The following is a 144,179-nucleotide window of genomic DNA, read 5'->3' on the forward strand; positions in this document are numbered from 1 at the left end:
GATGCCATCCAACCATTTCATCCTCTGTCGTCCCCTTGTCCTCCTGCCTTCAATCTTTCCCAGCATCAGGGTCTTTTCAAATGTTAGCTCTTCACATCAAATGGCCAAAGTATTGGAATTTCAGCTTCAACATCAGTCCTTCCAGTGAATATTCACGACTGATTTCCTTTAGGATGGACTGGTTGAATCTCCTTACACTACAAGGGACTCTCAAGAGTCTTCTCCAACACCACAGTTCAAAAGCACTGATTCTTCAGTGCTCAGCTTTCTCTATAGTCCAACTCTCATATCCATAGATGACTACTAGAGAAACCATAGCCTTGACTAGATGGACCTTTGTTAGCAATTTTGTTGTTAATTATTAGAGAAATGCAGATCAAAACTACAATGAGATATCACCTCACACCAGTCAAAATGGCTAGCTTCAAAATAATCTGCAAGAAAATAATGCTGAAGAAGGTGTGGAGAGAATGGAACACTCCTACACTGTTGGTGGAAATGAAAATTGGTCAAGCCACTATTGAGAACACTATGCAAGTTCTTTAAGAAACTAAATATAGAGCTACCATATGACCCTGAAATCACACTCTTGGCCATATATCCAGAGAAAAACAACATCCAAAATGACGCATACACCCCAATGTTCATTGAAGGGCAGTTTAAAATAGCCAAGAAATGGAAGCAACCTAAATGTCCATTGACAGAGAGATGAATAAAGAAGTTGTGGTGCATACATACAATGGAACTTTGTTCAGTTGCTCAGTCATGTCTGATTCTCTGAGATCCCAATGGGTGGCAGCATGCCAGGTTTCCCTGTCCTTACCATGTCCTGAAGCTTGTTCAAATTCATGTCATTGAGGTAGTGATGCCATCCAATCACTACATCTGCTTTCATCTCCTTTCTTCAAACTATCCCAACATCAGGGTCTTTTCTAATGAGTTGGCTCTTCACATGAGATGGCCAAAATATTGGAGCTTCAGCTTCATCATCAGTCCTTGCAATGAATATTCAGTGTTGATTTCCTTTAGGATAGACGGTTTGATCTTTTCGCAGTCCAAGAAACTCTCAGGAGTCTTCTCTGACATAACATTTCAAAAGCTTCAATTCTTTGGTGCTCAGTCTTTTAATGGTGCATCACATCCGTATGTGGACCAACGGAAAAACCATAGCTCTGACTATATGGAACTTTGTTGGCAAAGTAATGGCTCTGATTTTGAATATGCTGTCAAGGTTTGTCATAGCTTTTCTTCCAAGGAGCAAGTGTCTTTTAATTCCATATCTGCAGTCACCAGAAATGATTTTGGAGTCCCCCCAAAACAAAGTCTTTCACTGTTTCCATTGTTTCCCCATATATTTGCCATGAAATGATGGCAATGGATACTATGAACTGAGTCATTTGAATATTGACTTTTAACTCATCTATCTTCTCTTTCACCTTCATCAAGATGCTCTTTAGATTCTCTTTGTTATCTGCCATAACAGTGGTATCATATGCATATCTGAGGTTATTGATATTTCTCCCTGCAATCTTGATTCCAGCTTGTACTTCATTCAATCTGGCATTTCACGTACTCTGCATATAAGTTAAATTACCAGGGTGGCAATGTATAGCCTTGATGTATTCCTTTCCCAATTTGGAACCAGTTAGTTATTCCATATCTGGTTCTATATGTTGCTTCTTGATCTGCATATAGATTTCTCAGGAGGAAGGTAAGCTGGTCTGGTATTCCCATCTCTTGAAGAATTTTCTACTATTTTCTGTGATCCACACAGTCAAAAGTTTTAGCATAGTCAATGAAGTAGAAATAGATGTTTTTCTAGAATTCACTTGTTTTTCCTATAATCCAGCAGATATTGGCAATTTGATCTCTGGTTCCTCTGTCTTTTATAAATCCAGTTTAAACATCTGGAAATTCTTGGCTCATGTACTGATGAAGCCTGGCTTGGAGAATTCTGAGCATTGTTTTGCTAGCATGTGAAATGACTGCAATTGTGCAGTAGTTTGAATAGTTTTTGGTGCTGCATTTCTTTGCAACTGGAGTGAAAACTGATCTTTTCCAGTCCTGTGGCCCCTGCTGAGTCTTCCAAATTTGCTGGTATATTGACTGCAACACTTTCCCAGCATCATATTTTAGGATTTGAAACAGCTTATCTCGAATTCCATTACCCCCATACTTCCTAAGGCCCACTTGACTTCACACTCCAGCATATCTGGATCTAGGTGAGTGATCACACCATCGTGGCTTTCTGGATCATTAAGATCTTTTTTTGTAGAATTCTGTTGTGTATCCTTGCCACCTCCTCTTAAAATATCCTGCTTCTGTTAGGTCCATACCATTTCTGTCTTTTTTGTGTGTGTGTGTGCCCATCTTGCATGAAATATTCCCTTGGTGTCTCTAATTTTCTTGAAGAGATATCTAGTCTTTCCCATTCTATTGTTTTCCTCTATTTCTTTGGACTGATCACTTAGGAAGGCTTTCGTATTCTCCTTGCTATTTTTTGGAACTCTGCATTCAGATGGGTATATCTTTCATTGTCTCCTTTGCCTTTCACTTTTCTTTTGTCAGCTATTTGTAAGGCTTTCTCAGACAACCATTTTGCCTTTGCATTTTGTTCTCCTTGGGAGTGGATTTGACCACTGCCTCCTGTACAATTCTATTAGCATTTGTCCATAGTTCTTCAAGCACTGTCGTCAGATCTAATCCCTGGAATCTATTTGTCATTTCCACTGTATAACTGTAAAGGATTTGATTTAGATCATATCGGAATGGTTTAGCAGATTTCCATACTTTCTTCAATTTAATTCTGAATTTTGCAATAAGGACTTCATGATCAGAGTCACAGTCAGCTCCCAGTCTTGTTTTTGCTGACTGTATAGTGCTTCCCTATCTTCAGCTGCAAAAAATGTAATCAATCTGATTTCGATATTGACCATTTGATGATGTCCATGTGTAGAGTCATTTCTTGTGTTCCTGGTAGAAGGTGTTGAAAGGTTGTTGCTGAGCCATGAAAGATGCTGGGATTCTAGGCCTCTGGAGAAGAGAAATTCAATCTGTGGCCAGTGACGAGGCTTGACCACTCAGAGCTTTTGTGTGATAAGATTTTATTAAAGTATAAAAGAGATAGAAAAAACTTCTGACATAGACATCAGAAGAGGGAAAAAATAGTGCCCCCCACAGTTAGCTTTTAGAATTATGCTATATACCTATCAGCAAGCTGTTAATTAGAAAAATGAAATCAAAACTCAAAGTGACACCAGGCCCCTCATCCACAATATGCATTTTGAGATAACAGTAGCACAAGGTGAGTCATCCCAGGCCATAAAACGATTGACATGAATCTTGAAGAAAGACAGGTTTCCAAGTAAATATATAGTTTCCTTAACATAAATTAGGAGAACAATGTCTGAGTAAAACATATTGGTTTGTTGAATCCTTATCGGTTAAGACTCTGCAATTCGATTGCAGAGTGCATGGGTTCGATTTCTGCTCAGAGAACTAAGACTCTTTTATCACACGAGAAGACACAGCCAAAAATAAAAATAAAAACAAACAAGAAGAAGCAAAAAACACCAAAAACCAAACCACAAGAAAAAATATATATATATATATAAAGAAACGAATAAGTTTGATACTAAGGATTTCTGGGAGGCAGTTTTGGGGTGGAGGCTTTCACATACTCTTAAGTCACATTGTTCATGGATATTCTCTTACTAAGCAAAAGTCTGATTTCCATGGGTGTTTGCTAGGGTAGATCTTTTTACTTGAGATCTATTGATTCTTACTTATTTCTCAATATTGTATACTTATGTGCATAAAAATGTTTATTTTCTGGGACTTCACTGATGGTTCAATGGTTAAGAATCTACCTTCCAATGCAGAGAATGTAGGGTCAATCCCTGGTTTGGAAGCTAGGATTTCACATGCCGTGGGGGTGAACTAAGTCCAAGTGCCAGAACTACTCTGGAATCTATGTAAAACAGATAGTAAGATGCCCACATACCACAACTGTAAAGCCTGTGAGCCATAGTAAAGATCCTACATGAAAAAACTAAGACCTTAAGCAGTCAAATAGATAATTAAACACATTTTTAAAAACTTAAATTTGGAAAGGAGACATAGAGCTTCATTTTCATTAGATTAGTGAAACCAATGATTTGATATTATAAAGTCAATACTATTGTGTGTGTGCGTGTGTTAGTTGCTCAGTCGTGCCCAACTCTTTGCAACTCCATGGACTGTAGCCCATCATGCTCCTTTGTCCATGGGATTCTCCAGGCAAGAATACTGGGGTGGGTTGCCATTTCCTTCTCCAATACAATTGAAATCTATGAAAAGAGAAGAGAAGCATTTTTTTTTTTTTTTTGAGAAGCTGTTTATTGTGTTTTTCACAGAATGGCTCTTCAACAAAATAAATAGGCTCTGAAAAGTCTAAGAACGTAAAGTTGGACATCATAAAATATATGAAATCTAAACTTCGGTAAGAATGAATAGGCATTTAGCAGATTTCATATCTCTAACTATTAGTTTAATGAGTATTTAGGGGAAATTTTTAAAAAGTTGTTTATCATGTTATCTTTGCAAAGGAAAATGGCTCCTCAATGTCTCATCAGATATCCACTTGGTAAAATGCAAAATGTGTGAGTGAAAGTCACTCAACTGTGTCTGACGTTTTGTGATCCCATGGACTATACAGGCTATGGTATTCTCCAGGGCAGAATATTAAAGTGGGTAGCCTTTTCCTTCTCCAGGGGATCTTACCAACCCAGGGGTAAAATCCAGTTCTTCTGCCTTGCAGGTGAATTATTTACCAGCTGAGCCACAAGGGAAGCCCAAGAATACTGGAGTAGGTAGCCTATCCCTTCTCCAGTGGCTCTTTCCGATCCAGGAATCAGACCTGGGTCTCCTGCATTGCAGGTGGATTCTTTACCAACTAAGCTATCAGGGAAAATGCAAAATAAATGTTCACAAAACAGTCTTTCTAATTATTTTTTAAGTACTGGACAAAAGCTGAGCTGGCTCTCTCTTATTTGGTCCCGTCTCAATGTTATGTTAGAGGGTTTGAGAATTGGAGGGCTTTTATCAATTATGCAATAAGCAGCAGGTTTTCAATAAAGCACAAATTCCATATCTAAATATATACTAGCTTTTTAAAAAATATATAAATAAGTGTAATAGGTAAATCTTTGATCAATTCACTTCTGACACTGGTCCTGTGATTCTCAAGTCTAGAATCAAGGATAATATATCAGTTCTTAAAATAATTATGTATCTTTCCTTAAGTTTTATTATATATCTTTCCTCAGTATTCAAAATTCTCTCCACAATTTATAGTAATTAGATTAACCTATACGCATATACATTATTTTCACATGTGCTTAGTCACTCAGTTATGTCCAACTCTTTGTAACCCCATGCACTGTATGTAACCCACCAGGCTCCTCTGTCTATAGGGATTCTCCAGGCAAGAGTACTGGAGTGGGTTGCCATGTCCTCCTCCAGGGAATCTTCCCAACCCAGGGATGTAACCCAGGTTTCCCACATCACATTCTTTACCATCTGAGCCACCAGAGAAGCCTTCTCCCCGCCCCACATACTGGCACCTAGTAGATGAAAAGTTTAAATATTTTGACTGAAAATTATAACATTGACTCCATGGTTGTACTAGTTAGCACTCTGGAGTCAAGTGGAAACATGGATGATTATCAACATTGTTAAAGAGAAGGAGAGCTGGACAGTAATTAAAGCAGTAAAATAGATTATATGCAGGAACTAGTGTAATAGGAGAGAGAGAATTCCTCACAGTATTGGGCTCTGTTTCAAATATAGAAAGGACAATTAGGAATGTACAGTAAAGGAGCAAAGCCAGATGGAAAAACTGCTAAGAGGCTAGGGAGAATTCTGGTTAAACAAACTTAATAGCATTCTTGTTGAAGGCAGTCTAAGATAATTAGATATCGCCTGAAGGATGATGGTGGTGAATGATGAATTTGATCAGATATAAGGGTGGTCAGATAATAATTGTGGGGAATTCTCTCTAAACTGACTTTGCAAAATTTTTGCTAAACCTGGGCAATATCCAGAAAAACATGGAACCCTAAAAGTCAAGGCCTAGTTTAGAGGAGGGTTCAGAGGAGCCTGACTAAAAATTGGCCAAGGAAATCTTTGTTGGTATGATATCAAAATGAAGGAGAAGGTGAAGGCCATATTATACCATGGCGTAAAGACATGCTCATAAATGGAAAATAATTTAGTAAGTCTAATAAGACAGAGTAGCTCTTTGGACCATGGTATAAATTTGGGCTGAAAATGTATGATGTGCAATATGGAAGACTATATATGCTATTATATTGTGTTAACAAGTATATTTTATTGTAATAGTTGAGGACTTATGCACGATATTTTTCAAATGATAATTGTATCATTGTGGATGTTCTAATGCAAGGGCAAGAAAATAGCTACAAAGAAATCAGTTTTGAATATATTGTAAGAGATTTTCAAGACAAACATAAGATTCTGAACTAGAGTAATATGAGAAAGATTCTAGACATATTTGAATGATATTTTGAAGGTAAAACCAAAAATTTATGGGACTGGATGGAACATATGAAAGATAAAATGTCAAAAGATATTTTTAAGAGTTTAGCTTAAATACTTAACTCTAATGGATATTGAGACTGTCACATAGGTGCATATCTCTTTGCTTTCAGTGAGATGGAGTGGGTCTGTTCATTTTGTTTTAATTTTTCCTGAGTCTGAACTACCTTTCAGTGTAGTTTGATTGACTAAGTCAGTCATTCACTATGAGGCCAGGTCTTTGACTGTTGTGTTCTACTTGGAAGTAAACTGGCCAAAGGCTAAGTGTTAGAGGATAGTGCTATTTTAAAATTTATTAAAAACATTTTCCAAAGTCTCAACCTCCACTTAATAAAATTGTTTTCAGTTTGCTTATCTGAAATATTCTAATTCCTAAAGCTATCTATAAGGAATGTTGATTTGCATTTCAACAATTTCTCCTAAACTGTCAAATTAAGTAATACTTTCAGGAAAAAAAAAAAAAAGTAATACTTTTTTTTTCTTTTTTCTTTTTTCCTTTGTTAATGGAAAGAGAGGAGGTAAACACTATCAATGTGTGAACAGATTTTCCTTTACTGTGTTAGATTCTATTTCTTGGTGTTTTTCGATTCTATTTCTTTGCATTTTTCAGCTAATGCCTTTTACAGATTTGTTGAATCTGACTGAGCCTTCCAGCTCTGAACATTTTCTAAAGTATGTACACTGTTAAAATAACCCAGAGCCAGAATGTAAAATGGCAAAAACATGTTTTACACAGGAACCAGGGTTAAAGAGATCTCATTATAGAGCTGGGACTTAATTCTAAATAAAAGAAAAAGTGGGATTTTAGTGGAAGGGATGTTCAGTGGGAGGGAACATGGGTAAATCTATGGCTGATTCCTGTTAATGTTTGGTAGAAACCGATACAATACTGTAAAACAATTATCCTTCAGTTAAAAATAAAGAGACTTAAAAAAAGAAAAAGAAAAATGGAATTTTATAGGCATGAGAGGGGAAAATGGGAAGAAGCATTGGTGGATTAAAAAAAATGATTAAGAAGAGACATTAATGGTAGGAGAATTCTTGCTAAACAGATTTAAATGATTCTTACTGAAGACAGGTCACGGTGACAGATATGAAGGGTAGGAGAATTTCTCTACAATGATTTAGCAGGATTCTTGATATAACTGGGCAGTAAGCCTAGCAAGTACTGGGTCCAAGGCCAAGGCCTACCTGAAAAGAGGACTTAGAAAAGCATGACTACAGTTGAAAAAAAAAAAAAAAGAAAGAAAAACATGACTACAGTTGGTCAAAGACAGAGTCTTCATAGACACATGCAAACATAGACATGCACACAAAATAAAGGAAGAGAAAACATATTTTGTTCCAATTTTTCCCCAAGTGTTTTGCTTTGATTGGGAGACTTCATTGTCTGCTAATAAGGGAAATTTATATGAAGACAGAAACACTAGACATGTTTTAAAGTTATAGATTTGAAAATAATGTAGAAAATTCAAAGGAGCAACCAAGAAAAAAGAGTAATACAAATTAATAGGGTTTTAAATAATATGCGTTAGAGAAAGCATAAGTGATGAATAATTTTAGCTGTGAGAAATTGAGGATAAAAATTCATGTAATCATGTAATTTCATAACTAATAGAAACTTCAGAGATTATTTATTTTAAAGATGAGAAAGTCACAGAAATTATAAACGACCTTTAGTAAATGATTTTTCCTACCAATACCAAATGTTTAACCAGAGCAGGCCAAGAAGCATCTTTTAGCTTCTTTACATTCTTATTGTCAAGAGCCTCCTTATTTTCACTTCAATGCAATTTTTATCGAAATACACCTAAATTTGGGCAAATTTATTCCAGAGAAATGTACACAAGTATTTTTTCCATTTAGACTATAATTTGTGGCTCATGTTGTGTAATTAAATTAGCCACTTAGAAATAAGTTGCTTACTGCTGTTGTTGTCTAGTCACTAAGACATGTCTGATTTTTTGTGATCCCATGGAATACAGCACACCAGACTCATCTGTCCTCTACTCTCTCTCAGAGGTTGCTCGAATTCATGCCCATTGAGCCGGTGATGCTATCTAAAAATCTCATCCTCTGCCATTTTCTTCTTTTGCTTTAAATCTTTCCCAGCGTCAGGGTCTTTTCCAATGAGTTGGTTCTTCCCCTCAGGTGGCCAAATTATTGGAGCTTCAGCTTCAGCATCAGTCCTTCCAATGAATATTCAGGATTGATTTCCTTTAGGAGTTGACTGATTTGATATCCATGCAGTCCATGGAACTCTCAAGAGTCTTCTCTAACACCACAATTCAAAATAAATAAATAAATAATAAATAAATAATTTGGTGTTCAGCCTTCTTTAGCGTGCAACTATCACATCCATACATGACCACTGGAAAAACCATAGCTTTGACTATATGAACAGTTGTAGGCAAATTGATGTCTTTACTTTTTAATATGCTTCTTCCCAGATGGTGCAATGGTAAGCAATCTGCCTGCTAATGCAGGAGATGCAAGAGACACAGGTTTGATCCCTAGATAGGGAAAATCCTCTGGAGGAGGAAATGGCAACCTACTCCAGTATTCTTGCTTGGAAAGTCTAATAGACAGAGGAGTCTGGTGGGCTACAGTCTATGGGGTCACAAACATTTGCACATGACTGATCATGCATGCACTAGGTTTGTCATAACTTTCCTTCCAAGGAGCAAGTATCTTTTAATTTCATGACTGCAGTCACCATCTGCACTGATTTTGGAGCCCAGGAAAATAAAATCTGTCACTGCTTCCACATTTTCCCTTTCTATTTGCCATGAACTGATTGGACTGGATGCTATGATTTTAGTTCTTTTAGTGATGAATTTCTAACCAGCATTTTTGCTCTCCTCTTTTATCCTCATCAAGAGGCTCTTTAGTTCCTCTTCACTTTCTGCCATTAGAGAGATATCATTTGCATATCTGAAGTTGTTGATATTTCTTCTGGTAATCTTAATTTGAGCTTCTGATTCATCCAGCGCATCCTTTCTTTGCATAGAAGTTAAATAAGCAGAGCGATAACATACAGCCTTGTCATACTCCTTTCCCCATTTTGAACCTTTCCATTATTCCATATCCAGTTCTAACTGTGGTTTCTTGGCCCGCATACAAGTTTCTCAGGAGACTAGCACAGTGTTCAGGTACTCCCGTCTCTTTAAGAGTTTTCCACAGTTTGTTGTGAGTCACACAGCCAAACTTTAATTTAGTCTATGAAGCAGAAAGAGATTTTTTTTTTTTTTCTGGAATTCCCTTGCTTTCTGCATGGTCCAATGCATGTTGTTGTTTCGATCTCTGGTTCTTCTGCCTGTTCAAATTCCAGCTTGTACATCTGGAATTACTTGCTAGAACCTCTTAGAATAGTAAGAAGTTACATTGGTTAATAATTTATTTTGTAACTCACCAATATTATTGATACCTACGGGGAATGTGAAATATATTTTACTCTATACACAGTGCACACATACATATATGATATGTAGGCTACAAAAAGTTTCAAGAAACAATTGTCCTTACTTCTGGCCACACATTCTTGTATTATTCATTATATTATGTTTCTTTCTGATAAATAATGATGGAATATATTGACTTCAGGACCCACTAGTGGGTATCTACCTTTAAATGAAAAAATGTGTCCTGGAAAATATAATTGATACATTGCACATTTATTTGGTCATTTGCTTACTTCACAGTCTCTAAACTTTTTTATTGCAGAATTATTTTAAAATGTTATGGATGGTTTTGTAAAAGATGTCAGGTATATCAATTTGTTGTTATTTAGTCATTAAGTTGTGTCTGACTCATTTCCTGACTCTTTTCCAGGCTACCCCATGGACTATAGCCTGTCAGACTCTTCTGCCCATGAAATTTCCCAGGCAAAATTACTGGAATAAGTTGTCATTTCCTTCTACAGGGGATCTTCCTAACCCAGGGATTGAAACCACGTCTCCTGCACTGGCAGGAAGATTCTTTACCACAGTGCCACCAAGGAAGCCCAGCTATATCAATAGATATAGATGTAATTTTATTCACCATCTTCATCTTGAAGATGAGGAAATTAAGATGCAAAGTATCAAAATATTGCCAGAGCCAAACCTCTTGCCATGTGTAATTCTTCCCACCCAATTTTCTTTCTATCATAATATACTGCATGAAAATTTCACTTGAGAGCAAGTTTTCTTCCTCAATTAAATCAGAAAAGATGTCTCAAAAGCTGCTTTACTCAAAGAACCACTTCAAATGATCAGTTGAAAAATTCCAAGTAGATTCTGCCAGAGCATTCCCTGTCTAGAAACACATTGGCATTGAAATTACATGAATAATTATTTTTGGTAGAGGAAAACATGGCATTTGAATCCCTCATGTCTGTCTGCTTGCCTAGACTGTGAGCTCTTTTGATTATACCTCATCAGTTAACGTTCTACTCCCTCAGTCTAAATACCTCCTGTTCTTAGACTCATTAAGTAAGATCCTCTTACTTATTTTACTCATCATGCAATTTTAATTCAAAATCCTACTGTATATATAAGCTGTTATCCTACACATAATTCGCTTGTATACCTTCCTGCAAATACATCAGGATATTTGCTTAAATTAGTATGTAACTTAATAGTTTGCTAAAGTGAATAAAATGCACTCATTTAAAAATATTGAAAAACTCAACAAGATATATTTATTAATTGAAATGAATTAGCAGGCTTTAAATAAAGGCAGTTTGTATGTTGTTAAGCAGCGTTTCCTCAAAGAGCTGTTTTTGAAGAGAAAATAACACTTTGTAAACATATAAAACAGATTGGTACAACCTTTTCTTGGTCTTTTGTTGACAAATTAATTTTCTAAATATCTTGATTATGGAATTTTCTTCTTTTTAAATATTTATTTATTTGGTTGTGTCCAGTCTTAGCTGTGGCACGTGGGACCTCATGCAGGGTCAGTAGTTGTGGCACGGGAATTTAGTTGCTCCACATGTGGGATCTTAGTTCAGCAATGAGGGATCAAACCTCTATACCTTGCGTTACAAGGATTCTTAACCACTAGACCACCAGGGAAGTCCCTGTAATGTTGATAACTTTGCATGATCCCACTGTAAGTTACAGAGGGAAGAAATCTCTAGGCAAAAGTTCTAAATCCTTTATGTTGTTGGAAAATTCAACAATATATCATCTAGAAAATCATAAATTCATTATATTGTGTATTATTTTCATCATTTTTTAAGCTTAATAAGATCTGGCATTTCAAACACCTAACTTTACTGTCTAGCTTCTGGTGTCTAATGGCTTGAATAAGTCAATATGTGTGACTAAATTATAAATGGTTCCTTTAGGAGGAAGAAATGAGAATGTGATGATGACTCCATAAGGGACATCCATCATCTGAGGTTAAGCTAACTGGACATTCTGTACTAACAGGTGAAATATTACATTTTTCTGGTTATAAATGAAATAGATTTAGAGGAAAAAGTTTTAAAACACAGGGATTTAATACTTTCAATTCAATTTTTTTATCATTTAATTTCCTGACTTCTCCAATGGAAATATTGGTTAATGACTTTTCACTGGTATTCTACTAGAGGAGGGTGAAAGTCCCAAATAATTTCCTTTTCACCTACTCAAGTCACATAATTATAAGTCAGTCTGGCTCACTCAAGAGAAGTTCATATTAAGGTAAAAACTGTTAGGCAGTTAGTGTATGAACTCTGAAACTTTGGCCTGTTTCATAAACATCCCACTCCATTAATCTGAAACTATACCCTTTGTCCCAAACTCCTGGCTCTCAGAGGAATGCGCCCTTGGTCTGATAAATTATCAGCACTCAGATCCAGGAAAGCATAGTAATTAATTTGTGTTCCATATGCCTGTGGGAAAAACAACTTATGATCATTAATCTTTACTAGTCCATTATAAAATGGCTTGGATCATGAGAAAAGGTCCTGGTGGCGACTGTGAGTGAAGTTGCTCAGTCGTGTCCCACTCTTTGCAACCCCATGAACTGTATGTAGCCTACCAGGCTCCCCAATCCATGGGATTTTTCCAGGCAAGAGTACTGGAGCAGATTGCTATTTTCTTCTCCAGAGGATCTTCGCGACCCAGGGATTGAACCCAGGATCTCCCATATTGTAGGCAGATGCTTTACTGGCTGAGCCACCAGGTATGGTGACTGAATGCCTAAGAAAACTAAGAATCCCAGGAATAAAAGAAGCCATAAAGATGTCGTTAAACATTGCCTTCCTTTAAGCTGATTTGTTAGAAATGACATATGCTAAAAGTAAGAACCAGTGAAAAGTGTACAAATCAGTACTAGTAAGGATAAAAACTGCTGAACGTCCCACCTTTTGGGGCACTTCACCCATCTCAACACCTATGCTGAGAGCTTTGTATTTTCTCCCTCTCTCAAATAAATCCTGTTTGCTTGTGACCATGAGTGTCTGCATGTTTGCAAAGTTCGTTCTTTGGCTCTATGAGCAAGAATTCGGGTTCCCATTTCCATATCAGTGCATTTAGAAAATCACACTACTAGAGGAGAATACAGTTATCAACTCTATTTGTTTAGCAATTTATATAAGAAATAGGTATTTTTCAGTCCCTGTTCAAATTTACTTGTCCTCCTAATAATGGAAGGTTTGGAATAGTTCAAAATATTTAGAGAATTTGGTTTTATTTTCTCCCTTATATTCAGTTTGTAATTATTTTTCTTTCAAGTCTACAACAATTATGAAATTTCAGATTTCCTTTATCATTGATAAGTTTAGGGATATTATCTGCTACCAGTGCTCTTCCCAAAGAAGTAATTTTTCTCCTTATTAATTGGCAACTTTATCAAAGTCAGTAGCCAATGGGTCTATGGCAGGGAGAAGTCAATTTTGACTCCATGTTGGAAACTGTTTCTTTGATTTGCTTTTTGTTGCTTTTGTTATAATTATACTTAATAGCTTGCCTCAGAGGACCCTGCCTGACCATAAACTAAAGTGCCTGTGTTCAGCTCATATAGAGATAATCTGACCCTGCTCACCAGTGAATAGAAGAGATTAACACACCCCTTCCAAAGGCTGGACTTGCTTTGGAGATGTTTTGTAAGACTGAAGACCTTTTCACTTTACTTTCCCATTGCCTCTCCCTCTCTGTTCTGCCTTTTAACTTTAGTTCCTCATTGCTTCTTTCTCTCTGACTCTGCAAAAGAACCTGGCATCTAGACCCTGACATGATTAACTGAGATGCTAATCTGCCATCTTCTCAGTCAGCTGACTCCCTAAGTAAGGTACATTCCTTGTCTTAATGCCTCATCTTTGGATTTATTGGCCTATCATGTGGCAAGCAGAGTGCAATTGGACTCGGTAACAGGTTTTGTGTGCACAAATCCACAGAAGATACCTATGAAAAAGATATTGAGAGTATTGATTCTACTCTTCCATGTGAAAAGACCACTTACCCAATTTTTTTTAATAAATTAAATTTCCTATAAAGGTGTCTAATGTGGACTCTGATGCTGGGAAGGATTGGGGGCAGGAGGTGAAGGGGACAACAGAGGATGAGATGACTGGATGGCATCACCGACTTGATGGACGTGAGTCTGAGTGCACTCTGGGAGTTGGTGATGGACAGGGAGGCCTGGCATGCTGCAACTCATGGGGTCACAAAGAGCCGGACATGACTGAACGATTGAACTGAACTGAATGTGGATAAATTCATTTAAATTTAATTTTTAAAATAGAGCATCTCTAAGTATTAGACATTGTGTTAAGTACAGTTTGATTTTTTCATAGTAAAATAATTATGTAAATAATAAGTAACATTTTGACCAAAGGCCTACCTTTCAACACTTTATTGCCAAAATCATATGTATGGTATTTAAAAATAAGAATTAATAATTAGAGATAACCATTGTATACAATCCAATTGGCAAACACACACATGCGCACACACACATACACGCATCTAACAAAGCAAAATATCGCCAAATATTTAAGTGCTATTTACAAAACAATATTTTTGTCCTCTCCAAAAAAAAAAAAACCTTAAGATATCTGTTTAGACTTCGATGAATTTCAATTCAAGAAGAGGAATTAAGACAAATGCAAAAACATTTATATCTTTGAAGTCAATTATTATTATAAGAAGTAAAGTGTAAGGAATTTTGAGAGGCAATTAAATGAATCCCCCTTAAGCTGTATTCACTGTGATATAGGATCATATCTTCCTCTGTTTAAAATACCAAATATCCTACTGTTCATGGAATTCAAGATTCTCTAAGGAGATTTTTCAGAGAAGTCTGCATTTCTCAAACACTTTTGTGAAAATAACCTAAGATAATTTGTTACTGTGTCTTTTTAATTTCATTACACTTGGCTAAAATTTTAAATCTTATTGTATATAATTTTAATTTGATATTGAAACCACATAGAATCTTGTGGGGCTCTTGAGCCCAAAAGATTTTCTGTGCCCCAATCTCTTGTTTGTAGGGAATAAGCTTCATTCAGCATTTATGACCTCCTCTGAGTTCCAAAGGGTAAGTTCAAACAGTTACGAATCAGAGAAGAGATATAGAGACAAGGGAGGAGTGGTGAGAAACCATACTACAGGTTTAGACAGTGTCCTGGTTCCTTTTCAAAGGTCATACAGAACAATATCTTTGAGTTCTTCAGAACTAAGTGAGTGAGTGAAGTAAGTGAAGTCGCTCAGTCGTGTCCGACTCTTTGTGACCCCGTGGACCGTAGCCTACCACGCTCCTCCGTCCATGGGATTCTCCAGGCAAGAATACTGGGGTGGGTTGCCACTTCCTTCTCCAGGGGGTCTTCCCGACCCTGGGATCGAGCCCAGGTCTCCCACGTTGGAGGCAGATACTTTAACCTCTGAGCCACCAGGGAAGCCTTAAAAAAAACTCGCACCAAATGGAAGATGTTAAAAAAAACTCACACCAAATGGAAGATGTTAACCTAATGAAACAGTCTTTATTCCAGAGAGAAGGCCACACAGTTCACTGATCATAAGACACTCCTGACACCAGATGGACTCTATACTGAAGGAACGGAGACACTGTAGATACCCTGATACTGATCAGCAAGCCCTTCCCTTGACTGTAAGACTCCTCACAAATCATCCCAGGTTGTGACACACAGTTTTGAGGATATTAGCCTCTTGTGGACCCTTTCACTTAGCAGAGCTATTCTCTTCTACTTCACCCAAAACTATAGCTGAATCAAGACTTGATTCAGTACTTCTCACCAACAGAGAGGCTGAACTTTTGGTAAAATAACCAACAATATAAATATCCAGTTCTCATTCATAGACTATATTTAATTCAAATTATTGTTTATTAAAACCTTCATATTGTTGCCAGAATCTTGGCTCTTTGCACACCAATGCGAAACAGAAATACAGAGATAGAGTTATACAGGAGAAGGAAATAGTGGCTTTATTACTTTGCCAGGCAAAGGGGGAACACAGTAGGGAACAAAATTTATACTTATGAACAGAAGGCAGATGAAGGCAAACATGTGAGCATAGAAAACCAGGTCACTTCACTTGGCAAGTGAATACAGATAGAAACAAGATATAACCTCAAATAACTTGCTCTGAATAAGATTTGATACCAGATAGAAAATTCAAAACCCTGAAGGCTTTGTGTTCCTTTTTAAATTACAAAGTGGGGGGGGGGGGTCCTAAGATGGCAGAGGAATAGGATGGGGAGACCACCTTCTCCCCTACAAATTCATCAAAAGAACATTTGAACGCTGAGTAAATTCCACAAAACAACTTCTGAATGCTGGCAGAGGTCATCAGGCACCCAGAAAAGCAGCCCACTGTCTTCAAAAGGAGGTAGGAAAAAATATAAAAGATAAAAAGAGAGACAAAAGAGGTAGGGAGTCTTACAAAAGAGAGAAGTTTCCAAACACTAGGAAATACTATCACTGCAGAGTCTGTGTCTAGCTTTGGAATCACAGAGGGCAACATAACTGGGAGAAAAAATAAAAATAATTAAAACCCACAGATTACATGCCCAATGGTAACTCCCCCAGTGGAGAAGCAGCACAGATGCCTGCATCCGGCACTAGCAAGCGGGGGCTGGGCAGGAGGACGCGGGCTGCATTGCTTAGAGTAAGGACTGGGCCTGAATGCCCCGAGAGCAATCTGAGGGAACTATCTTGAGACAGCAAATCAGATTGTGGGATAGCTATCACAGGAAGAACGCTGACCTAAGACACTGACAGGCCTGCTCACAGAACAAAGGACTGAGCAGAGCTATCCGGCTGCAGACTGGCCCAACCCCGCCCCCCATGACAGGCAGGTAAAGGCAGCCAGAGCCAGAAGTGGGGCAATCAGGGCCCCAGAGAGGCATTATCTACCAAACTGCAAGCAAGCTTCGTTGCTAACCAAGACTTCTTAGAATTCTGGATGGTCAACATCTGCCTGAGTAGGTGAGCTGATTGTACACCCAGAAAACCGAGTGGGAAAGACAAGGGAGATGATAAGTCGCTGCAACCACACTCAACACCTCATCACCTGAGTTGCTCAGACCTGGGAAGGGCACAAAACGCAGGCCCAACCGAGTCTGTGCCTCTGAGGACTAACCAAGTACTTGAACCTGAGCGGCTTAGACCTGGGAATTGCATACAAACCAGGGCCAGCCTCAGACAGTTTCTGGCAGAGCAACCTAGAGCCTAAGCAGTGTAGACAGGGAAAGCACACACGTTGTGACCGGAGACAAACCCAGTGTGGCCGAGACACTGCAAGCACATTCCATTGTTATTTGTTTTCAGCGTCCCTCCCTCCCCACAGGGCGACTGAACAAGTGAGCCTAAAAAAGTGTCCACCACCACCCCCTTGTGTTCGGGTGGAAATTAGACAGTGAAGAGACCAGCAAACAGAAGTTAAACCAGAGGGGACCTCTTTGGAAGTGACAGGAGCAATAGATTAAAACCCTGTAGTTAGTACCGACTACATTGGAAGGGGCCTATAGATCTTGAGAAATATAAGCTGGATCAAGGAACTATCCAAAAATAAACTAACCCCACACTGCCCACAACAACACCAGAGAAAGTCCTAGATACATTTTTGCTGTTTTTACTATCATTCTTTAATTTAATTTTTTTTCCATTTTTAAGTCCTCTATTACTTCTTTAATTTTCATTTTTATAACGTACTATTACTTTGCAAAAAAAAAGAAAAAGAAAGATAGAGACCCCCTATTTTTAAAAACAAACTTCATATAGATATATATATATAATAATAATAATTTTGTGACTTTTTTCTTTAATATTGTATTTTTGAAAATCCAACCTCTGATCTAGATTTTTAATCTTTGCTTTTTGGTATTTGTTATCAATGTTGTACCTTTAAGAACCCAATCTTCAGTGCCCATTTTCACTTGGGAGTGAGATTACTGGCTTCTCTCCCCCTTTGGACTCTCCTTTTTCTCCACCAGGCCACCTCTATCTCTTCCCTCCGCTTTCTGTTCTCTACCCAACTCTGTGGATCTCTTTCTGTGTTCTGGATGATGGAGAACACTTAGGAAACTGATTACTAGCTGGATCTGTCTCTCTCCTTTTGATTCCCCCATTTATCCTCCTGGCCACCTCAGTCTCCTTCCTCCCTCTTCTATTCTCTGTATAACTCCGTTAACATCTCTTAGCGGTCCAGACTGTGGAGGGCACATAAGGAAGTGATTACTGGTTAGCTTGCTCTCTCCTCTTTTAATTCCCCCTCTTCTCACCCTGGTTACCTTTATCTCCCTCCTCCCTCTTCTTTTCTCCATGTAACTCTGTGAACTTCTCTGAGTGTCCCTCACTATGGAAAAACTTTTCATGTTTAACCTAGATGTTTTATCAATGTTGCTATATAGATGGAGAAGTCTTGAGGCTACTGTAAAAATAAGACTGAAAACCAGAAGCAGAGGCTTAAGTCCAAATCCTGAGAACACCAGAGAACTCCTGACTCTAGGGAACATTAATTGGCAGGAGCTCATCCAATGCTTCCATACCTACACTGAAACCATGCACCACCCAAGGGCCAACAAGTTACGGAGCAAGACATACCATGCAAATTCTCCAATAACACAGCCCTTAGCTTCAATACACAGGCTGCCCAAAGTCACTCCAAACCCATTGACATCTCATAACTCATTACCGGACACTTCATTTTACTCCAGAGAAAAGAAATCGAGCCCCACCCACCAGAACACTAACACAAGTTTCCCTAATCAGGAACCTTGACAAGCTACCCATACAACCCCACCAACAGTAAGGAAACTCCACAATCAAGAGAACTCCACAAACTGCCAGAATACAAAAAGGCCATCCCAAACACATCAATATAAACAAGATGAAGAGACAGAGGAATACCCAGCAGGTAAAGGAACAGGATAAATGTCCACCAAACCAAACCAAACCAAAGAGGAAGAGATAGGGAATCTACCTGATAAAGAATTCTGAATAATGATAGTGAAAATGATCCAAAACCTTGAAAACAAAATGGAGTCACAGATAAATAGCCTGGAAAGAAGGATTGAGAAGATGCAAGAAAGGTTTAACAAGGACCTAGAAGAAATTAAAAAAAAAAAGTCAATATATAATGAATAATGCAATAAATGATATCAAAAACACTCTGGAGGGAACAAAGAGTAGAATAATGGAGGGAGAAGATCAGGTTAGTGAGGTAGAAGATGGAATGGTAGAAATAAATGAAGCAGAGAGGAAAAAAGAAAAATGAATTAGAAGAAATGAGGATAATCTCAGAGACCTCTGGGACAATGTTAAACGCCCCAACATTCGAATCATAGGAGTCCCAGAAGAAGTAGACAAATAGAAAGAACATGGGAAAATACTTGAGGAGATAATAGTTGAAAACTTCCCTAAAATGGGAAAGGAAATAATCACCTAAGTCCAAGGAATCAAGAGTCCCAAACAGGATAAACCCAAGGCAAAACACACCAAGACACATATTAATCAAATTAACAAAGATCAAACTCAAAGAACAAATATTAAATGCAGCAAGGTATAAACAACAAATAACACACAAGAGGATTCCCATAAGAACAAGAGCTGATCTTTCAATAGAAACTCTTCAGGCCAGGAGAGATTGGCAGGACATACTTAAAGTGCTGAAAGAAAATTACCTACAGCCCAGATTACTGTACCCAGCAAGGATCTCATTCAAATATGAAGGAGAAATCAAAAGCTTGTCTGCTTTCAGTTCAGTTCAGTCGCTCAGTCGTTTCTGACTGTGGCCCCATGAATCACAGCACGCCAGGCCTCCCTGTCCATCAGCAACTCCCGGAGTTCACTCAGACTCACATCCATCAAGTCAATGATGCCATCCAGCAATCTCATCCTCTGTCGTCCCCTTCTCCTCCTGTCCCCAATCCCTCCCAGCGTCAGAGTCTTTTCCAATGAGTCAACTGTTGTCCAATGAGCCAACTCCTCTTTGGCATGAGGTGGCCAAAGTACTGGAGTTTCAGCTTTAGCATCATTCCTTCCAAATAAATCCCAGGGTTGATCTCCTTCAGAATGGACTGGTTGGATCTCCATGCAGCCCAAGGGATTCTCAAGAGTCGTCTCCAACACCACAGTTCGAAAGCATCAATACTTCGGTGCTCAGCCTTCTTCACAGACCAACTCTCACATCCATACATGACCACTGTAAAAACCGTAGCCTTGACTAGATGGACCTTTGCTGGCAAAGTAATGTCTCTGCTTTTGAATATGCTATCTAGGTTGGTCATAACTTTTCTTCCAAGGAGTAAGCATCTTTTAATTTCATGGCTGCAGTTACCATCTGCAGTGATTTTGGAGCCCCCCAAAATAAAGTCTGACACTGTTTCCACAGTATCTGCATTTCCTATGAAGTGATGGGACCTGATGCCATGATCTTCGTTTTCTGAATGTTGAGCTTGAAGCCAATTTTTTCACTCTCCTCTTTCACTTTCACCAAGATGCTTTTTAGTTACTCTTCACTTTCTGCCATTAGGATGGTGTCATCTGCATATCTGAGGTTATTGATATTTCTCCCAGCAATCTTGATTCCAGCTTGTGCTTCCTCCAGCCCAGCGTTTCTCATAATGTACTCTGCATATAAGTTAAATAAGCAGGGTGACAATATTCAGCCTTGACGTACTCCTTTTCCTAATTGGAACCAGTCTGTTGTTCCATGTCCAGTTTTAACTGTTGCTTCCTGACTTGCATATAGGTATCTCAAGAGGCAGGTCAGGTGGTCTGGCATTCCCATCTTTCAGAATTTTCCACAGTTTCTTGTGATCCACACAGTCAAAGGCTTTGGCATAGTCCATAAAGCAGAAATAGATGTTTTTCTGGAACTCTCTTGTTTTTTTGATGATCCAGTGGATGTTGGCAATTTAGTCTCTGGTTCCTCTGCCTTTTCTAAAACTAGCTTGAACATCTGAAAGTTCACGGTTCACGTATTGCTGAAGCCTGGCTTGGAGAATTTTGAGCATTACTTTACTAGCATGTGAGATGAGTGCAATTGTGCGGCAGTTTGAACAGTCTTTGGCATTGCCTTTTTTGGAATTGGAATGAAAACTGACCTTTTCCAGTCCTGTGGCCACTGCTGAGTTTTCCAAATTTGCTTTACACACAAGCAAAATCTGAGAAAATTCAGCACCATCAAGCCAGCTCTCCAACAAATGCTAAAGGATCTTCTCTAGACAGGAAACACAAAAAGGGTGTATAAACTCAAACCCCAAACAATAAAGTAAATAGCAACAGGATCATATTTATCAGTATTACCTTAAATGTAAATGATTTGAATGCCCCAACCAAAAAGACAAAGACTGGCTGAATGGATACAAAAACAAGACCCCTATATATTTTGTCTACAAGAAACCCACCTCAAAACAAGGGACACATACAGACTGAAAGTGAAGGGCTAGAAAAAGATATTCCATGCAAATAGAGACCAAAAGAAAGCAGGAGTAGCAATACTCATATCAGATAAAATAGATTAAAAAAAAAAGACTGTGAAAAGAGAAAAAGAAGTACACTACATAATGATCAAAGGGTCAATCCAAGAAGAAGATATAACAATTATAAATATGTATGCAACCAACATAAGAGCACCACAATATGTAAGACAAATGCTAACAAGTATGAAAGGGGAAATTAATAATAACACAATGATAGTGAGAGACGTTAATACCACACTCACATCTATGAATAGGTCAACTAGCAGAAAGTTAACAAGGAAACTCAAACTTTAAATGACACAATAGACCAGTTAGACCTAATTGATATCTATAGGACATTTCACCCCAAAACAATGAATTTCACCTTTTTCTCAAGTGCACACGGAACCTTATCCAGGATAGATCACATCATGAGCCATAAATGAGGCTTGGTAAATTCAAAAAATTGAAATCATTCCAAGCATTTTTTCTGACCACAATGAAGTAAAATTATATCTCAATTACAGGAGAAAAACTATTAAAAATTCCAACATATGGAGGCTGAACAACACGCTGCTGAATAACCACTAAATCACAGAAGAAATAAAAAAGAAATCAAAATATGCATAGAAATGAATGAAAATGAAAACACAACAACCCAAAACCTGTGGAACATTGTAAAAGCAATGGTAAGGGGAAGGTTCATAGCAATACAAGCATACCTCAAGAAACAAGAAAAAAGACAAATAAATAACCTAACTCTCCACTAGCAACTGGAAAAGGAAGACATGAAGAACTCCAGGGTTAGTAGAAAGAAAGAAATCTTAAAAATTAGGGCAGAAATAAATGCAAAAGAAACAAAAGAGACCATAGCAAAAATCAACAAAGCCAAAAGCTGGTTCTTTGAAAGGATAAATAAAATTGATAAACCATTAGCCAGACTCATCAAGAAACAAAGGGAGAAAAATCAAATCAATAAAATTAGAAATGAAAATGGAGCGATCACAACAGACAACACAGAAATACAAAGGATCATAAGAGACTACTTTCAGCAATTATATGCCAATAAAATGGACAACTTGGAAGAAATGGACCAATTCTTAGAAAAGTACAACTTTCCAAAACTGAACCAGGAACACATAGAAAAACTCAACAGATGCATCACAAGCATGTAAATTGAAACTGTAATCAGCAATCTTCCAGCAACAAAAGCCCAGTACCAGATGGCTTCACAGCTGAATTCTACCAAAAATTTCGAGAAGAGCTAACACCTATCCTACTCAAACTCTTCCAGAAAATTGCAGAGGAAGGGAAACTTCCAAACTCATTCCATGAGGCCACCATCAACCTAATACCAAAACCTGACAAAGATGCCACAAAAAAAGAAAACTACATGCCAATATCACTGATGAACATAGATGCAAAAATCCTTAACAAAATTCTAGCAATCAGAATCCAATAACACATTAGAAAGATCATACATCATGACCAAGTGGGCTTTATCCCAGGGATGCAAGGATTGTTCAGTATCCACGAAACAATCAATGTAATACACTGCATTAACAAATTGAAAAATAAAAACCATATGATTATCTCAATGGATCCAGAGAAAGACTTTGACAAAATTTAACATCCATTTATGATAATAACTCTCCAGAAAACAGGAATAGAAGGAACATACCTCAACATAATAAAAGCTATATATGATAAATGCACAGCAAACATTATCCTCAATGGTGAAAAATTGAAAGCATTTTCCCTAAAGTCAGGAACAAGACAAGGGTGCCCACTCTCACCACTACTATTCAACATAGTTTTGGAAGTTTTGGCCACAGCAATCAGAGCAGAAAAAGAAATAAAAGGAATCCAAATTGGAAAAGAAGAAGTAAAACTCTCACTGTTTGCAGATGACATGATTCTCTACATAGAAGACCTTAAAGACTCCACCACAAAATTACTAGAGCTAATCAATGAATATAGTAAAGTTGCAGAATATAAAATCAACACATAGAAATCCCTTGCATTCCTATACACTAATAATGAGAAAATAGAGAAATTAAGGAAACAATTCCATTCACCATTGCAACAAAAAGAATAAAATACTTAGAAAAAAATATATATATGTAGAAACAAAAGACATATATATAGAAAACTGTAAAACACTGGTGAAAGAAATCAAAGAGGACACTAATAGATGGAGAAATATACCGTATTCAAGGATCAGAGAATCAATATAGTGAAAATGAATATATTACCCAAAGCAATCTACAGATTCAATGCAATCCCTATCAAGCTACCAACGGTATTTTTCACAGAGCTAGAACTAATAATTTCACAATTTATATGGAAATACAAAAAACCTCGAATAGTCAAAACAACCTTGAGAAAGAAGAATGGAACTGGAGGAATCAACCTGCCTGACTTCAGGCTCTACTACAAAGCCACAGTCATCAAGACAGTATGGTACTGGCACAAAGACAGAAATATAGATCAATGGAACAAAATAGAAAGCCCAGAGATAAACCCACGCACCTATGGACACCTTATCTTTGACAAAGGAGGCAAGAATATACAATGGAGAAAAGACAATCTCTTTAACAAGTGGTGCTGGGAAAACTGGTCAACTACTTATAAAAGAATGAAACTAGAATACTTTCTAACATCATACACAAAAATAAACTCAAAATGGATTAAAGATTTAAACGTAAGACCAGAAACTATAAAACTCCTAGAGGAGAACATAGGCAAAACACTCTCAGACATACATCACAGCAGGATCCTCTATAACCCACCTCCCAGAATATTGGAAATAAAAGCAAAAATTAACAAATGGGACCGAATTAAAATTAAAAGCTTCTGCACAACAAAGGAAACTATAAGAAAGGTGAAAAGATAGCCTTTAGAATTGGAGAAAATAATAGCAAATGAAGCAACTGACAAAGAATTAATCTCAAAAATTTACAAGCAACCCCTGCAGCTCAATTCCAGAAAAATAAATGACCCAATCAAAAAATGGGCCAAAGAAGTAAGTAGACATTTCTCCAAAGAAGACATACAGATGGCTAACAAACACATGAAAAGATGCTCAACAGCACTCATTATCAGATAAATGCAAATCAAAACCACAATGAGGTACCATTTCACACCAGTCAGAATGGCTGCGATCCAAAAGTCTACAAGCAATAAATTCTGGAGAGAGTGTGAGAAAAGGGAACCCTCTTACACTGTTGGTGGGAATGCAGTCTAGTAAAACCACTAAGGAGAACTGTGTGGAGATTCCTTAAAAAACTGGAAATAGAACTGCCTTATGACCCAGCAATCTCACTGCTGTGCATACACTCTGAAGAAACCAGAATTGAAAGAGACACATGTACCCCAATGTTCATCGCAGCACTGTATAATAGCCAGGACATGGAAGCAACCTAGATGTCCATCAGCAGATGAATCGATAAGAAAGCTGTGGTACATATACACAGTGGAGTATTACTCAGCCATTAAAAAGAAAACATTTGAATCAGTTCTAATGAGGTGGATGAAACTGGAGCCTATTATACAGAGTGAAGTAAGCCAGAAAGAAAAACACCAATACAGTATAGTAACGTATATATATGGAATTTAGAAAGATGGTAATGATAACCCTGTATGCGAGACAGCAAAAGAGACACAATTGTATAGAACAGTCTTTTGGACTCTGTGGGAGAGGGCGAAGGTGGGATGATTTGGGAGAATGGCAATGAAACATGTATAATATCATATGTGAAACGAATCACCAGTCCAGGTTCGATGCATGATACAGGATGCTCGGGGCTGGTGCACTGGGATGACCCAGAGGGATGGTATTAGGAGGGAGGCAGGAGTGGGGTTCAGGATGGGGAACACTTGTACATCTGTGGCAGATTCATGTTGATGTATGGCAAAACCAATACAATATTGTAAAGTAATTAACCTCCAATTAAAAGAAATAAATTTATATTAAAAAATTACAAAGTGAGACAGGAAGAGGACAGGGCTACACTTCATCATCTTTTTCTCTTACAACATCTTTCGGTGCTCAAAGTGAGGCCTCAAAGGGCATGGATAATCTTGATCCATCTTTTGCGCTATGGCTCTGGTGGGTGAGATGCCGCAAGACCTATGAAGAAAGACCTATGTAAAAGAATGACATAGCAGAGCAAACTTGATTTCCAAGTATACAAGAAGTATAAAAGAAGCTTCATTATTACACTCATGGTTATACATTGGCAGGCTAAACTACACACCCACAGGCTCCATGACAGTTTCAAGGAGCCATAAAAGCCAAAATGTGGGCAGTGGCTCAATTCCTGGAAATCAGTACTCCTTCCCCAAAATATTAGAATAATACTCCCACTCAGTCATCTAGGAAACGACCCAGCCAATAAAAACTAATCACCCCGTATTTCAGGATCTCTCACCTAGTGATATGGCCTATACTCTCTGTATTACCTGAATAAATCTTCCTTCAATTTACTGTAGTTCACTCTTGATTTCTTTCCTGAAAGCAGCTAAGAACTCACACTTGGCAGCCTGTCCCAGGGTCTTGCCTGGAGCATGGGACAAGACTATCCTCTCACACTTCATCATCTTCTTCTCTTACTACATTCTCTCGTGCTCAAAGTGAGGCCTCAAAGGGCATGCATCATCTTGATCCATCTTTTGCACTATGGCTCTAATGGCTGAGACTCCTCCAGACCTATGTAGATATATGTGGTTCATTGAAAAAACTGTTAATCACTCACTCATGTCCAAGTCTTCACAACACCATGGGCTGTAGCCTGCCAGGCTCCTCTTTCAGTGGAATTCTCCAGGAAAGAATAATGGAGGGGGTTGCCATTCCCCTCTCCAGGGGATCTTCCCAACCTAGGGATCAACCTGGGTCTCCTGCACTGCAGGCAGATTCATTACCATCTGAGCCACTAGAAGTACCTTAGGTGGTGGTGCACCAGGGCCCGGGAGAAAGGAGCAGTGACCCCACAAGAGACGGAACCAACTTGCCTGTGAATGTTCAGGGGTCACCAGCAGAGGCATTCATGGACAGTTGCTGTGGGGCTAGGGGCACTGAATACAACAGCCCTGGGAGCTGCAGCATGTTGGCATAAGTCCTTTCAAAGGAGGTCACCTTTACCACCATTACCCCTACCATAGTTTGTCCTAAGGACAAATAACAGGAAGGGAACATAGCCCCAACAGGAAATTGGATTAAAAATTTGCTAAGCATTGCCCCATCCATCAGAGGAAGACACAGATTCCCCCACAGCCAGTCCCTACCATCATGAAGATTCACAAGCCTCTGATCCTTATTCATCAGAAGGCAGAAAGAATGAAAACCACAATCACAGAAAACTAAACAAACTAATCACATGGAATACAGCCTTGTCTAACTCAGTGAAACTATGAGCCATGCTGTGTAGATCCACCCAAGACGGGTGGGTAATGGAAGATACTTCTGACAAAATGTCATCCACTGGACAAGGTGATGGACATAAATGGACAAATTTAATTCAGATGATCCTTATATCTACTACTTGGGGGCAAGTATCCCATAGAAGAAATGGAATATCCCTCATAGTCAACTAAAGAGTCTAAAATGAAGTACTTTAGGTGCAATCTCAAAAAAGACAAAAGGATCTCTGTACATTTCCAAGCAAACCATTCAATATCACAGTAATCCAAGTCTCTACCCCAATCAATAATGTCAAAGAAGCTGAAGCTGAACGTATCTATGATGACCTACAAAACCTTCTAACACAAAAAGAAGGTTGTTCTTTTTATCAGAGAGTCTTCCCTGATGGCTCAGATGGTAAAGCATCTTCCTGCAATGTGGGAGACCCAGGTTAGATTTCCTGGAGAAGAAAATGGCAACCGACTCCAGTACTCTTGCCTGTAAAATCCCATAGACAGAGGAGCCCAGTAGGTTACAGTCCGTGGGGTCACAAAGAATCGGACATGACTGAACGACTTCACATGGTTTCATCGTAGAGGACTGGAACGCAAAAGTAGGAAGTCAACAGATACCTGGAATAACAGGCAAGTTTGGCCCTGGAGTACAAAATGAAGTATGGCAAAGGCTAATAGAGTTTCCAAGAGAATGCACTGGTCATAGCAAATATCCTCTTCCAACAACACAATAGACAACTCTACATATGAATATCAGGAGATCATCAATACTTAAACCAGACTGATTATATTCAATGCAGCTGAAGATGGAGAAGGTATATAAAGCCAGCAAAAACAAGACCAGGAGCTGACTGTGGCTCAGATCATGAACACTTTATTGGCAAAATCATATTTAACTGGAAGAAAGTAGGGAAAACCACTAGCACACTTGGGAATGACCTAAATCATATCACTTATGATTATACAGTTCAATTCAGTTTCTGAGTCGTGTCTGCCTCTTTGCAACCCCATGGACTGAAGCACACCAGGCTTCCCTGTCCATCACCACCTCCCAGATATTACTCAAATTCATGTCCGTTGAGTTGGTGATGCAATCCAACCATCTCATCCTCTGTCATTCCCTTATGCTCCTGCCTTCATTCTTTCCCATAATCAGGGTCTTTTCAAATGAGTCAGTTCTTTGCATCAGGTGGCCAAAGTATTGGAGTTTCAGCTTCAACATCAGTCCTTCCAATGAACACCCAGGACTGATCTCCTTTAGGATGGACTAGCTGGATCTCCTTGCAGTCCAAGGGACTCTCAAGAGTCTTCTCCAACACCACAATTCAAAAGTATCAATTCTTTAGTACTCAGCTTTCTTTATAGTCCAACTCTCACATCCATGCATGACTACTAGAAAAAGCCATAGCTTTGATGAGATGGATCTTTGTTGGCAAAGTAATGTCTTTGCTTTTTAATATACTGTCTAGGTTAGTCATAACTTTTCTTCAAAAGAGTAATCATCTTTTAATTTCGTGGCTGCAGTCATCATCTGCAGTGATCTTTGGAGCCCAGAACAATAAACTCTGTCACTGTTTCCGTTGCTTCCCCATCAATTTGCCATGAACTGCTGGGGCCTGATGCCATGATCTTAGTTTTCTGAATACTGAATTTTAAGTCAACTGTTCCACTCTCCTCTTTCACTTTCACTTTAGTTCTTCTTCGCTTTCTGCCATAACTGTGTATCATCTGCATATCTGAGGTTATTGATATTTTTCCTGACAATCTTGATTCCAGCTTGTGCTTCATCTAGTCTATTTCTCATGATGTACTCTGCATATAAGTTAAATAAACTGGGTGACAATATACAGCCTTGATGTTCTCCTTTCACAACCAGTCTGTTGTTCCATGTCTAGTTCTAACTGTTGCTTCTTGACCTGCATACAGATTTCTCAGGAGGCAGGTCAGGTGTTCTGGTATTCCCATATCTTTAAGAATTTTCCACAGTTTGTTGTCCACGTAGTCAAATGCTTTGGAATAGTAAATAAAGCAGAAATAGATGTTTTTCTGAAACTCTCTGGCTTTTTCAATGACCCAGTGAATGCCAGCAATTTGATGTCTGATTCCTCTGTCTTTTCTAAATCCAGTTTGAACATCTGGAATCTCACAGTTCACATACAACAATGCTCACATAATTTTGAGCATTACTTTGCTAGCATGTGAGATAAGTGCAACTGTGCGATAGTTTGAACATTATTTGACATTGCCTTTTTTTGGGTTGGATTGAAAACTGATCTTTTCCAGTCCCATGGCCATTGCTTAGTTTTCCAAATTTGTTTTCATATTGAGTGCAGCACTTTCATAGCATCATCTTTTAGGATTTGAAATAGCTTAGCTAGAATTCCATCACCTCTACTAGCTTTGTTCATAGTGATGCTTCCTAAGGCCCACTTGACTTGCATTCCAGGATGTCTGGCTCTAGGAGAGTGATCACACCATCATGGTTATCTGGGTCATGAAGATCTTTTTTGTGTAGTTCTTCAGTGTATTTTTGCCACCTCTTCTTAATATGTTCTCCTTCTATTAGGCCCATACTATTTCTGTCCTTTATTGTGCCCATTTTTGCATGAGATGTTCCCTTGATATCTCTAATTTTCTTGAAGAGATCTCTAGTTCTTCTCATTCTGTTGTTTTCCTCTAGTTCTTTGCATTGATCACTAAGGAAGGCTTTCTTATCTCTCCTTGCTATCCTTTGGAACTCTGCATTCAAATGGCTGTATCTTTTCTTTATTTCTTTGCTTTTTCCTTCTCTTCTTTTCTCAGCTATTTGTAAGCCTTCCTCAGGCAAACATTTTGCCTTTTTGTGTTTCTTTTTCTTGGGGATGATCTTGATCACTGCTTCCTGTACAGTGTCACGAACCTCAATCCATAGTTCTTCAGGCACTCTATCAGTTCTAATCCCTTGAATCTATTTGTTACTTCCACTGTATAATCATAAGGAATTTGATTTAGGTCATACCTTAATGGTTTAGTTGTTTTCCTTACTTTCTTCAATTTAAGTCTGAATTTGACAATAAGGAGTTCATGATCTAAGCCACAGTCAGCTCCCAGTACTATTTATGTTGACTCTATAGAGCTTCTCCATCTTAGACTGCAAAGAATATAATCAATCTGATTTCTGTACTGACCATCTGGTGATGCCCACGTGTAGAGTCATCTCTTGTGTTGTTGGAAGAGGATGTTTGCTATGACCATTGCGTTCTTTTGGCAAAACTCTATTAGCTTTTGCCCTGCTTCATTCTGTATTCCAAGGCCAAATTTGCCTGTTACTCTAGATATTTTTTGACTTTCTACTTTTTGCATTCCAGTCCCCTATAAAGAAGAGGACATCTTTTTGGAGTGCTAGTTCTAGAAGGTCATGTAGGTCTTCATAGAACTGTTCAACATCATTACTGGTTGGGGCATAGACTTGGATTACTGTGATATTGAATGGTTTGCCCTGGAAACGAACAGAGATCATTCTGTCGTTTTTGAGATAGTATCAAAATACTGCATTTAACACTCTTCTGTTGACTGTGATTATACAGTGGAAGTGACAAATAGATTCAACATAGTATACCTCATAGAGTGCCTGAAGAACTATGGATGGAGGTTCATAGCATTGTACAGGACATGGTGATCAAATCCATCCACAAGAAAAATAAATACAGAAAAGTAGAAAGGATGTCTGATGAGGGATTATAAATAGTGTAGAAAAGAAGAGAAGTCAAAGGAAAAGGAGAAGAGGAAAGATATATCCATCTGAATGCAGAGTTCCAAAGAATAGCAAGGAGACATAAGAAAGAGTTTTTCAGTGATCAATGCAAAGAAATAGAGGAAAACAATAGAATAGGAAAGATTAGAGATCTCCTCAAAAAAACTGGATTTACCAAGTTAATCTTTCATGCATAGATCGGCAAAATTAAGGATAGAAACAGTATGGTTTTAACAGAAAAATAAGATATTAAGAAGACGGGGAAAGAATATACAGAAAAACTTACATAAAAGGATTTGAAATAGCTCAACTGGAATTTCATCACCTCCACTAGCTTTGCTTGTAGTGATGCTGCCTAAGGCCCACTTGACTTCACCTTCCAAGCTGTCTGTCTCTAGGTAAGCGATTACCCCATCATGGTTATCTGGGGCATTAAGATCTTTTTTGTATGCCAGCAAATCTGGAAAACTCAGCAGTGGCCACAGGACTGGAAAACATAAATTTTTATTCTAATCCCCGAAAAAAGGGAGTTCAAAAAATTGTTTAAACTACCGCATAATTGTATTTATTTCACACACTAGCAAAGTAATGCTCAAAATTCTCCAGGTGTTGCTTGAACAGTACATGAACCGAGAACTTCCAGATGTTCAAGCTGGATTTAGAAAAGGCAGAGGAATCAGAGGCCAAATTGCCAACATCCTTTGGATCATTGAAAAAGCAAGAGATTTCCAGAAAAACATCTGCTTCTGCTTCATTGACTACACCAAAGCCCTTGATTGTGTGGATTCATGATAAACTCAGGAAAATTCTTAAGAAGATGGGAATACCAGACCTCCTTATCTGTCTCCTGAGAAATCTGTATGCAGGTGAAGAAGCAACAATTATAACTGGACACGGAAGAACATTTTGGTTCCAAATTGGGAAAGGAGTATGTCAAGGCTGTATATTTTCACCCTCCTTATTTAACATATATGCAGACTACATCATGCAAAATGCCAGGCTGGATGAAACCCAAGCTTGAATCAAGATTTCCAGAAAAATACCAATAACTTCAAATATGCAGACTACACCATCCTTATGGCAGAAAGCTAAGAGGAACTAAAGAGTGTCTTAATGAAAGTGAAAGAGGAAAGTGGAAAAACTGGCTTAAAACTCAGCATTCAAAAAGCTAAGACCATGGCATCTGGTCCCATCACTTCATGGGATGTAGATAAGCAAATAATGGAAACAGTGACAGACTGTATTTTCTTGGGCTCCAAATCACTTCAGATTGTGACTATAGCCATGAAATTATGACACTTGCTCCTTGGAGGAAAAGCTATGACCACCTTAGACAGCATATTAGAAGCAGAGACATTACTCTGCTGACAGGTCCATCTAGTCAAAGCTTTTGAGTGCAAAATAAATGATGCTTTTGAACTATGGTGTTGGAGAAGACTCTTGAGAGTCCCTTGGACTGCAAGAAAATCAAACTAGTCAATGCTAAAGGAAATCAGTCCTGAATATTCATTGAAAGGACTGATGCAGAAGATGAAGATCCAATACTTTAACCACCTGATGGAAAGAAGTGACTCACTGGAAAAGATCCTGAAGCTGGGAAATATTGCATGCAAGAGGAGAAGGGGACACCAGAGGATGAGATGGTTGTATGGCATCACCGGCTAGATAGGCATGAGTTTGAGCAAGCTCCTAGTGTTGGTGATGGACAGGGAAGCCTGGCATGCTTCAGTCCAGGGGGTTGCAAAAAGTCACAGATGACTGAGAGACTGAACTGAAGTGAATTTGAACAGCCCTTGCAAGATCTGATAGAGACCAATTGTCTGGCTATGAAGAAGACCCTTGAAGCCAAGGATTTTCTGCTGTGTATCTTTCTCATTCTCCTATTTCTTGGTCTCTTTGGACTCAAGAAGATACACCAAGACAACCTCTAAACATCCAAATTAAGCCCTTGAGGCAAGTAATTGCCAATTTGATCAGGTGAGTTTCCCCTCTGTGGCTCCTTCCTTGAGCCCAATTCCCCCTACTTACTTGTTCTTAATCCTTGTCTGGTTTTGGGGTGTGGGGACTGTTTTATGGGCCCACATTGGGGGGTTTTGAATCCTTTTCTAGATTTTCAGCCTGGCCCTGTCTGAGTGCACTTGGGACTTACGATCTCTTGTATCCTTCAATGGATATTGTGGATGAACATTTCCTTCAAGAGAGACAGTCCTTTCCAACCTCAGGAATTGTCAGAGCTGTGAACCATCCTAATCCCACTCAGTCATCCTCTGTATTTTAACCCCCTTGTCAACTGTGAAACAGCCAGGAGTCACGCTTTCCGTTAAGAGTCACATCTTGTGAGGATCCTAGACACTCCTGAGTGGAATTTGTGAGCAAGTACTTCCCTTACAGGGGTGGCCAGTGAACTTGATCACACTCTGAATGGAGGTAGTGTTTAAGCACTCTTCTCAGTGGACTTATAAATCTCTGGTCCAGGAATTGTTATGATTGTATATCTCTCTTTCTGTCCTGAATTTCTCTTATATACTCCTTCTCTCCTAAGGTCTTGGACAATATATTGACCCTTGAGTCTCTATCTCAGCTTTGCCAGCAGGATGGATATTGCCTCTTTTACTTCTGCAGAGAGGTGGTTGTGGTGGTTTAGTCACTAAGTCGTGCCCAACTCTTGTGACCCCATGGACTGTAACCCATCAAGCTCTTCTGTCCATGGGATTTCTGAGGCAAGAAAAGGGGAGTGAGTTGCCATTGCCTTCTCCAGGGAAATAGCCCTCCTCAATATCACAAGGGCCATATCCTGAGGGGAGATTTTAGCTTATATTGCTATTACTGCCTTTTGGATTTATTTGTTTCTCTTTTGTTTCAGTGATAAAGCTATTCCACTTAGTTTGCTCATGGCATATGTTCTTCCCCACCCTCTCTGAAGAATTTAGGCCCTAGGATTCTGGTTATTATCATTATTATTATTATTATTCTCCAATTGGCTCTTTTTCCTTCCCTTGACTAACCCGCGGAGCCTCCTCAGGCTCACTGGCCAGGCAGATTTTGGGTGCTCATTGTTGACAGTGAGAAATACCAAGACAAATAACTAACATTTGGCCAGGATCCATCAGACCCCTTAGTATCCATCAGATCCATTAGTATGTTAAGACATAATAATTAAACAAATGGAGGTAACTACAATCATCATGAAGGACTCCACACTAGGATGCATATAAACTAATTGGGGAAATTTTAGACCCAATGGTTTAAGGAAAAAAAGGAAATTAATTTTCTTTTCCAATTCTGCATGGCCCCAATACAGTTTGCCAGGTGGCACTAGTGGTTAAGAACTTATTGCCAATGAAAGAGATGTGGGTTTAATCCTCTGGAGGAGGGCATGGAAACCCACTCCAATATTCTTGCCTGGAGAATCCCATTGACACATGATCCTGGCGGGCTACCATCCATGGATCATATAGAGTCAGACACAACTGAAGTGACAGCACATACATATGCATGTCCCCAAAACAAACTAGGGGACCAAGAGATCTGGCCAGAAAATGGGTCTTGAATTACAATACCATCTTGCAGCTGGGCTTATTTTGTAAAAGGAAAGGTAAATGAGGGGAAGTCCTATACATCTGAATGTTCATACCTCTATTCCAAAATCCAGGTCTAAAGAACTTCTGATGGGAGCACCTGACTCTCATCTTTTTAAGTGCCTTCATCCCTCACAGGAGCCTGATGATTTTGATGATTCCCTCATGAGCCCATCTTCCTGAGGTCCACAACTGGGAATTCCTACCTCTCCCAATTCTGAGCAGGGAGGGGCAGATTTCTGGATCATTTCCCCTTGATGCCCCATCTGGGCAGATAGAGAATTCAGACCTCCATAAATCAACTCATGAACTTAGCCCATTGATTATTAACAATAGAGATAGGATTGAAGAGGCAAAAATAATTCAGAGATAATAGCAAAAGCACAGTTACTAGTGGCATCCCTAACCTCTGTACCACCTCAGGTTTACCTCCCCTTGTGAAGACCCATGGTGAGGACAGGATCCAGGAAGCCTAAATCAGAGTCACTGTGTTGCCAAGAAATAACCTATTTTAAGTGTGGCCAAGAGGGCCTCTGGAAAGATGAATGGTCCTTGTATGGAAAAATTCCACGGGACCTGTCAATACACAAACAAGAGGGTCACTGGAAATGGGACTGCTCCCAGTTTTAAAGTTGATTCAGAGCTCCCAAACCAATGATGGCTAAGAGGACTGGAGACTGACAGGGCCTGGGACCCTTCCTGGCTTCTAAAGGACATCTAGTCATTTTTCTTAAGGAGCCACTGGTAATTTTCATGTGTCAAGGAAAGGTATTTTCTTATTATATATGTGGACCGCCTAGTCTGTGGTGACTGATTTTCCTGGACCCTGGACCCTTGTCCTCCTCATCTTGCATAATAACAGGGAACGATAGAAAGCCCCAAACCAAAATACCCACCCCTCTCCTCAATAGCTTGCTAGGAAATGTTTATCTTTACACATCAGTTTCTGTTCATGCTAGAGTGCTACTTTCTCTTGTTGGGAGGGAAGGGAGTTGCTTACTAAATTCCAGACAATAGTGCATGCTAGAGACCCTCATGGAAAAGATACTCCCCAAGAAAAATAATTGCTCTTGGCTGGAAGAGTCTACCTCAGTTCCAGGCAAGAGGAGGTCTCCAGTCCACCCCATTGGTGTTTCTAAACCATGGACTGTTAAACTGGTTCACAATGCTAGAACTAAAGCTTTCTTTCTTCTGTTCAAATACAAATGCTCAGGAGAGAGGTAAAGTCTAGAGTCATTAGGAGTCCTCTATACACTAGCATGGGCTTCCCTGGTGGCTCAGACAGTAATGAATCTGCCTGCAATGCAGGAGACCCAGGTTCAATCCCTGGGTTGGGAAGATCTCCTGGAGAATGGAATGGCTACCCATCCCAGGATTCTTGCCTGGAGAATTCCACACAGAGGATTCTGGTGGGCTACAGTCACACAGAGTCAGACATGACTGAGTGACTAACTTTCACTTTTTCACTTTCACATGCATTAGCATAGATTCAGATATTCAATTATTTTAGTGAAAAAATCATGAAGCAAAGGTCTACAGAGTAGCTATGAAGAGATAATATGAGATATGGAGAAGGGAGGGCATTACTAGCAGATATAATCAGCACTATAGTATAATTCCTGAAGAAAGGCAAAGATTTATAAACTGAAATTGAAGAATTAATTATTTAGCAACTCTGGAATGCCAAATATGGTAGAATAGAAAGGAAATTCATAAAAAGTCAAATCAGAAATCAAACTCTGCTTTAATGCTGTCATCAGATTTTCTTTTCTGACTCATGCCATATCACCCTTTTGTTTTCTGTGCTTCAGACACAGCAGTTTTCCTTCAATATGACTGAAAAGGCTTCTATTTGACTTTCAAATTTTGCCAATTTGCTATTGTCTTGCTTGGAGAAAGCAATGGCAACCCACTCCAGTACTCTTGCCTGGAAAATCCCATGGGCGGAGGAGCCTGGTAGGCTGCAGTCCATGGGGTTGTGAAGAGTCGAACACAACTGAGTGACTTCACTTTCATGCATTGGAGAAGGAAATGGCCACCCACTCCAGCGTTCTTGCCTGGAAAATCCCAGAGATAGGGAAGCCTGGTGGGCTGCCGTCTATGGGATCGCAGAGTCGGACAAGACTGAAGCCACTTAGCAGCAGCAGCAGCAGCAGCACTGTCTTAAATATCTCCCTTCCAGTTTTCACAGTTCCCTTTCATCCATTAAATCTCAATTTGCTTGCACATCACCTTCTCAGGGAGGTCTTCTTTTACCACATTCTGTAAATTAACTGCCCAAAACATAAATGCAAACGCAAGCATGCATAGCATACAGATAAATTGTCAACATCAATGTATGGCTTGTTCTCTAATAATGTTTATCAAATTCAACCTTGAAAATTGTGTTATTTTTTGTCTGATGCTGAAGCTGAAGCTCCAATACTTTGGCTGCCTGATGCGAACAACTGACTTTTTGCAAGGACCCTGCAGAAGAAGAGAGGGTGACAGAGGATGAGATGGTTGGATGACATTAACAGTTCAATGGACATGAACTTGGGCAATCTGTGGGAGATGTTAAGGGACAGGGAAATCTAGCATGCTGCAGTCCATAAGGTTGCAAAGTGTAGGACATGACTTGGCAACTGAACAACAGTATTTTTAATCTATATCCCCATGTAGGAGAAAAACTTAAGATTCCTTAGACCTCTCTTGTTTGAGGTAATAAGCTAAGCACTCACCCATTAAGTCCAAAACTTTGTTCTGAAGCTGCTTGGGGACAGCTGAGCAACCATGGTGACTGGTCTAGCTTTAATGTATTACCATGTATCTCAAATGCGCTTTGAATGATGCCTGGCAAGCTCATTTAAGACAGAGATTACTCACTCACTCCTCTAAAACCAGCAACTTCTACTATCTTCATGGTCTCCCTAGTTACCTTTTTTTTGCTACGTTACTTACAAAAACTGAAAGTGAAAGTCTCTCAGTCATGTCCAACTCTTTGTGACTCCATGAACTATACAGTCCATGAAATTCTCCAGACCAGACTACTATAGTGGGTAGCCTTTCCCTTCTTCAGGGGATCTTCCCAACCCAAGTATCAAACACAGATCTCCTTCATTACAAGAGGATTCTTTACCAGCTGAGCCACAAGGGAAGCCTAAGAATACTGGAGTAGGAAGTCTATCCCTTCTCCAGGAGATCTTCCCAACCTAGGAATCAAACCGGGATCTCCTGCATTGCAGGCAGATTCTGAGCTATGAAAGCTGATATTAAATTTCCAAAGACTTCCGCTCAGAAGATACTTCCAAAGCTACCTACCATTCTGCACCCATACTAACTTTATTACTTTTATGAACTTTCTGTGCTTCTATATAAAACCAGCACTGTACTTTTTGTTCAGTAGAAAGAAAGTAATGTATATGTAATGTAGATTACATCTACATATCTTGCTTAAGGATCTAGCACAAACATATTTTCTCTTTTACAGAGAATTTCCTATTATAAAAGCATGCAGTTATTTCTTGCATAATAAAATAAAGTATTATTATTGCATAAATAAATATAAAAAAAATCATTTTTGATTCTACTTCCTCCACCAGTTCCTGCACTATTTTCTCACTGTCTTTGCTGTTCAGTTCAGTTCAGTTCAGTCGCTCAGTCGTGTCCGACTCTTTGAGACCCCGTGAATCGCAGCATATCAGGCCTCCCTGTCCATCACCATCTCCCGGAGTTCATTCAGACCCACGTCCATCGAGTCGGTGATGCCATCCAGCCATCTCATCCTCGGTCATCCCCTTCTCCTCCTGCCCACAATCCCTCCCAACATCAGAGTCTTTTCCAATGAGTCAACTCTTTGCATGAGGTGACCAAAGTACTGGAGCTTCAGCTTTAGCATCATTCCTCCAAAGGAATCCCAGGGTTAATCTCCTCCTTCAGAATGGGCTGATTGGATCTCCTTGCAGTCCAAGGGACCCTCAAGAGTCTTCTCCAACACCACAGTTCGAAAGCATCAATTCTTCGGTGCTCAGCCTTCTTCACAGTCCAACTCTCACTCCATACATGATCACAGGAAAAACTATAGCCTTGACTAGATGGACCTTAGTCGGCAAAGTAATGTCTCTGCTTTTGAATGTACTATCTAGGTTGGTCATAACTTTTCTTCCAAGGAGTGAGCGTCTTTTAATTTCATGGTTGTAGTCACCATTTGCAGTGATTTTGGAGCCCCCAAAAATGAATGTTGTTTGTGCCACTACTTCTGCTTCCCTCTTTGCTACTTTCTTCAATATACTCTAATCTGGTTTTCAACCATCACTCCATTGAAATTGCTTTTGTCAATTTTAATTGTATCCATTTTATCTACTAGCAGTATTTGGTATGTCTACTACTCTCAAATTTTCACTTGGCACTCGGGATGTTATACTCTTTGTTTATCTCTAATCTCTATAACAATTTCTCTGACTCCTGGCCTGGCTCTTCCTCTTCTCCTGTATATCTAAGTGCCACTAAGACTCAGTACTTAGTCTTCTTATTGTCTCTGTCCAAATTTCCTGCTTTAGTACTTTCCTTCAGAGTCCTGGCCTTCAGTGTCATTTATATGTTACTGCTCTAAATTTATATGATAACGCCTTCATCTCAAACTTCTTTCTTGAATTCCAGACTTGTATATTTAACTTTCTACTCAACTTTTCCATTTGAATATATATTAGATATTCTAAATTACCCTGCCCGAATTGATGTCTGACACTTTCAACAATTTTTTTTTTTTTCCCCTTCTACAGACTTTCTCAATTCTATGGCAATCCCCCTTTTCAGGTACTCATGCCGAAAATTTTGAATCTCCTCTTAAGACAACCTGTGCTTCAGGAAATCCTGTTGGCTTTACTCATTAAGTATATCCAAAAGTCTGCTGATTTCTCACTGCTTTTAATATAACCATTTTATATTAGCCACCAGAATCACCAAGCTAGATTACTACTTTGGTTTCCAAGAGGTATCCCTGATTCCACTCTTACTCTACTTTCCAGTCTATCTTCAGCACAGCAGACAGAGTGATCTTTCTAAAAATAGTCTAGATTATGTCACTCTGTTCAAAACCCTCCAGTAACTTCGTATTTTACTCAAAGTAAAAGCTAATATATTGGCGCAGGCCTATAATTGACTTAAGAATAACACTTCTTGCCCTTCTGACTTCATTTCTTTCCATTCCTTACCATTCTCCCTGATTCTTCTAATTTCAACCCTACAGAGCTCCTTGCTGTTTCTGGAGCAAATCCATGTTGGCCTGTTTGTATTTTATTTGCCCTTTTTTGAAACACTCTCCTCCTGGATACTGAGAAAGTTAAACTCATTACCTTCTTCAAGGCTTTCCTTTGGATTCAGATGCCTCTTCTCAATCAGGCTTATTGTGAGCACAAAAACAAATCCTGATTATATTCACTCTCTTCTATTTTTCTCATAGCATATATTATGTTCTTATTTATTATACAGTTACATCCATCTCCCTTTGATAGAACATAGACAGTGCTTTGGTCACTGAAGTCTCCCAAGAAACTGCTGCTGCTGCTGCTAAGTTGCTTCAGTCATGTCCGACTCTGTGCGACCCCATAGATGGCAGCCCACCAGGCTTCCCTGTCCCTGGGATTCTCCAGGCAAGAATACTGGAGTGGGTTGCCATTTCCTCCTCCAATGCATGAAAGTGAAAGGTGAAAATGAAGTCACTCAGTTGTGTCCGACTGGTAGCGACCCCATGGACTGCAGCCGACCAGGATCCTCCATCCATGGAATTTTCCAAATAAGAGTATTGGAATGGGGTGCCATTGCCTTCTCCTAAGAAACTGTATTATGCCTAATCCATAAAAGATTATTAATATTTGGATAAGTGAATATTTGGAAAGTACTTACTGGCCATTGAAATGAATGAATTAGCATAAATTGCTAACATTTTCTCATCTATAAAAATGAGGTGTTGACATTATTTCTTATAATTGTTCTGTGAGCTAATGGCTCACACTGCTCATGACAAAATGAATACTATTATTTCATTAGTAGAAGTAAGTTGAACTGAAAGATAAAAATAATAACAAAGATAGCTCTTAAGAAAAGACTACATAGATTTTGTGCTCTCTTTTTGAAGGCATAGGAAATCCATCCAGAGAGAATGGCAAAATCATCAGAATGACAGTTTATTAGCTTATAATGATGTTACTATTTCTGTAACTGGAAATATTCAAATCACCTATGGCTATGATAATTTTTTTTTCTTGTAACTAAACTGTTTAATTATAAATCCCTCATTCTATTTACCGTGTGAAGTCTTTATCAAAAAAACTGGATATGAACAGCATATCATCTTCATAATGACTGTTTTACTTTTGGGGCATTGAATCAGTCCAAGGGAGTTAATAGAAATGAAAACTTAATGATATCAAGCTAAGGATATGGGGCATATCTATCAGGACTGCACTGGTCTTGCACAAAATTCTACAATACCTTATTTTTAGCTCCAAAATAGATTATGAATTAGATCATTCCTGGAAATCATTGAAATAAATTTGCTGTTTTCTTAACATTCATGACAAACCAACTTCCTCTTGAGTGAGACATTCATTGTTGATATATGCTAACATAATCTATTTTGTTGAGTTCTGTGGGTCCGGGGTAACTGACTTTTTTCAAGTTGCCTTGACTACCAATTATCTGGCTTATGTCCATTCATTCTTTAATAATTAGCTTCCAATTAAAATAAATAAATTTATATTTCTTTAAAAAATGAAAAACAAAGGTAAAAAAAATCACTAAATCTGAGCTGGATACTCTTGTGTTTCTGTTTTCTTAAAGTTTTCACTTTACATTTGAGTATAATCAATTAACAATATTGTGATAGTTTTGGATGGACAACAAAGGGACTCAACCATGCATATACATGCATACATTCTCCCCTAAACTCCCTTTCCATCCAAGCTGCCACAATATATAAGAAGTCAGAGTGAAAGGAGACAGTGGTCTGAACAGAAATGTTACATTGAAAACTTTTATAGAACTATTTGACCTTGAACTCATTTTGTTAGAGAATGTTCGGTCAACTTAAAAACAGTCACAGCCTAAAAACCGAGAGTTATGTTTTATTTGGTAAGAATTTTTAGGAGTTAAGGTCAGAGATAGCATCTCAAGTAACCCTCAAATAATTGTTCTGAGAAGTGGGGAAAAGGAGTCAGGTTATATAGAAGGTTCAGGTAGTTTGAATATCAACAGATTATTATTAATTAAAGAAAACTAGATATCTCATGTTCAGGAATTTAGCTCTTTTCTATCTATGGGAAGATGCAAGATTTTGGGCTTACTGAAATGATTCCTTTCATATGCATCTCAGCTAACTGGAGCCAGTATCCTGATTTGATTTTTTCACATCCTTAGTTCCTTGCTCACCACAGGGAGCAGTGGCAGCCTGATAGGTGCAAGATCACTAGTATTGTTTATTATGAGAATACTCCAAGCTCAACAATTCACTTTTGGAGGGCCAGAATCACTGATGGCTGTGATATCCTTGTTTATTGATATGGCAGGAGATACTCTATTTCTTAGTCCCTTCCAATTATAAGAAATTTGACCAATATTTGGAAGACATTTCATAACCAATTTTTGTCACACAGAGCTTGGAGGTTCCTCCCAGATAAGGAAAATTTTCATTGATATGTCACTCCAGGTGTTAGTTTCTGGATTAGGACCATTGATTGATGATAAAAGATTCCATGGATTGTCCGTCTTCTAACTTACTAGGGATCAATAGATATATCTCATATTGTTTTTCCCCATACCTAGAATCAAACTATTGCAATTATTGATGGCATACAGAACTACATTTTTGATCAATTGCTTCAAGTCGCCTAGCCACCATTACATTTTTTGGTGGCCTGATTACACACTGTAAGAGAGAACAATTTTAAAAAAAATAGATATAATAATGTAGTAGCCCACAGGACTGGCAAAGGTCAGTTTTCATTCCAATCCCAGGAAAGGAAATGCAAAAGAATGCTCAAACTACCGCACAATTGCACTCATCTCACATGCTAGTAAAGTAATGCTCAAAATTCTCCAAGCCAGGCTTCAGCAATACATGAACTGTGAACGTCCAGATGTTCAAGCTGGTTGAGGAAAGGCAGAGGAACCAGAGATCAAATTGCCAACATCAGCTGGATCATCAAAAATGCAAGAGAGTTCCAGAAAAACATCTATTTCTGCTTTATTGACTATGCCAAAGCCTTTGACTGTGAGGATCACAATAAACTGTAGAAAATTCTGAAAGAGATGGGCATAGCAGACCACTTGACCTTCCTCTTGAGAAACCTATATGCAGGTCAGGAAGCAACAATTAGAACTGGACATGGAACAACAGACTGGGTCCAAATAGGAAAAGGAGTACATCAAAGCTGTATATTGTCACCCTGGTAATTTAACTTATATCCAGAGTACATCATGAGAAACGCTGGGCTGGAAGAAGCACAAGCTGAAATCAAGATTGCCAGGAGAAATATCAATAACCTCAGATATGCAGATGATACCATCCTTATGACAGAAAGTGAAGAGGAACTAAAAAGCATCTTGATGAAAGTGAAAAAGGAGAGTGAAAAAGTTGGCTTAAAGCTCAACATTCAGAAAACGAAGATCATGGCATCTGGTCCCATCGCTTCATGGGAAATAGATGGGAAAACTCTGGAAACAGTGTCAGACTTTACTTTTTTGGGCTCCAAAAACACTGCAGATGGTGACTGCAGCCATCAAATTAAAAGACGCTTACTCCTTGGAAGAAAAGCTATGACCAACCTAGATAGCATATTCAAAAGCAAAGACATTGCCGACTAAGGTCCATCTAGTCAAGGCTATGGTTTTTCCAGTGGTCATGTATGGATGTGAGAGTTGGGCTGTGAAGAAGGCTGAGTGCTGAAGAATTGATGCTTTTGAACTGTGGTGTTGGAGAAGACTCTTGAGAGTCCCTTGGACTGCAAGGAGATCCAACCAGTCCATTCTGAAGGAGATCAGCCCTGGGATTTCTTGGGAAGGAATGAGGATAAAGCTGAAACTCCACTACTTTGGCCACCTCATGCAAAGAGTTGACTCATTGGAAAAGACTCTGATGCTGGAAGGGATTGGGGGCAGGAGGAGAAGGGGACAACCGAGGATGAGATGGCTGGATGGCATCACTGACTCGATGGACATGAGTCTGAGAGAACTCCGGGAGTTGGTGATGGACAGGGAGGCCTGGCATGCTCTGATTAATGGTGTCGCAAAGAGTCAGACACTACTGAGCAACTGAACTGAACTGAACATTGAGGAAATCATAGTATAGCAGAGAGACAAGGGCATCAGGTAGGATGAGATGGAGAGAAAGTGATGAATGTTTCTTTGCTTGTAAACACATTATTAAACTGTGGTAAGCCATAGCATAAGAGAAAACGGTTTAGGGGAAAACAGATTGAAATGAGTATATTTTTCAAAGTCAAGGTTATAAATCATATTTTTCAGTTCATTCAGTCCTGTGTAATTGATTCCTGTTGATTCACATGAAATAATCAGGCTTTCCGTTAGAGTTTGTCATTTGTTACCCAGTTTCAGTGGTATTACTTAAAGTCTATCAAGAACACATTTGTTTAAAAGTTATTTTTATTGGTCTTCTTGAAAATCTTCATTTTGTAAAAGCAGGATAAAATTATGATACTCTAAAAAGGACAAAATTCAAAATAGCATGGCTGAAGATTTGAGTACAATGCAATTAGGAAGAAACATGGATAATTCTGCAACATATTATATTTTAGGATAATCACTAAAATTATAACTGATAATATTATATCAGGACATATCGGATATTAGGGATCCAATATTAAATTTGAATATCTATATCAATGACGTTTATCCATACATTACAACCTAAACTTACCTTCAGTCATTTGACAGTGTTTTTGAATTAAAAATATAAAAGAAACTTTGTTTAACATTCCTGTCTGAGATGTCTCAGAGATGTTTCTTTGAAGAATCTCTGAATCAGCTGGAGACTAAAAGAGCTTTAATTACATTTTGATATTTGGGAAATTTATTAGAAATATCAAAAAGGTTTTAAAACACAGCAGGATCATAGGTCACTAAAATAATATTTATTCATTTAACCAAAGTCAAAAAACAATGAAAAGAAAACAAATGTAGATCACTTAAGAAGAAGGAAATGGCAATCCACTCCAGTACGATTGCCTGGAGAATCCCACGGATAGAGGAGCCTGGTTGGCTACAGTCTATGAGATCGCAAAGAGTCGGTCACGACTGAGCACCTTCAGGACATGACTAAGGGCACAGAAACTCATGAAATTTGTTATCAAAAAGAAACACTTCTAACAGAAAGAGAAATTAAATTTTAGTCTTGCATTAGCTTATTTAGCAAATTCCATTTGTTTAACTTAAGTATAAATTTAGTTAATCCTGTCTGTGTATTAATATAAAACTTTTTCCTCATGTTTCCTTTCCACAATCTCTCATCACTTTCTGTATCCAGCCTTTCTCTCATTTTCTATCCAAATAAAACCAAAGAGTTCTTTTTTTTTCTTTTTCATAAATGAAATGTAATCCTATTTCTCATAACTTCTTTACTGAAAACACACATTCTATTTTTTACTGTATCCTAAAATGTTAATGGATTATTCTTAATAGCTTTAACTACATGCTTAAATTAGCATCCTCAATTCTTAAAACCTTAATTTTTCTGCAAAGCTATGAGGTAAGCGGTTGTGCACTCTCTTTCATACTAGAATTCTATAGACTGATATGCATAAACACCAGCAATAATTACTAAAAACACTTGTATTTTCATAGGGGACATTTCAGGGTGACACCAAATGTGTTCATTAATAGTCTTAACTATCTTTAATTTCTCATTTTAGTAACTGATATCACTATCTTTTTAGGTATTTAATAAACTTTCATCATTTAAGTTAACACATATAACTTAAAGTTATCAAATATCTGGAAAGATAGTTTTAAGTAGACATTTCTAAAATATAATTATTTTAAAGAGTTTGTCCCAAAGTTCTTGTTTCATTTACATTCACTTAAAAGTTTCATCATATCAAGTTATTTTTCTTGAAACAGATCTAGTGAGGTCTTACTTATTAAACCCATGTACAACAAAGTATTATACTTGATATTTGCTTACTCTTGTTGATATGTCTATATTAACTAGATGAACAAACTCAAGCTTTAATACCATATCTCAACTTAATAATTAATATTCCCCAGGTCATATGAACCTGAAAGTCATTTTGTCCAGTTTCTTTAAATGTAGTACTTTCTGTTAAAATTAGAATTCTTCATAAATTTAATTTTGATAGTACTTTTTAAGGTGTGGATCACAACAAACTGTGGAAAATTCTTAAAGAGATGGGAATACAAGACCACTTTGTGTGCCTCTTGAGAAATCTGTATGCAGATTAAGAAGCAAAACTTAGAATTGGACATGGAACAACAGACTGGATCCAAATTAGGAAACGAGTATGTCAAGGATGTATATTGTCACCCTGTTTATTTAACTTATATGGAGAGTGTATCACACAGAATATTAGCCTGGATGAAGCACAAGCTGGAATCGAGATTACTAGGAGAAATATCAATAACCTCAGGTATGCAGATTACACCATCTTTATGGCAGGAACAAGAAGAATTAAAGAGCCTCTTGATGAAAGTGAAAGAGAGTGAAAAGCTGGTTTAAAACTCAACATTCAAATAACTAAAGTCATGGCATCTGGTCCCATCATTTCATGTCAAATAGAAGGGGAAAAATTGAAAACCATAAGAGATTTTATTTTGTTGGTTTCCAAAAATCACTGAGGATAGTGACTGCAGTCATGAAATTAAAAGATATTTGCTCCTTGGAAGAAAAGCTATGACAAACCTAGACAGCAGATTAAAAAGCAAAGACATACTTTGCTAACAAAATTCCATCTAGTCAAAGCTATGATTTTTCTAGTAGTCAGGTATGAATGTGAGAGTTGGACCATAAAGGCGGCAGAGTACTGAACTGTGGTTTTGGAGAAGACTATTGATTGTCCCTTTGACAGCAAGGAGATCAAACCAGTCAATCCTAAAGGAAATCAATCCTGAATATTCATTGGAGGGGCTGATGATGAAACTGAAGCTCCAAAACTTTGGCCACCTGATACAAAGAAGTGACTTGGAAAAGACCCTGATGCTGGGAAATATTGCAGGCAGGAGGAGAAAGGGATGACAGAGGATGAGATGGTAGGATGGCATCACCAACTCAATGGACATGAGTTTGAGCAAGCTCCAGGAGATGGTGAAGGACAGGGAAGCCTGGCGTGCTGCAGTCCATGGGGTCACAAGAGTTGGACACGACTGAGCAACTGAACGACAGAAACTTGTTAGAACTAGGGATATCTCATGTGTACAATGTGTACACAGACATAAACAGGAAAATTAGAGATCTCATGGCTTTACTAAAAGCTTTGTTATGAATCAGGTATTGCAATGTAAACTTACTAGTTTACCAACAGAGTACATTAAGATTGTTTGACAGAATGTGGTCCACTGGAGAAGGGAATGGCAAACCACTTCAGTATTCTTGCCTTGAGAACCCCATGAACAGTATGAAAGGCAAAACGATAGGATACCAAAAGAGGAACTCCCCAGGTCATTAGGTGCCCAATATGCTACTGGAGATCAGTGGAGAAATAACTTTAGAAAGAATGAAGGGATGAAGCCAAAGCAAAAACAATACCCAGTTGTGCATGTGACTGGTGATAGAAGCAAGGTCTGATGCTGTAAAGAGCAATATTGCATAAGAACCTGGAATGTCAGGTCCATGAATCAAGGCAAATTGGAAGTGGTTAAACAAGAGATGGCAAGGGTGAACGTCGACATTCTAGGAATCAGTGAACTAAAATGGACTGGAATGGGTGAATTTAACTCAGATGACCATTATACCTATTACTGAAGGCAGGAATCCCTCAGAAGAAATGGAGTAGCCATCATGGTCAACAAAAGAGTCCGAAATGCAGTACTTGGATGCAATCTCAAAAACGACAGAAGATCTCTGTTCGTCTCCAAGGCAAACCATTCAATATCACAGTTATCCAAGTCTATGCCCCAACCAGTAACGCTGAAGAAACTGAAGTTGAACGGTTATATGAAGACCTTCAAGACCTTTTAGAACTAACACCCAAAAAAAGATGTCCTTTTTGTTATAGGGGACTGGAATGCTAAAGTAGGAAATCAAGAAACACCTGGAGTAACAGGCAAATTTGGCCTTGGAATGCAGAATGAAGCAGGGCAAAGACTAATAGAGTTTTGCCAAGAAAATGCACTGGTCATAGCAAACACCCTCTTCCAACAACACAAGAGAAGACTCTACAAATGGACATCACCAGATGATCAACACCAAAATCAGATTGATTATATTCCCTGCAGCCAAAGATGGAGAAGCTCTATACAGTCAACAAAAACAAGACCAGGAACTGACTGTGGCTCAGATCATGAACTCTTTATTACCAAATTCAGACTCAAATTGAAGAAAGTAGGGAAAACCAATAGGCCATTCCCACATGACATAAATCAAATCCCTTATGATTATACAGTGGAAGTGAGAAATAGATTTAAGGGTATAGATCTGATAGATAGAGTGCCTGATGAACTATGGAATGAGGTTCGTGACACTGTACAGGAGACAGGGATCAAGACCATCCCCATAGAAAAGAAATGCAAAAAAGCAAAATGGCTGTCTTGGGGAGGCCTTACGAATAGCTGTGAAAAGAAGAAAGGCAAAAAGCAAAGGAGAAAAGGAAAGATATAAGCATCTGAATGCAGAGTTCCAAAGAATAGCAAGAAGAGATAAGAAAGCTTTCTTCAGAAATAGAGGAAAATGACAGAATGGGAAAGACTAGAGATCTCTTCAAGAAAATTAGAGATAGCAAGGGAATATTTCATGCAAAGATGGGCTCGATAAAGGACAGAAATGGTCTGGACCTAAAGAAGTGAAAGATATTAAGAAGAGGTGGTAAGAATACACAGAAGAACTGTACAAAAAAGATCTTCACGACCCAGATAATCATGATGATATGATCACTATCTAGAGCCAGGCATCTTGGAATGTGAAGTCAAGTGGGGCTTAGACAGCAACACTACAAACAAAGCTAGTGGAGGTGATGGAATTCCAGTTGAGCTGTTTCAAATCCTGAAAGATAATGCTGTGAAAGTGATGCACTCAAAATGCCAGCAAATTTGGAAAACTCAGCAGTGGCCACAGGACTGGAAAAGGTCAGTTTTCAGTCCAATTCCAAAGAAAGGCAATGCCAAAGAATGCTCAAACTACTGGACAATTGGACTCATCTCACATGCTAGTAAAGTAATGCTCAAAATTCTCCAAGCCAGGCTTCAGTAATATGTGAACTGTGAACTTCCTGATGTTCAAGCTGGTTTTAGAAAAGGCAGAGGAACCAGAGATCAAATTGTCAACATCCACTGGATCATGGAAAAAGCAAGAGAGTTCCAGAAAAAAACATCTATTTCTGCTTTATTGACTATGCCAAAGGCTTTGACTGTTTGGATCACAATAAACTGTGGAAAATTCTGAATGAGAAGGGACTACCAGACCACCTAGCCTGCTTCTTAAGAAATCTCTATGCAAGCAACAGTTAGAACTGGACATGGAACAACAGACTGTTTCCAAATAGGACAAGGAGTACGTCAAGGCTGTATATTGTCACCCTGCTAATTTAACTTATATGCAGAGTATATAATGAGAAACGCTGGATTGGAAGAAACACAAGCTGGAATCAAGATTGCTGGGAGAAATATCAGTAACTTCAGATATGTAGATGACACCACCCTTATGGCAGAAAGTGGAGAGGAGCTAAAAAACTTCTTGATGAAAGTGAAAGAGGAGAGTGAAAAACTTGGCTTAAAGCTCAACATTCAGAGAACAAAGATCATGGCATCCGGTCCCATCACTTCATGGGAAATAGATGAGGAAACAGTGGAAACAGTGTCAGAGGTTTTTTTGGGGGGGCTCCAAAATCACTGCAGATAGTGATTGCAGCCAAGAAATTAAAAGACGCTTACTCCTTTGAAGAAAAGTTATGACCAACCTAGATAGTGTATTCAAAAGCAGAGACATTACTTTGCCGACTAAGGTCCGTCTAGTCAAGGCTATGGTTTTTCCTGTGGTCATGTATGGATGTGAGAGTTGGACTCTGAAGAAGGCTGAGCAGTGACGAATTGATGCTTTTGAACTGTGGTGTTGGAGAAGACTCTTGAGAGTCCCTTGGACTGCAAGGAGATCCAACCAGTCCATTCTGAAGGAGATCACCCCTGGGATTTCTTTGGAAGGAATGATGCTAAAGCTGAAACTCCAGTACTTTGGCCACCTCATGCAAAGAGTTGACTCATTTTAAAAGACTCTGATGCAGGGAGGGATGGGGGCAGGAGAAGGGGACAACCGAGGATGAGATGGCTGGATGGCATCACGGATGAATGGACGTGAGTCTGAGTGAACTACGAGAGATGGTGATGGACAGGGAGGCCTGGCATGCTGCAATTCATGGAGTCACAAAGAGTTGGACATGACTGAGTGAGTCAACTGAACTGAACTGAACTGATCAGAAGACTAAGACTTGCTATTTGTAATTTGGCTGAAGGAACATTCCCTTTGAATGCTCCTTTGCAAATGCAAATTCCAATTTGAATTTTAAACCTGTCACTTTTTTTCCCATCGGTTTCAGATTTTGCCTGCCCAAGCTAATTTAGGTTATTGTGGCCTGGCTTTGCATTTCTGCTTTTTAGACATTTTCAAGAAAATGACAGTTGCTTTTAGTCTCCCAAAAAACATTTCTGTCACCTAAAGGTATTAACACCAGTGACAAGTTTCTATCTAAACTGATAGTTATTTTATGAGTTTTATGTTCTAGAGCTTAACCTATCATATTTTCAAAGGTTTATATAAGACTTTCAGCAAAGACCTTTCTAAGTTTACCAGTTTTATATACTTTCATCTCAATGTTGTCAACTTCTAAACTTTAAATTTAGTTTTAAGTAGGATCCAATCAATAATCTTTGATATTAGAGGAATAATTATAGAAATTTTCTTCTTTTTGTTCCCTGTCCATTTTATCTATTTATATATATACATATATATATAAAATGCTCCTGGATCCTCAGAGTGGGATTGAGCTGAGGAGGTCAGGCCCTTTGACCTACTTTGTCCCAAATAATTGCTGGTCAGAAATTTCACTATAAATTTTCCTAGTCCCTTAAATATATATATTTTTAAACGTGGATAAGTAAAACAGACTGGCACAGCTTTTAAAGTTGGGCACTACTAGGGGGTCCCTTTTGGACCATTTAGATAGTATAGTAATATCAAAAGTTGTTTCAATCACATAAATTTCCATTTTATTTATCCCATTTTAGATAACTATTCAAAGAGTTCTTTATACATTTGAAATAACTTTCTTAAAAAAATCTGTCTTGTTGGAAATTATAATCAAGCTTCCCTTACAAGTTTTTCCTGTTGAGATTATAATTATTTTAATGCTTTTATTAGTGTTAGTTAAATCCATTGATGGGTGGAAGTGAAGTTCCACTGAAGCTCCAAGTGAAGCTTCCCAAACCAGTTTGCTTGTTTGTTTGTTTGTTTGTTTTTACTTATTTTAAATAATCTACAGAAGTCCTAAGGCTAATTATCAGATATTTTTCTCCTCTTTGACTTTGATTTTGTTTTATAAGCACTGAAAAAACAGCTGTTTATGAGAATTTAGAGGGGGCTCTAAATTCACCAATTTGTTACTTTCCCCAATTTTAAAAGGATCCATCATTTGGCCTCCAATAAAATATAACTTAATAGATTCAAACCATTAAGACCCAGAAGACCTCCCCATAAGAGTGTGGGAAAGGGTGTAACCTAAATTTGGAGAGGTTGTTCTCAAGGTCAAATTTTTAAAATGCAAACAATCAAAACACGCAAACACAGAATAAGTTAGGAAGATCAGGTAGAACATTTACAACTTAAAGACACAGAAAAATATGTAATGAAAGAGACCCCTCAATATCCAGGGTGAGATTTTTTCCAACTTCTGATTGAGTAAACACTTGCAAGTTTAGCATGTACATTTACCCAGCTGGGATACTGGCAATCTGGCATTACTTTTTCTTTTCTTTTGAAATGTTTATTTCCCATTTAAGTCAATTTGTCAAGAAGAAATTGCTAATGATGATCATGTGTTGGGCCAATGTGTGTTGCTTCAGACTTAACTTCTTGGTTTGTCCCAGAGTTGTTTCAGTTCCATTTTATGTGTCCTGGGTCTCCCAGTGGAGTATAAGATTTCCACAGGTGCTCAGATTGTAGAATGGTCAATTCTTATATGTGTTCCCAATTGAACAGTTTGTTTTTTACATGAGTGAGTTTCCCTACAGGGACAAGTTGTGCAGTGTGAGGTCTTAACTCTACCACTCCTACAAGTTTCTCAGTCACCTGAGAAAGTCATTGCTTGGCAGGAAGAGAAAATTCCTTCTTTGGAGCTCAAAAGCTCTCATAAGATTTTGGTTTTATTACAATAAACTTTATTAAGGTAGCAAATTCAAGGAAAAATGGCAGGCCAGCCTTCCCCTAACAACTCACTCCCTCCTTACCCAATATTTAACTGAGCAATGTCTTTCTAGTCTCTAAACTGAGGCTAACCACTTAGTATCCAAACTGAGTCTTCCCAGTGCCTTAACACTGAGCATATCCTGACCATTGTTTAACATGAACAACACAGGTACCTCTTCTTGAAACCAAGCTTTGAGGATAACCTTTCCCCCTACCAAATAAAACTCAGAATCATCAGCCAATATGGGAAATCCAAAACCAGGAGACTCATTCAAATCCATCTGGATGCCACGAGTAGGTGGATGGGCACAAGGGGCCTCTGCTGGTACTAAGGCTCTGGCTCTGGATCCTCAGAGAGTTCAGATGGAAGAGAGAAATCTGCTCTGGGTCCATTCCTGGTGGTCACCAAAACTGTTGATTTAAAAATATAGTCACAGGCTAAAAAATGAGAGCTGTTTTATTTGATGGGAATTTTTAGGACTTCAAGCCCAGAAGACAGCATCTCAAGTAACCCTGAGAGAAGTGTTCCTAGGAGGCTGGAAAAGGAGCCAGGTTGTACAGAAGTTTCTGACAAGGGACAAATGGGCTGAACATCAAAGTGAAGTCTCTCAGTCTTGTCCAACTCTCTGCGATCCCATGGGCTGTAGCCTGCCAGGCTCTTCTATCCATGGGATTTTCCAGGCAAAAATACTGGGGTGGGTTGCATTTCCTTCTCCAGGGGATCTTCCTGACCTAGGGTTCTAACCTGGGTCTCCTGCATTTCAGGCAGATTCTTTGCTATCTAAGCTACCAGGGAATCCCATGAACATCAAAAGATTATTGTTAATTAAGGAAAACCAGATATCTCAAGTTAAGGAATTTAGCTCTTTTCTATGCAGGGTAAGATGAAAGATTTTGGGCTTACTGAAATCGTTTCCTTTGTTGCAGGAAGGAGAGGCCCCTTCCAGGGTCCAAGAGTGTGCTCTTTTCAAACACTCAGAAATGAATTTTCTGAGGACATATACGTGTTGACAAAGCAAGAGGCTTTATTGGAAAGGGGTGCCTGCGTGGAGAGCAATAGGGCAAGGGAACCCAGGAGAGCTTCTTTGCCACGCAGCTCACCATCTTAAGTTTCATGGTGATAGGGTTAGTTTGCAGGTTGTCTTTGGTCAATCATTCTGACTCAGAGCCCTTCCTGGTAGCACACGATTGCATAGCCAAGATGGATGCCAGTGAGAAGGATTCTGGCAGACAGTTGGGCACATGGTGTCTCCTTTTGACTTTTCCCAAACTCTTCCAGTTAGTGGTGGCTTGTTAGTTCCATGTTCCTTAATAGAACCTCCTGCCATAAAAAAAGCTTATGCAAGTGGTTGCTATGGTGCCTGGCCAGGGTGAGTGTTTTTAGTCAATATGCTTCCATTAACACTTACATATGAATCTCAACTATCTGGAAGCCAGCATCCTGTGACGTGATTTTTCACATCCTTATCTTCTCTCTCACTGTAGGGAGTGGTGGCAGCCCAATAACTGTTGGATCAAAGATATTGTTTTTCCTGGGAAACTTCTGGGCTCAGAATCACATTTGGAGGGTCAGAATTGCTGTGGCTGTGACATCTTTGTTTATTGATATGGCAGGAAATACTCCATTTCTTACTTCCTATAAAACCTTCAAGAGATTAAAATAAAAGAAGAAAGTTTACATTTGCATCAGTATAGTAGCACAGCAGTTCTGGTATTTACTATTGTTTTAGTCTTGCATTGTGTGTTTACGTATGAGGTTGCAAAGAGAATTGTCTTCCTATAATCATCCAACTTAATAATATTATTGATCCATTGTAAGTAACATGAACTTCATATAACCAAATGCCAGTCTTTTTCTGCCTCATAGGTGGAACTCTAATAGCTCTGACTTTAAATACCGTATGATTCCCAGCTGTGTGACCAAGAGGAGGTGCTTACATTCCCACATCTGATTTATTAAACTTAATTTCTTCTCCTGAAAATTTGAAATAATTTTTGTTCCTACCATATAAAGCTTCCATAAATGTTAGTTGAGATAACAGATATGAAGTGTTTAGCATAGAACCTAGCATACTGTAAACATCCCTGAAATCTAAGTACTGTTAGTATTTGAATAAATAGATCTTAGTACTAAGTATTACTGTTGGAAGAGGTCATCAAGATGACTGCTGGTTGGCCATGAGCTGGGCGAGGGCAATTAGAGGTTCCAAGATTAGAGAAACACATATAATTTTTCACTACTCTACTGTCTTTGGGGCAAATAGAAAAGAAAAGGTAGGAGAGCAGAATAATAAACTGAAGACATTAATATGTCATTTGAAAAGCTGGGAGGACATGAACTGTTGAAGATTAAGGTTCAAGTCTTGGTGACAAGTCCTGATGGATACACTGAGAGGTGGGATCAGTGGAAATGAGGAGAGATAAGGGGAGAAGACTATGGTAATTGATCATGAAACAGACAGAGTACCTTATTTCATTTCACACTTAATACAAAAGCAAATTTTAAGTAGTAATCAACCTGGTCATTGAATAATACCCTAAACTGCCGACTTGGAAACAAACCAACAAACAAACAAAACCCTAAACCTTTAAATCTTTCTCTATTCCTTCAAGATGTGAATCTTATATCTTTGAAATATAAACACCTCTGAGGTTTGAAGAAAAAAAGAGGTGGCTAAAGATTTTCTTTCTTTCTTTTTTTTTTTTTTTTACAGACTGCTACAAGACACCCAGGACACATACTGGGGCTTGTGCTTTGTGTCAGCCTCACCCCACTCCTAAACACATCACAGCCAGCCAAACTGGGACCCATCCCCGCCTACCAGGGCACTGGAAACCACTCCATGGAGCAGTTCCTAAAGCCAACTGGGGTAGGGACCAGCCTAACCTACAAACTCACTCAAAGTAGTTAGTCTGCCACAAGGGCTCATGCAGCCTACAAACGAAATATCCCTCGAATGAATGGATAGGAAGGCCTCTTCTTTAAGAAGTGGAAGACACAATTAACCTACATAATATATAGAAACAAGCACAGGGAATTAGGTAAAATGAGGAGATAGAGGAATGTGTTCCAAAGGAGGGAACAACACAAAACCCCAGAAAAAGAAATAAATGAAATGGAGATAAGCAGTCTATTTGACAAAGAGTTCACAATAATGATTATAAAGGTAATCAACACATTCAGGAGAAAAAAATGATAAAAACAGTGACATTTTCAACAGAGAGTTAGAAACTAGAAAGAAGATCCAAATAGAGCTGAAGATCAGCACCACAAAAATTAAAAGTACGCTAGGAGAGATCAAAAGTAGATAATACAAAATAGATGAATCGGTCAGCAATCTGAAAAATAAAATAGTGGAAATTACCAAAGTTGAACAACAACAACAACAGCAAAAGCAAAATATATGTTTAAATGGTGATGATTTCAAAAGGCTGTGGGACATCAACATCATTAATATTCACATTATAGAGTTTTCAGAAGAAGAAGTGAGAGACAAAGGGGCAGAGAACTTATCTGAGGAAGAAATAGCTGAAAACTTCTCTCACTTGGAAAAGGAAACAAATGTTTAGGTCCAGAAAGCAAAGAGTCTCAAACAGGATGAGACCAAAGGGGGCCAGGCCAAAACACATTCTACTTAAAAGGGCAACAAAATAAAATAAAAGCAAAAAGATGAAAGGATCTTAAAAACAGCAAGAGAAAAGCATATAATTATATCCAAGGAAGTCCATAAAGCAATTAACTTATTGTTATACAGAGATTTCTCAGGACAGAAAGGAGTGGTGTGTTATATCAAAGTGATAGGGAAAAAGATCTGCAACCAAGAATACTTTGCCTGGCATGGTTATCATTTATAGTTGAAAGAGATAAAGAATTTAACACACAAGCAAAGAGTTGAACACCATGAAATCGGCTTTACAAGAAATGTTAAAAGGAGGAAAAGAAGGTCACACTTGAAACATAAAAGTTACAACAGAAAGAAAAAAAAATCTTATTAGTAAAAGCAAACATACAGTAAAGCAATTATAAAGCCAGGAAGAAGGTTAAAGGGCAGAACTAGTAGAATAATCTACATACAATACATAGTTAAGTGATGAACGAAGCAAATATATATATATTATGATATCAAGAGATTAAATGGGGAAAAGTGTGTAAAATGTAAGGTTGTTTGAATACCTTTAAGCTTTAGAGATCATCAATATAAACTCCAGTACTTTGGCCACCTCATGCGAAGAGTTGACTCATTAGAAAAGACTCTGATGCTGGGAGGGATTGGGGGCAGGATGAGAAGGGGAAGAAAGAGGATGAGATGGCTGGATGGCATCACTGACTCAATGGACGTGAATCTGAGTGAACACCAGGTGTTGGTGATGGGCAGGGAGGCCTGGCGTGCTGCGATTCATGGGGTCGCAAAGAGTTGGACACGACTGAGCAACTGAATTGAACAGAACTGATACACACATAAGAGACAGGAAACCAAGCATTAAAATATAGTCATCAAATCAAAAGGGAAGAGAAGAAAAGTATAAAAATCAACTACAAAGCAGTACAAAAATAATGAACCAAATTACAATAAGTCCATTCATTTTATTAATTAATTTAAATGTAAATGCTCTGATCAAAAGACATAGAGTGGCTGGATGGATGTAAAAACAATAGACTACAAGAGACTCACTTCCAAGCTAAAGACAAAAAGACTGAAAGTCAAGGGGTGAAGAAACATATCCCATGCAAATATAATTCAAAAGAAAGCTGTGGTAGCAAAATTAATATCAGACAAAATAAACTTTAAAACAAAGACTGTGACAAGAGACAAGAATATCATACAAAAGGATCTAACAGTTGTAAATATAATGCAACCAACATAAGATAACCTAAATACATAAAACAAATAGTAACAAACACAAAGAGGAAATTGATAATAACAAAATAGTAGGAGGAAATTTAAAACTCACTTACATCAATGGAACACCATTCACCCAGATAACCAATAAGGAGTACTAATATTAAGTGACAAGTTAGGATGGAAATAACAGATATATGCAGGATATTTCACTCAAAAAACCAGCAGAATATGCATTCTTTTTACATGCACATGAAAATAGATCACATGACAGGCACAAAACAAGTCTAAGTTTAGTAAGATTAAAATCACATCAGGTGACATTTCTGACAATGATATGAGACTAGAAATCAACTTTAAGAAAAAAAAAATTGCAAAATCACAAACATACAGGGGCTAATCAACATTCTAACAAACTATGGCTCAGTGAGGAAATCAAAGAAGAAATTTAAAAATACCTGCAGACAAATGAAAATGAACACACTGATCCAAATTTTGTGGATCATAACAAAAGCACTTCTAAGAGAGACATTTAAAGTTATATAGGACTACTTTGGGAAACAAGAACAATCTCAGATAAACATCTAACAACACCAAAATGAACTGCTGCTGCTGCTGCTAAGTCACTTCAGTTGTGTCTGACTCTGTGACCCCATAGATGGCAGCCTACCAGGCTCCCCCGTCCATGGGATTCTCCAGGCAAGAACACTGGAGTGGGTTGCCATCTCCTTCTGCAATGCATGAAAGTGAAAAGTGAAAGTGAAGGCGTTCAGTCATGTCCGACTCATCGATCCCATGGACTGCAGCCTACCAGGCTCCTCCGCCCATGGGATTTTCCAGGCAAGAGTACTGGAGTGGGTTGCCATTGCCTTCTCTGCCAAAATGAACTAGAAAATGAAAAATAAATACAACCCAAAGTTAATGGAAGAAAAGAAATCATAAAAATCAGGCTAGAAATAAGTGAAATAGAAACTTAAAAACAGTAAATTGCTCAGTGAAAATAAAAACTGTCCCTTAAAAAAAGATAAAATTGATAATTTTTTGTAAGATTCATCAAGAACAAAAGAGAGCTGGCCAAAAAATAAAATAAAATCAGAAATGAAAGATTGAAAGTTATAATTAACATCACAGGAAAGCAAATGTGAGATCACTATGAGCAATTATATATCAATAACATGGACAGCCTAAAAGAAATGGAGAAATTCACAGGAATGTACAATATCCAAAGACTGGATTAAGAATAGAAAATATGGGAAAACCAATTATTAGTAATGACTGCTGCTGCTGCTGCTGCTAAGTTGCTTCAGTCTGACTCTGTGTGACCCCATAGACGGCAGCGCACCAGGCTCCCCCATCCCAGAGATTTTCCAGGCAAGAACGCTGGAGTGGGTTGTCATTTCCTTCTCCAATGCATGAAAGTGAAAAGTAAAAGTGAAGTCGCTCAGACGTGTCCAACCCTCAGTGACCCCACGGACTGCAGCCTACCAGGCTCCTCTGGCCATGGGATTTTCCAGGCAAGAGTACTGGAGTGGGTTGTCATTGCCTTCTCCACAGTAATAACTAGGATCTGTAATAAAACAATAATAGCAACAATAAAAATCTCACAACAAATGAATCTAGGAAAGGACAGTTTCACAGATGAACTCTAAAAAACATTAACAGAATTTATATCTAGTCTTCTCAACCATCCCAAAAATCAGAGTAAGTAGCACTGTGGAACTCATTCTAAAGGCCAACATCGGCTCCAGTTTCATCCATCTCATCAGAACTGATTCAAATGAATTCTTTTCTACAGCTGAGTAATACTCCATTGTGTATATAAACCACAGCTTTCTGGAGCCGATTATACAGAGTGAAGTAAGCCAGAAAGAAAAACAGCAATACAGTATACTAACACATATATATGGAATTTAGGAAGATGGCAATGACGACCCTGTATGCAAGACAGGGAAAGAGACACAGATGTGTATAACGGACCTTTGGACTCAGAGGGAGAGGGAGAGGGTGGGATGATTTGGGAGAATGACATTCTAACATGTATACTATCATGTAAGAATTGAATCGCCAGTCTATGTCTGACGCAGGATGCAGCATGCTTGGGGCTGGTGCATGGGGATGACCCAGAGAGATGTTATGGGGAGGGAGGTGGGAGGGGGGTTCATGTTTGGGAACGCATGTAAGAATTAAAGATATTAAAATTTAAAAAATAAAAAACTAAAAAAAAAAAAGGCCAACATCATTCTCATACAAAAAGCCAATATCACACACAAACACACACACACACACACACACACACACACACACACATGCACGCACATATCAATATCCATGATGAATATAAATTCATAAATCCTCAACAAGGTATTAGCAGATGAAATTTAATAATACCTGAAAGGAGTGTATACCATGATCAAGCAGGATTCACTCCAAGGATGCAAGGATAGTTCAATATCTGAAAATAAATCAATGTGGCACACCACTCAAAAAGTGACAAATAAAAACCATATAATCATCTCAATGGATGCAGCAAAACTCTTGACAAAGCCCAACATCCATTTACTATGAAAACTGTCAACAATGTGTGTACAGAGAAAACATGCCTCAACATGATAAAGTCTGTGAATATAGATCATTGTTAACATTATACAGGTGAAAACTTGAAAGTTTTCCATTAAGGTGAAGAACAAGATCAGGATGTTCACTCTTGCTCTTTTTTCAACATGATATTGGTAGCCTTAGTCACAGAAATTAAACAAGAAAAAGAAAGAAAGAAAAGTAATATAATTTGGAAAGGATTTAGTAAATGGCATGCTTCTATATATAGAAAATCCTAAAGACACCACCAAAAACCCTGTTAGACCTGAAAAATGATTTCAGACACATTGTTTGATACAAAATTAATTGTATTTCTCTGTAAACTAGTGACAAATTATCAGAAAGAGAATTTTAAAAAGCAATTCACTTTACAATTGCATCAAAAATAATAAAATACTTAAAAATAAATTTAACCAAGATTTACTGCACTCAGAAAGCTAAAGATGTTGATAAAAGAAATTGAAGGTGACAATGGAAATATATACAATATTTATAGTGGAAAAATTATATATTTAAAATGACCATACTGGCACAAACAGTAAATCTACAGATTTGACACAATTCCTATTAAAACAACAAAGGCACTTTTCCACATAACTGAAACCAATAACACTACAGTTTGCATGGGAATACAACAGACCCTGGAGAACCAAAACAATCTTGAAAAAGAAGAAAAAAATCTGAATATATCATGTACCCTGGATTCAAATTATATTACAAAACTAGTCATCAATCATAGAACAGAGTAGAAAACCTAGAAATAAACTCACTTTTTTGATTGTTTGCTTGTTTGTTTTTGATGATGGCAGGTCTTAGTTGTAGCACACAGGAACTTTGATCTTCATTGCAGCATGGAGTATCTTTACTTGTGACATGTAGGATCTTTAAGCTATGGCATGTAGGATGTAGTTTCCAGACGAGGGATCAAACTCAGACTCCACGCATTGCTAGTGCAGAGACTTAGCCACTGGTCCACCAGGGAAGCCACAATGAACTCACTCTTATATAAACAATTAAGCTATTGTGAGGGAGTCAAGAATATACAATGAGGTTTAAGGTAGCCTCTTTTGATAAATGATGTTGGAAAAACTGGAAAGCTACATGCTAAAGAATCAAAGTGACTACTTCTCACACTATACAAAAGTAAATTTACAATATATTAAAGAATTAAATTCAAAACCTGAACTACAAAATTCCCAGAAAAAAACACAGGCAATATGCATTTTAACATCACCTTAGCAGTATTTGTTTGAATCTGTCTCCTCAGGCCAGGGAAGCAAAGGCACAAATAAACAACCTGCCAACATCAAACTGAAAAGTTTTTCTAGATCAAAGGGAAAAAAAAAAAAAAAAAGAAAAAAACTACCAGTGAAATAAAAAGGCAGCCATCAAAGTGGGAGAAGATATTTGAAAATGATAAATCCAATATGGGATTTAAATCCAAAATATACAAAATAATTATACAATTAAGCATCAAAACATAACCAGGTTAAAAAAATGAGCAGAAGACCTGAATAGATATTTTTCCCAAAGTCATTCTGAATGGACAACATACATGAAAGATGCTCATCATCCCTAATTATCAGGTGAAGACAAATCAAAACCTCAATTAGATACCACATCAATTCTGTCAGTATGACTATCAACAGAAAGACAACAAATAACAAGTGTCAATGAAGATATGGGAAAGAGGAAAGCATTGTGCACTGTTAGTAGAGACAGAAATTGATGTAGCCACTGTGAAAAAATATTATGCAGTTTCCCTTCAAAAATTAAAAATAGGGCTGCCATATGGTCTAGAAATTTATTTCTGGGGATTTATCTGAAGACAATGACAATACTAATTTGAAAAGACATACACATTCTGATATTTGTTTTCACATTATTTACAATAGCCAAGATATAGAATAAACCTAACTTATATGCAGAGTACATCATGAGAAACACTGGGCTGGAAGAAACACAAGCTGGAATCAAGATTGCCAGGAGAAATATCAGTAACCTCAGATATGCAGATGACACCACCGTTATGGCAGAAAATGAAGAGGAAAACTAAAAAGCCTCTTGATGAGAGTGAAAGAGGAGAGTGAAAAAGTGGGCTTAAAGCTCAACATTCAGAAAACAAATATCATGGCATCTGGTCTCATCACTCATGGGAAATCAGTTCAGTTCAGTTCAGTTCAGTCTCTCAGTCATGTCTGACTCTTTGCGATCCCATGAATCGCAGCATACCAGGCCTCCCTGTCCATCACCAACTTCTGAAGTTCACTCAGACTCATGTCCGTTGAATCAGTGATGCCATCCAGCCATCTCATCCCCTGTCGTCCCCTTCCTCTCCTGCCCCCAATCCCTCCCAGCATCAAAGCCTTTTCCAATGTGTCAACTCTTCGCTTGAGGTGTCCAAAGTACTGGAGTTTCAGCTTTAGCATCATTCCTTCCAAAGAAATCCCAGGGCTGACCTCCTTCAGAATGGACTGGTTGGATCTCCTTGCCATCCAAGGCACTCTCAAGAGTCTTCTCCAATGCCACAGTTCAAAAGCATCAGTTTTTCAGTACTCCGCCTTCTTCACAGTCGAACTCTCACATCCACACATGACCACAGGAAAAACCATAGCCTTGACTAGACGGACCTTAGTCAGCAAAGTAATGTCTCTGCTTTTGAATATGCTATCTAGGTTGGTCATAACTTTTCTTCCAAGAAGTAAGCGTTTTTTAATTTCATGGCTGCAGTCACCATCTGCAGTGATTTTGGAGCCCCAAAAAATAAAGTCTGACACTGTTTCCGCTGTTTCCCCATCTGTTTCCCATGAAGTGATGGGACCGGATGCCATGATCTTCCTTCTCTGAATGTTGAGCTTTAAGCCAAGTTTTTCGCTCTCCTCTTTTACTTTCATCAAGAGGGTTTTTAGCTCCTTTTCACTTTCTGCCATAAGGGTTGTGTCATCTGCATATCTGAGGTGATTGATATTTATCCTGGCAATCTTGATTCCAGCTTGTGTTTCTTCCAGTCCAGCGTTTCTCATGATGTACTCTGCATATAAGTTAAATAAGCAGGGTGACAATATACAGCCTTGACATACTCCTTTTCCTATTTGGAATCAGTCTGTTGTTCCATGTCCAGTTCTAACTGTTGCTTCCTGACCTGCATACAGATTTCTCAAGAGGTAGGTCAGGGGATCTGGTATTCCCATCTCTTTCAGAATTTTCCACAGTTTATTGTGATCCACACAGTCAAAGGCTTTGGCATAGTCAATAAAGCAGAAATAGATGTTTTTCATAGATGGGGAAACAGTGGAAACAGTGTCAGACTTTATTTTGGGGGGCTCCAAAATCACTGCAGATGGTGATTGCAGCCATGAAATTAAAAGACACTTACTCGGAAGAAAAGTTATGACCAACTTAGATAGCATATTCAAAAGCAGAGACATTACTTTGCCAACAAAGGTCCATCTAGTCAAGGCTATGGTTTTTCCTGTGGTCATGTATGGATGTGAGAGTTGGACTGTGAAGAAGGCTAAGCACTGTAGAATTGATGCTTTTGAACTGTGATGTTGGAGAAGACTCTTGAAAGTCCCTTGGACTGCAAGGAGATCCAACCAGTCCTTTCTGAAGGAGGTCAGCCCTGGGATTTCTTTAGAAGGAATGATGCTAAAGCTGGAACTCCAGTACTTTGGCCACCTCGTCTGAAGAGTTGACTGATTGGAAAAGACTTTGATGCTGGGAGGGATTGGGGGCAGGAGGAGAAGGGGACAACAGAGGATGAGATGGCTGTATGGCATCACGGACTCGGTGGACGTGGGTCTGAGTGAACTTCAGGAGTTGGTGATGGACAGGGAGGCCTGGTATGCTTCAATTCATGGGGTCACGAAGAGTCGGACACGACTGAGCGACTGAACTGGACTGAACTGAAGGATCCATTAATAGATTTTAACAGTAAAAACTAAAATTTAACTATTTGTGATAATGTGAGTGGATCTAGAGGGTCTTTTACTAAGTGAAGTAAATCAGACTGAAAAAGATTTATATGATGTAATCTCAAGTATATGTGAAAAAAAAAAAAAAAGTAAAACAAAACAACAAGCAGATGAGAACAGGCTGGAAGGAGGATGAGGTACGAGAGGCCCATGCTGAAAGAAACAAAGATTTTCAATGTGTCACCCTGACAATAAAGAGCAAAGGAAAAGTGACATCTGAGAGCTGCAATGTGTTCTGTTTGAACAAAAGGAAGTTGGGTTATGATAATGTAATTCTGAATTCCATGGAATGTTGTGGTTCAGAGAGACAAGAGATAAAAGACATAGAAACAATACAGTGCCAAAGCAAGCACTGAACCTTTGGAGTGGGAGCACTGAATCCAAGTCACTTGATCACAAAAATCTCCTAATAGGGCCGAGAGCAGCTTCTCCACGTTCAAGGTCAGGAGGGGTGGCCGTGAGGAGATACCCTATCCAAGGTAAGGGATAGCGGCTGCGCTTTGTTGGGGCAGTTGTGAAGAGATACCCCACGTCCAAGGTAAAAGAAACCCAAGTAAGATGGTAGGTCTTATGAGAGGGCATGAGAGGGCAGACACCCTGAAACCATAATCACAGAAAACTACTCAATCTGATCACATGGACCACAGCTTTGTCTAACTCAATGAAACTAAACCATGCCATGTGGGGCCACCCAAGATGGGAGGGTCATGATGGAGAGGTCTGATAGAATATGGTCCATTGGAGAAGGGAATGGCAAATCGTTTCAGTATTCTTGCTTTGAGAAAACCATGAACAGTATAAAAAGGCAAAATGATAAGATACTGAAAGAGGAACTCCCCAGGTCTGTAGGTGTCCATTTTTCTACTGGAGATCAGTGGAGAAATAACTCCAGAAAGAAAGAAGGGATGGAGCCAAAGCAAAAACAATACCCACTTGTGGATGTGACTGGTGATAGAAGTAAGGTCCGATGCTGTAAGAGCAATATTGCATAGGAACCTGGAACATTAGGTTAAATCAAGGCAAATTGGAAGTGGTCAAACAGGAGATGGCAAGAGTGAATATCGACATTCTAGAAATCAATGAACTAAAATGGACTGAAATGGGTGAATTTAACTCAGATGACCATTATATCTACTACTGTGGGCAGGAATCACTTAGAAGAAATGGAGTGCCATCTTGGTCAACAAAAGAGTCCAAAATGCAGTACTTGGATGCAATCTCAAACACTACAGAATGATATCTGTTCGTTTCCAAGGCAAACCATTCAATACCACAGTAATCCAAGCCTATGCCCCAACCAGTAATGCTGAAGAAGCTGAAGTAGAATGGTTCTATGAAGACTTACAGACCTTTGAGAAGTAACATCCCAAAAAGTGAAAGTGAAAGTGAAGTCTCTCAATTGTGTCCGACTCTTTGCGACACCATGGACTTTAGCCTGTCAGGCTCCTCCGTCCATGGGATTTTCCAGGCAAGAGTGCTGGAGTGGATTGCCATTCCCTTCTCCAGGGAATCTTCCTGACCCAGGAATAGAACCCAGGTCTCCTGCATTGCAGGCAGATGCTTTGCCATCTGAGATGTCCTTTTAATTATAGGGGACTGGAATGCAAAAGTAGGAAGTCAAGAAACACCTAGAGTAACAGGCAAAATTGGCCTTGGAATACGGAATGAAGCAGGGCAAAGGCTAATAGAGTTTTGCCAAGAGAACACACTGGTCATAGCAAACACCCTCTTCCAAAAACACAAAAGAAGACTCTACACATGGACATCACCAGATGGTCAACACCGAAATCAGATTGATTATATCCTTTGCAGCCAAAGATGTAGAAGCTCTATACAGTCAGCAAAAACAAGACCAGGAGCTGACTGTGGCTCAGATCATGAACTCCTTATGGACAAATTCAGACTGAAATTGAAGAAAGTAGGGAAAACTGCTAGATCATTCAGATATGACCAAAATCAAATCGCTTATGATTATACAGTGGAAGTGAGAAATAGATTTGAGGGACTAGATCAGATAGAGTGCCCGATGAACTCTGGAATGAGGTTCATGACATTGTACAGGAGACAGGGATCAAGACCATCCCCATGAAAAAGAAATGCAGAAAAAGCAAAATGGCTGTCTGGGAAGGCCTTACAAATAGCTGTGAAAAGAAGAGAAGCAAAAAGGAAAGAAGAAAAAGAAAGATATAAGCATCTGAATGCAGAGTTTCAAAGAATAGCAAGGAGAGATTTAAAAAAAAAAAAAGCCTTCCTCAGCAATCAATGCAAAGAAATAGAGGAAAACAACAGAATGGAAAAGAGTAGAGATCTCTTCAAGAAAATTAGAGATACCTAGCGAAAATTTCATGCAAAGATGGGCTTAATAAAGGACAAAAAAAGTATGCACCTAACAGAAGATGAAGATATTAAGAAGAGGTGGCAAGAATACACAGAAGAACTGTACAAAAAAGATCTTCAACCAAGATAATCATGATGATGTGATCACTCACCTAGAGCCAGACATCATGGAATGTGAAGTCAAGTGGACCTTAGAAAGCATCACTACAAACAAAGCTAGTGGAGGTGATAGAATTCCAGTGGAGCTATTTCAAATCCTGAAAGATGATGCTGTGAAAGTGCTGCACTCAATATGCCAGCAAATTTGGAAACCTCAACAGTAGATCCAGGACTGGCAAAGGTCAGTTTTCATTCCAACCTCAAAGAAAGGCAATGCCAAAGAATGCTCAAACTACTGCACAATTGCGGTCATCTCACACACTAGTAAAGTAATGCTTAAAATTCTCCAAGCCAGGCTTCAGCAATATGTGAACCATGAACTTTCAAATGTTCAAGCTGGTTTTAGAAAAGGCAGAGGAACAAGAGATCAAATTGCCAACATCTGCTTGATCATGGAATAAGCAAGAGAGTTCCAGAAAAACATCTGTTTCTGCTTTATTGACTATGCCAAAGCCTTTGACTGTGTGGATCACAATAAACTGTGGAAAATTCTGAAAGAGATGGGAATACCAGACCACCTGACTTGCCTCTTGAGAAACCTATATGCAGGTCAGGAAGCAACAGTTAGAACTGGACATGAAAAAAAACAGACTGCTTCCAAATGGAAAAAGGAATACATCAAGGCTGTATATTGTCACCCTGCTTACTTAACTTATATGCAAAGTACATCATGAGTATTGCTGGACTGGAAGAAGCAAAAGCTGGAATCAAGATTGCTGGGAGAAATATCAATGACCTCAGATATGCAGATGACAACACACTTATGGTAGAAAGTGAAGAGGAACTAAAATTTGGCCTCTTGATGAAAGTGAAAGAGGAGAGTGGAAAAGTTGGCTTAAAGCTCAACATTCAGAAAATGAAGATTATGGCATCTGGTCCCATCACTTCATGGGAAATAGATGGGGAAACAGTGGAAACAGTGGCAGACTTTATTTTTTTGAGCTCCAAAATCACTGCAGATGATGACTGCAGCCATGAAATTAAAAAACGCTTAGTCCTTGGAAGGAAAGTTATGACCAACTTAGATGGCATATTCAAAAGCAGATACATTACTTTGCCAACAAAAGTCTTTCTGGGCAAGGCTATGGTTTTTCCTCTGGTCATGTATGGATGTGAGAGTTGGACAGTGAAGAAAGCTGAGTGCCAAAGAATTGTTGCTTTTGAACTGTGGTGCTGAAGAAGACTCTTGAGAGCCCCTTGGACTGTAAGGAGATCCAAACAGTCCATTCTAAAGGAGATCAGTCCTGGGTGTTCATTGGAAGGACTGATGCTAAAGCTGAAACTCCAATACTTTGGCCACCTCATGCAAAGAGTTGACTCATTGGAAAAGTCTCTGATTCTGGAAGGGATTGGGGACAGGAGGAGAAGGGGACGACAGAGGATGAGATGGCTGGATGGCATCATCGACTTGATGGACATGGGTTTGAGTGCACTCTGGGAGTTGGTGATAGGCAGGGAGGCCTGGCGTGCTGTGATTCATGGGGTCACAAAGAGTTGGACAACACTGAGCGACTGAAATGAACTGATCAGTTAGGGAGAACTTCCTCAAAGGCAACCATTTGTATATAGACACAGCATCACATAACTGCCAGCAGCACCCTGTGCAGGAGTCCTAGACCAAACAACAAACAAGACAAAAACATAAACCCAGTCATAAGCGGATAAGATTACCATCTCACACAGCACTTTCCAACAGAGGAAACAAACAAACAAACTCACACCCTATATGAAAGTTACACAAACCATTGGAACTGTCTTATGAGGCCAGAAAGCAAAAGGAAGAAAGAAATAATTCAAAGTGCCTGAGAAAAGAAGATTTAGGACACAATATATTTTAAAAAGATGGATAGGCAGAGAAGTACTGTGAAAATGAACAAACAACCTAGAAACACAAAGTCCAAACAAATGAAGAAGAAATAGAAAAAACTACCTGAAAAAAATTCAGAATAATGATAGCAAAGATTATAAAAAATACTCTAGACAGAATCAGTCACAGATTATCTGAAAGGGAAGAATGAAGAAGTGAAATGGAAGAGAGAATGATGGAAACAACTGCTGACTAGCAGAAAAATGTAAAAAAAAAAAAAGAAAAAAGAGAAGAAATGTGGGTAGTGTTAGAGACCTTTGGGATGATATTAAATGCACCAACATTCGAATTATAGGAGTCCGAATAAGAAGAGAAGAAGAATGGGTATGAGAAAAGCTTTAAAGAAATTATAGTTAAAAATTGCCCCAACATGAGAAAAGAAATAATCAAGTCCCAGAAGTGCAGAAGGTCCCAACAAGACACACCCAAGAAGAAACATGCCAAGACACATACTAAACAAACTAACAAAAAGTTTAAACACACACAGAAAATATTGAAAGTGCAAGGGAAAAGTAACAAGTGACATAAAAATGAAATCCCATACTTTTAACAGCTGATCTATCAGCAGAAACTCTGCAGGTCAAAAGGGAATGGCCGGATATATTTAAAGTTCTGAAAGGTAAAAATCTGTAACCAAGAAAGATTACTCTGCATAGCAAGGATCTCATTAAAAATTGATGGGCAAATCAAAAGCTGTACAGAAAAGGAAAAGTTAAGAGAACTTAGTATCACCAAACCAACTTTACAATAAATGTTAAAGGGACTTATATAGACAGAAATACAAGAGAAGAAAAAGATTAACAGAAACAAACCACAAACAATTAAGAAAATGGCAATAGGAATATATATATATATATATATATATATATATATATATATATATATATATATATAAAATTACTTTAAATGTAAATGAATTACACACTCCAACCAAAAGACACAGACTAACTGAATGGTTACAAGAACAAGACCCATATATATGCTGTCTACAGAAAACCTAAAGACACATATAGACTGACAATTAGAGGATGCAAAAATATATTCTGTGTAAATGGAAATCAAAAGAAAACTGAAGTGGCAATCCTTATATCAGACAAAATGGACCTTAAAATAAAGAATATTGCAAGAGATAAGAAAGGACACTACAAAATTAATCAAGGGATCAATCCAAGAGGATGACATAACATTGTAAATATTTATGCACCCAACATAGGAGCATCTCAATACATAAGACAAATACTAAGAGACATAAGAGGAGAAACTGAGAGTAACACAACAATAGCAGGGGACTTTCACACCCCACTTACACTAATGCACAGATCATCAAAACAGAAAATTAATAAGGAAATACAGCCTTAAGTGACACATTAGACCAGATATATTTCATTTATATCTTCTAAATGCAGAAGAATACACTTTCTTTTCAAGTGCATGGAATATTCTCCAGGATAGACCTCATCTAGGGTCACAAATCAAACCTCAGTAAATTTAAGAAAAATGAAAACATATCAAGCATCTTTTCTGACCACAATGCTATGAGACTAGATATCATTTACAAGAAAAACAAAACTGTAAACAATGAAAAAAACATGGAGATTAAACAGTACATTTTTAGATAATGAACAGGTTGAAAGTGAAAGTTGCTCAATTGTGTCCAACTCTTTCTGACCCCATGGACTATGCATTCCATGGAATTCTCTGGTTGAGAATACTGGAGTGGGTAGCCTTTCTCTTCTCCCGGGTATCATCCCAACCCAGGAATCAAACCCAGGTCTCCTGCATTGCAGGCAGATTCTTTACCGTCTGATTCATAAGGGAAGCTCAAGAATACTGGACTGGGTAGCCTATCCCTTCTCTAGCGGATCTTCCTGACCCAGGAACTGAACCAGGGTCTCCTGCATTGCAGGCAGATTCTTTACCAACTGAGCTATCAGGGAATCCTGACACTGAAAGGTTACTGAAGAAATTAAAGGGAAATAAATAAATAAATAAATTTCCTAGAAACAAATGACAATGAACACATGGCAACTCAAAATCTATGGGATGTAGCAAAAGCAGTTTCAAGAGGGAAATATACAGCAATACAATCTTACCTCTAGAAACAAGAAAAACATTGAATAGACAACCTAATTTGACACCTAAAACAACTGGAAAAAGAACAAAAGCCCCCAAGTTAGCAGAAGGATTTAAATCAAATATATGAGAGCAGAAATAAATAAAAAAGAAAGAAGCAATAGTAAAGATTAATACAACTAAAACATGGTTCTTTGAGAAGATAAACAAAATTGACAAACATTTAGCCAGACTCATTAAGATAAAAAGGGAGAAAAAATAGAAATTAAAAAGGAGAAGTTACAACAGGTAACACAAATATATAAAGAATTACAAAATACTATTATAAGCAACTATTTGGCAATAAAGTGAACAATCTGGAAGAAATGGACAGATTCTTCAAAATTTCAGTCATCTAAGATCAAACCAGGAAACAATAGAAATTATGTAAAACCCAACTGCAAGCACTGAAATTCAACTGTGATAAAAAAATCTCCCCCAAAAACAAAACCCCAGGGCCAGATAGTTTCACAGGTGAATTCTATTAAATATTTAGAGAGGAGCAATCCCTATCCCTTCAGAGAAGGCAATGATACCCAACTCCAGTACTCTTGCCTGGAAAATCCCAAGGATGGAGGAGCTTGGGAGGCTGCAGTCCATGGGGTCACTGAGAGTCAGACAAGACTGAGGAGCTTTACTTTCACTTTTTACTTTCATGCACTGGAGAAGGAAATGGCAACCCACTCCAGTATTCTTGCCTGAAGAATCCCAGAGGCAGGGGAACCTGGTGGGCTGATGTCTGTGGGTTGCACAGAGTTGGACACCACTGGTGTGACTTAGCAACAGCACCAATCCCTATCCTTGTAAAACTCTTTCAAAAAATTTCAGAGGAAGAAACACTGTTAAAGTCATTCTATGAGGCCACCATTATCCTGATATCAAAACCAGGCAAAAACAATACAAATAAAATTAAAGGCCAATATCACTGATGAACATAGATGCAAAAATTCTTAACAAAATTCTAGAAAACAGAATTTATCAACACATTAAAAATCTCACACACCATAATCAAGTAGGGTTTATCCAGGGATGCAAGGATTCTTCAATATATGCAAATCAATAACAAATTGAAAGATTAAAAACCACATGATAATCACAATAGATGCAGAGGAAGCATTTGAGAAAATGCAGCACCCATTTATAAAATCTCTCCAAAAAATGGGCATAGAAGAAAACCACCTCAATATAGAAAAGGCCATATATGACAAACACAAAGCAAAAATTATTATCAGTGGTGAAAAACTGAAACATTCCCTCTAAGATCAGGGACAAGACAAGGGTGCACACTCTCACGACTTATTCAACATAGTTTTGGAGGGCCTAGATATGGCAATCAGAGAAGAGAAAGAAATAAAAGAAAACAGATTGGAAAGGAAGAAGCTAAACTCTCACTATTTGCAAATGACATGATACTATACATAGAAAACCTTAAGGATGCTATCATAAAATTGCTAGAATTAATCAGCAAATTTAACAAATTTGCAAGATACAGAATCAATAAACAGAATCACTTGCATATACTACCAAATACAATCTACAGATTCAATGTGATCTTTATAAAATTAATGATGGCAGTTTTCACAGAAGGAGAGCAAAATAATTCACAATTCATATGGAAACACAAAAGACCCTGAATAACCAAAGCAATCTTGAGAAAGAACAATGGAGTTGGAGGAATCAACTTTCCTGACTTCAGGCTATACTAAAAGCTACAGTCATTAAGATAGTGTAGTACTGGTACAAAAACAGAAACATAGACCAATGGAACAAGATAGAAAGCCCAGAGAAAAACCCATGCAACTATGGGTACCTTATTTTTGACAAAGGAGGCAGGAACATATAATGGGACAAAGGTAGCCTCTTCAATAAGTGGTCCTGGGAAAACTGTATAGCTATATGTAAAAGAATGAAATTAGAACACTTTCTAACACCATACACAAAGATGAATTCAAAATAGATTAAAAACCTAAATGCAAGAACAGAAACTACAAAACACTTAGAGGAATATGTAGACAGAATACTTGATGACAAAAATCAAAGCAAGATCCTCTATGACCCATCTCCTAGAGTAATGGAAATAAAAAATAAAATAAAATAAACAAGCGGGACCTAATTAAACTTAAAAGCTTTTACACAGTAAAGGAAACTACAAACATGGTGAAAAGACAACTCTCAGAATTGGAGAAACAACAGCAAAGAAACAATTGACAAAAGATTAATTTCCAAAATATACAAGCAACTCATATAACTCAATACCAGAAAATCATACAACCCAATCAAAATGTGGGAAAAAGACCTACACAGACATTTCTCCATAAAGGACCTATAGATGGCTAACGAACACATGAAAATATGTTCAACATCACTCACTATTACAGAAATGAAAATCAAAAAACTACAATGAGGTATCAGCTCATACCAGTCAGAATGGCTACCATCAGAAAGCTTACAAGCAATAAATGCTGGAAAGGGCATGGAGAAAGGGGAACTCTCTTGCACTATTGGTGGAAATGAAAACTGATGCAGCCACTGAAAGGTTGTTGCTGAACCACGGAAGACTCCAGGATTCTTGGCCTCTGGAAGAGAATTCAATCCGAGGCCAAGACGAGGCTTGATCGTTCAGTGCTTTTGTGTAATAAAGTTTTATTAAAGTATAGAAGAGATAGACAAAGCTTCTGACACAGACATCAGAAGAGGGCAGAAGGAGTACCCCTGCTAGTCTTTAGCTAGATGTTATGTAGCTACTAGCAGTCTGCTAATTAAAGAAAGGAAATGTCTCAAAACTCAGAGAATGGGATCAGGCCCCTCACCCACAAGATGCATTTTGAGATAATCTTGACACCAGGTAGTTATCCTGGGCCATAAGATGATTGACATAACTCTTAAAGAAAGCCAAATTTCCATACAAATATATAGTTTCATCAACATAGATTAGGAGAACAATGTATGAGTTTAACATACTGGTTTGTCAAGTAGGTTCTGAGCCTTTAGGTGGAACTGACTTGAAGACAGACTGGGGTAAACACATAGCACTTTAACATAGCTTAAGACAAGCATATCCATAAGAAAAATGCATTGGTTAACTCAAGGTTTGAGAAAAGTTAAGTTCTGGTGGAGCCAGGTGTCATTATGGCAACACAGAATTTTAAGAGAAACCTCTTTTTAAATTTGTATAGAGAAGGGGAATAAAAAGTAACATTAGTTTGTTTCCTCCCGCCACTCAAGAGAGAGATAAAGAATGTCTGACAGTTGAAGCCTATTTCCTCCGTTTGGAGACCCCTGTCCTTTCTGCCTGTTATCCTCTCACCACTATGGAAGACTGTAAGGAGTTTCCTTAAAAAAAACTAGGAATAAAATCACCATTGACCCAGCAATCCCACTCCTATTTCTATACCCTGAGGAAACCAAAATTTAAAAAGATATATGAATCCCACTGTTCATTTCAGCACTATTTAAAATAGCTAGAACATGGAAGCAAACCTAGATGCCCATCAACAGATGGATGGATAAATAGGATGTGGTACATATATACAATGGAATATTATTCAACCATAAAAAGGAACACATTTGAGTTAGTTCTAATGAGGTGGATGAACCTAGAGCTTATTATACAGAGAGAAGTAAGTCAGAAAGAGAAAGATAAATATCATATACTAATGCATATGTATGGAATCTAGAAAGATGGTACTGATGAAGTTATTTGCAGGGCAGCAATAGAGACAGAGACATAGAGAACAAACTTATGGACAAAAAGGTAGGGGAGGAAGGAGTGGGTGCAATGTATGGAGAGAGGAACATGGAAACTTACATTACGAAAATATGCATTTCTTGCCAGAAGAGGGATGTGTTATGGGGTGGGAGAAATAGTTGAAAGGGATTAAGAGGTATGTACCTCCAATTTTATAATCAGTAGTCATGAGTATGTAGTATTAGTAACAGGAATATAGTCAAAAATATTGTCACAATTTGTATGGGGAAAGGTGGCTAACAGACTCATCATGATTAATTCATAATGTATCAAATAGGCTACTGTTATGATAGTATGCATGAACATAACATAAAACTGCAGGTTGACTATATTGACCTAAAATCTACTTTACAGTTGCAAAGTTATGTAATAACTAAACTGTTCTTATAATTACTATTTAACAGTTTTCAGACAATATCTTAATGAAAGCTTGATTTAATTTAGTGTCTGTGATGCTGAACATACACACTAGCTGATTAAAATTATATGTGCTCAACATAAACAATATACTAATTCTGAAATTTCTGTAGATTTAGGTGTCCTTAAGGAAAGCAATGTGTCTGTAACAAACATTTCTCAACCTTTTCTTTGTTTGTTCCATGATTATATGTGGGCCGTTAGTATGAAGTCAAATGACTTGTGTTTATACTTTGCCTTTTTTCAGTTGATTTATTTGTAAAGATATATTTTGCATTATATTGACTCCTAATAAGCACATTTATATAAACAATGATAGTAAGAAAAAAAATCATACTAAAATTTGACTGATTGCTAATGAATGCCACTTGTGGTATAAAATTACTTTAAGCAAAACTTAAAAGAGCTAAAAATTTACATTTACCAATTCATGCCATTAAAAAAAAATAAAAACTGTTAATTACTCAGTATGACCTACTTTTTCCAACTCCATGGTCTGTAGCCCCTTGGGCTCCTCTGCCCAAGGGATTCTCCAGGCAAGAATATTGGAGTGGATTCTCATTTCCTCCTATGGGGGATCTTACTGACCCAGGGATTGACCTCAGGTCTCCTGAATTGCATTGCAGATTTTTTTTTTTTTTAACCATATAAGCAACCAGGGAAACCTGCATAATCTTACTCGAGGTCGCATTTACAGCTGTAATATACTTAATGTTTTTAATCTTTCAGTGTTATTTCAATTTATCATGTGTCATATATTTAGAAATATTTAGAACTACAAACCAAATTCACATTTATTTGACAGTGAAGTCAGAACTTTAACAATTGCTTTCTAATTTATGACCTCTTCAAAGGGAATCTTTGTTATTAGCAATGGCTGAGTCTAATAGCCTATTCTAAAGAATAACAAGGAGAGATAAGTGAACAATGAAAATAAATAGAGGAAGACAATAGAATGGAAAAGATCAGAGATTTCTTCAAGAAAAGTAAAGATACCAAGGGAAAATTTCATTCAAAGATGGGCACAATAAAGGACATAAACAGTATGAACCTATCAGAAGCAGAAGATATTAAGAAGAGATGGCAAGAATACACAGAGGAACTGTACAAAAAATACTTAATGACATGGATAACCATGATAGTGTGGTCACTCACATAGAGCCAGTCATTTTGGAGTGTGAAATCAAGTGAGCCTTAGGAAGGATTACTAGGAAAAAAGATAGTGAAGGTGATGGAATTCCAGCTGAACTATTTCAAATCCTAAAAGATTATGCTGTGAAAGTGCTATACTCAATATACTGTCAAATTTCAAAAACTCAGCAGCGGCCACACGACTGGAAAATTTCAGTATTCATTCCAATCCCAAAGAAGGGAGGTGCCAAAGAATGTTCAGACCCCCACACTTTTGTACTCACTTCACATGCTAGTAAAGTAATGCTCAAAATCCTTCAAGATATTCTTCAACAATACATGTACTGAGAAGTTTCAGATATACAAAGTGAATTTGGAAAAGGCAGAGGAACCAGAGATAAAATTGCCAGCATCTGTTGGATCATAGAAAAAAGAAGGAAATTTCAGAAAAACATTTACTTCTGCTTCATTGACTACAAGAAAGCCTTTGACTATGTGGGTCACAAGAAACTATGGAAAATTTTCAAGAGATGAGAATACAGAACACTTTACCTACCTCCTGAGAAACCTGTATGTAGGTCAAGAAGCAACAGCTAGAGCCGGATACAGAACAATTGACTGTTTCAAAATTGGGAGAGCAGTACATCAAGGCTATATATAGTCATCCTGCTTATTTAACTTCAATACAGAAAACATTGTGTGAAATGACTAGGTGGATGAAACATTATTTCTAATCAAGATTCGCAGGAGAAATATCAATAACATCAGATATGCAGATGACACCACTCTAATGACAGAGAGTGAAGCAGAACTAAAGAGACTCTTGATGAAGGTGAAAGAGAAGAGTGAAAAAAAAAAGCAGGCTTAAGTAACAATAAAAAAAAAAAAAAAACTAAGATGATGACATCCAGTCCTATCACTTCATGGCAAATAGATGGGGAATGAATGAAAAATTTTCATACTGTTCATGGGGTTCTCAAGGCAAAAATACTGAAGTGGTTTGCCATCCCCTTCTCCAGTGACCCATCTAGACAGCATATTAAAATGCAGAGGCATTACTTTGCCAAAAAAGGTCCATCTAGTCAAACCAATAGTTTTTCCAGTAGTCATGTACAGATGTAAGAGTTGGACTATAAAGAAAGTTGAGCACCAAAGAATTGATGCTTTTGAGCTGTGGTGTTGCAGAAGACTCTTGAAAATCCTTTGGACTGCAAGGAGATCCAAACAATCCATCCTAAAAGAAATCAGTCCTGAATAATCATTGGAAGGACTGATGCTGAGGCTGAAACTCCAACAATCTGGCCACCTGATGCGAAGAACTAACTCATTGGAAAAGACTCTGAGGCTGGAAAAGATTGAAGGCTGGAGGAAAGGTGATAACAGAGGATGAGATGGTTGGATGGCATCACTGACTGGATGGACATGAGTTTGAGTAAACTCTGGGAGTTGATGATGGAGAGGGAAGCCTATCCATGGGTCATAAAGAGTTAGACATGACTGAGTGACTGAACTGACTGAACTAAACTAAATGGAAACAGTGGCAGACTTGATTTTCTTGGGCTCCAAAAATCACTGCAGATGATGACCATGGCTATGAAATTGATAGATGCCTGCTCCTTGGAAGAAAAGCTGTAACAAACCTAAAGAGCATTTTAAGAAGCAGAGATGTTAATTTCATGACAAAATCCATATAGTCAAAGCTTTTCCCCAAGGAATGAGCATCTTTTAATTTCATGACTGCAGTCACCATCCACAAGGATTTTGGAGTCCAAGAAAATCACGTCTGTTGCTGTTTCAATTTTTCCCCCTAATCGATTAGCCATGAAATGATGCAACCAGATGTCATGATCTTAGATTTTTGAATGATGAGTTATAAGTCAGCTTTTTCACTCTCCTCTTTCACCTTCATTAAGAGCCTTTTAATTTCTCTTCACTTTCTGATATTAGGGTGGTATCATCTGCATATCTGAGATTATTGATATTTCTCCCAGCAATCTTAGTTCTAGCTTGTGATTCATCTAGCCAAGAAATTCACATGATGTACTCTGCATATAAGTTAAATAACCAAGGTTGTGATATACAGATTTGGCATACACCTTTCCCAATTTTGATCCAGTTCATTCTTCCATGTCTGGTTCTAACTGTTGCTTCTAGACCTGCATACAGATTTCCCAGGAGGCAAGTAAGATGGTCTGTTATTCCCAGCTCATTAAGAATTTTCCAGCTTGTTGTGATCCACACAGTCAAAGGCTTTAGCATAGTCAATGAAGCAGAAGTAGATGTTTCTCTCCAATTCTCTTGCTGTTTCTATGATTCAATGGATGTTGGCAATTTGATCTCTGCTTCCTCTGCCTTTTCCAAATCCACTTTGTATATCTGGAAGTTCTCAATTCACATATTGTTGAAGCCTAGCTTGAAAGACTTTGAGCATGATCTTGCTAGCATGTGAAATGAGTGCAATTGTGTTGCAGTTTTAACATTCTTTGACTTTTTTTTTTTTTTTTTTTTTTGAGATTAGTATAAAAACCGACCACTTCCTGTCCTGTGGCCACGGCTAATTTTCCAAATTTACTAACGTATTGAGTGCAGCATTTTCACAGCATCATCATTTACAATTTGAAATAGCTAAGCAGAAATTCCAACACTTCCACTAGCGTTATTCCTTGTAATACTTCCTAAGGCCCACTTTACTTCACACTCCAGTATGTCTGCCATAGGTGAGTGACCACATCAACGTGGTTATCTGGATCATTGAGATAATTTTTGTATATTTCTTCTGTGTATTCTTGCCACCTCTTCTTAATCTCTTCTGCTTCTGTTAAGTGCATACCATTTCTGTCTTTTATTGTGCCCGTCTTTGCATGAAATATTCCCTTGTATCTCTAATTCTCTTGAAAAGATTTCTTGTCTTTCCCATTCTATTGTTTTCCTCTATATCCTTGCATTGCTCACTTTAAGGAGGATTTCTTGTCTTTCCTTGCTGTCTTTGGAATGCTGCATTCAGTTGGGTATATATTTCTTTTTCTCTTTGTCTTTCACTTCCTTTCTCAGCTATTTGTAAGGCCTTCTCAGACAACCATTTTGCCTTTCTTTTTCCTTGGGATGATTTTGATCACTGTCTCCTGTACAATGTCATGAAGCTGTCCATAGTTTTTTAGGCACTCTGTGTACCAGATCTAATCTCTTTAATCTGTTTGTCATTTCTGTTGTAACATAAGGGATTTGCTTTTGGTCATACTTGAATGGCCTAGTGGTTTTCCATACTTTCTTCAATATAAATCTGAATTTTGCAATAAGGAGTTCATCATCTGACCACAGTCAGCTCCTGGTCTTGCTTTTGCATATTGTATAGAGCTTCTCCATCTTTGGCTGTAAAGAATATAATCAATTTGACTTTTGAATTGACTATCTAGTGATTTGCAAGTGTAAAGCCATCCCTTGTGTTGTTGGAAGAGAGTATTTGCCATGACCAGTGTGTTTGCTTTGCAAAACTCTGTTAGACTTTGCCTTACTTCATTTTGCAATCTGAGGCCAAACTTGTCTGATATTCCAGTTACCACTTGTCTTTTTGAAAAGGATTTATTTATTTTATGTCAGTTCTAGAAGGTCTTATTATCTTCATAGAACCATTTAACTCCAGCTTCTTTGGCATTAATGGTTGGGGCATACGGGTTATTGTGATGCTGAATGGCTCATTAGAAATGAACCAAAATCATTCTGTCATTTTTGAGATTGTACTCAAGTACTATATTTCTTATTTATTTATTTTGGTTAACAATGATGACTGCTTCAATTCTTTTACGGAATTCTTGCCACCAGTAGTAATATAATGGTCATCTGAATTAAATTTGCTTAAGTTGCTCAGTCATGTCCAACTCTTTGTGACCCCATGGGCTGTAGCCTACCAAGCTCCTCTGTCTATGGGATTTTCCAGGCAATAGTACTGGAATGGATTGCCATTTCCTTCTCCAGAGGATCTTCCCAACCCAGGGATCAAACCCAGGTCTCCTGGATTGTAGACAGACGCTTTACCATGTGAGCCACCAGGGAAGTCACATTTAGTTTGCTGATTCCTAAAATATTGATGTTCATTCTTGCCATTTCGTATTTGACCATTTCAATTTACCTTGATTCATGGGCCTAACATCCCAGATTACTATACAATATTGTTCTTTACAGCATCATATTTTTACTTCACTATTAGGCACATTCAAAACTGGATGTCATTTCTGCTTTGGCTCAGCTTCTTAATTCTTTCTGGAGCTATTTCTCTGTTCTTCCCCAGTAGCATATTGGACACCTACTGACCTGGTGGGCTCATCTTCCAATGTCATATATTTTTGCCTTTTCATTCTCTTTCTGGGGTTCTCAAGACAAGAATACTGTAGAGGTTTTTTCATTCCCTTCTCTGGTGGCTCATCTTTTTCCAGAACTCTCCACCATTATCCGTCCGTTTTGGGTGGTCCTGAAAGTCATGGCCAGTAGTTTCATTCAAGTACACAAGACTGTGATCCATGTGGTCATTTTTAGTTTTCTGGGATTACAGTTTTTGTAGTGGAGGCCATGGGATTGTAGTTCTTGCTTCTTCTGTCTGCCCTCTGATGGATGCGCCTAAGAACCTTATGCAAGCTTCCTAATGGAAGAGACTGGCTCTGGTGGGCAGGGTTCAGAAAATATTTAATCTAATTTTCTACTGATGCATAGGGCTGTGCTCCCTCCTTGTTAGTTGTTTGGCCTGAGGCAGCCCAGTCCTGAAGTCTACAGTCTCTATGGTAGGGTTAATGCTGACCTCATCCAAGAGGACTTGTGCCACCATACCACAACTCCCAGGAGTGTTGCTGCCAATGCCCCTGTCCCCGCTGCAGGCCACTGCTGATCCATGCCTCTTCAGGAGATCCTCAAATACTCAGAGGCAGATCTGGTTCTGTCTCATGCTGTAATCACTACTCCTTTCCCTTGGTCCTTCTGCTCACAAGGTTTGTTTGTGCTCTCCAAGTGTTTCTGGCATGTATGTGGATTGATTTAGACATAATTGCACCCCTCCTACCATCTCCTGCAGCTTCTCCTTTGTCTTTGGGTGTGGAGTCTCCCTTTTTTGGTGGGTTCCAATATACTTCTTTTGATGGCTGTTAGGTACCTAGTTACAATTTTTGTATTCTCATAGGAGAAGATGAACACACATCCTTCTACTCCCTAAATTTAATGATGGTATATGATAGGTCTTAGTTTTTATGGTTTCCCAACCCTAAATATTCACATTTCAATGTTTTGCCAAATGAATAAAATGTTATATATCTATTTTTGTTTATTTAAGGTTTTTATTGAATATGTAACATGACATACAGAAGTGTGTGCAAAATGAAAAGTACTCATTAACTCATCACACAATAACTACCCATATAACAACCAAACAGCTAAAATATTAAATACTGTCATCATCTCAGAAGCATCCATCATGTCACTAGTAACTGATTTATCTAGAACCTTAAGTTGTTCTTGCTTTCCTTGTTTATCTTAATAGTTTAAAACTAAGTGAACAACCACGCTAAGCATTTAGCTTAGTTTTGATCATTGTTAATACTTATATAGATGGAGTTGTAAAACATGTTATTCTACATCTGGCCCTTTTCATTCAATATTACCTCTGTGAAATTCACCCACATCATTTCACATAGCTGTAAAAAATTATAAATATTTGCTTCTTTACAATATGGCTCTGTACCAATGGTCACATATTTTATTGTTATCTATGTTTATAATTTATATGAGAATTTTTCCATGTATATAGATCAATTTTCTTTTTAGTGGATTGGTCTAATTCATTCACATAGTTTTTTAAATTATTGCTGTATTTGGGCTCATACCTGCTGTCCTGTTTTGTGTTTTGTGTTTACTGTATTTCTCTTTGCCTTTATTCCTATTTTTCCTTCCTTATTCCCTCTCCTCTTTAATGCAATGATAGTCTTTTTCTCAGACAAGTTAGGGCATTATTTATTATATATTTTTAAAATGTTTTGTTTATTTTAAAATATTTTTATACGTTTGGGTCAGGAGTGATAATCTCCATTTTAAAATGAAAGTCTCAAAGTGATCTTTTGAGACTTCAAATCTGACCATATCTACACATGTATTTATGTAACAGAAATACACACATACATAAGCACACATGCACATCCTTCTTTCCGTTTACAAATCTTTAATGATTGTCTTAGTATGGAATGCTAGGACTAATGCTAGAACCACAGACTGTTCTTTTTTTTGTTGTTGTTTAATAACCCTTTGTTTCTTACACTTCTGGAGGCTATAAGTCTACAATTGGAGTTCCAGCATGGTTGGTTTCTTGATGGTAGTTTCATCCTGATTTACTGACAATCTCCCCTCTCCCCCCCCCCCCCCCCCCCCGCTTTGTCCTTATGTCACAGAAAAAGAGTTAGGTAGTTCTTTGGCTGCTTCTTATAAAGGTAATAATTCCATTAATGAGTGCTCTACCCTCATGACTAAATTACTTCCCAAAGGCCTTAACTCTAGATACTATCTTTGGAATCATCATTTCAATATATAAATTTAGGAGTGAGGCACATTCAGCCCATTGCCTTGACTTTCTTTAGAGTTTAGAAGAGAAATTAATGTATCCTGCTAAACTGTACATGGGTTGTGTTTTTCATCCTATTAAACATCATCAAACACTGCTCTGTCCCCTTCTCTCTCTCTGCCATTAAGCAACTCTGTCTTTCATTTTATGTTGAGTCAGTGCCTTTTCTTGCCCATAGTGTTCCTTTAAAAATGGTCGATGAGCTTAATTATGACTTGATTCATCTCATTTTCTAACTTAATTTTCTATTTTGCTTAGTTAACATTCATTCTTGCCTCAGAACTCATCACAAGTATTATTTCTTCAAGGATATATTCCTTGACACTCTGCTTCTCCATGAGTTACTATGAATGTAATTCTTTTCATGATTGTTTTTGCCTTTAAGATCCCAGAGTCTTGCCAAGTAGTGGATCTTTGAAGAAATTAAATTTGATTTGTTAAATAAATTTAAATATTTTATTTATAGTCCTCAAAAGAATTGTAATGACTCAGTTGTGGAAGTATTTCTTAGATCTAGAGGTGACGATCATGAAGAAACCACAAAGGACTCAGTATATGAAATATATTCATTAGAGGATCATGAGCCCTTTGTCAAAGTCAATTTACTTTTTATCCATCCACAATTTTAATATGGTTATTTATCTAGTTTCTAAGTCTATAACATTATATACTACGCATGTCAGTGGAATGATATACCATGCAAATAGTTACTCTCAAATCACTACAGTAATAGTTCCAAAAGTAAGAGATGATGAGTTGCAAATTTCCAATGTTTTGGATCTATAGTATAGAGGACAAACCGTATATATTATAGGAATGTTTCAGAAAGGTTTTTAGTGTAAGAAAAATATCTCTGCTCTCTTGGCCCCAGACAATTCCATGTTTTTCTCTTAAAGTTGTATTTTCCTCTTCTGAACTAATCTGCAAAGAACAAGAACTATAAATTAAGTGTAAATGAAAAGTCAGTATTCTCCCTGCTGGGGATCAGAAACCACAGAGCAATAATTATTTGTCCTGGTCCCCAGACATTATAATATTACTAAATATCATTAGAAAAAGTGAAAATTAATAATGCATGTTTACTTTCATAGCACATGTGTACATTATCTAACTGGCTGTCTCATATCTTATATTGAGTTCGTTTTAAAAACAAACAAATCATTGTTGTTGATCATAACATAGCGTAACAGTTTGTAAACCAAAGCACAAGATCCAAGTATTTAAATAATATTTTTTTTCCTTCAGGGGTGTTGCTTTGAATAGACACCATTTCAGTGTTGAAAATAGGAATATTATGTAGTGAACCAACATAAATACACAAGAAATGTTCGTTCTTAAATAATTTGACTTCCGTAAATAAAGGAAATGAACTAGGTGCTTGGTTTGGAGAAATGCATCTATTTTACAAAATAGTGTGTACTAAAGATTTTTTCTTTAAAGCTTATATGGTAGATTTCTAAAATACTTATAAAACCATTAACAAGATCATATTGTAGTATCTTCATGTGATTTATTTTTTCAGGATTAGTTGTTTATATCAGATCACTTAACCTTTGAGGATCAGAGTTTCTTTAGATGCAAAATATATGTCTTATTAAAATGTAGTATCGTGCTGAGTACTGATTCCAATAGTGTATGTGTCTGACTTTATAAGTTATCAAAAGTCCTTATTTAAAAATTACTGAATGTGCTTCACGATGGTGGCATAGAAGGATGTGCATGCATCTCCTTCAGCAAAAGCACAAAAATCACAGCTAGCTGTTTAACAACCAGCAGCCAAAGGATGCTAGAACCCACAAAAGCAGATACTCAATGTCCAAAAGACAAAGAAGCCACAACAAGATGGTAGGAAGGGTGAAATCACAATAAAATCAAACCTCATACCCACCAGGTGTGTGACCCACAAACTAGAAAAAAATACTACCAAAGTATCTCTCTTACATTTGTGAAGGTTCATAGTCCCACATCAGGCTTCTCAGCCTGGAAATCTGGCAAAAAAAAAAAAAAAAAGGAAAATTGCAGGGAATCTGACCTTGAAGTTAAGTGGAGTTTGATTGCAAGACTTCCATAGGATTGGGGGAAACAGAGACTCCATTGTTGGAGAGCACAAGCAAAACATTGAGTGCACTATGACCTGGGGCAGTGTCCCCACAGCAGACTGAACCAGACCTACCTGCTAGTGTTGGAGGGTCTCCTGTCAAAGCATGGGTCAGCAGTGGCTCACCACAATGACAGGGGCCCTTGCAGGAGCACTCCTGGAAGTTGCCCCTTGGTGTAAGTCCTCTTGGACGTTACCATTAACCATACCATAGAACCGGTAGACCCCAGAGATGGGTCACCTCAGGCCAAACCACTAACAGGGAGAGAGTGCAACCCAAATCATCAATACATAATTAGATTAAAGCTTTACTGACACAGCTCTGACTACCAGAGCAAGACATAATGTTTTCAAATCATCAGACTGCCCCACCAGGAAGCTTACATAAGTCTCTTAGCCTCATCCACCAGAAGGCATTCAGAAGAAGCCAATATAATGACAACCCCACAGCAGCTAGAATGAAAACCACGTTACAGAAAGTTCATCAAGATGAAAAAACAGAGGATTTTGTCCCAGATGAAGGGACAAGGTAAAACCCCAGAAAAACAACTAAATGAAGTGGAGATAGGGAATCCTCCAGGAAGAAAAAAGAAAAAAAAAAATCAGACTAATGATAGTGAACATGATCCAGGATCTCAGAGAACATGCATGAAATGTTTACCAAGACTTAGAAGAACTAAAGAACAAACAGAGATGGATACTACACTAGAAGAAATTGATAACAGAGTAACTGAGGCAGAACAAATAAGTGACCTGAAGGACAGAAAGATGGAAAACACTGGTACAGAAGAGATTATAGAAAAAAAAAAAAAAAAGACATGAGGAAAAAAAAAAAATGAAGACAGCCTAAGAGATATCTGGGACAACATTAAATGCACCAATATTCACATTATAGGGTTTCCAGAAGGAGAAGAAAGAAAGAACCCAAGAAAATATTTTAAGACACAGTAGATGCAAACTTCCCTAACATGTGGAAGGAAATAGTCAATCAAGTCCTGGAAGTGCAGAGAGTCACAGGCAGGATAAACCCAAGGAAACACAGAAACACACAGAAACACATGTTAATCAAACTGACCAAAAAAAGAAAAAAAAAAAATATTCAAAGCAACAAGCAAAAAAAAAATGACAAATGGCATACAAGGGAACACCTATAAGATTGTCAGCTGATTTTTCAACAAACTCAACAAGCCAGAAGGGAATGGCATGATATATTTAAAGTGATGAAAGGGAGGAACCTACAACCAAGAATACTTGATCCAACAAGACTCTTGTTAAAATCTGAAGGAGAAATCAAAAGCTTTCCAAACAAGCAAGAGTAAAGAGAATTCAACAGCACCAAACCAGCTTTACAACAAACATTCAGGAACTTCTTTAGGCAGGAAACAAGAGAAGGGAAAGACCTATACAAAATAAAACCAAAACCCCAAATTAAGAAAATAGTAATATTAATAGAATAATACATATTGATAATCATCATATATAATGGATTAAATGCACTGACCAAAGACATAGACTGGATGGGCAGATGAAAAATTGTGCATAAATACACATCTCTTTTTTTCTCAGGTATTTTTAAAGCCCCCTCAGAAGACCATTTTGACTTTTTGCATTTCTTTTTCCTGGGGGTGGTCTTGATCACTTCCTTCTGTACAATGCAATGGATGTCTGTTCATAGTTCTTCAAGCAATCTGTCTATCAGATCCAACCCCTGAAACATATTTGTCACTTCCACTGTATAATCATAAGGGATTTGATTTAGGTCATACCTAGATGGTGTAGCAGTTTTTCCTACTTTCTTCAATTTAAATCTGAATTTGGCAATAAGGAGTTCATGATCTGAGCCACTGTCAGCACCCAGTCTTGTTTTTGCTGACTGTATAGAGCTTCTCCATCTTTGGCTGAGAAGAATATAATCAATCTGATTTCTGTGTTGACCATCTGGCGATGTCCATGTGCAGAGTCTTTTTTGTTGTTGGAAGAGGGTGTTTGCTATGACCAGTGTATTCTCTTGGAAAAACTCTGTTAGTCTTTGTGCTGCTTCATTTTACACTCTAAGGCCAAATTTGCCTATTACTCTAGGTATCTCTTGAGTTCTTACTTTGCATTCCAGTCCCCTGTAACACTTTTTTTGATGTTAGTTCTAGAAGGTCCTGTAGGCCTTTGTAGAACCATTCAACTTCAGCTTCTTCAGCATTATTGGTTGGGGCCTAGACTTGGATTGCTATGATATTGAATGGTTTGCCTTGGAAATGAACAGAAATCATTCTGTCATTTTTGACATTGCCCCCAAGTACTGTATTTCAGACTCTTGTTTACTATGAGGGCTATTTCATTTCTTCTAAGGGATTTTTGCCAACAGTAGTAGGTATAGTGGCCATCAGAGTTTTTCACCTATTCATCTGAGTTAAATTCACCCATTTTAGTTCACTGATTCCCAAAATATCAATATTTACACTTGATATCTCCTGTTTGACCACGTCCAATTTGCCTTGATTCATGGGCCTAACATTCCAGGTTCCTATGTAATACTGCTCTTTAAAGCATCCGACCTTGCTTCTATCACCAGTCACATCAACAAATGGGCATTGTTTTTGCTTTGGCTCCATCTCTTCATTCTTTCTGGAATTATTTCTCCACTCTTCTCCAGTAGTATAATGGACATCTGGTGACCTGGGAAGTTCATCTTTCAGTGTCATATATATTTTGCCTTTTCATACTCTTCATGGGGTTCTCAAGGCAAGAATTCTGAAGTGGCTTGCCATTCCCTTCTCCAATGGACCATGTTTTGCCAGAATTCTCCACCATTATCCATCCATCTTGGGGGCCTTACATGGCATGACTCATAGCTTCATTGAGTTAGACAAGGCTGTGGTCTATGTGATCTGTTTTCTGTGATTGTGGTTTTCATTGTGTCTGCCCTCTGATAGATAAGGATAAGAGGCTTATGCATGCTTCTGGATGGGAGGCTTAAGGAAGCTTCCTGATGGGAGCTGAATGAAAAGGAGAAAAAGAAAGATATATCCATTTGAATGCAGAGTTTCAAAAAATAGCAAGGAGAGATAAGAAAGTGGTTATCAGTGATGAATGTAAAGAAATAGAGAAAAGCAATAGAATGAGAAAGACTAGAGATCTCTTCACATTCCAAGATGTCTGGCTCTAGACTAGTGATCACATCACCATGATTATCTGGGTCATGAAGATCTTTTTTGTACAGGTTTTCCGTGTATTCTTGCCACCTCTTCTTAATATCTTCTGCTTCTGTTAGGTCCATACCATTTCTGTCTTTCATCGAGCCCATCTTTGCATGACATGTTCCCTTGGTATCTCTAATTTTCTTGACGAGATCTCTAGTCTTTCCCATTCTGTTCGTTTCCTCTATTTCTTTGCATTGATCGCTGAAGAAGGCTTTCTTATCTCTTCTTGCTATTCTTTGGAACTCTGCATCAGATGCTTATATTTTTCCTTTTGTTCTTTGCTTTTTGACTCTCTTCTTTTCACAGCTATTTGTAAGAACTCTCCAGACAGCCATTTTGCTTTTTTGCCTTTCTTTTCTATGGGGATGGTCTTGATCCCTGTCTCCTGTACAATGTCACAAACTTGATTCCATAGTTGATCAGGCACTCTATCTATCAGATCTAGGCCCTTAAATCTATTTCTCACTTCCACTGTATAATCATTAGGGATTTGATTTAGGTCATAGCTGAATGGTCTAGCGGTTTTCCCTACTTTCTTCAATTTGAGTCTCAATTTGGTAATAAGGAGTTCCGTGATCTGAGCCACAGTCAGCTCCTGGTGTTGTTTTTGTTAACTGCATAGAGCTTCTCCATCTTTATGTTGTGATCACTAATCTAGAGCCAGACGTCTTGGAATGTGAAGTCAAGTGGGCCTTAGAAACATCACTATGAACAAAGCTAGTGGAGGTGACGGAATTCCAGTTGAGCTATTTCAAATCCTGAAAGATGAGGTTGTCAAAGTGCTGCACTCAATATGCCAGCAAATTTGGAAAACTCAGCAGTGGCCACAGCACTGGAAAAGGTCGGTTTTCATTCCAATTCCAAAGGAAGGCAATGCAAAAGAATGATCAAACTACCACACAATTACACTCATCTCACATGCTACTAAAGTAATGCTCAAAATTCTCCAAGCCAGGCTTCAGCAATACATGAACCGTGAACTCCCTGATGTTCAAGCTGGTTTTAGAAAAGTCGGGGGAACCAGAGATCAAATTGCCAATATCTGCTGGATCATCAAAAAAGCAAGAGAGTTCCAGAAAAACATCTATTTCTGCTTTATTGACTATGCCAAAGCCTTTGACTGTGTGGATCACAATAAACTGTGGAAAATTCTTCAAGAGATGGGAATACCAGACCACCTAACCTGCCTCTTGAGAAATCTATATGCAGGTCAGGAAGCAACAGTTAGAACTGTACATGGAACAACAGAGTGGTTCCAAATAGGATAAGGAGTACGTCAAGGCTGTATATTGTCACCCTGCTTATTTAACTTCTATGCAGAATGCATCATGAGAAATGCTGGACTGGAAGAAACACAAGCTGGAATCAAGATTTCTGGGAGAAATATCAATCACCTCAGATATGCAGATGACACCACCCTTATGGCAGAAAGTGAAGAGGAGCTAAAAAGCCTCTTGATGAAAGTAAAAGAGGAGAGTGAAAAAGTTGGCCTAAAGCTCAACATTCAGAAAATGAAGATCGTGGATCTGGTCCCATCACTTCATGGGAAATAGATGGGGAAACTATAGAAACAGTGTCAGACTTTATTTTGGGGGGGACTCCAAAATCACTGCAGATGGTGATTGCAGCCATGAAATTAAAAGACGCTTACTCCTTGGAAGAAAACTTATGACCAACCTAGATGGTATATTCACAAGCAGTGACATTACTTTGCCGACTTAAGTCCGTCTTGTCAAGGCTATGGTTTTTCCTGTGGTCATGTATGGATGTGAGAGTTTTACTGTGAAGAAAACTGAGCGCCGAAGAATTGCTTTTGAACTGTGGTGTTGGAGAAGGCTCTTGAGAGTCCCTTGGACTACTAGGAGATCCAACCAGTCCATTCTGAAGGAGATCAACCCTGGGATTTCTTTGGAAGGAATGATGCTAAAGCTGAAGCTCCAGTACTTTGGCCACCTCATGTGAAGTGTTGACTCATTGGAAAAGACTCTGATGCTGGGAGAGATTGTGGGCAGGAGGAGAAGGGGACGACAGAGGATGAGATGGCTGGATGGCATCACGGACTGGATGGACATGAATCTGAGTGAAGTCCGGGAGATGGTGATGGACAGGGAGGCCTGGCGTGCTGTGATTCATGGGGTCACAAAGAGTCAGACACGACTAAATGACTGAACTGAACTGAACTGAGAGATCTCTTCAAGAAAATCAGTAATACCAAGTGAGCATTTTTTGAAGAACTTTGAGCAAAGATGGGCAGAAAAAAGGACAGAAATGGTGTGGACCTAATGGAAGCAGGAAATATTAAGAAGTGGTGGCAAGACTACACAGAAAACTATACAAAAAAGATCTTCATGACCCAGATAACCATGATGGTGTGATCACTCACATAGAGCTAGACATCCTGGGAAGGTAAATCATGCGGACCTTAGGAAGTATCACTATGAACAGAGCTAGTGGAGGTGATAGAATTCCAGTTGAGCTATTTCTAATCTTAAAAGTTGATGTTGTGAAAGTGCTGTACTCAACAACCAGCAAATTTGGAAAACTCAGCAGTGGCCACAAGACTGGGAAAGGTCAGATTTCACTCCAAACATAAAGAAAGGCAATGCCAGACAGTGTTCAAACTACTACACAATTGCACTCATCTCACACCCTAGCATATAATGCTTAAAATTCTCCAAGCCAAGCTTCAACAGTATGAGAACCAAGAATTTCCAGATGTTCAAGCTGGATTTAGAAAAGGCAGAGGAGCCAGAGGTCAAATATCCAGCATTTGTTGGATCATTGAGGAAGCAAGAGAGTTCCATAAAAACATATTTCTCTTTTATTGACTATTCCAAAGCTCTTGACTGTGTGGATCACAACAAACTATGGAAAATTCTTCAAAAGATGGAAATACCAGACCACCTCACCTGCTTCCTGAGAAATCTCTATGCAGGATAAGAAATAACATTTAGAACTGAACGTGGAACAACAGACTGGTTACAAATCAGGAAAGGAGTATGTCAATGCTGTATATTGTCACCCTTCTTATTTAACTTGGATGCAGACTACATCATGTGAAATGCCAAGCTGGATGAAGCACAAGCTGGTATCAAGATTACCAGGAAAATATCAGTAACCTCAGATATGCAGATGATACCACCCTTATGGCAGAAAGTAAAGAAGAACTAAAGAACATCTTGATGAAAGTGAAAGAGGAGAGTGAAAATTTGGCTTAAAACTCAACATTCAGAAAACTAAGATCATGGCATCCAGTCCCATCACTCCTTGAAAAACAGATGGAGAAAAAATCAAAACAGTGAGAGACTTTATTTTTTGGGGTTCCAAAATCACTGCAGATGGTGAGTGCAGACATGAAATTAAAAGATTCTTGCTCCTTGGAAGAAAAGCTATGACCATCCTAGACAGCATATTAAAAAGCAGAAACATTACTTTGCCAATGAAGATCTGTCTAGTCAAAGCTATGGCTTTTCCAATAATCATGTATGGATGTGAGAGTTGGCCCATAATAAAGCTGAGTGCTGAAGAATTAATGCTTTTGAACTGTGGTGTTCGAGAAAACTCTTGAGAGTCCCTTGAACTGCAAGGAAATCCAACCAGTCCATCCTAAAGGAAATCAGTCCTGAATATTCATTGGATGGACTGATGCTGAAGCTAAAACTCCAGTACTTTGGCCACCTGATGGAAAGAACTGACTCACTGGAAAAAATCGTGATGCTGGGAAAGATTGAAGACAGTAGGAGAAGGGGATGACAGAATATGAGATGGTTGGATGGTATCTCTGACTCAGTAGACGTGAATTTGTGCAAGCTCCAGGTTTTGGTGATGGACAGGGAAGTCTGGCATGCTGCAATCCTTGTGGTCGCAAAGAGTTGGATATGACTGAGCAACTGAACTGAACTGATATGCACTTACGACACAACTCTACTTAACTCCCGAAAGGGAAAATGAAAATGTTAGTTGATGAGTCATGTCCAACTCTGTGATCCCATGGACTACTGCTGGCCAGGTTCCTCTGTCCATGGAATTCTCCAGACAAGAATACACAAGTGTGTAGCCATTCCCTTCTCCAGAGGATCTTCCCATCCAGGGATCAAAAACTGGTGTCCGCATTGCAGGCAGGTTCTTTACTGTTTTAGCCACTCCCCAAATTGCATGTAATTATTTTCCATTGTTAAGTTTATATTGTGGCCATTATGGCATGCTATTTTCAGTTCAGTTCATTTCAGTCCCTCAGTCGTGTCTGACTCTTTTTGACACAATGGACTGCAGCACACCACCTTCCCTGTCCATTGCCAAGTCCTGGAGCCTCCTCTAACTCATGTCCATCGAGTCGGTGATGCCTTCCAACCATGGCTTATGATTTTAATCATCTTCTTTGTCTGGTTATTGATTGTGAAAACTGATAAACATCAATTACTATTGTCATTATTTAATTACTATTCACTTAATTATATGAGTCAAGAGTCTCCAGATGCCCAAGCTGAGTTTAGAAAAGACAGAGGAACCAGAGATCAAATTGCCAACATTCACTAGATCTTAGAGAAAGAAGGGAATTCTAGAAAAACACTTACCTCTGTTTGGTCAAATAATCTCAGGTCTTAGATTGTGTGGATCATAACAAACTGTGAAGAGCTCTTAAAGATATGGGAATACCAGATCATTTTGCCTGTTTCCTGAGAAACCTGTATGCAGATCAAGAAGCAACAGTTAGAACCCTGTATGAAGTAACAGATTGGTTCAGGATTGAGAAAGGAGTAGGACCAGGTCATATGTTTTCATTCTGTTTATTTAGCCTATATGCTGATTACATCGTGTGAAATACTGGGCTGGAAAAGTAACAATTCAAGATAGGTGGGAGGAACATCAACAATCTCTGATATACAGATGATACCACTTTAATGGCAGAGAGTAAAGAGCAACTAAAGAACCTCTTGATGAAGCTGAAGGAGGAGAATAAAAAAGCCAGCTTAAAAATAAATATTAAAAAAAAAAAATTCTAGGCCTTCAGTCTCATTACTCCACAGCAAATTGAAGGGGAAAACATAGAAGTAGTGACAGATTTCCTCTTCTTGGGCTCTAAAATTTCTGCAGATGTGACTGAAGCCATGAGATCAGAAGACGATTACTTCTTGGCAGGAAAGCTATGACAAACAGACATCACTCTTCTGACAAAGGTCTGTATAATCTAGGCTATGGTTTTCCCAGTGGTCATGTACAGTTGAGATAGCTGGACCATAAAGAAGGCAGACTGTCAAAGATTTGAAGCCTTTGAATTATGGTGCTGGAGAAGACCCCTGAGAGTCTCTTGGAGAGCAAGGAGGTCAAACCAGTCAATACTACAGGAAATCAACCATTAATATGCATTGGAAGAACTGATGCTGAAGCTGAAACTCCAGTCTTTTGGTCACCTGATGCAAACAGTTGAATCATTGGAAAAGTTCCTGATCCTGGGAAAGACTGAGGACAGAAGAGGGCATTAGAGGATGAGTTGGCTGGATGGCATCACTGATACAATGGACATGAACTTGGGCAAAATTCAGGAGATGATGAGGGACAAAGAGGCCTGGTGTGCTACAGTCTATGGGGTCACAATGAGTCAGACATGATTGCGTGACTGAACAACATTCACTTAATATTATATTGTATCATGACTGGTCAACAGAAAATAATAGAATTATAGATCATTAAAACTAACATTTAATAGAAAAACCTATCATCATTTTTTTAAATTCCAGATGCACATCAGAATTATCTTGGAAATTTTTGAAACATAGAAATCCCCAGGTATTGCTTTTTTTCTCCAAAGCTCCAGATGTGTTTCTAATGAGCTGTTGTATTTAAAAACAACTGAACTATATGATGATCTGTCACTTATCAAGTTTGTTTCACTTTTTTCTATTTTACATGCAGAGTTCTCATTTCATTTAGTTTATGTTTTCCAGTTTCTCTGTCTCTTCTCTTATATTTATTTTTTGGTGTTCTTTCTCAAGCCTTTATCAAGCATAGTAGAAAAGCTTTTGAAAGCATACATGTGTTCAGTTCAGTTTAGTCGCTCAGTTGTGTCCTACTCTTTGTGACCCAATGAATTGCAGCACGCCAGGCCTCCCTGTCCATCACCAGCTCCCGGATTTCACTAAAACTCACATCCATCGAGTTGATGATGCCATCCAGTCATCTCATCCTCTGTCGTCCCCCTTTCCTCCTTGCCCCCCAATCCCTCACAGCATCAGAGTTTTTTTCCAATGAGTCAACTCTTCGCATGAGGTGGCCAAAGTCCTGGAGTTTCAGCTTTAGCATCATTCCTTTCAAACAACACCCAGGGCTGATCTCCTTCAGAATGGACTGGTTGGAGCTCCTTGCAGTCCAAGGGACTCTCAAGAGTCTTCTTCAAGCCATAGCCTTGACTAGACGGACCTTTGTTGGCAAATTAATGTCTCTGCTTTTCCATATGCTATACATATATATTATATATGCTATCATGTATATATTTAGAAATCTTATAAATTTTTGCTAGGTAAGAAATCTGACATTTACTTGTTTTACCTAGTATGAATAGAAGTCTAGATTTCCTATTTAAAAAATAAATATACAGCAAGCAAAAAAGTTTTGCTGTATAGCACAGTGAACTTTAGTCAATATCTTGTAACAACCTATAGTGGAAAATAATCTGAAAAATAATGTATGTATATATGTATAACTGAATCACCTTGCTATGCACATGAAACATGTCAATTATATTTCAATTATATATATATATAATTATATATATATATATATATAAAACACTCATTAAGAAACTCATTTTTTATACTATTAATGTTGGCAGTCTCCAAATCATGTCTAACTCTTCATGACCCTATGGACTGCAGCATGCCAGGTTTCCCTGTCTTTCACCATCTTCCAGAGTTTGCCCAACTTCATGTCCATTGAGTCAGTAATGCCATACAACCGTCTCATCCTCTGCTGCCATCTTCTTCTGCCTTCAATCTTTCCCAGTATCAGGGTCTTTTCCAATGAGTCAGTTGTTTGCATCAGGTGGCCAAAGTATTGGAGCTTCAGTCCTTACAAAAAGTATGATTTCCTTTTAAGATTGACTAGTTTGATCTCCTGGATTTCCAAGTGATTTTCAAGAGTCTGGAGTGACTCTCAAGAGTCTTCTCCATCACCACAGTTCAAAAGCATCAATTCTTGCATGTTCTGCCTTTTTATGGCTCAGCTCTTACATTCATACATGACTACTGGAAAAACCATAGCCTTAACTATATTAATTTTTGTCAGCAAAGTAATATGTCTTTACTTTTTAACACAGTCGAGGCTTGTCATAGCAGTATTTTTCTAATTTCCTGGCTGCAGTCACCATCCTCAGTGATTTTGGAGCCAAAGAAGAGGAAATCTGTCACTACTTCCACCTTTTCCCCTTCTATTAGCCAGGAAGTAATGGAACCAAATGCCATGATCTTAGGGTTTTTTTTTTTTTTTTTTTTCACTCTCCTCCTCCAGCCTCATCAAGAGGCTTTATAGTTTCTCTTTGCTTTCTGCCGTTAGAGTGGTATCATATGCATATCTGAGATTGCTTATATTTCTCCCAGCAATCTTGAGTCAAGCTTGCAACTTATCCAGTCAGGCATTTGTCATGATGTGATCTGCATAGAAGCTAAATAAATAGGGTGGCAATATGCAGCCCTGAAGTACTCCTTTCTCAATCCTGAACCAATCAGTTGTTCCATACAGGATTCTAACTGTTGCTTCTTGATCTGCAGACAGGTTTCTCAGGAGATGGGCAAAATGGTCTGATGCTCCCATCTCTTTAAGAGATTTCTACAGTTTGTTAAGATCCATACTCAAAGGCTTTAGCATAGTCAATGAAACAGAAATAGATGTTTTCCTATAATTTCCTTGCTTTCTCTATGATGGAATAATGTTGGCAATTTGATCTCTGGTTCCTCTGCCTTTTCTAAACCCAGCTTGAACATCTGGAAGTTCTTGGTTCATGTAAAGCTGAAACCTAGCTTGAAGGATTTTGAGCACAATCTTACTAGCATCGGAGATGAATGCAATTGTCTGGTCGTTTGAATATTCTTTATTACTGCCCTTCCTGGAAATTGGGATTAGGATTGAACTTTTCCAGTCCCGTGGCCACTGCTGCACTTTTCAAATTTGCTGACATACTGAGTTCAGCACTTTAATAGCATCATCATTTAGGATTTTAAATAGCTCTGCTGGAATTCCATCACCTCCACTAGTTTTATTGGCAGGAGTCCTTTCTAAGGCCCCCTTGACTTCACACTCCAGAATGTCTGGCTCTGAGTGAGAGACTATATCACTGTGGTTACCCGGGTTATTAAGAAATTTTCTGTACAATTTATCTGTGTTTTATTTCCATCTCTTCTTGATCTCTTCTGCTTCTATTTGGTATTTACCATTTCTGTCCTTTATTGTGTCCATCTGTGGATGAAATGTTACACTGGTATCTCTAATTTTCTTGAAGAGATCACTAGTGTTTCCCATTCTATTGTTTTTCTCTATTTCTTTGCATTGTTCATTGAAGAAGGCCTTTTTGTGTCTCCTTGCTATTCTCTGGAACTCTGCATTTGGTCGAGTGTACCTTTCCCTTTCTCCTTTCTTCTTGCTTCTCTTCTTCCTTCAGCTATTTGTAAAACTTTTTCAGAAAACCACTTTGCATTCTTGTATATCTTTTCCATTGGGACAATTTGTTCACTGCCTCCTGTACAATATTATGGACCTCTGTCCATAGTTCTTCAGGCACACTTTGTACTTAATCTAATCCTTTAAATCTATTCATCACCTCCACTGTATAGTCATGAGGAATTTGATTTAAGTTGTATCTGACTGACCTACTGGTTTTCCCAGCTTTCTTTAGCTTAAGCCTGAATTTTGCTATGAGGAACTAATGATCTGAGCCACAGTCACCTGCAGGTCTTCCTTTTTCTTATTGTATACGATTTCTCCATCTTCAGCTACAAAGAATGTAATCAATCTGATTTAGTACTGACAACTTGATGAGGTCCATGTTTAAAGTAATCTCCAATGCTGTTGAAAAAGTGTGTTTGCTGTGATTAATGTGTTCTCTTGGCAGAATTCTGTTAGTCTCTTTCCTGCTTCATTTTATAATACAAGGCCAAATTTGCCTCAAACTCCACGTATCTCTTGACTTCCTACTTTTGCATTCCAGTCCCCTATGATGAATAGGACATCTTTGTGTGTGTGTGTGTGTATGTGTGTGTATGCATGTGTGTGTATGCATGTGTGTGTGTATGCATATGTGTGTGTGTGTGTGCTTGTTCTAGGAAGTCTTCTAGGTCTTCATAAAACTGATCAACTTTAGCTCATTTAGCATTGGTGGTTGGGGCATAGATTTGGATTACTGTGATGTTGAATGGTTTGCCTTGGAAATGAACCAAGATCATTCTATCATTTTTAAGGTTGCACACAAGTACTGCATTTGAGGCTTCCTTGATAGCTCAGTTGGTAAAGAATCCACCTGCAATGCAGGAGACCCTGGTTCCATTCTTGGTTCGGGAAGATCCCCTGGAGAAGGAAAAGGCTAGCCACTCCAGTATTCTTGGTCTTCCCTTGTGACTCAGCTACTGAAATATCCACCTGCAATGCAGGAGACCTGGGTTCAATCACTGGGTTGGGAAGATTCCCTGGAGAAGGGAAAGGGTAGTCACTCCAGTATTCTGGCCTGGAGAATTCCATGGACTGTACAGTCCATGGGGTCGCAAAGAGTTGGACACGTCTGAGCAACTTTCACTTATGGACCTAACATTCCAGGCTCTTAAGCAATACTGTTCTTTACAGCATGGGATTTTACTTTTGTCATAAGATGCATCCACAACAGAGTGTCATTTCTGCTTTGGCCCAGCTCCTTCATTTTTTCTGGAACTATTAGCAGCTGTCCACTTTTCTCCAGTAGCATATTGAACACCTTGCAACCTGAAGGACTCATCTTTCTGCGTCATATAATTTTGCCTTTTTGTACAGTTCATGGGTTTCTCACAGCTAGTATACTGGGGTGGTTTGCCATTCCCTCCTCCAGTGGATCACGTTTTGTCACAACACTCCACTATGACTCATCCATGTTGGATGGCTCTACACAGCGTGGCTCATAGCTTCACTGAGCCATACCAGCCATGGCAAGGCAGTGATCCATGAAGGGGATAATAATATTAGGTAAATGTATAATAACTTTTATGTATATATAAACTGATACATAATAAATATATCTACATATCCTTGGGGGATAGTGTACATAAAAAAGTAAAACCAACAAAATGAATGTGGATAAACTCAAGTCAGGAGAGGGAAAAATAGAGATACTACCATTTGGATTTCCATTAATTTAAATGAAATTTGAAAATGTCTTATTTTCCTTTACATCCTCAGAGATATAATATACCAGTCTCCCAGTGTAAAAACTCTCTACCCTATTTTAAATAAGATTGCTGTTTTGTACATCAAGTTAAATTTAGAATGCAGCTCTGAAGAGGTCACATATAAATATTACTTTTCCCACTTGAAAAACATAATGAATTTGACTTATAGAAGTAAAAAAAAAAAGGAAAAGAAAACAGTATCTGAAGGCAATAAGTATTTTTATATTGCTTAGCAATTCAGTAAATTTTAAGCAAATAGCCTTGAAATTTACACAATAATACTAAACTCATAATAATTCATGTTTCTTGGTTACATCATATATGAAGCGAAATGAGATGAGCCCTGAAGAACCTTAAATTTTAAAAATTGTGTAGTTCGTAATTGAACTTTTCTTAAGTCTGTCCTAAAATATGGACTGAGGTGAGCACAGAAATAGGAAGAATAGACACTGTTTATAGGGATGATTTCAGTTCAGTTCAGTCGCTCAGTCATGTCCAACTCTTTGCGACCCCATGAACTGCAGCACACCAGGCCTCCCTGTCCATCACCAACACCTGGAGTTTACCCAAACTCATGTCCATTGAGTCAGTGATGCCATCCAGCCATCTCATCCTCTGTCATCCCCTTATCCTCCTGCCCCAAATCCCTCCCAGCATCAGAGTCTTTTCCAAAGAGTCAACTCTTCACATGAGGTGGCCAAAGTATTGGAGTTTCAGCTTCAGCATCAGTCCTTCCAATGAATACCCAGGACTGATCTCCTTTAGGATGGACTGGTTGGACTTCCTTGCAGTCCAAGGGACTCTCAAGAGTCTTCAACTACACAGTTCAAAAGCATCAATTCTTCGGCACTCAGCCTTCTTCACAGTCCAACTCACATCCATACATGACCACTGGAAAAACCATAGCCTTGACTAGACGGACCTTTGTTGGCAAAGTAATGTCTCTGCTTTTGCATATGCTATTCAGGTTGGTCATAACTTTCCTTCTAAGGAATAAATGTCTTTTAAATTCATGGCTGTAATCACCATCTGTAGTGATTTTGGAGCCCAGGAAAATAAAGTCTGCCACTGTTTCCACTGTTTCCCCATCTATTTCCCATGAAGTGATGGGACCGGAGGCCATGATCTTCGTTTTCTGAATGTTGAACTTTAAGTCAACTTTTTTACTCTCCTCTTTCATTTTCATCAAGAAGATTTTTAGTTCCTCTTCACTTTCTATCATAAGAGTGGTGTCATCTGCATATCTGAGGTTATTGGTATTCCTCCTGGCAATCTTGATTCCAGTGTATGCTTCATCCAGCCAAGCATTTCTCATGATGTACTCTGCATACAAGTTAAATAAGCAGGATGACAATATACAACCTTGACATACTCCTTTTCCTATTTGGAACCAGTTCCATGTCCAGTCCTAACTGTTGCTTCCTGACCTGCATATAGGTTTCTCAAGAGGCAGGTCAGGTGGTCTGGTATTCCCATCTCTTTCATAATTTTTCACAGTTTATTGTGATCCACACAGCCAAAGGCATTGGCATAGTCAATAAAGCAGAAATGGATGTTTTTCTGGAACTCTTTCTTTTTTGATGATCCAGCGGGTGTTGGCAACTTGATCTCTGGTTCCTTTGCCTTTTCTAAAACCAGCTTGAATATCTGGAAGTTCACATTTCACGTATTGCTGAAGCCTGGCTTGGAGAATTTTGAGCATTTCTTTACTAGCATGTGAGATGAGTGCAATTATGCGGTAATTTGAGCACTCTTCGGCATTGCCTTTCTTTGGGATTGGAATGAAAACTGACCTTTTCAGTCCTGTGGCCACTGCTAAGTTTTCCAAATTTGTTGGCATATTGCATGCAGCACTTTCACAGCATCTTCTTTCAGGATTTGAAACAGCTCAACTGGAATTCCATCACCTCCACTAGCTTTGTTCGTAGTGATGCTTTCTAAGACCCACTTGACTTCACATTCCGGCTCTATACACTTCTGGCTATAGGTGAGTGATCACACCATCATGATCATCTGGGTCATGAAGATCTTTTTTGTACAGTACTTCTGTGTATTCTTGTCACCTCTTCTTAATATCTTCTGCTTCTGTTAGGTCTATACCATTTCTGTCCTTTATCGAACCCATCTTTGCATGAAATGTTCCCCTGATATCTCTAATTTTATTAAAGAGATCTCTAGTCTTTCCCATTCTGTTGTTTTCCTCTATTTCTTTGCATTGATCACTGAGGAAGGCTTTCTTATCTCTGCCTGCTGTTCTTTGGATCTCTTCATTCAAATGCTTATATCTTTCCTTTTCTCTTTCGCTTTTCACTTCTGTTCTTTTCACAGCTATTTGTAAGGACTTCAAACTTCTATAAGTAGGCCTGTGGTAGTTTAGTCTCTAATTCATGTCAGGCTCCTCCAATCCAATGGACTGTAGCCCACCAAGTTCCTCTGTCCATGGGATTCTTCAGTCAAAAAAACTAAAATTGGTTGCCATTTCCTTTTCCAGGGCATCTTCCCTACCCAAAGGTTGAACCTGTGTTTCCTGCATTGTACACAGATTCTTTACCACTGAGCTGCCTGGGAAGCCCTCTAGTAAGCCTAGTTATAGTTTAATTTCTGGATAAAAACTCCTATATCCCTGATTTAATTTTATCTGTTATTCTTTCTACTTAAATGTTCTTCAGTCTAGTTTGTTTGAGATAAGATAATATTTAGGGAAAGATGATACAATCTATGCTAGAGATTACAGTTTTCCTGTTCCCCTGCTTCTTCTCTTATTGTCTTCTTTCCAGCAACCTGAGGGACTAATATGTCTTTGCTTTGTATTACACTTAGAGTAACATCTCTATCTGGCAACTTTGGTTGCATTATGAATTTCTATCTTCCTCTCTAATCTCATGCTCTATCCTGTCCCACTCCACCTCTTGCCCATTATTCTCTAGTCAGTACCTATTTTATTCTATGCCTTTAACGCAACCAAACTTGATTCTGATTCTGCGAGTTTTACCCAACAATTGCTTCATCTACGTTAGCACTCATCTACCTACTTACATTGGCTGAATCCTTTTTGTCATTTAATTATCATCTTAAATATCTTCTCTTTAGAATCTATGCCTCTGTAATAACATCTTTATAATTTTTTATATATAACACATCAGTATCTTCTATTTTATTGGACATACACTTATCATTTTATTGTCTATCACAGAAACAAGAACCTTGTTTCTCTACCTAAGCACTATGTCCTTAGCACTTAGAATTGTAATTTGGGAGTAACTATTGTTTCCCCATCTTTCTCACCAAATTATGCAAAGTTGAGCATGTGGAATATTTCCAATCACAGCATGATTATCTCTACATTTTTTTTTTCTATTTTATCCCTATAAACTTAATCATGGCCTAGAATTCTGGTTCATGTGTGTGTGGGTACATTTTCAAATAAAAGATCTAAAATTTTTCAACTAAACTGGCAGTATATCCACAAATAGCACAGAACCAAGATGCCTGTTAAATGAAAATATCCCCTGCCATATTAATAAATAAAAAATGTCACAACCATCAGCAATTTCTGGTCTCCACATGTGAATGAGGCCTCTCAAAACTGAGATTCAGTGGATGCTGCCACCTCCTGCCCCCATGATGATTGCTGAGGAGCTGGGGGAATGCTAGAACCTAGGTGAACAAGAAAAAAAGATTTGCCCTAGATAGCTGAGATTCGTATGAAAGGAATGAACCCAGTGAGTCCATTGGCTTGTATTTTCTCATACTTAGACTGCTAAATTCCTTAACTCAATACTTGATCTTTGATGTTCAAACTGTCTGCTCCCTTTGCTGCAAATTTGTATATAGCCTGACTTTCCCTCCTGCCTTCTTGGAGCAGTTTTCTCAGAGCTACTGAGATGCTGTCTCCCTGTCTTCAAGTCCTAAGCTTTACCACCTGATAAAAATAAATCTCTACTTTCAGGTTATGACTATATTTTTTAGTCGATATGCCCAAAGTCTCTTCTTCCTATGTAAAACAGAAATACACTCTGAGACATTCATTGAAATTGTAATGATTTAAAAATTATTTTATTTGATTTTCAAGAGGTTGTAAATATTATTAAAAACTCAAACATGAGCAAAATTGCTTCAGAGGAAAGGCAATTGATTTTCCTTATGGATTATGCATGATATGAAAAAAAATTGTCAAACTGAAATGATGCAAAAGGTGGAAACACAGAATTTAACTTGCAATTTTGATTGAATGTTCAAGGAATAAAAGTCTGCAGAATTCAATTGAGTTGTAAGAATGAGAAAGAAGAATAATATATGTTGGTGAGAAAATAATAGCAAAACTCTTCAATTTCCACATTGTAAAGTCATTTTTGCCTTAATTCTCTTTTGTTATAAGACTGAAGCCTAGTTTATGCTTGACAGTAATAGCTCATTATGAGAACTTCCTACAAACTTGCAGTGTTTTATTCAGAGATTAAGGATGAAGGTTGTGGAGTAAAATATTGGAGTGTAATAAATATTGAATAGTTGAAAGTTTTGGTTCATGCAGTAAGGGGAAATGTTTGCTGATATACATTTTGACAATTAATTATGCTCACCAATGAAAAATAATTTCTCAACTGCAGTGGATGTGACTGCTTTCTGGAACAGATAAATGACCATAGTTTAAACTGAGTTGCAATTTGCCATGTTCCGATTAAAGCACAGCATTGTCAAATCCCTGACCCCAGCATGAATTTTGCATTTTGGCAAAAGCTGGGAATATCAATTCAGTCTGTTGATGGGAATAAGGCAAATATGACAGGGTGAAAAAAAACTGGACACTTTCCAGGATGCTCATTATTCACGTGACTAATCTGAAAATAAATGCATCATGAAAATTAGATGTGAAAGTGACTTTCTGGTTTGGAGAGATATCAGCATGTGAAATTGTGTGCATTCTTAACACTACATCACGCTGGGGTCTGGGATGTGTCAATGCCATGTTTTAATTGGAACATGACAATGGATGGACATGACTTAGCAACTGAATAACACCAACAATGGGTGGAATATATTTTAGAAATAATATAGGTTTCCATAAAGTTTAGTCTTGTTAAAAGGGCATCCAGTGATGCAGAAATGCATGTCTGAAATTTTCTTTAAAGATTGTATGGAAATATTCAGGCTATTTAAGAAGAAGAACTGGAATACATTGTGAAATATTCCAGCTGCCTGATTTCTTTAAATTCCATCAAAGGCCAACTTTCTGTTGATTGACACTTCTCTTTTTCTACTCCATTTGTATTTAATGTGAAAAATTTTTTTTTCATAAAAATAAATTAAAAACATTTTAACAGCTTCAGGAAGTCTGCTTCTTCCTAGCCCTTCAAAGATAGCATGAGAGAACATTATAAAAACTCATTAAGTAGAATTGCCATTTGGACCATATTGTCTTAAATGACCAATCCATTCAATCAGGTAGATCAACTTACTGAAAAATATAGCTGATATCTACTTTCATTTATTGTTTCTTCTTTGAAAGAAGTGGCAATATTACATTAAAATATTAAATATTTATGATTAGATAGTATATCTTCAACCAAAATCATTGCTAGTTAGACATGGAATGTCTTAGATGATGCTTTGATAAATTTGAAATTATTTACATTTGTCTTGCTTGATTGGTGTCTAATTCATCTTTGGAACAAATATATATTTAAAAATTTTACCTTTTGAAGATCATTGGGAATATTGAGAGTATGACACATTTCTTGTTGATAATGTTTTGTATTGCTTTATTTATATTTCAACTTTATTTTTAATCTGATGCCCACATAACTTGAACACAACAGAGAATCCATGTATTTTTCTAACCAATTATGAAATTGAACTTTACAGAGACTACATTCCTCAAGTTTATGCAACCAAAAAATAAGATTTTATGAACTCTTCTTTTTGTGTACTTGTAACTAAAAATATATTGATGCAATTTGTTAAAAAGAATAAATTATTTATCAAGATGATTTTTAAAAAATATTTTATTCTAGGATAGAAAGAAATTTATAACAAACTATTCAAACTTCATTTCTCATAGCTCATGAAAATAAAAGATATGTTCAAAAGTTTAATACTGAGTGGTATAATTAAGTTTAGTTCATAATGAAATAAATGGAATTATCAACTTTAGCCTTTTTTCTACTTTTAATTGAAGATAATGTAAAACATGATACCACTTAATGAGTTATTATGAGAAAAACATTTCTTTAATCTCTTCTTTCACTGATGAAAGAAGATTGAACCTTACCAGTTCTAAGTCATATGTATGTATACATATACATGATCTATCTCCCCCATCACTTTTATTCTAAGTAAGTTACTGCTTTAACACAACATATAATTGCCCTTTAATGTTATTAATTTTATAGTTTATTGCATTAGTCTCCACTCTAAAGTTTCTACAAATTTGTTGTTGAATCAAGAAGTTTAATCAGATTCAAATTTGATATTTTCTGGGAAGACAACTCATATGTGATGTGCATCTTTGATTCAAAAACACATAATATCTAGTTATATTTCTTTGGTGCTATTAATAACCATTGATATTGAATAATTACATCCTTAACTAAGTAAGTTTTTCAAAATAGTGATTTCCAATGTTATTATTTGTACTTATTTTTTGGATTTTTTTAATCATGTGAAATATATTGTCAAACACTATTTTATTATGCAGTGAATTTCATGAAGGAGGAGCAATTTCCACACCATAGGAAAACTTACAATTTGGGTCAGTAGGGAGCTTTGGAAACTCAGAGAACAACATAACTAGGAAAAAAAAAATCACCAAAGAATTTGTGCTGAACTGCAATTACCAGAAGAGAAGTGAATCACACACTAGCGTCTGCCCACAGCAAGTGGGCTGCATGGTAGGTCCTTAGGGTAAGGACCATGTTTGAGTGCCCTGAGGACAATCTGAGGGGCCTAATGTGACATAGCAACCCAATCTGTGGGAATGCCAGAAAGACAAAGAAAAACAAAGGACCTTCTCCACAGGAATTCTTTAACACTGTACAGTGACCCCTGGCATGCTCACAGAACAAAGGAATCCAGCTTAGCAAATACCAAGGAAGAGCAAGCCAGCTGGGGTTTATGGCACTCCCTCCCTGGAGGCAGAGAGACAGGTGGAAGGCAAGGGGCCACTGCAATCTCAGCACCAGAGACCACATCTCCTGCCAAGCTGTGAGCTAATCATGTCTTTCTGGGTTCCTGGATGGTTTGCATCAGCAAGGAGAGTCATAGCCTGAGACCAGCTACCCTGAGGAGACACATGGCAACCTGGTACCTGTGCCCTCATGGTACACCTGGAGAACAAAGCAGCTAGGACAAGGGAGGTGCATGAGAAGTATGGTCTGTGTGTATCTGGCACACTAGGAAGTCTGAGCAATATGGACCTGGGAAGTACATGTCACCTTGGACTGCGCCAACCCCAGTATGATCCGTCCACTTCAAGCACTCCCTACATTTCCCAGTGGTGTTTGTTGGCAGCACCCTGCCCTCTCCACAGTATAACTGATCAAGTGAGCCTGAATATGTGGCCACTCTCACCCCCTCGTGTCAGGGCAGAGATTAGACACTAAAGAGACTTGTAAACAATGGAAGTCAAAAGAAGTAAAGAAGGGGTAACTGCCCCTGAAATGACAGGTGCAGCAGATTAAAACCTTGCCATTAACCTAAGACTGTGCATTTGAGGAACAACTATAGACACTGAGAACAAGTGCAAGCCAGAAAAAGGGACTGACACTGATACTGACACTACACTGACCACACAGCTACAGAGAAATTCTTAGATATATTTTTATTATTATCATTAAAAAAAGTTCTTTATTATTTTTTAACTTTCATTTCTAGAGCCTACAATAAACTTTCTTTAAAAACCCCATTTTTAATCAAATTCCATACAGTTTTATTTTCTTTATATTGTACTTTTGAGAGTCTAATCTCTATTCTGGATTTTTAATCTTTGCTTTTTGATATTTATTAATTTTATACTTTTACAAGTCTAATTTTTAGTATCCATTTTCACTTAAGGATTTGATTACTGGCTTGATTGTTCTCTATCCTTTTGACTCTTCCTTTTCTCCTCCTGGTCTCCTTATTCTTCCTCCTCCCCCTTCTCAATATAACTCTGTGAATCTCTCTGGGTGTTTCCAGCTGTGGAAAATTGTTTTAACATTAACCTAGGGTTTTTTCTTCTGTGTTGTGTGGACAGAGAAGTCTTGAGGCTACTGTAATAGGCAGACCAAAACCCAAAGGCAGGAGTCTCAATGCCAGAACTTTAGAACATCACAGAACTCCTGACTCCAAGGAATATTAATAGACGAGAGCCCACCCATACCTGCACTGAAATCAGGCTTCACCAAAGAGCCAGAAAGTTCCATTGCAAGACACCCCATGCTAATCATCCAACAAAATAGTAACACAACAATGAACATAAAAGACAGGCTACCCAAAGCCATACCAAACCTATAAACACCCCCAAAGCTCACTACTGGACACTGCACTCCACTCCAGAGATAAGAGATCCAACTCCATCCACCAGAACACAGACCCAAGTTCCCGCAACCAGAAAACCTTCACAAGCCACTAGTCCAACCCCATCCACAAGTAGCAAACTCCACCATTAAGGGGAACTATGATCCTCCAGCCAGCAGAAAGGATACCCCAAACATAGCAATCCAAACAAAATGAAAAGTCAGAGATATATCCAGCAGGTGAAGGAACATGATAAAAATCCACCAAAATAAACAAAAGAGAGGATACCTGGAAAAGAATTCATAATAATGATAGTAAAGGTGATCCAAAATCTTGAAAACAAAATGGAGTTACAGATAAATACACTAGAAACATAGATTGAAAAGATGCAAGATATGTATAACAAGGACCTAGAAGAAATAATGAAGAGTTAATAATGCAATAATGAGTAATGCAATAACTGAGATTAAAAAGACTCTGGAGGGAACTAACTTTAGAGTAACTGAGATGGAAGAAAGGATAAGTGAGTGGGAAGATAGAATGATGGACATGAGTGAAGCAGAGCAGAAAAAAGAATAAAAGAAAAAACAGAATTGAGGCCAACCTTACTTCTGGGACAATGTTAAATGCCCCAACATTTGAATCATAGGTGTCTCAGAAGAAAAAAGACAAAAGGAAAGGGCATAAGAAAATACTTGAGAAAACAGATGAAAAGTTTCCTGAAATGGGGAAGGAAATAATCATCCAAGTAAAAGAATCCTAGAGAGTCTCAAACAAGATAAACTCAAGGCAAAACATGCCAGGACACATGTTAATAAATTAACGAAAATTAAACACAGAAAACAAATATTAAAAGCAGCAAGGGAAAAGCAACAAATTACGTACAAGGGAGTCCTTATAAGGATAACAGCTGATCTTTCAATAGAAACTATTCAGGGCAGAAGGGAATGACAGGATATATTTAAAGTGATGAAAGAGAAAAGTCTACAACCAAGATTACTCTATGCAACAAGTATATCATTCAGATTCAAAGGAGAAATCACAAGATTTACAAATAAACAAAAACTGAGAGAATACAGCTGTTCAACAAATACACCAAACCAGGTCTTCAGCAAATGCTAAATGATCTTTTCTAGACAAGAAACAGAAAGGTTTATAAAAATGAACTCTAAACAATAAACAAATGGTAATGGGATCATACTTATCAGTAATAACCTTAAATATAAGTGGGTTAAATGTTCCAACCAAAAGACAAAGACTGGCTGAATAAATACAAAGAAAAAATCCCTATATATGCTGTCTGCAAGAGGTCCACCTCAAACCTAGGGACACATACAGACTGAAAAGGAGGGGCTGGAAAAAGATATTTCTTGAAATTGCAGATGAAAAATAAACCTGCATTAGCAATACTCATATCAGGTTCAGTTCAGTTCAGTTCAGTTCAGTCACTCAGTCATGTCCGACTCTTTGCGACCCCATGAACCACAACACCCCAGGCCTCCCTATCCATCACCAACACCTGGAGTTCACTCAGACTCACGTCCATCAAGTCAGTGATGCCATCCAGCCATCTCATCCTTTGTTGGCCCCTTCTCCTCCTTCCCCCAATCCCTCCCAGCATCAGAGTCTTTTCCAATGAGTCAACTCTTCGCATGAGGTGGCCAAAGTACTGAAGTTTCAGCTTTAGCATCATTCCTTCCAAAGAAATCCCAAGGTTGATCTCCTTCAGAATGGACTTGTTGGATCAACTTGCAGTCCAAGGGACTCTCAAGAGTCTTCTCCAACACCACAGTTCAAAAGCATCAATTCTTTGGTGCTTAGCCTTCTTCACAGTCCAACTCTCACATCCATACATGACTACTGGAAAAACTATATCAGGTTAAACAGACCTTAAATTAAAAACCATTATATGAGACAAAGAAGGACACTACATAATGATCAAGTGATGAATCATAGAAGAAGATATAGCAATTATAAATATATATGCACACAACATAGGAGCACCTCAGTACATAAGGCAAATGGCAACAGGTATGAAAATGGAAATTAATAATTACACAATAAGAATGAAGTACTTTAATACTTCACTCATAACAATGGATCGACCAACCAAACAGAAAATTAACAAGGAAACACAAGCTTGGACCCATTAGACCTAATTGATACCCTACAGGGATTTCATCCCCCCCCCCAAAAAAAAATAGATGAATTTCACCTTTTTCTCTAGTGCACACAGAACATTTCTCCAAGTGCACACTGAACATTCTCCAACATTCTCCACCCTGGGCCATAAGTTTGCCCGTGATAAAAAAAGAAAAAAAAATGAAACTGTTTCAAGCATCTTTTTTGATAACAATTCCATAAAATTATATATCAACTACTGGAAAAAGCTATAAAAAACACAAGCATATGGAGGTTAAGCAACATGCTTCTGAATAACCAACAGATCACTGAAGAAATTTAAAAAAAAAATCAAAACGGGCATAGAAACAAATGATAATGAACACACTACAACCCAAACAGTGCTAAGAGGAAAGTTTATAGCAATACAGGCCTACCTCGAGACATAAGAGAAATATCAAATAAACAACCTAACTTTACATGTAAACCAACTAGAAGAAGAACAACCCCCCTCCCCCCAATGTTAGTAGAAAGAAAGAAACCATAAAAATCAGAGCAGAAATAAGTAAAAAAGAAATGAAGGAGACTATAGCAAAAATCAACAAAACTGTAAGCTAGTTAGTTAATTGAGAAGATAAACAAAATAGACAAACTGTTTAGCCAGACTCACCAAGAGAAAAAGAGAGAAGACTCAAATCAATAAAATAAGAAATGAAAATGCAAAAATGACAATAGACAAAGCAGAAATGCAAAAGATCATAAGAGCCTCTTATGAGCAGTTGTCAGTTCAGTTCAGTTCAGTTCAGTCACTCAGTCATGTCCGACTCTTTGTAACCACGTAGACTGAAGCACTCCAGGCTTCCCTGTCCATCACCAACACCCGGAGCTTACTCAAACTCATGTCCATTGAGTCTGTGATGCAATCCAACCACCTTATCCTCTGTCGTCCCCTCCTCCACCCACCTTCAATTTTTCCCAGCATCAGGGAGGCAATTATATACCAATAAAATGGAAAACTTGGAAGAAATGGCCATATTATTAGAAATGTAAATCTTCCAAAATTGAACCAGGAAGAAATGGAAAATTTGAACACACCTACCTCAAGCATGGAAATCAAAAATATAATAAAAGAAATTCCAACAAACAAAAGCCCAGGAACAGATGATTTCATAGGTGAGTTCAACCAAAGACTTAGATAAGAAATATTACCTATCCTACTCAAACTCTTCCAGAAAATTGCTGAGAAAGGAAAACTCCCAAACTCATTCTACAAGGCCACTATCTCTCTGATACCAAAACCAGTCAAAGATGCCACAGAGATGCAAAAATAATCAACAAAATTCTAGTAAACATAATCCGACTACATATTTAAAAGATCATACATACATCATGACCAAGTAGGTTTTATTCCAGGGATGCAAGTGTTCCTCAGTATTTGCAAATCAATCAATGTGATACACCATAGCAACAAATTGAAAGATAAAAACCATATGTGTTTCAATAGGTGCAGAGAAACACTTTGACAAAATTCAACACCCATTTATGATAAAATGTCTGCAGAAAGTAGGCACAGAAGGAACATACCTCAATATAATAAAAGCTATATATTACAAACCCACAGCAAACATTACCCTCAATGATAACAGAGATAGATCAAGGGAACAAAATAGAAACTCCAGAGATATATCCACACATCTATGAACACCTTATCTTTGATCAAGGAGTCAAAAATATACAATGGAAAAAAGACAATATCTTCATCAAGTGTTGCTGGGAAAACCGGTCAAATAGAATGGCAACAGAATAGGACCACCATATGAAAAATTTGAAAGATGAAACTAGAACACTTTCTAACATCATACAGAAAAATAAACTCAAAATGGGTTAAAGATGTAAATGTAAGACCAGAAACTCTAAAACTCTTAGACATAAACATAGGCAGAATACTCTCTGATATAAATCACAGCACAATTCTCTATGACCCACCTCCCAGAGTAATGGAAACAAAAACAAAAATAAACAAATGGGACCTAATTAAACTTAAAAGCTTTTGCACAGCGAAGTAAACTATAAGCAAGGTGAAAAGACAGCCTTCAGAATGGGAGAAAATACTAGCAAATGAAACACTTGCCAAAGCATTAATCACCAAAATATCTAAGGACCTTTTGTAGCTCAGTACCCAAAAACAAACAAACCAATCAAAAAAGTGAGCAAAAGGACTAAACAGACGTTTCTCCTAAGGAGATAAACAGATGGCTATATAAACACATGAAAACGTGCTCAACATCACTCATTTTTAGAGAAATGCAAATCAAAACCACAATGAGGAATCATCTTATATTGACCGGACAAATACAATAGATTAACACATATATATTGATTTTAGAAAGACACTAATGATGATCTTCTATGCAGAACAGCAAAGGAGAAAGATACAAAGAACAGACTTTTGAACTCAATGGGAGAAGACAATGGTAGGATGATTTGAGAGAATAGCACTGAAACGTGTATTACCATTTGTAAAACAGATGACCAGTGCAAGTTCGATGCATGAAGCAGGGCACCCAAAGCCAGTGCTATGGAACAACCCAGAGGGATAGGGTGGGGGTTTCAGGATGGGGGGGCACATGTATAACTGTGGCCTATTCATGTTGATGTATGGTGAAAACCATCACAATATTGTAAAATAATTATCCTTCAATTAAAATGATTAAATTAATTAAAAACAAAGCAAACAAATAAAAAATAATACTGAAGTGGGTTGTCATTTCCCCTTCCAGGGCATCTTCCCAACTCAGGGATAGAACATGGAACCCCTGCACTGGCAAGCGTATTCTTTACCACTGAGCCACAACATGGCAACTTGAGACCACAACTGGTGTGCTAGGATTGACCACTGCTACTGGGTTGTCAAAATTTTTAGATATAGTCAGTGGAAAAAGTTGGGATATATAATTACTGAAAGTTAAAAACAAAATTTTCATATAGTGATCCCATTCTGTTGCCTTTTTCTTTCTTTTTTTTAAATTGTAGTGTATCTCTATTGCTAAAGTATATAGGCATTACTTAAGTTGCCCCACAGTCTTAATTCTACATATAAATATAATACAGAAGTAAAATATATCACCATTTATGTCAATAAATTTTACCAGCTGTATTAGTTATCTGAAATTATTTTCTCCACTATATTCTTAAGAAAGGGTTTATAAAAGCACCATTCTTAAGTTTTTTCATATTGATGATACTTTGCGTGTTGCCTTTACATTTGAAAGTTAAATTTCAGGATATAAAATTCTTGGCTTTCAGTTTCTTTCATTTATTACATGCACGATATGGATCTATTTTTTTCTAATAAAGATCATGATGGCAAGCTAATTTTCCATTTATTAGTTATTCATTTGTTTTTCTTGGATTCTCCAGGAGCTTTCTGTTTTTGTGTTAAGTCCAATGATTTTATGGGGTTTTATCTAAATGATGGTGATTCTGAGTTGGTTTTTTGGGGTACATAATCTAATTTTTGAAATATTAATATGCTTTTAATTCTTTTTCCAATTTCAGAAAATCATTGTGAATTACATTTTTCTCCATATTTTTTCTTTTCTGTGGTTTTGCTCTCCTTTTTTGGACACTGATATTATTAATATATGGAACTTCTTTATTCTGCCTAATTTATAAAGCTCTTAAATAATTTTCATGTTAAATCTTCCTTTAATTTTTTCCTATTGTAAATTATATGATTCTAAGGTATTACATTTACTTACTCTTACTTTCTATCTACTTTAGCCTTTATTTCTGACATATGTTGCTCTTTCCTAAGTTCTGTCATGTTGTTTGTGAGTTCTAATTCTGACTTGTGTTGCTTAATATTGGTATGGTTTTCTTAATGCATTTTAACATGTTAAAAATATATAGTAGCTTTCCCAAATGTTTGTGTGCTATCTTTCTAGCTTGCTTTCCTTGTATATAAGTAGGTTATTTTATCCATATATTGCTATTTTTTTTGCAAGTTTGTTTTTTGTTTTATTTTTTGTGAAAACAACTATATTTGAAAGGAGTTTGTATACAACATAGTCTGTAGTTAAACTGGAAAAAACATTCTCATTTTCTTTTTTTTTTCTTTTTTTAATATAAATTTATTTATTTTAATTGGAGGTTAATTACTTTACAATATTGTATTGGTTTTGCCATACATCACCACTTATAATTCTACAGAAATTGACTTCAATCTTACTATAGACTTTTACATGCATTTAGTTTTCCTGAACTTTCTAAAATTTTGTTTATTTTTAAATGAAACAAAGATGAATATTTTTAATGATAAAAGATACAATTTACAAAGGAGATAGCCATTATAAACCATTAGACACTTAACAAAAAAGAAACAAAGATACATAAAGCAACAATCAGAAGAAATATAAAGGAAAAAGTAAAAATAACTAAGATTATAATGAGACATATGAATATTTCTCAAGAACTATTTTAATATGTGCAAAAAAAGTAACAATAAGAGCATCTTGAATGATGTCATTAAGGGCTTAAATAACATATATATTTATTCATTTATATTAATATTAAATCCTACACAAATATATTTAAAATTTTATCTCATATACTATTATTACATTTCCATAGGACATTTAGAAAAACTGCAAAAAAAAAAAAATCACTAATGACTCGATGGATGTGACTCTGAGTGAACTCCGGGAGTTGGTGATGGACAGGGAGCCTGGCAAGCTGTGATTATGGGGTCACAAAGAGTCGGACATGACTGAGCGACTGAACTGACTGAACTGAAATTTCAAAAAGCAGAATTATTTTTTGTGTGTGACTCAGTTGTACATATATACATACATTATTTTTGAAATTATGCAGAGTACATCATGCGGAATTCAAAGTTGGATGAGACACAAGCTGGAATTAATATTGCCAGGAGAAATATTAGTAGCCTCAAATATGCAGATGACACCATCTTTATGGCAGAAAGTGAAGAACTAAATAGCCTCTTGATGAAAGTGAAAGAGGAGAATGAAAAAGTTGGCTTAAAACTCAACATTCAGAAAACTTAGATTAAGGCATCTGGTCCCACCACTTTGTGGCAAATAGATGAGGAAACAATGGAAACAGTCAAATATTTTAGTTTTTTTGGGCTCCAAAATCACTGTAGATGGTTAGTACAGGCATGAAATTAAAATATGCTTGCTCCTTGGAAGAAAAGCAATGACCAACCTAGCCACCCTACTGAAAAGCAGAAAAATTACTTTGCTGACAAAAGCCCATCTAGTCAAAGCTATGGTTTTTACATAGGCATATATGGATGTGAGAGTTGGGCTATAAAGAAAGCTGAGTGCCAAAGAATTGATACTTTTGAACCGTGGTGCTGGAGAAGACTCTTGAGAGTCCCCTGGACTGAAAGAAGATCAAGCCAGTCCATTCTAAAGAAAATCAGTCTTGAATATTCATTGGAAGGCTTGATACTGAACCAGAAACTCCGATAATTGGCCACCTGATGCAAAGAACTGACTCATTGGTAACGACCGTGATGCTGGGAAAGATTGTAGGTAGGAGGAGAAGGGAATGACAGAGGATTAGATGGTTGGATGGCATCACCGACTCAATGGACATGAATTTGAGCAAGCTCTGGGAGTTGGTGATGGACAGGGAAGACTGGTGTGCTGCAATCCATGAGACTGCAAAGTGTCGGACATGACTGAATGACTGTACTGATCTGAGCTGAATTTTATATTCACAACTAAATATTTTAAAGTTATTGAAATCAATATGTTTGTTCTATAAATCCTTGGGGTCACAAAGAGTTAGACATGAGTTAGAAACAGAGCAACCACAAACACGTCTTGCCAAATTCTCTATGATTTACTTGGGAAGAAAGCATTTCTACATGGTTAACTATAAATAGCAAAACTGTTTTAGTTTTAATATAACTTCATATTTACTTTAAACAATTATAGTTTAATTTTCATTGAGTTTGAATAGTGGTTTCTTTCTCTTTTTTTTAAAAAGTCCTTTCATATATGCTGTTTACTTTTGTTGATCCTTATGGAATTCCTATTCATTGACTAGTTTTTATTATTATCTATGCCTTACAAATAAGGTTATGTGTCTGGTCAATTATACTTCAATATTTAGTGACAGATTTGTGGCTTTAATACAAGCCTTTAGTGATTTCTTCTTGTAAAATTCTGCATGAGAGGGAGAGTAAAGAGGACGTATCCTAAGAGAAGCAATAGTCTCAAATCAGGCATTAGTGTTTTCAAATGAATTTTAAAGTGGTAGCTGCCCCCAAGAATGTGACTCTACTGTGCTTTTCTTTAGAAAAAATACAGCAGGTAGTTGCTACCATTTTCCCTGTCGGAAAGCTTTGTGTATAGTTAGCCTCTTGCTTGGGAAGATAAATGAACCCTCTTCAGGACTGGGTCTATAGAAAAGATTGAAATTTGAGAAAGTGTTTAAAAGCATTCAAAAGAGTATTTCTGTCACTGCATTTCTGTATGAATGGTCTCAAAAGGAGTGGATAAATGGAAGCAGAATATTTGCTTATTAGAAGAAGTGAAAGGGATTGGTTTCTATGGAGGCCAGGCAGGTGACTTGCATTCATGATACTAGAATGTGTACTCTGATGGACACCTATTTAAAGAGAGAAAAAAACTTTGTATTGAGGGTCTGGCTTAATTGCTAGAAAATTCACATCAAGTCTTTTTGAAAGTGTGTTCTGGTCTCAAGAGAAGCTTTTATTTAATAAACCTTTTATGTGCTGGGTTTATGCCTCAGATAATCACACAAAGCAGTTTGTATCTAGGTTACTCAGCATGCATCTGGTTTTGGCAGGATCTTTTGGGGATCTGTAAATTTAAATAAACAAATAAGAAATCTGAAAGATTCAAAGTGATACTCAGGTCATAGAGAACTTTTCAGAGTAACTATTCTTATTTCCCTATGCAATTAAAAAGCAATAATATGTATCTTCAAAAACAAACAAACAAAACAAAACAAAACAAAAATCAAGTACTTTCACAAGATTTCTCTTTTCTGAGAAAAAGATTAGTAAAAACACAAAGAACAATGGAATGACAAATTGAGACTGTGGAGTAGGTTGTGCACTGAATACTGTAGGAGAGCAAAACTTGCTACCCCAAAAGGTCTCTTTGGCAGAAGGATTACTTTGAGCTGAAAACAGTCATGGCCCAAAACACTCAGGAAGAAACTTTGACCTTCCCCTTCACTGCCTAAAAGAATATAAATAAAGAACATAATCCAAGAAGAAAGCTACTATCATATCTAACTACAGTAAGAACCGGGTATACTAAAGGAGGCAAAACCTAGCAAAGGCAGTTAGACTTCCTCTCCCTGTCCTGTTATCTCAGAAAGGCCCAGAAAACCTTTATTTACAGTTGTCTTTTATTTCCATGGAAATTGCCTTCCTCCCCTTTGAAATCCAAAACCACTACCCCCAATATCTTCTTTTGTCTGTACCTAAAGATGGTGTTTAAGGTGAGGGTTTCAGCTATTTGAGTTACTCAGTTTTGGGGAGAGGAGTCTCTCCTTCGTATGTTCTGTGCTGTGTGCTGTGCTGTGTGCTGTGCTGTGCTTAGTCGCTCAGTCATGTCCAACTCTTTGCCACCCCATGGAGTGTAGACCACCAGGCTCCTCTGTCCATGGGGATTCTCCAGCAAGAATACTGGAGTGGTTTGTCATGCCCTTCTGCAGGGGATCTTCCCAACCCAGGGATTTAACCTAGGTCTCCTGCATTGCAGGTGGATTCTTTACCATCTGAGCTATGAGATAAGCCCAAGAATACTGGAGTAGGTAGCCTATCCCTTCTCCAGAGGATCTTCTTGACCCAGGAGTCAAACTGGGGTCTCCTGCATTTCAGGCAGATTCTTTACCAGCTGAGTTACCAGGGAAGTCCTTACCATATATGCACTTTATTAAATTTTTGTTTGATTTCTTCCTACTAATCTATCTCATACCAATTCAATTTCTAGACCAGTCAAAAGACTCTGGAAGGGTAGGGAAAAATTTCTTCTTCCTTTTTTTTTTTTTTGCTCTTTTATTTTATTTTTTTACTTTTCAATACTGTATTGGTTTTGCAATACATTGACAGGAATCAATCACTCTAGATTGACCTCCTTGCAATGTTTACTTCTCACTGTCAACTTAAAAATTGCACAATCTGAGAGCTGCGTTAAGTTTTATTTGGGTCAAAATGAGGACTACAACCCCAAGCAGCACCTCAGATAGCTGTGAGAAACTGCTCCAAAAAGTAGTTGGGGATGGTCAGTATATATGTGATTTTGATGAAGAGGGGACACATGCAATCAAGCACTTTTTTTTTTTGAAGGTTTCTGCTAGTCACAAGGAGTAATCATTAACATGAAGGATTCAGTGCTTTTCTAAATTTGAGGAGATACAGGAATTAGGCTCATAAAATCAGCTCCTGACAGTACACAACTATTCGAAGATCTCTTCCGCCAACTTCATGCTCCCCTGCCCCCCCCCCCCCACGCCCCCGGTGCCAAACACAGAGTGTCTCTTCTGCTCTGCACCCTGAAGTCCTTTCAGAAAATATTGAAAATCAGCAACTAAAGCAGCATATGATTCAATCTTTGAGTAGGTAGATGGCAAGTACCTATGCAAGTGCCAAATTTTAGTTGACATGACAAACTAGTTTTCCTTGAACATAGTCATAAGGATTAAGTTTCCTTGAAGGTAGTCTATGTGCCTTATAAAATTTTGGATTTTAACATCCCATTGCATGTATGTCTTCCATCATGATTACATAGGTTAATTAAGAGTAGAGACCATGATTACTATGTGTGGTGTATGTGCACATGTGTCTTCATATCTCTAGCAGTTAGAAAAAAACACCCACACACACAAATTTAATCAATTTTCTCAGTACTATGCACTGAAAAAGTATTGAAAAATTGTATTCTGTAGTCAATTATTCCTACAAAAAATTTTGAAATTAATCTTATATTTGTGGTTCAAAATCAACAGTACAAATAATTTTTGTGCCAAAATTTAATGTTGTTCTAAATGCTTTTGTAGTGGTCCTATTTGCTCTTTACTTATAAATGGTGGATAAAACAAAATAGAAATTGCTGTCAGGCTCTAGGAATTTGTGAGTTTCAGTAAAAACAAAATAAAAATTGCTGCCAGGCTCTAGGAATTTGTGAGTTTCAGTATCAGAAGTTTTGACCATTTTACAAATGATGATATATTTGACCAGATGAGATTGTAAGGAATAAGTAAATAAAACATGAAATGGAATAAAACTCTCAAATCTCCTCCCAGAGCTTTAAACCCAGATATTCACTGTTTTCACTTGAGTGATACACAGGTATGTCAAAGTCAACATTTCTGAAAGTGAACTTGTCATCATTCTTCTTTCTTCCCCTCTCAATAAATGTTATAACTACCTGTCCATTTGAAAATTTCAGAAACTGGAAAGCTTCTCTTTCTCTCAGGATCCTCCTTCCTTCTTTTCTATTTATTACTAAATGCTATAGATTCAACCTCTGAACATTTTGCAAATATGTCAGCTTTTCTCCGACTTAGTGCCACTATCATATATGAAGGCCATGAACATTTCTCACCTAGATTACTAAATATCTACTTAATCTTTATGGTTTTCCACCTTAAAATTATTTTACCACATTTCAGTCTGAAGTAATATCCCCAGATAATGCTACAATAGATTCTGAGTTTCTTAGAAACAATAGCCATGCCATTGCGCTCAGTTCAGTAGCTCAGTTGTGTCTGAATTGTTGTTACCCCATGGACTGCAGCACACCCAGCATCCCTGTGGGCAGTAACTGCAGCCACGGAATTAAGACACTTGCTCCTTGGAAGAAAAGCTATGAGAAACGTAGACAATATATTAAAAAGTAGAGACATAACTTTGTCGACAAAGGTCTGTATAATCAAAGCTATGATTTTTCTAGTAGTCATATACGGATGTAAGAGTTGGATTATAAGGAAGACTGACGGCCAGAGAATTGATGGTTTCAAATTGTTGTGCTGAAAAAGACTCTTGAGAGTTCCTTAGACTGTAAGGAGTTCAAACCAGTCAATCCTAAAAGGAAATCCACCCTTAATATTCACTAGAAGGACTGATGTTGAAGCTGAAGCCTTGATACTTTGGCCACCTGATACAAAGAGCCAACTCATTGGAAAATACTCATGCTGGGAAAGATTGAGGTCAGGAGGAGAAGAGGGTGACAGAGGGTGAAGTGGTTGTGTGGCATTGCTCACTCAATGAACATGAGTTTGAGCAAATTTTGAGACAGTGAAAGACAGGGAAACTTGGCATGCTGTGGTTCATATGGTTGCAAAGAGTTGGACACAAATTATTGACTGAACAACAGCAACAACACACAAGACACTATACTAGATGCCTTCTACACATTGAACAATCTGAAAAATTCCATGAGTTAAATATCAATATTATTATAACTTTTAAAAATAAGTACTGTATATTTTAGAGGCATTAAGTATACTTCCTAATATCAGAAAGCTATTTAGCCATCGTCTAAATACAGCCAGTCTGATTTCAGATGCCTCACTCAAAACTATAAATCTATTTAATACATGCATGCTGCTGCTACTGCTGCTAAGCCGCCTCAGTCATGTCCAACTCTGTGCGATCCCATAGACGGCAGGCTACCAGGCTCCCGCGTCCCTGGGATTCTTCAAGCAAGAACACTGGAGTTGGTTGCCGTTTCCTTCTCCAAGGCATGAAAGTGAAAAGTGAAAGTGAAGGCGCTCAGTCGTGTCCGACTCTGTGCGACCCCATAGACGGCAGCCCACCAGGCTCCCCAGTCTCTGGGATTCTCCAGGCAAGAACACTGGAGTGGGTTGCCATGTCCTTATCCAATGCATAAAAGTGAAAAGTAAAAGTGAAGTCACTCAGTCGTGTCCGATTCCTAGCGACCCCATGGACTGCAGCCTCTGAGGTTCCTCCATCCATGAGATTTTCCAGGCAAGAGTACTGGAGTGGGGTGCCATTGCCTTCTCTGTAATACATGCATAAACAAGTTTAATTTATCTCTTAAATTTTGCATTTCTTTCCTAAACTCTAGGATTTAGCCACAGTAAAATGATCTAAGTTCTTTTTTCATTCTATCATCTTTGCAACATCTGAGTGTCTGGTTTCAGTTTCCCTTTCTTTTCTTTATTTTTTTTTCTCCTAACTGTTAGTTCATTTAGATGCTGTTTCTTACAGGAAGCATTCCTTGACTTCCCAAGTATATACAGGAAGAAAGATTGAAATCGTTCAAAATATTTTTTTTCCCAATCACAATGGAATAAAACTAGTAGCAAAAAGAGAAGAAAAACTGAAATATATACAAATATATATTTACAATATATACACATATATATTTGTAATATATACAAATTTGTAATATACAAATATATATTTACAAATATATGGAAATTAAATAACCAATGAGTGAAAGAAGAGATTAGAGGGTAAATTAGAAAATGCCTACAGAATAATGAACATTAAGAGATAATATTTCAAAACTTATGGAGTGATGCAACAGCAGGGCTAAAATGGAAATTTATAACTCTAAATGCTTGCTTTGAAAAGAAGGAACATCTCAAATAAACAAAACTAATTTTAAACCTTAAGGAACTAGAAAAGGAAGAAAAACCTAAACTCAAATGGATAGAAAGAATGAAATAATCAGAAATAATAAATGATTAGAAAAGAGGTGAAAATAAAGAATACAGCACAATAGAGAAAATTAATGATTCAAGGAGTTGATTTTCAAAATGATAAAGAAAATTTAGAAATCTCTAGCTAGGTTTACTAAAAAAATTGTCTAATCAAATAACTAAAATCTGAAATTAAAGTAGGAACATCACTACCAAACTTATAGGAACACAAATGATAATAAGAGAATTGCATGCAAATAAATTAATATATACTCTTAGGGAAAAAATACTTAAAAAATATCAACTGTACATGGGTCAGTGACCTAAACACCAGATTGTAAAACTCTTAGGAGAAAACATAGGGTTAAATACTCATATTTTTGAATTTGGTGTTCGTTCCCTAGTTATGATGCCAAAATCATGAAAAACAATAGAAAAAATAAATTGGGCTTGCTACAATTAAAAAAATAAAATTCTTGTATCAAAAGCCTTTACTAATAAGGAAAAAAGGTCACTTAAAATAGGAAAAAAGATTTTCAAATTATATATCTGGTAACTGTTTATAGTCCAGAATATTCAATAAATTTGTGTAAGTTAAAACTAGTAAACAAAGTAAAATCCTATATAGTTTTTGGTGTACAAAGTTATCTCCTTGCAAATCTTTGTATTCAGTTATTTATTTATATCAGCATGGACTCAGGGATGCTTATTTTATTCCATGAGTTATAATCCAAAACTTTTATTATATATCCGCTTGCTCTGAAGTATTTGCTTTTAATGCTATATTAAATGAAATAATTTCTTACTTTCCTTTTCATGTTGCACATTGTTAGTGATAGAAATGCAACTGATTTATTGTGCTTATTTCGAATTGCTCAACTTTCTGAATTTGTTTAAAAGTTCTAATGTTGTGTGTGAGTATGAGTGTGAGTGTGTGTGTGTGTGAGTTATGGACTCTAGAGTTTTCTACATATAAAATCATACTGTCTGCAAACAGATAATTTTACTCGTTTCCCAATTTGTATGCCTGTTTTTCTTGCCTTTTTTCTCTGGCTAGAACTTCTACTACTTTATAAAATGAACATGGTTAAAGCAGAAGTCCTTGTCTTGTTTCTGACATTAGAAGAAGAGCTTTTAGACTTTCACCTTTGAATGTAATGTTAAGATGCAAATTTGAAGTGCATGATTGAGATCTGATACATGTGTGTTATGGTTTGTTCTCTAGTTAACATGATTGCTGCTGCTGCTGCTAGGTTGCTTCAGTCGTATCCGACTCTGTGCGACCCCATAGACGGCTTCTCCGTCCCTGGGATTCTCCAGGCAAGAACACTGCAGTGGGCTGCCATTTCCTTCTCCAATGCATGAAAGTGAAAAGTGAAAGTGAAGTCACTCAGTCATGTCTGACTCTTTGCGACCCCATGGACTGCAGCCTACCAGGCTCCTCCGCCCATGGGATTTTCCAGCCAAGAGTATTGGAGTGGGTCACCATTGCCTTCTCTGAGTTAACATGATTAAAGGACCTCAAATCATAGTATTCCTCTGATGAAGAAGATATCCACCTGACTTATTTTTAACTAGAAACTCCTTTTCCTCCACTTCCCTAGGTTACATCCCCTGTACTCTATGTAATCTGTGTACTCAGCACCGTATCTGATTCCCTTGATTAGTAACCTAATGATAAATTCTTCTTTGTTATAAAATTTAAAATTAATCATAACTTTTATGTTGAAAATATATAAAGATAAACTTTCATGCATTAATTTCAGAAGATGCATATACAACCCAGGATAGGCAATGAGGAGGCTTATTTAGGACATCTGGACACTGCTGATCAAGTAAGCAGTTTTATCAAATCTTTCCAATATCTGAGGCCAGTTTATGCTTTAAACTCAAATTTCTTTCACCACAGAGTAGAATATGAATTCATTCAAACAGAAAAACAAATTTGTAACAGCAATCAGGAATTAAATAAGAATTGGCAGGAAATATGACTCCTTTCAGTCAATCAGAATATTTCAACCTTCCCTTAATTTTCTAAATATAAAAGTGAAAGTATAGATGTGATATTGTCAGTGATATTTTAAATTAATAAAATAGTTTATTATTCTCCTTCAGATGGGCATGAACTCTGTCCTAGATTTTAATTTGGTGACAATTTTTATTAGAAATTTTTAGCTGAATATATATCTTAATTAATTATTTTATTTGTAAATTTAAAATTATATATTAAAATGTTTTATTATTTCATTCATTTGAAAAACTATTTTAAAAATTACTAAATTAATTGGAATATTGGTACTATAAAAGCCACTGGAAGGAGAAGATATATTTTCTATATTTACTATATATAAATAGATTTTGAAAGATATACTAACAAGATCATTTGTTTCTAGGGACATTTGGATATGCATGGAAAAAAAAACTACTAAATCTATTGAAAATATTTAGAATAAAAATTTTTCAAATATTTGAGGAAAAACAAAAAGCTGTCTTATCCAAGGGAGAGTACACTTTTGGTGCTAATTCAATCATGAATGGCAGAATGAAAACCATAATCATAGAAAAATAACCAAGCTGTTCACAAGGACCACAACCTTGTCTTAAGTCATGACAAGAAACTATAAGCCATGTCTTACAGGGCCACCCAAGACTGATGGGTCGAGGTGAAGGGTTCTGAAAAACTCTGGCAAACCATTTCAGCATTCTTTCCTTGAGAACCTCAAAACAGTATGAAAAGGCAAAAAGATGTGACACTGAAACATGGTGCCCCCAGGTTGGTAGGTGTCAAATATGCTACTGAAGAAGAGCAGAGAAACAGCTCCAGAAAGAATGAAGAGGCCGAACCAAAGTGGAAACAATGCTCAATTGCGGAAGTGTCTGGTGGTAAAAGAAAAAAAAAACAATCAATGCTGAAAAGAACAATATTGCATAGGAACCTAGAATGTTAGGTCCATGAAATCAAGGTAATTTAGAAGTGGTCAAACAGGAGATGACAAGACTGATCATTGACATTTTAGGAACTAAAATGGACAGGAATGGGTAAATTTAATACAGATGACCATTATAGATACTACTGTGGACAAGAATCCCTTAGAAGAAATGGAGTAGTCCTTACAGTCAACAAAAGAGTCCAAAGTGCAGTACTTGGGTGCAATCTCAAAAATGACAGAATGATCTCTGTTCATTTCCAAGACAACCCATTCAATATCATAGTAACCCAAGTCTATGTACCAACTACTAATGTTGAAGAAGCTGAAGGTGAATATTTCTATGAAGACATTCAAGACCTTCTAAAACTAACGTCAAAAGAAGATGTCATAAGGGACTGGGAGTCAAAAGATACCTGGAATAACAAGCAAGTTGGGCCTTGGAGTACAAAATTAAGAGGTCAAAGGCTAGCAGAGTTTTGCCAAGATAATGCTCTGGTTGTAGCAAACACCCTCTTCCAAAAACACAAGATAAGACATCACTAGCTAGTCAATATCAAAATCAGATTGGTTATATTCTTTGTAGATGAAGATGGAGAAGCTCTATATAGTCAGCAAAAAGAAGACCAGAAACTGACTGTGATTCAGATCATTAACTCCTTACTACAAAATTCAGGCTTAAGACCATAAAGAAAACCACCAAGACATAAAGGTCTGGCACAAATCGAATTCCTTATAATTATACAGTGGAAGTGACAAAGAGATTCAAGGGATTAGATCTGATAGAAAGAGTGCCTGAAGAACTATGAACGAAGGTTCACAGCATTGTATGGGAGGCAGTGATCAAAACCATCCAGAAGAAAAAGAAATGCAAAAAGGCAAAACGGTTGTCTGAGGAGGGCTTACAAATAGCTGAGAAAAGAAAGGAAGCAAGAGGCAAAAGAGAAAAGGAAAGATAGACCCATTTGAATGCAGAGTTCTAGAGAATAGCAAGGAGAAATAAGAAAGCCTTTTTAAGTGAAAAAATGCAAAGAAATAGAGGAAAACAATAGAATTGGATACGATAATTAGAGATACCAAGGGAAAATGTGGTGAAAAGATAGGCGCAATAAAGGACAGAAACAGTTTGGACCTAAAAGAAGCAGACGTATTAAGAAGAGGTGGCAAGGATACACAGAAGACAATACAAAAAAAGGTCTTAATGACACAGATAACCATGATGGTGTGATCACTCACGTAGAGCCAGACATCCTGGAATGTGAAGTCAACTGGGCCTTAGGAAGCATCACTACGAACAAAACTAGTGGAGGTGATAGAATTCCAGTTGTTGAGCTATTTCACATCCTAAAAGATGATGCTGATAAACTGCTGCACTCAATATACCAGGAAATTTGGAAAACTCAGCAATGGCTACACGACTGGAAAAGTTGAGTTTTCCTTCCAATCTCCAAGAAAGGCAATGCCAAAGAATATTCAAACTACCATACAGTTGCACTCATCTCACACTTTTAATATTACAAGAAGAAAAGGATCAAAGGTTCATCTTCTATTCTTCATCTTAAGCTGAGCATAGGCATTGTTCCTACCTATGGGTCCAGATCTCCTTGTCATCTCTCAGAAAAAGGAGTCTTGAGTTTTTTTTATAGTGCAGAGATGGAGAGTAAGAAGTAGAAGGAGCTAGTAACCTTGTCCAAGATGTGTTCATATTCCCTTTCTTCAAGTGGGATGGGTTGAAATCCCTGGTGTAGCATCATTTGAAGTTGGAAGTTTTTTATTCCAGGAGATAGAAATGTAGCTGCGTAGTTAAAAATGTAAGGACCTAAGAGAAGTTTGAGAAATATAGGACCTAAAAATGAGAGAAGCCAAGTGTATCCTGGGGATCACCCCTTAATGGTCCTCAGTTCATCCTTACTTCCTTTGATTATACCTGTGGAGTCAACAAACTATTTTTGTAGATTTCTTTAACATGTACTTCTACTTCTGAGACATTAATATTTGTGCAACATGTTTTATTATAAGAGCACAAACCCCTCCTTGGCTAGATAGGAGACAGTCCAGGACTCAGCAATTGTCACAAACCACATTTGCCAGGGAATCTAGGGAGTTTTGAAAGACTGGGAGAGTGTCTCTGGTTTTCTTTGGTGTGCTATCCAGGGAGGACATTTGATCCCTCAAAGTTGCCTCATGGTTGGCAAATCCTCTCCAATGGGGACAGTTGAAGCTAGCACGAAATTATTGCTGGTCAAACTGAAAGTCCTTTTTTTTTTTAATCTACATGAGCTATGCTGAGGATAGTTATTTTGGCTGGAGCCAGAGTTCCCAAGGTGCAATCCTCATAATGAAGTGTGTTGTCTAGAGGTGGGGCAGCAATGGCTTTACTGTTACTGTGAGGGCATTGTCTGAGCCCCCCAAATAGCCAGAATAATCCGGATGATCCTGGTAAGACAGTGTAAGTGGTTTGGTTATACTGGTGGCAGAAAAGTTCAGGGAGACAGTTGCAGAGGGGTTCCATCTGCATTTTGAATATGGCCCCCTTTTTTGCAGCATATGGGGTTAGGGAGTAGTCTGTATTCAGGGAGAGCCGTGATAAGTGTGTGTTGAATGTAATAGCTAGCACAAGAAGTTCTGCTGACATTAGTTTGTAAACTGTCATGACATGCATGTGTATTGTTAATGGTGAGGAATGACGTATAAAAGGGCTGGCCCCCTATACGGCTCCAGTTTCTAGACTTGAATATCTACGGGCAGGCTTAGATTTCTGTTAGAGAGAGCCTGAAGGGCTGAAAAAGGGTTTATATTTCCCCTGTGGGTATTGTTGTAACAAGCAGCGCATCCTAGTGTTTGATTGCAGGTAAAGGATGTTTTTGTGAAACTTATCTTGAAAAGTGAGGTGTGATGTGCTAACAGTGAAAGTGGCCTTTCCCATGTAACAGTTAAAGAAAAATCTTGTTACAGTAGTTAAAAGAAGATTGGCTAAAAGCTGACAATACAGTGTGATTGTTGACTGGGTAGGCTTTGAGGGTGGTACTTATATCTCCTCAGATGGTGGGTTCAGGTTGGTAAGCCCAACAGGGAGAGAGAGGTTTTCCCTTTTAGCAATAATCTGGGAGTTATTGACTATCTTATCTTTCCATGTAAATTTTTGGGAACAAACAAATTAGATCAATAAAATGAGAACAAGTAAGTGTGGGGATAGGGTCCCTAATATCTTCTGGAAGAAGAAGAGAAATAATAGAGGCTGTGCAGTGTCTTTTTACATCTGAAGCATGTCTTATCAAGCCCAGCAGGGAAAGAAGGATTTCCTCTTAGGTATACATGTGTATATAAAGTGACTGTCACACAAAATTTTGAGAACAAGAAGGAGAGAATATTAAGTATCCAAATCCACCAGAGCATATTAACTATTTTGTGGGTGGACAGGGTATTGGAAGGTGAAAAGGAAAATAGTGGTCACGGGTACTCAGCCTTGGATCTGTCAGACTGATTTGTCCTTTCTGAATAAAGGCTTCAGATTCTGAAATGCCTCACTATCCACCTGGACTCTTTTGGCTGCCCAAGGTCCTCTATGTCCTGTGAAGACTAAGGAGGAGGAGGAGATTTAATTCTAGAAAAGTGTATCCATCTACTGAATGATTCCCTGTAATTCCACTGTAGTCAGAATGCTAAGATGTACTAGATAAGGCCCCTTCCATTTGGGAGACAATTGATCACAGGGAGACCTTTCACTCCATGTTTTTTAGAAGGACTAAATCTTTCAACTGAAACTGAATGGGGCCCATTTCCTGGCTGGGGACCAGGAAAACATGATTTCCACATTCTGAAGCCACTTTTTCGACTTGTCACAAATAATTAGGTATTCAACAAGTTCATTGATTTTTGTGTCCACCAAAATATCAGAGGAAGAAAGGGCCCACCCTACATTATTTCAAAGGTGTTACACCTTTTTAGGTGCAACCTTGATTCTCAGGAGGATTATGGGTAAGGGATTTGTCCAAGGTTCTCATATCTTTTGACAAAAGATATCCAGAATTCTTTTTAAAATTTTCTGATGATTGAGTCCTCCAGGAAGTATGTTGGTGTTAGCAAATGCCAAGGGCAGTAGAGATTTGTTGTGTTATCTTAGACACACACAAAAAAGAGCCATTATCACTTTGTAAAGATTATGGAAATCCTAACATTGGAATTATTTCTTTTAATAATACCTTTATTCCTGAGCTCTCTCGGTCCTTGTTGGAAAGCTTTCACCCACACAGTGAAAGTGTCAGTGAAAACCAGGAGGTATTTATATTCCTGGGAGAATGATATCTAGGTAAAGCTTATTTGTCAGTCTTCTCTCGGGTAAGTTCCTGTTCTTTGGATTTGCTGGAGGATAGATGAAAGTCCAAGTTTTCCCCAGATTTTTATGATAGCATAACAGAGCATAACAGGGTTTTGCGATTTCTAAGATAATCTGAAAAAGGCTTATGCCAGAAATAAATGTTTTCAACCAACCTAGTTAAAGCATTCCCCCCAAATAAGAAAAGTCATGGAGTGATTTTAAAATTTTCTATTGTAATGCTCTAGGCAGCACTGCTGTTGTGTTGTAACTCATCATCCATTGGGGCCCCTTTGATATCCCCTAGTTCTAGCCCGCTTTAATTTGTTTGTGTACTAGAGTAATGAAGGTAGGCTGGAGATTTGTATATTGGGAAGAAAGGCCACCTAAGTTAAAGGAGTTTTAAGAGTTATACTCTTTGCTGTCTTAACCAGGTTGTTTCCTTTTACTGTATCTGAACTTCTCTGTTTTCCCTTGTAGTGAATAATGCATGCTCCTTAGAATCTTGTACTGCCTCTAGGAACTCTAATTTTTCTTGGCAGTGCTGAATTGAGAATTCCTTTGGAGTCAGGATTTTCCTGTGTTTCCAAATGGTAGCATGTGTACATTACACCAGAAATGCAAACTTAGAATCTCTATAGATATTGATCCTGTTGTATTTTCCTGGCCTTAGAGTTTGAGCTAGGCTATAAATTCAGCTTTTTGTGCCAAAGTCTGGGGAGGCAGGGCATTGGCCTCCATGATCTCATGTAAATCTACTATAGCAGAACCTGCTTTCCAGACACTGTCATGTATGTAACTAATTCCATCATTAAGCCAGAGACTATCAGGGTCCCAATGGACTGACATCCTAAGGTTAGGGATATTGTGTTAGAATATACTTGTTTGATGGTCTTAACAAGTATGAGACAATTTTTCTTGGCTTTGTATTGGCCTAGGCATGGCTGGATTTAAGGTTTGATGTAATTTAATGTGACATGTTAAGGTGGATGAATCACAAACTGGAATTAAGATTGTCAGGAGAGGGCAGAGGAATAGGATGGGAAGATCACTTTCTCCCCTACAAATTCAATGAAAGAACATTTGAACGCTGAGCAAATTCCACAAAACAACTTCTGAATGCTGGCAGAGGACATCAGACATCCAGAAAGGCAACCATTGTCTTCAAAAGGAGGTAAGACAAAATATAAAAGATAGAAAGAGAGACAAAAGAGGTAGAGACAGAGATCTATCCCAGGAAGGGAGTCTTAAAAAAGAAGTTTCCAAACACCAGGAAACATTCTCTCTGGCAGGTCTGTGGTAAGCCTTGGAATCTCAGAGGGCAAAATAACCAGGAGAAAAAAAAAATACAAATAAATAAATAAACCCCACAGATTATGTGCCTAACAACAACTCCCAGCAGAGAAACAGCCCAGACGCTCACATCCCCCACTAGCAAGTGGGAGCTGGGCAGGGAGGCGCTGGCTGCATTGCATAGGGTAAGGACCAGGCTTGAATGCCCCAAGGGCAATCTGAGGGAACCAGCTTGATATAGCAATCCAGACTGTGGGATAGCTATCCCATGGAAAGCCCTAAACTAAGATACTGCCAGGCCCACTCACAGAACAAAGGACTGAGCATAGCTAGTTGGCTGCAGACCAGCCCATCCCCCACCAGAAACAGGCAGGCAGGGACAACCAGAGCCAGAAGGGGGCAATCATGGCCCCAGAGAGGCATCCTATACCAAACTGAAAGCCGACTTTTTTGCTAACCAAGACTTCTTCTGACTCTGGACGTCAACATCCATCAGGAGGGTTGCAGCCAGAGATCAACTCCCCCAAAGACACACATGGCATAACTGAAATGGTGCTCCCATTGTACACTCAGAAAATCAAGCTGGATCAAGAAACTATCTGAAAATGAACTGACCCCACACTGTCTGCAACAGCTCCACAGAAAGTCCTAGATATATTTTTACTATTATCATTTCTTAATTTTTAATTAAAAAACATTTAAGTTCTTTATTACTCCTTTAATTTTCATTTTTATAACATACTATTACATTGCAAAAAAGACCCTATTTTTAAAGCAAACTTCATATATATTTTTTATAATTTTTGTGACTTTTTTTAAACATTGTATTTTTGAGAATCTAGCTTCTACTCTAGATTTTTAAACTTTGCTTCTTTGTTATCAATTTTGTGCCTTTAAGAACCCAATCTTCAGTACCCATTTTTACTTGTGAGCAAGATCACTGGCTTGATTGCTCTCTCCCTGTTTTAACTCTCCTTTTTCTCCACCAGGTTGCCTCTATCTCCCCCCTCCCCCTTTTCTTCTCTACCCAACTCTGTGAATCTCTGTGTGTTCTGGGCTGTGGAGAACACTTTGGGAACTGATTACTGGCTGAATCTGTCTCTCTCCTTTTGATTCTGCCTTTTATCCTCCTGGCCACCTCTGTCTCCTTCCTCCCTCTTCTCTTCTCTGTGTAACTCCTTGAACATCTCTGAGGGATTCAGACTGGAGAGTACATAGGGAAGTGATTACTAGCTAGCTTGCTCTCTCCCCTTAGATTCTCCCTCTCCTTCTCCTGGTTACCTCTATCTCCCTCCTCCCTCTTCTCTTCTCCATGTAACTCTGTGTACCTCTCTGGGTGTCCCTCACTGTGGAGAAACTTTTCATCATTAACCTAGATGTTTTATCATCGGTGCTGTATAGACGGAGAAATCTTGAGCTTACTGTAAGGGTAAGATTGAAAACTAGAGGCAGGAGGCTTAAGTCCAAATCCTGAGAATGCTAGAGAACTCCTGAATCCAGGGAACATAAATTGATAGAAGCTCATCAAACACCTCCGTACCTACACTGAAACCAAGTAACACCCAAGGGCCAACAAGTTCCAGAGCAAGATATACCATGCAAATTCTCCAGCAACACAGGAATATAGAACCAAGCTTCAATATACAGGCTACCCAAAGTTACACCAAAACCATTGACATCTCATAACTCATTACTGGACACTTCACTGCACTCCAGAGAGAAGAAATCCAGCTCCACCCACCAGAACACTGACATGAGCTTCCCTAACCAGGAAATCTTGACAAGCCACACATCCAACCCCACCCAAAGCAAGGAACCTCCACAATAAAGAGGAACCACAAACTGCCAGAATACAGAAAGGCCACCCCAAACTCAGCAATATAAACAAGATGAAAAGGCAGAGAAATACCCAGTAGGTAAAGAAACAGGATAAATGCCCACCAAACCAAACAAAAGAGGAAGAGATAGGGAATCTACCTAATAAAAAATTCTGAATAATGATAGTGAAAATGATCCAAAATCTTGAACAAAATGGAGTTACAAATAAATAGCCTGGGGACAAGGATTGAGAAGATGCAAGAAAGGTTTAACAAGGACCTAGAAGAAATAAAAAAGAGTCAATATATAATGAATAATGCAATAAATGAGATAAAAAACACTCTGGAGAGAACCAACAGTAGAATAACGGAGGCAGAAGATAAAATTAGTGAGGTAGAAGATAGAACGGTAGGAATAAATGAAACAGAGAGGGAAAAAGAAGAAAAGAATAAAAGAAATGAGGACAACTTCAGAGACCTCTGGGACAATGTTAAATGCCCCAACATTTGAATCATAAGTCCCAGAAGAAGAAAACAAAAAGAAAGACCATGAGAAAATACTTGAGGAGACAATAGTTGAAAACTTCCCTAAAATGGGGAAGGAAATAATCACCCATGTCCAAGAAATGCAGAGTCTCAAACAGGATAAATCCGAGGCAAAACATCCCAAGACACATATTAATCAAATTAACAAAGATCAAATACAAAGAACAAATATTAATAGCAGCAAGGGAAAAACAACAAAAAACACACAAGGGGATTTCCATAAGGATAACAGCTGATCTTTCAATAGAAACTCTTCAGGCCAGGAGGGAATGGCAGGACATACTTAAAGTGATGAAAGAAAATAACCTACAGCCCAGATTACTGTACCCAGCAAGGATCTCATTCAAATATGAAGGAGAAAACAAAAGCTTGTCTGCTTTACAGACAAGCAAAAGCTGAGAGAATTCAGCCCCACAAAACCAGCTCTCCAACGAATGCTAAAGGATCTTCTCTAGACAGGAAACACAAAGTCAGTCAGTTATGTCCTACTCTTTGCAATCCCATGAAATGCAGCATGCCAGGCCTCCCTGTCCATCACCAACTCCCGGAGTTCACTCAAACTCACGTCCATCGAGTCAGTGATGCCATCCAGCCATCTCATCCTCTGTCGTCCCCTTTACCTCCTGCCCCCAATCCCTCCCAGCATCAGAGTCTTTTCCAGTGTGTCAACTCTTCGCATGAGGTGACCAAAGTACTGGAGTTTCAGCTTTAGTATCATTCCTTCCAAAGAAATCCCAGGGCTGATCTCCTCCAGAATGGACTGGTTGGATATCCTTGCAGTCCAAGGGACTCTCAAGAGTCTTCTCCAACACCACAGTTCAAAAGCATCAATTCTTCAGCGCTCAGCTTTCTTCACAGTCCAACTCTCACATCCATACATTACTACTGGAAAAACCATAGCCTTGTCTAGACAGACATTTGTTGTCAAAGTAATGTCTCTCCTTTTTAATATGCTATCTAGGTTGGTCATAACTTTCCTTCCAAGGAGGTCAGGAAACACAAAAAGTGTGTATAAATTCGAACACAAAGCAATAAAGTAAATGGCAATGGGATCATATTTATCAATAATTACCTTAAATGTAAATGGGTTGGATGCCCCAAACAAAGGATAAAGACTGGCTGAATGGATACAAAAACAAGAACCTTATATATGCTGCCTACAAGAGACCCACCTTGAAACCAGGGACACATACAGACTGAAAGTGAAGGGCTGGAAAAAGACATTCCATGCAAATAGAGACCAAAAGAAAGCAAGAGTAGCAATATTCATATCTGATAAAATAGATGTTATAACAAAGGCTGTGAAAAGAGACAAAAATGGACACTACATAATGATCAAAGTATCAATCCAAGAAGTAGATATAACATTTATAAATATATATGTGCCCAACATAGGAGCACTGCAATATGTAAGACAAATGCTAACAAGTATGAAAGGGGAAATTAACAATAACACAATAATAGTTGGAGACTTTAATACCTCACTCACACCTATGGATAGATAAACTAAACAGAACATTAACAAGGAAACACAAACTATAAACAATATAATAGACCAGTTAGATCTAATTGATATCTATAGGACATTTCACCCCAAAACAATGAATATCACCATTTTCTCAAATGCACATGGAACCTTCTCCAGGATAGATCACATCCTGGACCATATATCTAGCCTTGGTAAATTAAAAAAAAAATTAAAATCATTCCAAGCATCTTTTCTGACCACAATGCAGTAAGATTAGAGGTCAATTACAGGAGAAAAACTATTAAATATTCCACCATGTGGAAGCTGAAAACACGCTGCAGAACAACCAACAAATCATAGAAGAAATAAAAAAAGAAATCAAAGTATGCATAGAAATGAATGAAAATGAAAACTCAAAAACCCAAAACCTATGGGACACTCTAAAAGCAGTGCTAAGGTGAAGGTTCATAGTAATACAGGCTTATCTTAAGATATAAGAAAAAAAGTCAAGTAAATAACCTAACTCTACACCTAAAGCAACTAAAAAAGGAAGAAATGAAGAACCCCAGCATTAGTAGAAGAAATCTTAAACATTAAGGCAGAAATAAATGCAAAAGAAACAAAAGAGACCATAGCAAAAATCAACAAAGCCAAAAGCTGGTTCTTTGAGAAGATAAACAAAATTGACAAACCATTAGCCAGACTTATCAAGAAACAAAGGGAAAAAATCAAATCAACAAAATTATAAATGAAAATAGAGAGATCATAACAGACAACACAAAAATACAGAGGATCATAAAAGACTATTATTAGCAACTATATGCCAATAAAATGGACAACTTGGAAGAAATGGACAAATTCTTAGAAAAATATAACTTTCTAAAACTGAACCAGGAAGATGTAGAAAATCTTTCATGTAAATTGAAACTGTAATCATCAGTCTTCCAGCAAACAAAAGCCCAGGACCAGACGGCTTCACAGCTGAATTCTACCAAAAATTTAGAGAAGAGCTAACACCTATCCTACTCAAAATCTTCCAGAAAATTGCAGAGGAAGGTAAACTTTCAGACTTATTCTATAAGGCCACCATCACCCTAATACCAAAACCTGACAAAGATGCCACAAAACAAGAAAACTACAGGCCAATATCACTGATGAACATAGATGCAAAAATCCTTAACAAAATTCTAGCAAACAGAATCCAACAACATATTTAAAAGATCGTACATTATGATCAAGTGGGCTTTATCCCAAGTATGCAAGGATTCTTCAATATCCACAAATTAATCAATCTAATACAACACATTAACAAACTAAAAAATAAAATCATATGATTATCTCAATAGATGTAGATAAAGCCTTTGACAAAATTTAACATCCATTTATGATAAAAATCCTCCAAAAAGCAAGAATAGAAGGAACATATCTCAACATAAGAAAAGCTATATATGATAAACTCACAGCAAACATTATCCTCAATGGTGAAAAGTTGAAAGCATTTCCCCTAAAGTCAGGAACAAGACAAGGGTGCCCACTCTCACCACTACTATTCAACATAGTTTTGGCCACAGCAATCAGAGCAGAAAAAGAAATAAAAGGAATTCAGACTGGAAAAGAAGTAAAACTCACTATTTGCAGATGACATGATCCTCTACATAGAAAACCCTAAAGACTCCACCAGAAAATTACTAGAGCTGATCAATGAATATAGTAAAGTTGCAGGATATAAAATCAACACTCATAAATCCCTTGCATTCCTATACACTAATAATGAGAAAATAGAAAGAGAAATTAAGGAAACAATTCCATTCACCATTGCAACGAAAAGAATAAAATACTTAGGAATATGTCTACCTAAAGAAACAGAAGACGTATATATAGAAAACTATAAACACTGGTGAAAGAAATCAAAGAGGACACAAATAGATGGAGAAATATACTGTGTCCATGGATCAGATGAATCAATATAGTGAAAATGAGTATACTACCCAAAGCAATCTATAGATTCAATGTAATCCCTATCAAGCTACCAACAGTATTTTTCAGAGATCTAGAACAAATAATTTCACAGTTTATACAGAAATACAGAAAACCTCGAATAGCCAAAGCAATCTTGAGAAAGAAGAATGGAGCTGGAGGAATCAACCTGCCTGATTTCAGTCTCTACTACAAGGCCACAGTCATCAAGACAGTATGGTACTGGCACAAAGACAGAAATATAGATCAATGGAACAAAATAGAAAACCCAGAGATAAATCCACGCATCTATGGACACCTTATCTTCGACAAAGGAGGCAAGAATATGCAATGGAGAAAAGACAATCTCTTTACCAAGTGGTGCTGGGAACAGGCCAACCACTTGTGAAAGAATGAAAATAGAACACTATCTAACACCTTACACAAAAATAAACTCAAAATGGATTAAAGATCTCAACGTAAGACCAGAAACTATAAAACTACTAGAGGAAAACATAGGCAAAACACTCTCCGAGATAAATCACAGCAGGGTCCTCTATGACCCACATCCCAGGATATTGGAAATAATGGGATCTAATTAATATTAAAAGGCTCTGCATAAAAAAGGAAACTATAAGCAAGGTGAAAAGATAGCCTTCAGAATGGGAGAAAATAATAAGAAACGAAGCAACTGGCAAAGAATTAATCTCAAAAATGTACAAGCAACACCTGCAGCTCAATTCCAGAAAAACAACTGATCAAATAAAAGAGTGGACAAAAGAACTAAACAGACATTTCTCCAAAGAAGACATACAGATGACCAACAAACACATGAAAAGATGCTCAACATCACTCATTATCAGAGAAATGCAAATCAAAACCACAATGAGGTTCCATTTCACACCAGTCAGAATGGCTGCGATCCAAAAGTCTACAAACAATAAATGCTAGAGAGGGTGTGGAGAAAAGGGAACCCTCTTACACTGTTGGTGGGAATGCAAACTAGTACAGCCACTATAGAGAACATTGTGGAGATTCCTTAAAAAACTGGAAATAGAACTGCCTTATGACCCAGCAGTCCCACTGCTGGGCATACACACAGAGGAAATCAGAATTGAAAGAGACACGTGTACCCCAATGTTCTTCACAGCACTATTTATAATAGCCAGGACATGGAAGCAACCTAGATGTCCATCAGCAGATAAATGGATAAGAAAACTGTGGTACATATACACAATGGAATATTACTCAGCCATTAAAAAAATCATTTGAATCAGTTCTAATAAGGTGGATGAAACTGGAACATATTATACAGAGTGAAGTAATCCAGAAAGAAAAACACCACTACTGTATAGTAACGCATATATATGGAATTTATAAAGATGGTAACGATAATTGTGTATGCTAGACAGCAAAAGAGACACAGATGTATAGAACAGTCTTTTGGACTCTGTGGGAGAGGGATAGGGTGGGATGATTTGGGAGAATGGCCTTGAAACATGTATATTATCATATATGTAACGAATCACCAGTCCAGGTCCGATGCATGATACAGGGTGCTCGAGGGTGGTGCACTGATATTACCCAGAGGGATGGGATGGAGAGGGAGGTGGGAGGGGCGTTCAGGATGCAGAACACATGTACACCCGTGGTGGATTCATGTCAATGTATGGTAAAACCACTACAATATTATAAAGTAATTAGCCTCCAATTAAAATAAATAAATTGAAAAAATAATAAAAATAATTTTAAAAAATTAACTTAAAAATAGATTGTCAGGAGAAACAACAACCTGCTGATGATGTCACCCTAATTGCAGAAAGTGAAGAGGAACTAAAATGTCTCTTGATGAAGTTGAAAGAGGAGAGTGAAAAAACTGGCTTAAAGCTCAATATTAAAAAATAACTGAGATCATGGCATCCAGTCTCCTCACTTCGTGGAAAATAGGTAAGGAAAAAATGCAAAATGTAACAGACTTTATTTTCTTGGGCTCCAAAATCACTGCAGACAGTAACTGCACCCATAAAATTAAACGACACTTTCTTCTTGGAAGAAAGGTATGGCAAACCAAGACAATATATTACAAAGCAAAGTTGTCACTTTGCAAACAAAGGTCCTTGTAGTCAAAGCTATGGTTTTTCCATTAGTTATGCACAGATGTGACAGTTATACCAAAAAGAACGCTGAGTCCAAAGAATTGATACTTTTGAACTATGGTGCTGGATAAGACTCTTGAGAGTCCCTTGAACAGCAAGGAGTTCAAACCAGTCAATCCCAAAGGAAATCAACCCTGAATATTCATTGGAAGGACTGATGCAGTAGCTGAAGCTCCAATACTTAGGCCACCTAATGTGATTTGTTGACCCATTGGAAAAGACCCTCATAGGAAAGATTGAGGGCAGGCATCAGCACGAGAATAGCCAAAAGGAAAGGGCTAACCCAAAGCTGAAGGCTGTGGAAGTTTTACCCAGATCTTCTCCCATAACATACATTCTGAGCTCAAAAAAAAAAATTAAAAAAAAAAGAGAGAGAGATAGATACTGCTGCCTATGAGGTCTATGTGTCTAAGGCTAAAGAATGTAAAAAAGAAATAATGTTTACCTTAAAGAGACCTTAGCCTTAGACTCCTTATCAACCTGCCTGAGTTAATTGTCTCAATCTCTGGGTTGGAAGGTCCTCTGTAAAGGGCAAGGCAACCCACTCCAGTATTCTTGCCTGAAGAATCCCCATGGACAGAGGAGCCTGGTGGGCTACAGTCCATAGGGTCACACAGAGTCAGACACAACTGAAACAAATAAGCACACCACAGCACACACACTCTCAAGATGAGATCAAGCCATTTCAAGTGAATAGGTATCCTGAGTTTCTTTGGCAAGCCAGTAAGCTGGGGCATACAAGAAGCAGAATTTTCATTGAGTAGGGAGGGGTATGGGGGGGGGGGTCACATTTTCTGATTTTCTTCCCATCACCACCTTCCAGGAGGGAGGAAGGCTTTTTTTTTTTTAATTTTGCTTTGATCAGAAGTTTCATGGTGTTAGGGTTATGACATGACAGGTACATTCTATATGCAAGGCTAATTTTATTATAATAAGAGCAAAATAAGCAAAAGATTACATTTAGGCACTGGATAGTCCTGCTTTGCCCACCTTTCTTTGTCTTCCTGCAGGACATTCATCACCCCAAAATGTGTAGTTTCCTGTCAGCCTTGAGGTTTCTGCTTTTCTTTGCCCATGGAATCCCACTTTTACAACATGTGTGATTTTCTGTCATCTGGTCCTGACTCCCTTTCTCTGTTCATACACTTTCTAACTCTGAGACTTAAAGCATCACTAAGAACAAAGCTAGTAGAGGTGATGGAATTCCAGTTGAGCTGTTTCAAATCCTGAAAGATGATGCTTTGAAAGTGCTGCACTCAATATGCCAGCAGATTTGGAAAACTCAGCAGTGGCCACAGGACTGGAAAAGGTCAGTTTTCATTCCAATCCCAAAGAAAGGCAATGCCAAAGAATGATCAAACTACCGCACAATTGCACTCATCTCACATGCTAGTAAAGTAATGCTCAAAATTCTCCAAGCCAGGCTTCAGCAGTACATGAACTGTGAACTCCCTGATGTTCAAGCTGGTTTTAGAAAAGGCAGAGGAACCAGAGATCAAATTGCCAACATCTGCTGGATCATGGAAAAAGCAAGAGAGTTCCACAAAAACATCTATTTCTGCTTTACTGACTATGCCAAAGCCTTTGACTGTGTGGATCACAATAAACTGTGGAAAATTCTGAAAGAGATGGGAATACCAGACCACTTAACCTGCCTCTTGAGAAATCTATATGCAGGTCAGGAAGCAACACTTAGAACTGGACATGGAACAACAGACTGGTTCCACATAGGAAAAGGAGTACGTGAAGGCTGTATATTGTCACCCTGCTTCTTTAACTTCTATGCAGAGTACATCATGAGAAACGCTGGGCTGGAAGAAACACAAGCTGGAATCAAGCTTTCCGGGAGAAATATCAATAACATCAGATATGCAGATGACACAACCCTTATGGCAGAAAGTGAAGAGGAGCTAAAAAGCCTCTTAATAAAAGTGAAAGAGGAGAGCGAAAAAGTTGGCTTAAAGCTCAACATTCAGAAAATGAAGATCATGGCCCCTGCCCCCATCACTTCATGGGAAGTAGATGGGGAAACAGTGGAAACAGTGTCATACTTTATTTTTGGGGGGCTCCAAAATCATTGCAGATAGTGACTGCAGCCATGAAATTAAAAGCCGCTTACTCCTTGGAAGAAAAGTTATGACCAACATAGATAGTATATTCAAAAGCAGAGACATTACTTTGCTGACTAAGGTCCATCTAGTCAAGGCTATGGTTTTTCCGGTGGTCATGTATGGATGTGAGAGTTGGACTGTGAAGAAGGCTGAGCGCCGAAGAATTGATGCTTTTGAGCTGTGGTGTTGGAGAAGATTCTTGAGAATCCCTTGGACTGCAAGAAGAACCAACCAGTCCATTCTGAAGGAGATCAGCCTTGGGATTTCTTTGGAAGGAATGATGCTAAAGCTGAAGCTCCAATACTTTGGCCACTTCATGTGAAGAGTTGACTGACTGGAAAAGACTCTGATGCTGGGAGGGATTGGGGGCAGGAGGAGAAGGGGACTACCGCGGATGAGATGGCTGGATGGCATCACGGACTCCATGGACGTGAGTCTGAGTGAACTCCGGGAGATGGTGATGGACAGGGAGGCCTGGTGTGCTGCGATTTATGGGGTCGCAAAGAGTCGGGCACGACTGAGCCACTGAACTATAACTATATTATATATTATATATATATACTTATGCTTAATATATCCATATATATACTTATTCTAATATATAATATATATACAATAGTATGCATAATATAATATATACAATAATATATAATATAGTGTGTTATATATGTATTTTAGCTAGGACAAAAAATAACTTAGGTAAAAGAGATAACCCATTGCCTCAATTCACATACTTTTACCATATTCCTTATCACAATTGGTGCAATTTTTGATTTTATGTATTCTCCCACTGTTCCTAACCTCAAGCAATTTGAGAAGAACAGAGATTCAGTTTTGGTCTGTTATGGGTTTTCTTGACTTAGGATAGTATTTGGTACACACTAAAGGATTCCACTAGAGAAGTGAGAAAAGAAAGAGCTCGAATGGGCCTATAGATGGATTCTAGTCACTGAACTCTCAATAGCTTGTTGCGTGGCCTTTGATAGATTTATTTAACCTCCATGAGCTTTAAGTTTTTCATTTATAAAATAAGTAATATAGCTTCTTCATTGTATAGGCTTAAAATCAATAGATAGAAACTAGAGAAGAAAGGGCTTCACAGGTGACATAGTGGTAAAGGACCTGCCAGTTAATGCAGAAGACATAAGACATGCAGGTTCAATCCCTGGGTTTGGAAGATCTCCTGGAGGAGGGTATGGCAACACAGTCCATTATTCTTGCATGGCGGATCCCATGGACAGAGAATCCTGGCAGTGTACAGTCCCTAGAGTTGCACAGAGTTGGGCACGACTGAAGTGACTAAGCACACACACACATATGCATTGAGAAGGAAATTTCAGCTCATTGTCATGAAACTTTCTAATAATTAATGCTTTCTAAACTTTCTACTTATCTGCTTACAGAAGCACAGTTCCTGATCAACTGAAATGTTCAAACACTTTTAAAAATATGAAGCATTAGAAGAATGGTTAGAGTAAAACCCTTTTCAACCAGAGATTTGGTGATGGCCAACCTTTCTTCCATGGGATTATTGTGTTACTGCAAAGCTATGTGTATAGCACAGTGAGACATATTAGGGCTTGGCCCCAGTATCAATATTGTCTCCAAGAGGACAGTCACTTCATTTTTGTACAACACTTTACTCAAATTCTGGGATTTAGTAGAAATAATACATTTATTGCCTACTCCCTGGATTTGCTGTAAGAATAATAAAATTTCAACAAATGCTAAAAGTAGTAGCAGCAAAAGAAAAGACAATAATACTTAAAGTATTTTACTGGTGTTCTTTCCTATCCCCTACAGGGAAATAAGATTTTTTTTTTTAAATCAGATATATAGACTGTCTGTTTTATGTGAGTTTTTACTAATGATTTGGAAAGCAACAATTTACCATCTTCCAAGCCTGATATATTACTGATTGTGTTTGGCTGCTGTTGAAATTAGTTTGGAAAAGTATTTAACAGTACACAGATGTAATAATTCTATTTAATTGTATGTTTGTAAGTTTTTTATTTGCAAAACAAAAACTCTCAGAGTTAGAAAGCATATAAACAGAGAAAGATGGGAAAAGCAGGACTCTGACATCCTAACTGTTGCTTCTTGATTTGCATGCAGATTTCTCAGGAGGCAGATAAGGTAGTCTGGTATTCCAATCTTTTGAAGAATTTTCCACAGTTTGTTGTGATCCACACAAAGGCTTTGGCGTAGTCAGTAAAGCAGAAGTAGGTGTTTTTCTGGGACTTTCTTGCTTTTTCATGATCCAACGGATGTTGGAAAGTTGATCTCTGGTTTCTCTACCTTTTCTAAATCCAGCTTAAATGTATGGAAGTTCATGGTTCATACACTGTTGAAGCCTGGCTTGGAGATTTTTGAACATTATTTTGCTAGCATGTAAGATGTGTGCAATTGTGTGGTAGTTTGAACATTCTTTGGCATTGCCTTTCTCTGGGATTGGAATGATAACTGACCTTTTCCTTTCCTATGGCCTCTTTTGAGTTTGCCAAATTTGCTGGCATATTGAGTGCAGCACTTTCACATAATCATCCTTTAGGATTTGAAATACCTCAATTGGAATTCCGTCACCTCCACTAGCTTTGTTTATAGTGATGCTTCATAAGGCCAACTTGCATTCCAGGATGTCTGGTTCTAGGTGAGTGATCACACCATCATGGATATCTGGGTCATGACGATTTTTTTGTACAGTTCTTCTGTATATTCTTGCCACCTCTTCTTAATCTTTTTTGCTTCTGTTAAATCCTTACCCTTTCTGTCCTTTATTGTGCCCATCTTTGCATGAAATGTTCCCTTGGCATCTCTAATTTTTTAAAGAGATCTCTAGTCTTTCCCAGTTCAATGTTTTCCTCTATTTCTTTGCATGATCACTGAAGAGAGCTTTCTTATCTCTCCTTACTGTTCTTTAGAACTCTGCGTTCAGAAGGATATACCTTTCTTTTCTCCTTTGCCTTTCATGTCTTTTCTTTTCTCAGCTATTTGTAAGACCTACTCAGACAATCTTTTTGCCCTTTTTCATTTCTTCATCTTAGGGATGATTTTGATCACTGCCTCTGGTACAATCTTATGAACCTCTTAGTTCCTCAGGCACTCTATCATCAGGTCTAATCCCTTGAATCTAGTTGTCACTTCCATTGTATAATCATAAGGGATTTGATTTTGGTCATTCCTGAATGGTCTTGTGGTTTTCCCTATTTTCTTCAGTTTAAGTCTTAATTTTGCCATAAGGAGTTCATGATCTGAACCACAGTCAACTCCTGATATTTTTTTGCTACTGTATAGAATGCAGAGAATGTAATTAATCTATATTTCGGTATTAACCATCTGGTGATAGAGTGTAGAGTCGTCTCTTGTGTTGCTGGAAGAGGGTGTTTGCTATGTCCAGTGCGTTCTATTGGCAATATTCTGTTAGCCTTGCTCTGCTTCATTTTGTACTCCAAGGCCAAACTTTCCTGCTGCTCCAATTATTTCTTGACTTTCTACTTTTGCATTCCACTATTATTTAAAGTATATCATTTGTGTGTGTGTGTATGTGTGTGTGTATGTGTGTGTGTATGTGTGTGTGTATGTGTGTGTGTATGTGTGTGTGTGTGTGTGTGTGTATTATTTCTAGAAGGTCTTGTAAATTTTCATAGACAGATCAACTTGACCTTCTTCAGCATTAGTAGTGGGGACATAGACTTGGATTACCGTGATATTGAATGAACAGAGATCATTCTGTCTTTTCTGAGATTATGCCCAAGTACTGCATTTCAGACTCTTTTGTTGTGTATGAGGGCTATTCCTTTTAAGGACTCTTGCCCTCAGTAGTAGATATAATATCATCTGAATCAAATATGCCCAATCTGGTCCATTTTAGTTCATTACTAAAATGTTGATGTTCATTCTTGCCATCTCCTGTTTGACCACTTCCAATTTACCTTGATTCAAGGATCTAACATTTCAGATTCCTATGTAATATTGCTCTTTACAGTATCAGACTTTACTTCTACCATCAGATGCATCCAAAACTCGGCACTGTTTCTGCTTTGGTTCAGCCTCTTCATTCCTTCTGGAATAATTTTTCTGCTCTTCTCAAGTAACATATTGGGTTTATCATTGAATTGGGTTTATCAATATCATATTATCATTGAAATAAGGATGGATAAGGTGGTTTCAAAATTAGGCATTAAAAATCCAAAATTCTTAACTCATACACTTATAAGAATCTTAAATTCTTGTTCCACTTTAAAGATATAAAAACTTCAAAGTATGTCCTATGCATTATGGATTTTTTTGTGCAAAAATATAGCTCCATTTGGCAGACTTATTTTTAAAAATGGGTGTGTTGGCTTACCATCAAAGATTGAAAGATAAATATATATTTGTATGTTTTAAATGAATATAAAAATGTAATGTATGGATCTTTTAAAATCATTCCATGTTTTAACTGATGCAAATTAATAAAGATGAAGCTAGATTAGATATTTTATGGTCCCTAAATGTTCCTGGCCATAGGACAGCCCAGACCCAAATATTCTTTGTTTGTAACATCAGTAAGCATTTTGTCTCTAGATTTTTACTTACCCAGGCTAGGATCTGGCTTCTCTGATTTACAAAATCTCCACTTGATTTCTTGCCAAACAAACTCATAGCCAGCTTGCACTCAACACCATCTCTTAGCTGCTATCTACGATATCAGGATCAAACCATGGTTTCTGACATGTCACGATCACACCTTTAACCTCTGCCTCATACTGGCTAAGTAGTGAGAAACTGTATACCTCTGAAATTTTTGGTTATTTTTCTTCTGTTAGGTACCAAGAAAGTAGTAATCAACACAGCACCAGGTGCAGGCAAATTTTTTTTTTTTTTAATCCCAGAGACTGTTGCCTCCTGTCTGTTAATAGTGCAGTTCCTTGGAAAATTTAAGAGGTGATTTGACCACAGATGCATTTCTCTTGTTAATCACCATGTCATTAGTGTTAATAAGGTTAAATTGTACTTAGATTTATCATGTCTCAAACCAACGAAACTGAACAGTGAGGAAATCATATTTCTGTAAGTGTTTTATTTATTTCTAACCTTTATTTCATAAAGCCTGAATAGTCTGTGGAGGTTACAGATGCCTATCATCATGCTTTGGTGATCAAAAGTTAAGCAGATCAAAGATATGCAAAGTAAAATCACAATGAAACATAACCTTACACTTTTGAGAACGGCTACATCAAAAAGACCACAAATAACAAATCCTGGGGAGGATGTTGAGAAGAGGGAACTCTCATGTACTATTGGGAATATAAATTGGTACAGCCACTATGAAAACAGCATGAAGGTTTCTCAAAAAACTAAAAATAGAATTACCACATGACACAGAAAATCCACTCCTGAACATCTGAAAAACATGAAAACAGTAATTCAAAAAGATGCCTGTACCCTAATGTTCACAGAACTATTTACAATTCCCAGTATATAGAAGCAAGGTATGACATGTGTCTGTTAACAGATGATTGAGTGAAGAAAATGTGCATACATGATAGACTACTGCTCAGTTATAAAAATGAATGTTATTTTGCCATTGGCAACAACATGTATAAACTTATAAATTTGAAGGGCCTAAGTGAGAGTATTATGAAATAATTTCAGGCAGAGAAAGCTGAATACTGTATGCTACCACATATATACAGAATCTAAAAAATAAAATAAAATTAGTGAAGGTGACAAGAAAAAAAACTCACACATAAAGATAAAAATAACTAGTCGTTGCCAGTAGAGAAAGGGAAAGGGGAAGTGACACATTAGGGATAAAGAACTAAAAAAGATAGACACTACTATATATAAAATAAATAAACTGAAGTGATGTACAACTCAGGGAATATAGCCAATATTTTATAACTACAAATGAAATGCAACCTTTAAAAACTGTGAATCACTATGTTGTACATCTGAAAACTATATAATGTTGTACATCAACTACTCCTGAATAATTTTTTTAAAGATGCT

This window comes from Ovis canadensis, chromosome 23 (assembly GCF_042477335.2).
Source record: "Ovis canadensis isolate MfBH-ARS-UI-01 breed Bighorn chromosome 23, ARS-UI_OviCan_v2, whole genome shotgun sequence".
Taxonomy (NCBI): domain Eukaryota; kingdom Metazoa; phylum Chordata; class Mammalia; order Artiodactyla; family Bovidae; genus Ovis; species Ovis canadensis.